The sequence below is a fragment of the Ambystoma mexicanum genome, chromosome 2p (genome assembly GCF_040938575.1).
Source record: "Ambystoma mexicanum isolate Mex_15411 chromosome 2p, UKY_AmexF1_1, whole genome shotgun sequence".
Lineage (NCBI taxonomy): Eukaryota > Metazoa > Chordata > Amphibia > Caudata > Ambystomatidae > Ambystoma > Ambystoma mexicanum.
In genome coordinates, this window is record NC_090923.1 from 744848526 (window position 1) to 744992704 (window position 144179).

General features: G+C 46.0%; 1 long non-coding RNA gene across 1 annotated transcript; it reads right to left on the bottom strand.

The window, feature by feature from the left end:
- Positions 1-7582: 7582 nt before the first annotated feature.
- On the bottom strand, positions 7583-91038 carry LOC138565927 (uncharacterized). The gene is made up of 3 exons (XR_011301711.1): positions 90789-91038; positions 13336-13414; positions 7583-7676 (listed from the first exon to the last, which is right to left on the bottom strand). It is a non-coding gene; the product is annotated as an uncharacterized lncRNA (long non-coding RNA).
- Between the last annotated feature and the right edge of the window lie 53141 nt (positions 91039-144179).

Sequence of the window (144179 nt, forward strand, 5' to 3'; positions counted from 1 at the left end):
GGGGGGGTTTAGGTGAAAAATGTAGCCACAAGTGTGCCCTTTCCCCTCCCATGCGCAGCGGGCGTGCGTGTGGTTGGGGATGTGGGGGCACCACCATGTCCACCGGTACGCCCCGCCCGGTTGCAAGGTTGTGCAGGACACATGCTGCCACGAGGATCCTGCACACTACTGGGGACACATATAATAGCTGCCCACCAGAGCGGTCAACGGAGCAGAAGCGTGACTTTAGCACTCTGAATGTGTGCTCCACTATGCCCCTGGTTGCAATATGGGCTGTGTTGTATCTTACCTGGGATGGTGTGGTGGGGTTCTGTAATGGCGTCACCATGTAGGTGCTCAGAGGGTAAGCACTGTCCCCTGGGGAGTTGATAATGGTTGTCATTAGTTGGGTTTGTGTATTTGTCTGTGTGTGACATGCATGCATGTGCACAGGCACTTGTACTCACCAATGAGCCATGTGTTGCCATGCCTCCCGGCTTCCAGGTCCCAGTGTAGGGCTGACATTCTGTATATGAAACTGTCATGGGTGGACCCGGGATAGTTTGCATAGACAGAGGTGATGCTTTCCTTGGCATCACATGCCACCTGCACGTTGATGGAATGACAGTGCTTGCGTTGCAATAGATGTGCTCAGTGGCCCTAGGTGGACATAGGACCACATTGGTACAATCAATGGCACCAAGCACAATGGGGAAGTGTGCCACCCTGTAAAAGTCCTGGACCACGGCCTGACTTTCTGCGGATTTTCTGGGCATGTATATGTGCCTGGGACTGAGGGGTGTGCAGTCATGATTGCCAACACCTGGTGTAGGCAGCGTGAGTGCATGGCCTGTGAGACACCCCCAACTATGTCAGTTGTCTGCTGAAATGGCCCAGTGGCCAAAAAATGCAGGACATTGAGCACTTTTTCCAAGGGGCTCAGTGCTTGGGAGCACAAGGTGGGTGATGTGAGGTCATCCTCCCACTCAATGACCAGGTCTAGGATGATATGAGGTGGAAACCTATACCTGCCATAGACCTGGTCATCAGGCACCCCAAAAAGGCTGGTCCTGGGTAAGAAAATGTGGGGGCTGGCTATCCTCCTCCTCCTGCAGTGTCCCACGATCACTGCTGCGAGAAATGGGACATTCATCATAACTGGATATGCTTGTTTATTGTTTGCACGCACTTTTATGCTGCGCGGGGGTGCTTCCGCCTGCTTTCGCGTGGCGGACGTGTTTCCGGCTTTGCGCGTCTTTTGGTGTGCACGCGTTTGCCCTGTTCAATTCCATGAATGTGTGTTGTCAGTGCGCGTGTGGGCATTGCAGGGATTTCACAGCTGAACTTCCCCCATTGCGCCCAAATTTTCACGTGTTGTTCCCCATTCCGCGTGTTCCGCACCCTTTTTAGGTGTGTGTGCGCTGGATGTTGTGCGTCTTCTCTGGGTGACTCGCGCACAGCTTTCGGGATGTCACAGTGATGTGTGTACCACGTGCAGATTCGGTGCAGGTCCCAGGTAAGCAAGGCGCAGTGCCTTCCATGAATCGGAAAACGGGCACACGTGTGCGTTTTTCACGCTTGCGCCACACATTTCAGCGCAAAATGATTCCATGAATCACCCTGAAAATTGGAGTTGTAAACCCACTTTTGGTATATTAAAAATGTCTTATGCAGGTCTGAAGTCCTGTTAAAAACAACCATTGGCAAAGGCAACAGTTTTGGTTTGTGTATAAGTAGTAGGCATTTGCCAGGCACTGCTATTAGATGCCAAGGAACTTGCACCATTTTGCACCTGCTACCATCAATGGGCAGTTAATACCACTACGGCTGTGCCTGGCAAGTGCCTTTCCCGTGCCCACACAAAAGCCCAAACTGTTGGCATTGCCAGTGCTTGTTATCTCTGTTATTCCAAGACAAGGTTTACATTTCGCCGTTCAAAGAGGATTTTCCTTGCTGCGCAGTCTCCTTTTTTGGACTACGAATAACCTAATTAAAAAATAAATAAAAAACACAGCTCTGTGGCCGATTTTACTGCAGTGAAGTGCGATCTGACGCGAGCGTTTCCAGGTGCGACGTCGCAGCTCGCGAGGGTGGCGGAATTCTGCAGGCCAGACAGCCCTCGGCTGATAGAAACCGGAATTGCTTCCCTGCACGTCAAGCTTAAGCCCGCGCCAAATTGCGCTGGTACTTCATGTCGCACATGACGGATGCGGATCTGCTTTTAATGGAGTGTCTCTTGTAAGTGACAGCTACACAGAATCGCGTCCCCCCTGCGCTCGTCCCTTATGTTTTGCAAAATCCGCTAATTCTTTTGGGGTCTCTGAAGATGAACCCTGCGGTTTGAGGTTAGCCGAGGAGTCAGGCTTCTAATTTGGGGTTTTGGCAATTTTCCATCCTTTCAGGTCAGGTCTCCAACCTGAGGGCAGGATTTGAATTAAAGTATCAATGTTCAAAAATAGCTAAGGGTGACAAGACATGCATCCCGCTTTTAACGAACCCTTTTTTCAAACAACGATTTTCCCCCCCGCCTCGGCCCGGTTGTTCTAATATTTTCATGCATTCATGTTTTTCTCTGTTAGCTCTTGTTCACGCGCGTGTCCTTTTTTTCTCTTTACTCCTCTTTCTTCAGAAAGTATATTTTCTTGTTGCCTGGTTACAACAGGAGCACCCGTAAGTGTACAATACCGAGATTATGTTTCTTTTGATATTTTAAAATGAAAAGTACACTGGGTGAGCGTGCATGTAAAACACGAGAAACACACAGGTGTTGTCAAGACGAAGCCATGACATAACATTTCACTAAAGAATTTTTTATAAATAACAGAACAAGGAAAACTAAAAAAAAAGAAATGAGGATTATTTATTAGCTGCTAAGTGTTCACTGGCTACACCCCACACATTATGCCCACTGCCAGTCAACTACAGTAAGAACAACACACAAGCAAACAATTGTGAACATACGTCACGCATCACTTCTAAGCCATAACACCAAACATGTGTTGTCAGGGACAGTATGAGACAGTCTGCCCCTTGTGACTCGGAACCACAATGCTAACCCTTTGTCAGCAAAAGTATAGTGGTGCCTACCATCTTTTTTTAGAATTATTGATTTCTTCTGTTGGTTTGAAAGTATTATTTTATGTTTATTTGTATTTTTATTTTTTATTTTTACAAATGTATGTATTTCACTCCCTACGTGCATACTGAATGGACTCCGTTCTTCTTTATTTTATAGATCTGGTTTCTATTTGTAAGAAACTTCTACTTGCCGCACACATAAGCGATTGAAAACATTTTTGCGGTAAGCCTCACCATAATTATTCATTCGTTGTGGTAGAGTAGCAGTGAATTAAACTAAGCTACAGCATTAATTATAGCTGTTTGTACTATTTCCCTATGTCATTGTTTAATTATAAAACAAATAAACACCTGAAGAGTACTCAAGATTGCAAACTCGGTGTTGGAATGGTGAACATCGGAAACCAATGTTATATGACACATAAAATCTTTCTTCCCCTGGTGAATTTCTCTGCATCATTTTCTGATTAAAATGGGAATGAAACATGTTGGGATTGTTTACTGTTCTATTTAGTAAACAGTCAGAATAGGGCATTAGTTGTCTTTTCAAAATCCGTAAATTAAGGACTCTGTCAATGATGCTAGAGACATGGATGTTTGATTTTACAAAGTGCTAGCAGTTTCGAGTGTCATCTATCTAGGACTATTGTTCCCTCCATTGGTGTTTTCAGTACATTCATTTTTGAGAATTGTGTAGATCTGGTTACTGAGTACCAGTTATTTTATTTTTGATTAAGTTTACGTAATAAGATTGCATTTTTTCTGTTTTTTAATTAACAAAATAAAGAATAGTTTATTTATGAAATGTTATGTGAGGTTATAATTTCAATACTCACAGGAATGCAATTGTGGAATCTTTGTAAACTATGTGCTGTACAATAGTGTTTTTTTCCCCCACATTATGGTTCCAGTTTTGAGTTGACTCTGTCAGGTGCTGTCCCTTGTGGACAAAGACCATTACAGGGTATAGTCTAGAGGTGTCAGGACTTTTATGATAGAGTGTTACTGTTGTCATGAGGGCACAGTGCTGTCCTCTTTAAATACCCTCAGTCCTCTTTAGTTTATTAGGCCTGCCATTTGCGACTCAGCCCCATAAGGCCAGCAAGTTGCAAGTGAAAGTATGAGGGTGTCTGCCCCTTCAGATTTTAAACCAGAACCCCGGCGAGGTGTAGCAAGGTGTAGGTGCTCTATTATGCTTAGAACCACACTACCATCCTGGTGCAGTTGGAGATATGAATGAGTCTTCTCTTGTAAGCTTAGAACCATTATTTCATGCAGGGGCTAAGTTGGAAAGGTACAAGGGCATCTTTGCTCCGAGACTTGAACCATCCTACCATCCTTATATAGGCAAAGACATTATGGTGCTTGCTCTTCAAGACTTAGAACCACTATATCATCGAGCGGTACCATTCCACACTTGTAAACATGATACCACCCAAAGTGGAAGCATGAGGGTTACTGCCCTTCTATGCTCAGATCAGTGATATGATATGATATGATAGGTTATTTATAGTGATACTATCCAGGTGTCGGTTTAAGTACAAGGGGGGGCTACCCTTCCAGGTGTAGGTGAAGGTATGAGGGTGACTGGTGTTCCATGCTCAGAACCAAGATACTATCCATGTGCAGGTGAAGGTATGAGGGTGCCTTTGCTTCCAGGGGTTGGTTAAGGTTTGAGGGCGACCAGAGTTCCATGCTCAGAACCAAGATACTATCCATGTGCAGGTGAAGGTATGAGGATGCCTACTCTTACATGCTCAGAACATAACATCACACAGTTGCTGAAAGGGAAGGTATGAGTGTTCCTGCTTTTACATAATAAGGATCATAATACAATCCCGTTGTAGGGGACAGAATGAGGGTTACTGCCCTTCTATGCTCAGAACCATAACATGCCAGTGTAGGTGCATACAATAAGATACTGTTCCATGTGGAGGTGCAGGTATGAGGGTGACGGAGATTGTATACTCAAAACCATGAAACTATCCATGTGTGCGTCAAGCTATGAGGGTGCCTGTGCTTCCAGGATTAGGTTATGGTATGAGGGTGACTAGCCACATGCAGGAGAAGGTATGAGGATGCCCGCTCTCGCATGCCCAGAATCATAACATCATGCAGTTGCTGATGGGGAAGCTTTGACAGACAAGGAACCACAATATCTTCCAGCTGTAGGCGTGGAGGCTATTGCCGTTCGGTTCTATGTTCATTTTTCGACATTCATTTTTTCGATGTTTTTTTTGTTGCCGATTTTCTTTTCTCGAAAAAAAAACATCAAACATGTATTTTTTCTTTTTGAGAAGGTTCCCCCACACTCCCCATCATCTATTAATTTAACTCTATACCCCGCCTCTCCACACCCGCTATATTCTCTTCCCCACACACACCTGTTTTTCGATCCATTTTTTTCGAGGTAAAAAAAACGTAAAAAACATCGAAAAATGGCTTTCGATATATGAACGTTGTACCTGCCCTTCAAGACTTAGATTGATATCCCGTTGTAGGTGCATGCATTGTGATGCCCACTATTCCAGGTAAAGATTATGACAAAAAGGGGCTGTGATTCTCTGCTCAGAACCCTGATAGCATTTATGTGTAGGTGACTGTTTGAGGGTGTCTGCTCTGATGGGCGAAGAGGATGGTATGGGGGGTACTGTGCTTCCCTGCTCAGAACCCTCATAATATGCATATGTAGGTGAATGTTTGAGGGTATCTCCTATCCCAGGTGAAGATGATGGCGTGGGAGGGGCTGTACCTCCTTGATTAGAACCATGACACAATTAATTTACAGGTGAAGGTTTGAAAGGTGTCTGCTCTAACAGGTGAAGGTGATGGTAGTAGGGGAGAGGGGGCTGTAATTCCCTGCTCAGAACCACTGTAATATTCATGTGTAGATGAATGCTTGAGGGTGTCTACTATCCCAGGTGAAGATGGTGGCATGGGAGGGGCTGTACTACCATGATCAGAACCGTGATAATATTCATGTGTGGGTGACTGTGTGAGGGTGTCTGCTCTGATGGGTGAAGATGATCGTATGGGGGAGGGCTATGCTTCCCTACTCAGAACCATAATAATATTCGTGTGTAGGTAAAGGTTTGAGAGTATCTGCTGTCCCTGAGGAAGATGATGGCATGGGTGGTGGCTGTACGTCCCTGCTCAGAACCATGATACTAGTCATTTACATGTGAAGGTTTGAAAGGTGTCTGCTGTAACAGGTGAAGATGATGTTATGGGGGGCGAGGGGGTTCTTCCCTGCAGAGGACCTTGATAATATTAATGTGTAGTTGAAGGTTTGAGGGTGCCTTCTCTGACAGGTGAAGATGATGGTGGGGGGCTATACTTTCCTGCTCGGACCAATAATACCATGCATGTGTAGGTCATTCTCAAATGGTACCTGCCCTTAAATATTTTTGCAGAATAATGTCACTGAGGTGTATTTTGTCTTGCTTGAAATGCTTATATAGCACCCACGCTGCTGGATGGCCGCTTCAGTGTGCTTATTTGGAGGGAGGAGAGCAGACAGAGGAAGAAAGAGAAGGAAGCCACCAAAATGGGATCCACTGTAGTCAAATGGCCCATCAGAACAGGTTTGCTCTTTGAATGCTATATGGGCGTGTTCCTTGCAGAGGAGAGGAGGGGGTGTGCATAGATTGCGCCCTGAACAAGAAAGTTCCCAATTTAAGAGTACTCGCGTCCTCTGCACACTATCTACGGCTCAAAATAAGCCCAACTTAAGAATGTGAAGCCTACCCTCCTTACGCAAGGCTTCTTTACTTAGTAACTTTAGTACAATGATTTAACTGAATAATTCTTATTCATTTTTAGAAATCAATCAATGATTGAGGGAACAAACAAGTTTGTGTTCTTCATTCGAAGTTATTTTCTTTTTGCCCAACGCATTTCGAGATTTGTATTCTCTTCTTCAGGGGCTTTATATCATATAATTCTTTCTATAAAAATCAGATAGTATATTTTGAATACATCAATTTTTGGTGAAATATGATCCATCAGATTTAGCTAATTCATTACAGCTGTTGCTGGCATAACAACTAATGTCAGTGGCCATATGTATTCTAGCTTGCAATTTGTCTGGTAACATTCCTTCATGGAATCAACAAATATGTTCAATCTGCACCAAAGAATATCAACAACATTTCAAAAAATACATTCAAAAAATGTATATATCTCACATCTTCACTTTGCAATTTCACACACCATTGTTCTTATCTCAAGGATTCTTCTGGTTACTCCTCTGCTATGAATCTAGTTCATTTGTGCCCTAGTTATGTTTGCTTTCACTCAATATGCTGCCTGGGTTTCCTCTACGTGGTCATTATGTTGTCGGTCCTTTCCCGCTTCTTTTTTCGCTATATTAATCAAAAGTGCTATTCCTTTAACTTCTACAACATCCTCATCTGTCATAGGTAAAATGTTTCTTTGGTTCAGATCTCTGATCTAGTATGATTGTTAAAAGTACAAAAACGAACTTGCAGACATCAATATTTCACTTAAAAACATTTGCGCTGACCTGATGCGTGTTGCTTAGTGGCCAACACCTCTTTTGTATGAGTTTCTCCCCTGGGTTTCCAGTTGTTTCTCACACCTGGAGTTGCATGCCGGTTCTGTTTCAAGAAAGAGTCATCTTGTTTAGTGATGATTAGTATAGAATTTCAATCATAATTTAAATGCCTTTTTTTATTTGAGAAAACAGAAATAAAGGTCAACGCTCACCTTGTTATTTTTTTTATTCCATCCCAAGTCTGCTGTATTTTTCAAAAAGGAAGTCTTCAAATTCTACCCAATGGGGTAAAAAGCGACCACATGTCGATGGGAGAATATCTCTATTTCTTTCTCTCCTACAAAGGAGTGAATTGACTATTTTACCAGTGCAAGGTAGAACAACCACATAGATTTCGCCCTGAAGCAGTTACACCTTATATCTCAGAGGCGCGCCAGGTCAAGGAGGAGGCACACAAACTCCCATCTCTTTCCCAGCCAAAAGCATGCATGCACATTACATATGCTTCACAATGGAAGAGAACTGAAAGCGAAGCATGTGCAAAGTTTGCACCCTTTCTATTGTATATGTGGGAAGTGCCCTCGGGCATGCTCAAAATGCAAGCACCTTAAAATTGGTGGGCCGCAATGGGTTGGTGCAGATATAACACCACGAAATCGCGATTCCCATAACAGGATGACATGTTCTCTCTGCTTTCTTTATTTTGCCGACAGGCTCCTTCAGCCAGTGTTGTTTCAGGGCCTGACTGCTTCAATTTCTCTGGATGAATATGTGGTCCTGGTCTGGTTTGCTTCTTGATCCATGCTACCGTAGCCCATTAGAATTGGTTTGGCAGGCTCAGCATTGTCATGCGCCGTGGGTGGCGGTGAAAAGTCCCTGCAGTAATCGTGGCACGCTTCTTGATCAGTGGGTCTGCCTTCTGATCTGGCTCTCTTCAGCTTTAGAGGATGTTCCGTCAACATCTCGATGCCCAACTCCCCGCGCAGAGCAGCAATTCCTGCGAAGACTGTAGTGCTTTGTTTTATACTTTTTGAAGGGTCATCTGGGGTGGTTCTGGGCAGGAGAGATATGTCACGGTGGGTCTGATAATTGCTGTGCAGATGTTGAGTTTACTCCGGATAAGTATGGACTTTGTCATCAGGAACAGAGACAGAGGAGACAGCTTGTCAGATGCTTTCTGTGGAGTACTCTCAATGTGGGTACTTCACTTGAGCTTGATGTCCACGGTCACACCTTGATAGCGGCTGTGCAGCGCTTCTTCTTCTTGCTGATAGATTTGTATCCATCAGCAGTGATTTTTGGATACCGAGGCTTGAGTCTCATTACTCCATCTTCTGGAGTTGAGTGTATAGGACAAGGAGCAGAATTCCTACAAAAGAAAATAACAGTCTACAAACCAATGAGACCCCTCCGATCAAGCAACGAAATCCGCCTGTAACTCAAACCATACCTTAAGAAAAAACTTGGAGGCACCTCCTTCTACCACTTAGCCGCAAAAACCTGGAACAACATCCCAAAAGAAATAAGAAACACTGAAGATCACCTAAAATTCAGGAAATCACTAAAAACCTGGCTCTTCAACACCACAGACTAAATCTGGAAACCAAAACCGGAGAAAGGACGACTAAACCGGAAAGGACACGGACATCCCCGACCCGAGAGGGTAACTCCCACGGCACCTGGATGGGTGACACCGGATAGATTGGAACACAGGCGGCACGCACAGAGACTGAGTCAACTACCCCAGACAATCCCACCAACACTTTCGCCCGCCCCTTAGTTACTGCCAGGTACCACACTGGTGTGGAGTTGTTGAGATATTGGCAATCACCACACTACCTGAGCGGTTGACATTGGCAGGTGCACTGGCCACAGGAGTATGAAGGGAGGACAAGGGGAGCTATGAGAGAGCATGTTAGAGGTGGGGGCCAGAGGAGTAAGGAACGTTATATACCAGTCGGACCCAGATCAGGACAGAGCCGCATAAGGGGAGACTACGCAAGCCGAGCGCCTCAACTCAGGATAGAGATGCAAACTAACCAACCCTACTAACAATTTCCCTTTCTGCATACACCTCTCAAACTCCAAACCAAACACAACCACAAACCTACAGCACAACAAACCGCATAAACTTCACTACACTGCAACAACAAAACAAAAACACACATAGTCCTGCACAACAGTACACGACGACTACCGGCCGCAAACACCCCAGGCCCAGCCAACGGACCCACCGGGCTGAGGCCGCCAACAGCACATCACTGCTCTCTTGCACTTTTCCTGCTTCCTCCCACTAACTCAACCTCCCCTCCTCTTTCAGAGCCGCCAGAGTGCCAGGGGACCACTCCGGTGGTGATAGTGCGCGGTACAAATGTCCTTTAACATTAACATTAACATATAGTCGTGGGTTAGGATTCTTCTTGTCTGTGTGGACTTGTCACAGTAGGGCTGGGGCTGGAGTTGCTGTTCTCCCATTTGCAGTCTAACTGCGTTGCTCCTTTTTTCTTTGGTGTTAACTTTCCTCTACAAACAACCTCCGCCATGTTTCAGCCTTGTTGGTTGAGGCCAGCTTGATTCCCTTGACACAGCGAGCAACACCATTCCCATACCATATTTATTTTAAAGAATGTGTGAGCAGCCCCAGACATGTGGCAGGGGTTATGCCCAGACAGGGGTCTCCTGCTCGGCGTGCCTGTGCAACCAAGTACCACCTGACTGATGTTGGCCAAAGAGGGCGAAACATGTGGCAGGTTGCTTGTGTTCTGGTGTAGACATGACAAGGCCTAGCAGGTCGGGTTGGATAGCCCCTATTGGTGGAAGTATCAAGACTGATATGCATATGTCTGGTCCCCTCCTTTAATGTAATGTAATAAGTATTGTACTGTGCCCATTGCCACCATCGTGGTCTCTCAGCCCCCCTCCCCCATCTGTAGTAGATGGGTAGACATTACTTTTTCATATGGGACGTGACCAGAAGCGGCTTCCCTCATGGCACATAAAGCACGTTTTCTGAAGCAGAATGGAGAACATTATTGACAAAGCACGCATTGGGCCTTTCCAAAATAGGACTCCTTCCATGGATTCTTGTGTGAATTAGGTCTAAATGGAGGGAGGAAAGGGGAGGGAAGGGGATGGAAAAGATGGAGGTGGAAAGAAAAGGAAAGAAGGAAAGAAGGAAGGAAGACAGGGAGAGAGGGGGAAAAAGGAAGACGGAAAGATGGAATGGTGAAAGAATGGCAGAGGGAAGGAAAAGAGGGCATAAAAAAGGAAGGACAAGAGGGAGGCAGAAAGGAAATAAGTGAGAACGGGAAAAAACGGAAAGAGGTGAATGAAAAAAGAAAGACAGAAAGAAAAGTGGAGAGCAGGTGCCCGTGGGAATGAAGAAATGGACAAAGGAAGTAAAACAGGGTCAGTGGATGGGGAAAGGGGTGAAGAAAGGAAATAAGGAAGGGGAGACAAGAAGGAAGTTGGGAAGGGGGATAAAGGAAGGAAGGAACATAGAAAGAAAGGAAAATGGACTGGAAGAAATAATATAGTAGATATTTGTATAATCAGTTCTTGCAATGATTATGATAGGCGGAACGCGTTTAGATTCTGCTTTGTGATGACTCGCTGTTTTAAGGTACTTTGCTGAGCAAGGCCTTTCACGGAGCAAGAGATGCGATGGGGTTTAGTCGGATGAAGGGGCACAGGGGAGCAAGACACAGGCCATCTAAGCGCACGCGAATGAGCCCCCAGTGCTGGGAAGCAGCACCCCGTTATCTGGCTCCAACCCTTGCAGGCCAGCGGCAAAGCCCCATTGATCGCCCCCGTTCCCACTCATCCCCCTCAGAGAGAGGCCCAGCATGCAGAAGAAAATAAAAGTGTCTCTTGACTGCAATCAGAACGTCTGCTTTGTCCCCAGAAAGAAAACTCCCAATCGCAATAATCCTCTTAGGAAAGGAAAAGGGGGCCTTTTGTGTGCGCAGCGCCCCAATCTCTTTTGCTTCATTAGGTCCAAAGCCTGCGCCAGAGGTTTCGGTGGAGCAAGTGCCATCCAATTGCAGAAATTAAACAAAACCCGACTCGAAGGCACTTTAGCTTTGCTCCTACTGCTGTGTGAGATTGCAGGAATGTCCCAGACGCAAGGACACGAATCTGCAGTCTATTAACCACAGTTTGGAGGCAGTGGCGGTGACCACCTTCAAGGCACTGTACGGCATCCCACTCTCCCAGAGGCACTGCGATGCTCCTATCCACCCCACATCCACTGCGACTGCCATTCAAAAAGGACGGATGCGGCATTCCTATGCAGGACGTGATGTGACAAAATCCATCAAAGAAGTCAATCATGTCATTTCACCAAAATACTAGGAGGCAGCTGAAGTGACATCAAATGTCCTTTCACACCCCGATGACATCACAGGAAGCATTACCATATGGACTGTGACCCCGATGACTTCATAAAACGTGACGTGGCACACCCTGTGACCCTGATGACTTTCATACACGGACTAGAGGAGCATTTGCCATGATTCGCCTATGCTAGCTTTTTCCATACAGAAATCACGTGCTTTATGTGTCATCACGTACACATTTCTTGTGCAACATTAGACAGAAGACATATTATGCGGTATAAATCCCAGCAACACTGTAAATGATTTACAATGATCAATGCATCAGAGATCCCGTATGTAACTTATAAAACATAGAAAAAAAACAGAATGCATCACGTCAGTTAGCATGATTTATGACATGGTGAAAACATGGTCTACACGTTTCAATGGAACAGCGGTAAGTCTCCACCCTGCGCCCCACCTTCAGCAGGATCAAAACATGATTACGATACTATCTTCAGCAAAATATAATCATGTTATCTTTTATTTTTTTATTATTATGGTATTTATTGAGCGCGGACCCAGCTTTGAGAAGGTTTGAACGAATACAGATACATAACAGAGCGCTTTACAGAGGTGTACAACATTAAAGATGCATAACGGAGCACTTTTCAGAGGTAACAACAGAATAGATATACAGTGAGGGATAGGCTACAGAGGGGTACAGAGTAGGGTGACCAGACATCCTGGTTTTCCTGGGACAGTCCCGGGAAATCGCACTCCGTCCTGGGAGTTTTTTAATTTTATAACCCCGGTCCGTCACAGGGTTGGAAGGGTGGGTGGCTACGGTCCCAGTTTTTGCCTGCGTGGCTCTTACAGCGCGTGAATGGGGACGTGAATGAATGGTTTTTATTTTTTTCAATCTGGTCACCCTAGCACAGCGCAGGGTTACATCTGTACTGGGTGGCAGGGAGGAGAGCAGCAGGCAGCCTCTAGCAAATCAGGTGGCTCGAGGGGCAACATGATGGCCTAGGCAATGAGGAGGAGAGACTCCTTGAAAAGGTGGGTCTTGAGTTCTTTTCTGAATTGTAGGAGCGTGGGGGCGAGTCTGATGCCAACGGGGAGGAGGTTCCATAGTCTTGGGGTGTAGCCAGCAAAGGCTTGCTTTTTGGTCCTTTCCTTTTTGCAGTGGAGGATTTCAAGTCTGCACTTGTGTAGTATTGTGACATTGCCGAGTGCAGAGAATGTTGGTGGAGATTCCAGGATGGAAGGGGGAGAGGAGAGCGGGTGAGGCAGTTGAGAGCGTGGACGGAGAAGGCGAGAGACCATGTTCATATCCCCACTTACCCTGTATTCCCAGTTCAATATATAATTACAAAATAAAGTTCCTTTGTATAACTTATCAAGCGTTCGCCTACACTTCAAGTGGCGACGAGGGAAACTTACCAGAAGTGCAGCGACCAGCAGAAGTGTGCAGGCTGCAACTTGATTACAGGTGAGAGCGCGACTGCTGCTACCATCCCTGCTAAAAGAAAGAGGGACAGCAGTTATTTAGAAAGTGGCTCTGCTCCACACTGCGCATATATGTTTTCTTAGTGAGCAATGCGAAGGCCATAACAACGTCCGAAAGGACTTTAGAGGAAAGGACCGTACAATGTGCCCTCCCGCACATTGTGGGCCGACATTTTAGGAGGTCAGGCACCAGTACAGGCTTCAATAAAGCCTCCTCCTCATCCCAGTATTTAGTTAAAAAAACAAACCCTTCATTTTCTTTACCTTATGGTTACAAACAGCAACACCTGAGGGGAAAAAAAAGAAACACAAGACTGAACAAAGCACTGAACAAAGGACTGCTAAACTGATGGAAGTATAAAAAAAAATAATCCAAGCCCTAATATGCAAGAATAAATTACCCAAGTAGGACTGCAAGAAATGAGTACATTTTGAAAATTTCTGGTACCACCACGGCCACACATATCAGAACGGCTGCCCAAAGGGGTGCAGGAGACATATGAATACACAGTGTTCCGGCCAATGTTTTTGCCTGAAGTTGGGGAGCCTACACTGCCATGGAAAAGATGGCTTAAGACATTTGAACACTATGCCAGTGTAGTATGTGGCACAAATTATAGCATTTGGGTATACACTGTTTAGGCCCAGCTGGCCAAGAAAAATTTGAAGATCTACCTGATCTTGTTGCAGATGAATGTGGGGATATGAACGAATATGAGAAGTCCATACAGAAGATGAATACACATCACAAGAAGAAAATAAGTATTATTTTAGAAAGATATAAGTTTGGGAAAATGATGCAGGAAGAAGGAGCAAGTGTCGAACAGTACATCACTGCGCTCAGGAAATTGTCCAGAACGCGCACATTTAATCAACAACTAGAAGAGAGATTGAGAGATCAATTTATGTTAGAATGTAACAGCAGCAAAGTACAAGAAAGATTGTGGACAGAAGATGATCTGCCCCTAGACAAAGTACTCAGGATGGCCAAGGAGGTTGAACACACAGAGAAGTGTGTGAAAACTTTGGAAGGCAGAGTGAAGGAAATTATAGTCAGGGCAATGACGATAAATACTGTGCCGTCATCCGGCGAAGAAGTGATTGCCAGTGTGAGCAATCAAAATAGGAGAAGGGGAATCAGTAATTATAGAGATTCAAGGTTCAATAATGAAGGCAGGTTCAACAATGAGAAAAGAGATACTCAAGAAGGGGTGAACAAGGACAGAAGACAACGCCGATTATCAATCCCGTGGTCGAGGTGGACAGCAAGGAAGAGGTCGGACCATCTTGAGAATGTGCTACAGGCGTGATAGCCCTTCTCATTGGGCTAACGGTCCGGATTGTCCTGCTCTAAGGATCATTTGCAGAAACTGCAGTGGAAGAGGACATCTGTCTAGATGCTGCAGGAGTAGGAATGCTGCCACAAATTGGATTGAAAATGAAAACAGCGATGAAGGAGAAGAGTGTGCCTCGGCAGTGATGGGAGAGTATGAAGATCTGGATAGTCCCAGAACCACCATCACAGTCAATGGTCACCCGGTAGTTATGATGGTTGACTCAGGAGCCAGGTAGACACTCATTCCAGAGGTAATATGGAAGAAGTCTGGACCAAAATACTTACATGAAGTCGATATTAAGCCAAGAGCTTATGGCGGTGTAAAAATTTAACTCATTGAATGGTTCATGGCAACCCTAGCTTTCAAGGATAGACAGGCCGAAGGACCCATTTATGTCTCAGAGAAGGGGGCGTCTCCCCTTCTCAGCTGGACCTATCAAAGATTGTTGAAGGTCCGAATGGATCCCAATGGAACAGAAACCGTTTTTTGAATAGATGGTCCAGAGATTAACAAGTATAAAATACAAACTGAAATATTCAAAGATGATATAGGGTGCGTGAAAGGTTTCACACATCATATACTACTTAATAAAGGTACCAGACCAGCAGCACAGAAATTGCGTAATGTTCTTCTGTCAATGATAGATGAAGTAAAAATGGAATTTAAGAAGTTGGAAGAACAAGGTATTATTGAAAGCATCGATGAATCTGAGTGGGTGTCCCCCCTTGTTGTAGTAAGAAAGAGCTCGGGGAAGGTCAGAGTGTGCATTAATTTAAGAGAACTAAATAAGTGCATAATTCCTCAAAGGCATCTGCTACCAAATATACAAGAATTGATTTCAACAATGGGGTTGGCAAAAGTATTCTCAACACCTGATCTTACAGCCACTTACCATCAAGTAAAGTTACACCAAGAGTCGAGACAGTTAACGGCTTTCATTACCATTTATGTTAATGTTAATGTTAAAGGATATTTGTACCACGCACTATCACCACCGGAGTGGTCCCCTGGGGCTCTGGTGGATCTGAAACAAAAGGATGCTAGGTTAGGGTGTGATTAGTAGGACAAAGTTTGGAGAGGAGCAAGGGAGCTGTGATGTACTGTTGGCAGCTTCAGTTCGGTTAAAACCGTTCGCAGAGCTTTTTGGTGTGGTATACTGTCCGAGTCTGTCGTGTGCTGTTGTGTGAGGGTCTGTGTGGTGTGTTTGTTGTTGCGGTGTGGTGAAGTGCGCGTGGGCTGCTGCAGTTTCAGAGGTGTGGTTGTGTTTAGTTTGAGTGTGAGAGGTGTGTGAAAAGGGATGAGGTTGTCAGAAGTGTTTGTAGGGTTGGTTATCACATTGTTGTCCCGAGAGATGCACACTACTATTGTGTGTCTTTCGGGATTTAGACAAGGTTGTCTTCCTTTCAGTGATCTAGTTTCAGCATGATAAGGCTGTCTCTCATTTCTCTGTCATTATGTTAAGTTAGCTGGTTTTTGCATTGCTATCGTCTTTTTTGGGGGGTTTTTTGGCCACCAGCCCCTGCATCCCAGTTTGTGGTTGGTGCAAACTAGCCCTCTCAGATCGATCTACTTGGAACCTACGCCTGTACCAAACGTGCTGTCTGAATGGGTAAGGTTGGTAGTTGTGCCTTTTGTGTTAGGCTTGTTTGCTATTGTTCTGTCCTGATAGGGTTGTCGATTGTGGTCAGTTCCACCTACCATTGTTTCTCTTGTTCTTGTTGGAGTTTCCCTTAGTCGGTTCTAGGTGTTGTCTGTGCCGTCATGGATTCTGTCAGCCTGTTCTTTAGTATTTCCTGTTTGTTTCAGTTGTTTCCGTCTGATTCCGAGGTGTTGAAGAGCCAGATTGTTAGTATTTTTCTTAATTTTAGGTGGTCTTTGGTATTTCTTATTCCTTTTGGGAGGTTGTTCCAGGTTTTTGCGAAAGATGTTTTTTTTCCTGGCGTATGGTTTTGGTTCCAGGCGGATTTCATTGCTTGATCTGAGGAGTCTCGTTGGCTTGTAGATTGTTATTTTCTTTTGTAGGAATTCCGATCCCTGTCAGTTGATTGCCCCGTGTGTTATGCACATTGTTTTGAACGTGATACGTTGTTTGATTGGAAGCCAATGTAACATTTTTAGTGCTGGAGTGATCTGATAGTTTGAGGAGGAGTCTGGCTGCTGCATTTTGGATGCTTTGTAATTTCTTCAGGAGGAGTTCTGGCATCCTGAGGTAGAGGCTGTTTGTGTAGTCGATTCTTGACATGATGAGGGCGACGATTGTCAGTGTTTTGTGGATGAAGGACAGGAAAGGTAGAATTCTTTTTGTTGAGTGAAGAAGAAAGAAGCATTTCTTAATTATCGCGTTTACTTGTGGTTCTAAGGTTAGTGTGTTGTCCATTAGGACTCCGAGGTTTTTGGCTACCTTTGATGGTATGGGCGCGGTTTGCAATTCTATTGGCAAGGGTATGCAGGTGTTGTTCTCTTGGTTTTTGGATATAATCATGATTTCCTGGGTTGATTTTTAGGTTGTTGGCGCTCATCCAGTCATAGGTTTCTTTTAGACATTCTCCTCGAGTTGAGGGATCTGCTTGTGTACCTTCGGTTTTGTAGATGATTTGAATGACATCTGAGTAGTTGTAGCGCGTAAGGTTGTATCTTTTGAAAATCTTGTTTAGCAGAGTCTGGTAGATGTTGAAGTACAGTGGTGATAACGAGGATCCTTGTGGTACTCAACAGTTGTTAACTCGTGGAGTCGATTTGAAGGGTTTTATCCATACAGTTTCTGTTCTGTTTGCTAGGAATGATATTATCCAGAGTAGTGCCATATCCGTTATACTTATATTTTCTAATCTTTTGATCAGGGTGTCATGGCTTACTGTGTCGAAAGCTGCCAGAGAGGTCGAGCAGAATCAGGGTTGAGGTTGTGTTTGAGCCTGCGTTTGTTTTTAGGTCGTCCCAGATGGATAGGAGTGCCGATTCTGTTCCTCTCGCGGGTCTGAAGCCAACATGTGCTTGGTCTAGAAACTGGTGTTTTTCTATGTGTTCTTGGGTTAGTTTGTAAACATATGTTTCTAGGAGTTTTGCTGGGTAGGGAATGTTTGAAATCGGCCTGTAGTTGGAGAGGTCTTCCACGTCGCCACTTGTGTTCTTACGAAGTGGTTTAACATATGCTGGTTTGAAGGATCGTGGTACAGTCCCTGTCGCAAGCGACAGATTCAGGGATTTCTGTAATATTCAGATGGTGTTAATTGTGTGAGGATTGATTTGTAGATGTCTGGGAGGCAGGGATCCATGGGAAATCCTGCTTTTTTACTATGTTTTACCAGATTGACGAATGTCTCTACTGATATTTGCGGGAAGTTTTGGAACCTGTGCTCTGGTTCCTCATTGGATCGGGTTGTCTGTGTGTTAGGATTGGTCCGTCTGTTTTGTACGATTTGTCGGATGTCGTTGATTTTGTTTTTGAAATGGTCTGCCAAGTTGTTGCATAATTTCTGTGAAGGTATGGGAGTATTGTCTCAACCTGGTGGGTTTCTCATTTCGTTTATGATGTTGAAAATTTCTTTTTGTGTGTTGGTGGCTTTGGTGATTCTGTTTTCATGATGCCTTTTCTTTCCCTTTTCAATTTCCTTCTAATAGGATCGGATTTGTCTCTGGAACTGAGTTTTGTTATCTTGGTCATATTCTTTCCTCCCTTCTAGTTCCAGTTTCTTGTTGTTCTTTTTCATGGTGCTTAGTAGTGGGGTGAACCATTTTGCCATTGCTCTTTTTCTTGACGGGGTAAACGGTTTTTCTGGGGAGATGTTTTCAATTGTATCAGCAATCCGTTCATGGATTTCCTCCATTTTCCCGTCTATGTCTGCCTTCTCCAGTTCTGTTGTGGAAGGTTTGGTCAGCTCCAGTTGTTCTATTAGGTTGCTTGCTTTGACGGTTTTCCAGTTTCTTTTTGTGGTGGTTGGGAGTTTTAGAAGCTGGATGATAGCTTTGGTTGGTAGCGTGATCACAAATGGAATGATGAGATGATCACTACAAAGTATATGTATCAGCGGTGAATTGGTGATACGTTTTTTCTTGGTGAAGATTACATCAAGGGTGTGCCCTGCCGAGTGTGTTGCTCCTTTGACCAGCTGTTGTAGTTTCATGGTTGTTAGTTGCCCGATAAGTGAGTTTTGTGAGTTGGTCTGTTTTTCTTAGGACCATATGTTGATGTCCCCCAGGACTATCAGATGCTCATATTGAATGGCCATGCTGGTGATGGTTTCTATGAAGTTGTCAACAAAGGATGCATCATATGTTAGTGGTCTGTAAACGAGTATGAATTAGATGTTTGTTTTTGGATTCGCTGATAGGTGTATGACCATGGATTCGCAGTTCATGATGTTTAGAGGTTTGTCTGTTTTTATTTGTAGGTGTTCTTTGAATGCTATTGCGAGGCCTCCTCCCTTTTTCCCCCCTGTTTAACTGAAGGCATTTGAAGTTGCTGGGGAGGCAGCTTTGGAGTGTGATTTTGAAGTTGTCGACCAGCCATGTTACTGTGATGAATAGGATGTCGATACCATTGTCGCAGAGCAGGTTGAAGATCTCTGTTGAGTGTTTTAACATGTTTTATGGTATAATTTGGTTTGTGCTTTTTTATCGGCGTTGTCAATTTTGCAGCATTTGGTGTTATTTACCGGTCTGCTGTGGGGTTTGTGTCGGGGTGTTTCTCCCTTTTGTTTTTTTTCATTTTTGTATTGTTTGTTTGGGTTGTCGTAGTTGCATTGCTTGTAATGTGTTTGGTTGATATTTCCTTTGGGTTTCCTTCGGGGTAGAGGTTGCGGTTGCAGAGGCGGTAGCCCTCGTGCAGTACTTTGCTGGCTGGCTCGGTTATAGTTATGATTCTACAGTTGCACACATGCTTACTGATTGGTTTTGTTCAGTTTGTTGCTTCATTGTGTGTGTGTGCGATTGTGGATGTGGTGTTGTCGTCGCACAGAGTCAGTCTTTCGTGCTTAGTCCGGTTGTCTCCTGGGGTTGGTCTGGGTGAGGTGCGTTTGTCTGAAACAAGCTTGGGCTCTGTCTGATGGTGCAATTGCTAGATAACTTGTGTCTGGTTCAATATGTGGCTAATGTGAGACAGACTATGTGTAGTTGGTGGCTGTGGGGAAGGTCTGGTCAGGGTTCTATAGTTAGGGCAATTCAGGTGCTGTCACAAAGTGGCACTCTCTAGATGTGACTTAAGTTAACACTAAGGATTCTCTAGGGTGCGACGCAGGCTAATGTTCACAGCAACATCTCAGTATGGCACAAGCCAATAGTCACAGTACTATTTCGGTGTGGCAGGGGCCAATGCTTATAGTACTATCCCAATATGGGACTTTCTAGATGTGATTCAAGGCACTTTTAACGATTCTCTAAGGTTGCAACGCATGCTAACATTCACAGTGCTATCCCAGAGTGGTACCGGCTAATAATAACAATATCATCCCAGTGTGGCACAGGCTAATAATCACAGTACTCTCCCAGAGAGGGACAGGCCAGTAATCACAGTACTATCCCGGAGAGGCACATGCTAATGATCACAGTACTATTGCAGAGAGGCACCGGCTAATAATCACAGTACTATCCTAGGGAGGCACAGGCTAGTTATCACAGTACTAACCCAGAGAGGCACAGGCTAACAATCACAGTGGTGCTTTCTAGATGTGATTCAAATCAATATGAACACATTTCTAAGGGTGTGACGCAGGCTAATAATCAATGTACTATTCTATTGTGGTGCCTCCTAGATGTGATTCAAATCAATATCAACACATTTCTAAGGATGTGACACAGGCTAATAGTCACAGTACTATCCCAGAGAGGCACAGGCTAATAATCCCAGTACTATCCCTGAGAGGCTCAGCCTAATAATCACAGTACTATCCCAGAGAGGCACAGGCTAATAATCGCAGTACTATCCTAGTGTGGTGCATTCTGGATGTGATTAAAATCAATATGAACACATTTCTAAGGGTGCGATGTAGGATAATAATCACAGTACTGTTCTATTGTGGCACAGACTAATAATCACAGTACTATCCAGGAGAGGCACAGGCTAATAATCACAGTACTGTCCTATAGAGGCACAGGCTAATAATCACAGTACTATCCCAGAGAGGCACAGGCTAATAATCACAATACTATCCTCGAGAGGCACAGGCTAATAATCACAGTACTTTTCCCATATAGGTATGTTTGCTATGTGGCAGGGCTTCCAGGGTAGAGTGATTTCTCTGCTCCCCACCAAGACCACTTCTACCTTAAAAGTCGATGCTGGTTGGCGGCTGGCCACCGGCTTCTCCTGCTGACATCTGCAGACACAGTATGGAGCTGCCTCTGTAGGAACCGCCCTTTGCCTTGGGGCCCTTAGCCGCAGGGACTATGTGGGCAGCAGGGCTGTACTGAGGTGTCCGTTATGAGGGTGGAGTGGAACAATCATGTAGGCTGGGAGGGCTGGGAGGTGGGATTTCTGTACGAGGAAGCGGGCAGGGGAGAGGGAGAAACGGGCGCACACCACGCTCTATGTGCTTTTTAAAGCACAAAAGTATATTAAAAGCTGGCTATGGAACTGGGGGTCTGTAAACACTCACCTCAGGAGGAGATGGCAATGGTGCGGATGCTATGCCGACAACCAGGTCTTTAGGCCTGTGTTGTGGGAAATGGAGCGGACCAATCTGGTCGGGTGGGAAGGCCGGGAGGTGGGATATTCCATACAAGGATGCGGGCAGGGGAGAGGGAGAACCAGGAGCACACCACTCTCTATGTGCTTTTTAAAGCACAAACGTATATTATAAAAGCTGGCTATGGGGCTGGGGGTCTGTAAACACTCACCTCACTTCAGGAGGAGACGGCAATGGCGTGGATGCTATGCCAGAAACCAGGTCTTTAGGCCTGCGTTGTGGGCAAATGGAGCAGACCAATCAGGTCTGGTGGGAGGGCTGGGTGGTGGGATATTCCGTACGAGGAAGCAGACAGGTGAGAGATGGAGAACCAGGCGCACACCGCACTCTATGTGCTTTTTAAAGCACAAAAGTATATTAAAAGATGGCCATGGGGCTGGGGGTCTGTAACCACTCACCTCACCTCAGGAGAAGACGGCAATGACATGGATGCTATGCCAGCAACCAGGTCTTTAGGCCTGTGTTGTGGGCAAATGGAGTGGACCTATCAGGTCGGGTGGGAGGGCTGGGAGGTGGGATATTTTATATGAGGAAGCGGGCAGGGGAGAGGGAGAACCAGTTGCACACCGCGCTCTATGTGCTTTTTAAAGCACAACAATATATTAAAAGCTGGCTATAGGGCTGGGCGTTTGTAAACACTCATCTCACCTCAGGAGGAGATGGCAATTACTCCAGAACGGCTCAATATTGCAGGATGCCGTTTGGAATAATATCAGCAGCTTAGTGTTTCAAAAAAGTATGTATCGGATTATGGACGGAGAGGCGGGAGTCATCTTCTTTCAGGATGATATTCTGGTGTACTCCGAGAATGAAGAAGAGCATAACAGAAGGCTAGAGAGAGTATTCAAGAAACTGCACGATGTAGGGATGACTCTCAGTAAGGAAAAGTCAGAAATTAATGGGCAAGAGATTGAATATTTAGGATATGTAATCTCCAAAGAAGGGATTATGCCAAAGAAGGATATGGCAGATGCAATAAAACACATGGTCACGCCTAACTGCAAGGAGCAACTTAGAACCTTTTTAGGTATGGCTGAATATTACGCTAAGTTCATTTGAGGATTTGCTGACCACACAGCAGCAAGGCCCTCGGAGCCAAGGCTGATACCTGACCCGAGCCTGTCCTCAGCAGGACACGCTGTTAGCCAGACCCCCTGCCCAGTTTGGCCCGGCTCTGGCCGATTCCAGCTGCACCATCATATGCTCTTAAGGTAACATTCATTTCTTGTTGTCCCACCGGCGCAAACTTCCTCCGCTAAAGTTGCTATTTGTTAATGTCCATTCCACATTGCATATACTTCACTGAAGCCTGCGCACACCATATCTATCATCAAGAATTGGCTTAAAATGCTAACAACTTGTACGACAACCTATGTACTCTGCTCCGCCTCCTTACTCACTAAGACACACCATCACCTTGTTATGGACGCCACTTGCTGCTCTAAACAACAATTTGCCTAAATATTCCTACTTGTCAAGTAATCTGCCTCCTCTCAATGCGCCTCTATATAACCTGATCATGGTACTACAAATGTAGCTACACCTGTATTATTAATGCCAGTTTAACTTATGTCACATAGTATATTGCATAACTTTGTCCCCACGCGTTCGCGTCCCCTGCTCTTATTTGCCATGCGATTGTGTCCATTCGCCGAGTACCATCTGAACCTGATCAGTGGCGCTAGCCTAAGACCTAAATTGATACCAGATTACTCCCGAAAGTGATTGTAGACTATTCTGAAATTGATTTTAGCCTGCTTCTGTTGAAATTTGTTTCTGTGCAACTTGATACTAGCCTAGTCTTGAAACTGATTTGAGCCTGCTTCTGTTGAAATCTGTTTTTGTGCAACTTGATGCCAGCCTAGTCCTGAAACTGATTTTAGCCTGCTCTGTTGAAATCTGTTTTTGTGCAACTTGATACCAGCCAGTTTTTAAATTGATTTTAGCCTGCTTCTGTTGAAATCTGTTTTTGTGCAACTTGATACCAGCCTACTCCTGAAATTGGTTTTAGCCTATTCTGATGCAAAGTGATATTTGCCCATACCTGACCTACCTTGATAAAAACTTCACCTCTACCGGAAATAACCCCTCTGTGGCTATCCAAATAGTTTACCTCGCTATAATTCATCCCAGTCAACTCCATGAATATGAGCAAAACCCTGAGGACCCAGACATCCCAACTTATATTAGGCCTCCTCGCCATAATGGCCTTTGCCTCACTGGCCACATGCCCACCAAAAGATAGAAATTTGAGACTGAGATCAAGATTGCCATGCCTCTACGAACCCAAAACACACTGTACCAGCAGACGCCCTACATGTAATGCTACCCAACCCACGGAACTATCTGAACGTGCACATCAGAACAGTTCCAACAATCGAAGCACTGCACTTCCTGCCAGCATGTTAAAAACTCCCCCTAAAGTTAAGACACTCACAACTAAACATCCTCCCACCAACAAACCCACAAGCACCCTATCACTATCAGGTTCACTTTTCAATGCCAGATCCCTGGCGGCCCATGCCACTGATATTGCAGATACTCTAACTAATGAGAACCTGAACCTGCTTGCCATAACCGAAACCTGGCTTCACGAGGCAGCAGGACCTGCCCTTATGGTAGCTGTACCAGATGGTTACCAGATACTCAGCGCTGATAGACCAAACACTAGAGGCGGTGGATTAGCCATTATCTCTAAAACCAATCTATCTATCAAACTTGCCACCTCTCCTTCTTACCAATCCTTCGAGATACTTACAGCTAAACCTCCCCTATCTAATAACTGCACTTTTACTATCCACCTGGTATACAGACCTCCAGGACCATTAGGAACCTTTGAGGACGACCTCACCTGTCTCCTAGCTAATAACACCAAAGACCATGCACAAATCCTGCTGTTGGGAGACTTCAATCTTGGTTTTAACGACACTGATGACAAACATGCCCAATCAGTCGCTGCACTACTAAACGATCACGGGCTGACACAAAAAGTCATCACCCCTACTCACATTAAAGGAAGGACCCTAGATTGGGCTGCCGACCTGAACTGTATTATTACCATTACTAACATTACCCCGCAATCCTGGACTGGCCATTATCTAGTCAACTTCACTGCTACTCTAGACCTCATCTACCCTAAAACCACAGCTATGGCACCGCCACTCCCCACTAGAAGCAAAAAGGATATTACAGCAGAAAAGCTACTTCCACATCTTCTTCCCGCTATTAACAATATAGCCAGTAATACATACCCTACCTTACTAGTGGAGGTCTTCAACAGTGCCATGACCAAGGCCTTGGACACTATTGCACCCGTCAAACTCTGTAAAGGCAGACAAGATTCTCACCTAAATGCCTGGTTCACGCGCTGTCATGATTCCTGCCCCTCATGTCCCCAGCACTCCAAGATGTCAGGCTGGAGCCAGGCCACGATCACCTACATGGCCCTCAAGGGCCTCTCCATCCCTCCAAAGCCCCACTTGGAGTCAGACTTGGCCCTAATGGCACCAGACTCACTCACTCCCGTAGGATAACATTGGGGATTGGACTTGTAGTGCATTGATGGGGACAAGATGAATGCCCCCACATATTTCGGTTCCCAGAACTGCATGTGCAGTCTAGTCTTTTGGGTGTGGTTCAGCCCAGAGAAACCTGGCATACCCAGAGACTATTTAAGCCACGCCCAGGCTGAGAAACATGCTTTGTGTTTTCTGCACCTGCAGCGTGACACTCACTGTGTTCGGATCGGTATCCAGTAGGCATGCATCTTTCTTCTGCGCTCAGCTCCTGCAAGAACACCGTTAGGAACAGCCTTACCTTGTGGCGCTTCTGCCCATCATTCATCGCTTCTTCTGTTCTGCGGGCATCTTCGGCGGTGTCATTCCCATCCTGGCACGCCGCTTCCTAAGGAAAAGGGAAAAGAACAGAAAAAAGGCATTAATAAGCATTCAGCAAATCTTTGCTTATTTTTAAAGACTGTACAAGCTTCAAACACTTACCTGAATCCCAGCCGCTCCGGGGGAACTCTGTCTCCGGAACTTCTCACCCATCTGCAAGAGGGAAAAGACACTCCAGGTTAGCGTGGAAACATCTAAAGGCGCTGCATGCCGCGCTTACCCACTGCATTTCTTCTTCATAACCGGCATCTACACTGAAAACGTTGCGGCACCTAAAAGACACAGAAAAAGAACTCAGTTCAATACAAATACGAAGGGTCGCATCGCACATTGCGCTCTCACTCACCTTCAGTGCTACTCATCTCAGCAGCACTTCGCCATCCCCGGACGCCGGCCACCATCTAAGGAAGGAAAGGAACAAAGTTAGAGAACTGTTCAAAAGACTCATTATACTTACCTGTCAGACTCTTGCCAGTGAAGTAACTAGGCAGCAATGAGCCCGCATCAATCAACGCGCCCCTGCGCTGAAAGCAGGATGGAGAGCACACTTTCCAAGAAAACAAGGTGAGCTGTGGATCAAAGGGAAGGGTTGGACCCCAGGGAAGAAGGGGTTCAAGCACAAAGAGACAATAGGGAGTTAAACTCTACCAATCCTCTGTTTCCGGCCCAGTCTCCAGTCGAGTAGACTCCAGGGAAGGGTTCGAGGTCATAAGAGGTCAGAACAGGCTGAGTGACGTCCTCATGGATACCAGGTGAGCGTTACATTCCCCAAATTAAAGAATTAAGACTCCAAAAAAGAAAGCTTCAATCAATTTGGTGCCACTCTCCCACTGATGAGAAAAAAGCCAAGCTAACAAACCTTTCCAAACTATACAAGAATTAAATAATTAGCGCAAAAATGAATATATTCAATGACAGAATATCTAAGGTGAAGTCGGACACCAAGGAACTATTTTCTATCTTTCGAGAAATGGAATCATTGATACCACAGGCTGACAACAGCCCCAAGGATAAGCCCTGGTGTACTGGCATACAAAATGCACTATCAAATAAAATCACCACCCTCCAACTTAAAATAGCTAAAAAGAAAGCCTCACTGCTCTTACCTGAGCAGCAACCCCCTCTAGTCACACCGGCCAGTACCACCCCATCATTCAGTTTCAAGAAAATTTCCATTTCTGAGACAGAAAAAATCATACTCTTGTTAAAACCTTCAAACTGCAAAGGAGACAACTGCCCAGCCCAAATCATAAAGGATGCAGCTAGAGACCTAGCCCCCTTCACCGCAAAGCTCATCAACACCTCATTCAAGACAAACTCAGTATCCAATAATGAATCTTGGGTGCTCCCACTGCTAAAAAAACAAACCTTAGACCCTTCCATCCTAACCAACTACCGACCTATCACCACAGTCCCCTTCCTACTTGAAATTATCGATAGAGTAGCTTACCTGCAAATACAGGATTACCTGGAAGCCAACCACCTATTAGGATCACGTCAGTCCGGCTTCCGCCCTCTCCATGGCACGGAAACAGCCTTAATAGACCTTAAGACCCAAATTGATGAGTTGAAGGACAATGGTAAATCAGCCATGCTCCTTCTCCTTGACCTATCGGCAGACTTTGACTTGGTGGATCACGCAGTCTTATGCAACCACCTTAGGTCGGCTGCCCATTTCTCAAATGACGCTATAACCTGGGTTCAGTCCTTCCTAGCTAACTGCACAATGAGAGTCTTCTCCCCTTCAGCAGCTGCTGATCCCATACAAGTCTCCTGCGACGTACCTCAGGGATCATGTGTATCTCCCACCATGTACAACATCTTTACTAAGCCCTTGTTTGACAAGTTGGACAGACTGGGTGTCACATACACCAATTACGCAGATGACAACCAGATCCTCATTCCCCTTTCGGGCAACTTCCGTGAGGACTCGGCCCTAGTAAACAAGATATACCTCCTCATTCAGGCATGGATGACATCCCATGGCCTATGCCTGAATGATGAGAAAACTGAGCTACTGATCCTAGGTTCTGAGGCGGCCATTAAAAAACTCAACCCCAGCTATGCCTCCTTCAACATTAACAATAATGTCATCAAAATGAAGCCTGCAGTTAAAACCTTAGGCTTCTATCTTGACTCTGCACTTACCCTTAAGAAGCAAGTCAACTCACTAGTATCTTCAACACCATATACCTGCAAACTGATCTGAGGCTGCAGACCATTTCTCTCAGAAACTAGCTGCATTACCCTGGCCAATGCACTTATAATATCCAGATTGGATTATTGCAATGCCTTGTACATGGGAGCCAATAAGTACATTGTTGACAAAATACAAAGACTTCAAAACAATGCCCTTAGAGCTGCTCTAAAAATCTCTAACAGAGTTCATATCTCCACATTCAGAAAAAATGTCCACTGGCTCAAGATCAATGACAGGATCCTCCTCAAAACACTCTCCCTTACATGCCTGAACAATATAGCTCCACCTTATCTCGTAGAAATAATAAACAAGTGAGTTACTGCCCATCCCATGAGATCTTTCAACGTCCATACCGTAGAGGTCCCTAGATTTAAATGCACCAAAGGTGGCGGTTTTAGCTTCCCGATCATAGCCGCACAATCTTGGAATGCACTCCCTCTAGATCTCAGAACAGACCAAAATTACGCCAGATTCAGATGGAATGTCCTCACCCGGATATGTACTAATGATTCCTAAACCTGCTGCTATCGACCCAAACCTAGCTCTTCCGGTACTTAGATCATGACTGCACTTGCTACCCAATGCCTGTTAGGCTTTACTGTTCTTAATGAATCTGTTGCTACTGTACCACCTGACTGTAATCATGCAGCACTTATGTGGGACCACTAGTCTCTCAGTAAACTGTGGCTGTCTATTTCCAGTATGTATGTACCTATTTTCTCTGTACCTAAGCTTCAGGTATACTTGTAATGTTGCGCCCAGCTACCTAAGTGTTTGGTGTGCTTTATCAAATAAATAAACAAAACAAAACAAACAAACAAGAGGAAGATGAACAAGAAGTTAATTTGGGATGAAGAATGTGAAAATGGATTTAGATACATAAAGGAAGCTTTGGGGACAGCACCGGCTTTATAGAATTATGAAAAAGGGAGACACACAGTGATCACTACAGATGCCAGTAATTTGGGACTAGGAGCGGTTTGGACAGAGTTCCATGAAGGAAAGGAGTATATTATAGCGTTTGCATCTCGATTGCTTCAAGGAGCAGAAAAAGCTTATGCAACCATTGAGAAGGAAGCACTGGCCATCAGATGGGCTGCGGACACATTCAGGAGATTTTTCTGAGGAGTAAATTTGAGTTACATACAGATCACAAACTGTTGGTGGAAGTCTTCTCAACAAAGGGTTTGGATAGAGTATCGGGCAGGATAAGAAGATGGGTATCCAGACTACAAGAATTTGATTTTTCGGTGGCATACATTCCGGGTGTGAGAAACTATGCAGCAGATTGTTTAACGAGATTGACAAACAATATGGACACTGAGGATGAAAATGATGATCAGGAAATGATTTGTGAGATATATGATGCAGCAATGTCAAAGCAAGAGTAGTATGAAGAGATGTTGAAGAATGTGAAAATGTTGTTCGTGAGAAAGAGTCTGCCAGAAGAAGGCTTAAACAAGGAGAGAATGCAAAAGGCAGGGGTAGAAGGCTTCTGAAATGTGAAGGATGAACCTTTTGTTCAAGAATGCTGTCTTATGAGAGGAGATACTTTGTTGCCACCTGTGGGAATCAGGGAGATGATACGCCTTGGACATGAAGGTCACCAAGGAATTGTAAAGGCCAAGCGCAGAATAAGAAGTACCTATTGGTGGCCAGGCGTGTGACACGCAGATTGAGAGGAGCACCATGAACTGTATCCTTTGTATAAACTGTGGTGAAAGGTGTGTGAGTGAAAGATATCCCATGGCAGTTACAGATATTCCAGAGAAACCATGGAAGAAGTTTGCCATCGATGTGCTTGGGCCTGTATGGAGTGTGGGATGTCAGACATACTGTATTGTGGTTATTGATGTGTTGACCAGATGGGCAGAGCTGACCATGACTCCACATGTGATAACTAGAAGGGTGATTGATTTTTTAGAAGAGTTGTGTGAACGTGAGGGGTACCCAGAAGAGGTATTGACTGATAATGGTTCACAATTCAAGTCTAGAGAAATGGAAAATTACTTTGAGGAAAGATCTATTGTCCACAAAACCAGTGCCATATATCACCCCCGGACTAATGGCATTGTGGAGAGGTACAATAGAGTGATTATGGAAGCCACCATGTGGGCATGGTCGATGGGAAAGATTGGAAGGAGGTTGTGAGAAGAACTATGGTGGCCCATAGGTTCACACCACATAGCACTACAGGGGTTTCTCCTTTCTAACTGAGCAGGGGAAGGAAAGCCAATACTATTTTGTTTCTAGGTTATGTGGGTGTTGTGGCAGGTATGGATGTGAGGTTGGATGAGGTGAAGGACAACATCAAGGAAAGACAATGAACCAAGAAATTGCGGCAAGACAATATACATTTCAAACGAGCGAAAGTGCCGTGGGTTGGGTGTTGGGTCAGGATTAAGTTACCAGTTGTGTTGAGGGAAGATGGATATGAATGGTCAAAACCCATTCAGGTTGTCGAGGTGTTCAAACATGCTGTGAGAACAAAGGATAGTAGAGTGTGGAACAAGAAAAGGATGATGATACTGATGGGGATGTAGATGAAAGCGGGGGTGGAATGGTGGTAGAGGTGATGCACCTTTCTTGGGAGCATATTTTCCCTGGCAGATAATACAGATGTTCCACTGTCGACATCAAGGTTTGGAAGAAGCTACCGAAGAGCCAGATATTTAAGTGACTATGCCAAGTCGTAAGGAGATGTCCTGTGAAGGAAAGGGGGTGTGTAGTATCGTGGCATCGTGGAGCACAGAGAATGTTGGTGGAGATTCCCGGATGGAAGGGAGAGAGGAGAGCGGAGAGCGAGTGAGGCAGTTGAGAGAGCAGACGGAGAAGGAGCAAGATGATGTTCATATCCCCACTTACCCTGTATTCCCAGTTCAATATATAGTTACAAAATAAAATTAATTTGTGTAACTCATGAGCGTTTGCATACACTTCAACGTGTCATGGCTTCTGGTGGTGCGCTGTCTGCCGGAGATGCTGAGTTTCTCTATGAGGTAGCTGGGTGACTTGAGGGCGACTGCCTTAAAGATGATGTAGCAAGACGTGATGGTGATTCGTGCATGCAGTGGGAACCAGGGATGGTTGATGAGGGCTGGGGTGATGTGGTCGTATCTGCGTAGACACTTAATGAGTCGTGTGGCTGCATGTAGGGCACTTTTCAGGGGTACAAGGGAGGCATTCGAGGAGTGCATTGCCCCCATCCAGGTGGGATAGGAGCAGCACTTGAACAGTGGATCTAAAGCTGTCCAGAGGGAGGAGAAGTGCTTGACATTCTGCAGGAGGGAGAGCTGATACCAAGCTGCCTGACTTTTCTTAGCTATGTGTGTCTTGAAGGAGCAGTGTTTGTCGATGTGTAACCCAAGGGACTTGGGGCGCAGGAGGTGAGCTCGGGTGTGAAGTCCTCAGAGTTCATGGTTGATAGCCAGGTCTGTATGTCTTGGTGTTCGGTATTGTTGGTGAGGAGTAGGAGTTCATTCTTGGAGGGGTTGAGCTTCAAGTATGCACTGGACATCCAAGACTGGATCAGTGAGAGGCAGGTTTTGAATTTATGGATGTCCTTGATGGAGTCAATCCTGAGGTATAGCTGTGTGTCATTGGCGTATTGGTGGATGTGGATGTTGTGTATGGCCACAAGGGCTCCCAGCCGCTTCATGTATAGATTGAAGATCACTGGGCAGAGGATGGAACCCTGCGGGACTCCACAGGTGATGAGTAGCGTTGGTGATCTAAAGGAGTCCATCTGAACAAACTGTTTGCGGTTGGCAAGGTACGACTTGAACCAGCGTAGGACAAGATTGTTAATCCCCATGCACCGATGTAGTGTGTCTGTAAGCGCCTGGTGGTCTACTGTGTCGAAAGCGTCGGAGAGGTCGAGTACAACCAGGAGGCAGAGGTGGCCATCGTCAAGGATGTTGAGTGCGTCGTCGACCACCTGTATGGTTCCTGTCTCCATGTTGCATCTGGGTCTGAATCTGGATTTGTAGGTTTGGAGGATATTGTTGGTGTTGATGTGTTGCTGCAGTTGTGCGGCTACCGCTTTCTCAATGATCTTACCTAGTAAGGGAAGATGGGTGATGGGACGACAGTTACCTAGGTTGTCGGGATCCAGGGTGGGTTTCTTTAGTAGAGTGGTAATGTTCTTCTGAGCCATGGATAATCTTCAACCAGGAAATATTATTCATATGGTGCTATTACTGGAGTCTTCTCTCAATTTTCTCTTAAGTTATGGTCAAGAATCATGGATAATGTGATGCATTTCAATTCACGTGTGCCAAGTTCTAGGCATCAATTATGCCTTCTTTTCCACTCTCATAAAAAACACAATATTAAATTGTTAGTGGTTATTTAAATAGGGCCAAAATATTGTTTCCTGTGAAGTGGCTGATTCTTTCATCGCTGTTCTATTTTCATCAGATTTCCATACAAGACGGATCCTTATTTTTGGGCTGAAACAAGGGATGTTGAAATGAGTCAATTTTCATGACACAAAGGGGATGATAGATTAACCTCCACCGGCAAATGCAGGGTTTCTGGACATATGACATCTTTACCACTAACAATAGTAGTACCATGCCAAGTGTACCAGACTCTCCTGGCACACTACTTCATTAATGCCCAGATTATGGTAATCCTCATTACTCTAGTTTCCCCTATCCCCTTACTCACATATGAGGTTTACCCTCCAAATGACACAAATATAATTTACATTTCTTTTATTCTTGCCCTCATTTTATAACTCCTCCCCTTAACTGCAGTATAAGAACCGTCACCAAATGCATCATTTTTCTGTTAATATCTGTAGCCCTCATCCCCTTATGGGGCTTGTGTGGAAAATGAATGAAATTGTACAGCCCAAGGGCCACCTGCATGTGTGCCACGGAGGCACCCTTCAAAACCAAACAAGTTTGTTAAAAGAAAAGGAGCATGAGTGGAGCACTGTTGACAGTTGCTAATAACCCAATCCTCATTTGGGGGGATCAGGAAGGCACTCTGCCCAGCACCCTAATCAATACCTGGTTGATCCTGCTGTCTTCCTGAAACATGGTGGCCTGTGACAAGGAGGGGTAGCGTGCACCAAGATATCCGCTGCAGCCCAGAATCTACCTAACACAGTGCCCCATTATTAGGAGGTTCATTGTCTCGAGGAGTACCATGTCACCATGGTGCGCTGGGCATCACTCTTCGGGGCACTCCCCACTAGGAAGGGGAACACCATGATCATAAGCACATCATCCAGGCCGTACTATTGTTTCACGTGGTGCCCCCCATCAGGAAGGGGAGTGCTGTGTGAGTGCTGCTGGGCCTGCCACTTCTAAGCCTGGCCCATCTTCAGTCTCTGAGTACGCTGCAGGGCCTCCTGATGGTTGCAAATGGCAGCTGCTTCTGAAATGCGCTGCCCGGCAGGGACATATTACAAAACACCCCAGAAAAAGCCAACACATGGGGCCTCATTATAAGAATTGCGGAATGGGTTAACGGGTGGCGCTAATGGAGGCACGCCCGTTAACACCATTCCACAATATTACGAGGTCCCCTCGCGGGACCCGATGTGGACATCTGGTCTTACCAGACATTCATAGCGGGTCCCGCGAAGGGACCAGGGAGCTAACAACGGGCCTGTCATAATCGGCCCGTTGTTAGCTCCCGCACCCTTTCCCATTGAGATCCATAGGGGCTCAAATGGGAATGGGGAAGGTCCGGGCCCGGGTTCCCTGAGGGAGGAATTACCGGGCCCTCCGAGCTCAGAATGGCCCGGTAATTCCCCATTCAGGGAACCCGGACCGGGACCCGGTTTTGGAAGCAGCCATGGCACCAATAGCACCATGGCTACCTCCAAAGTTGTAATGATGCCCCTGGTGTGCTCGTTGATAACAAGCAGGCCTGATCTTTTAAGGCCTAGCCTCAAACAGAACTCATTGCCATTTATTTGCCACTTTTGACATTATTGGAGGCAATAATAGTGACCAGAAACCAGGGTCGACTGAGCTATAAAAGTGTCTTGCGCACCAATGAAAAAGTGGTCCACCATTGCAAAAGGCTATTCATTCCTTGTGTGACACTGTTTGAATAGTAACCATGGTGTATTTTTGTTTGATAAAGTGTGATGCAAATTGAGCATTTTAAGGAATATTTATTCAGCAGTACTAGTCAAAACTACTACCAGCAGAGTGAATTAACTCATCAAACTGGCCCAAATTGACAAAAAAAGTGGGCCACTTTCCCAAAAAACTGGCCCACTTTCAAACAAAAAACTGGCCCACACCAGCATTTTGTGTTTTTAGTTCGGCCATGGGCTTATTGCCCTATTGACCCGTCCAAGGCTGCCAGAAACAGCGTGATAGAAACCCAAACAAAGAAGCCCTGTGTCAGTAGATCCAGGTTAATCATTGGCTGAGAACCCTACTAGCATCACAAGTTTCAATACCCCAGAAATTAAACTAAGGCCGGGACTCCACAGGAAACCTTGAACCATTTACACATGGCACTTGCACTTACAAGTTATTTTTAAAGATAACTCTGAAACCATACTGGTTACAAACAAACCGAAGGGTGCATGTTAATCGTGAGACTCTTCAGATGACTCTATTCGAATGTCCTATGATGTCTAATAAGTAATACAAGTATTAATACAGCTCTATGGATAAATGTCGACATAGTCAAGCCACCTATGAGAACAGATGTCAGAAATCCATACCTAATTGAGGTGGCAGGTTGCTACCATTAATTATGGATTAAAACAATCTTGACTTCAGACATATAAACAGCAAAGTGCCCCGCTGCCCACTTAATCTTCTGGTCACATGTATAGGAATGATGATTACCCAATGGAGTTTGGGGGGTGTATTCTATGGGAGTGTCTCAATATGAGGAAAGGCAATGTAAGAACTTGACCAATCAAAAGCATGGGAATATGGCACATTTTAAAAAGCTGAGACAGATAGGTAGGGCAGGACATTCTGAATTTGGAATAAAAAGCCACACAGAAGAAAAAGAAGAACACCTGTCCCCACTAGAGGAGTGCAGAATCAGGATACCAGAAGGGAGATGGGTCCTTGCCTAGGAGTGATTCTGAATCAACTTAAATTGAGGTAGACTTGCTTTCATGGACAAGGAAAGAAGGGACCAGGAAAGACATGCTGGCTGGAACTGGCCGGGGAACTCTTGGGGGTTTCTGCTGGCTTCATGTCTTAAAGAGAGATTGTAAAGTGAGTATGAAAACTCCCCAAATCTAATAGATAGGTTTTCCAGCAATATTGCCCTAAATGCCTGGGGTGCAAGGGGACTGGGAGGTCATTTCCACTTTAGGGCGCTCATTCCAAATGGAAACATATTGGTATTTTGTGTGAAATGCAACCATGCTTTTCAGTAAATTAAAGCCAAGTGAGATTCGACAGCAGGTGGAAAACGTAACATTTCTGTGCACAGAGCTCAGGGGTTCACAAATCATTATTCACAGAAAGAGAACAGGATGCTGTAGTTTGCTAATGTAAATTAAATATGTTTTCATTGTAGTGGAAGCTGAGGGATGTCACATGTAAATAAAAGCCAAACAAAATGCTGAGTGTGCTGTGTAAAACAGGGGACACATAGTAGTGCTGAAAGTGTAGCATATTTAAAAAGTGCCCTAAGCAGCTTCACAGATATGCTCCACATTGGGTTGTGGTTTGAGGGGCCGAATCAGAGCCTAATGAAGAAATGTGTGATCTGTGAAAGCCGTAGATATTGAAAATAATCCCAATATAAAAATACCCTCTCCTCACTCTTGACATTGCGCAATGTGACCTGGTTGTGAAGTGAAGTGGGAGAGGTAAACATTCTTGTATTAGAACTATTCTTCTGGGTTAGGTAGATGAACCAATAGTCTGTGTGCTCTAAATTGATAACAATGATTCCCTAGCCCAAACCTTCAAAAGCTATATTCACATAACCCTGCAGTTACACTATGGGGTATGAAAAGAAGCAACAGTATGTGCCAAATGCCATTTTCCTATGTTCCTTTTCTCTGGTACTAATAGTTGTTTTTGATACTGGAAAGAATTAAATGATTTTGTGTTTGTTAATGATTGACTAAAGTTGTTTTGTATAAATGTGAAGTTAAAAGAATTTTCATATGGCGGTCCGTTAGCACAGCGAGTAGAGCGCTCGCTTTGACATCTGTGCAGAGCTGGCTGACACAGATTCGAATCCTGGCAGGGCCACACTCAGCCTTTCATCCTTCTGAGGTTGATAAATGTGCACCACACACTGGGTAATATTAAGCAGCACTCAGATGCCTGGGGGTTCGTAGAACTATATAAATGCTAAATTATTATTATTATTATACTGGCCGATAAGCAGCATTGTGGTCAAAGAATTAAGTGATGTTTATAGGTGGCTTTGCTTTATTTAGGATTAGAACTATTAGAAACAATATTAATAGTTTTGTCAGAGAATATGTGGTATCCCTGAAGGATTAAACATCGAAATTGGTCTTGTACTTGTTCAATACAGTACTTTTATTACCCATGTTGTTGCTCTTCAGTGAAGCGTGGGCACTATGCCACACCAGACCATCTCTTTTGCAATCCCATATTTCAGTGGTGGAGGCCTGACATTCGGCAATGCACTTCCAGAGTATATCAGGGAGGAGGACGATCAAGTGAAATGTACCAAACTATTTGAGTATTAAAGCCTGTCATGATATGATATGATATGGCATTTATAACACGTCTATACACAAGTATTTCAAGGCGCGAAAACAATGTAAACAATGTCAGTTGCTATGAACCTGATAGTCCTGCTCGTGGGACTGAGCTGAAGGTGAGGGGGGTGCCTAAGTGATACTGACAGCACATAACTACTAGTAGTGCCCATCGGCAACTGGTGTTAAGCTCTTAGCACCTGGCTGCAAGCTGGGAGCGAGAGTAGGAACCTCATTTTCAAAAATGTGAGTCAATGGACAAGAAACATCATTTGATAATGGATGCCAAGCAACTGATGCTCATTGACCTTGGCAAAAAAAAACACCTTTTCACTTTTGAGACCCAGCTAAGGAGGCTCCAAGACACAACAGTTGCAGAAAAGGAGAGGGAGGCCTGCGTAGATGCCAGAAAAGTCAAGTAACAATTCAGGCAGAAGGCACCCGGAAGGCTAGTGTCACCCACACAGAAAAGGCCATACAGGTGGTTGTTGACCATTAGGTCTGAATGCTAATTGATTAGCAGGATTCCATCATATCACAAGGGTGCTTTTTGGCATTAGATCAGAAGGATATTGCCAGTAACTGAGCGCAATTGCCTGTAACCCAAAAAAATGTTCCAGAGCAAAACAAGAGCCATTAATGCACGTTACGTAAATTACGGGATGTTTTGGGCTCCACCTACTGGATCTGACACTATTAGCATGTGGTCTTGGGGCAGGCTACCATATTTTGACATTGGTTAGATATCCGTGAACCGAAAGCAAAGCTTTCTGGAAGAAAAAGTAAAACTCCAGTCATAGGAGAGGTGTCTCTTACTATTTTAAAAATTTGAAAGAGGTCATCACGTGGGACACTGAAGGCCCAACAACAAAGACAAACCCCGGGATCAGACGTAGGTAGAGCACACTCCTGGCAGTGGAAAGTAGGGGGTGGGAGCAACAGGATGGATGAGACACTAGAGCAGGGATAGCACACACTCAGAGCCTCCTGTCAGTGTACGAAAGCAGGCAGTATTGTTAATAATTGCCTGCATTCCAAGGATCCTAATTTGTTGACAAGCACCCAGCATTACACTCTTTGTGATAATGAAGCGTCAAGGCCTATCGATGTGGTCAATATCAGTAGTTATGGTCTGATTTATGGGCCCCACATGAAGTCGAGGGCTTAGGGCACATAATTACTGGTATTGTCCTACTGCAATGGGCTTCAAAGCTATTACAATCCTGCCGGTTTGACTCAAGAATGTGTAAGTGAGAGTAAAATAACAAAGAGCATTTCAGACTGGCAAGTGACACATTGAAGCTGAGCAACCATGATAGAGTAGTCCATCTTCAGTTTACAGCCCTTTAAGAGGTGGAGCTGGGAGACGACGACGGCGGCAGACAAGGAAGACGCAGCCAAAAAAGATGGCACGACAGCCAGGTAAGTGCAGGGATGAGGGGATGTGGCGTGAGGTACCCTGAGAGTTGAGTGACATGCTGGCAGTCATCATGCGCCATGGCTATACCTGTGATTATTGCCTGGAACACCTGTATTCTGATAGGCTGACAGGATTTACCAAGGCTCCATTGAAGGTGCTCATTTAAGACTTATTTCCCGCCAAAAGGCCTAATATTGTGGGATATTGCAACTGCCTATCTTCTGTACTTAGACATCCCCTTTGTCTTCCGTTCTCCTGGCTTTGAAATTACTTTACTGTCTTCCAGTTACCTCACACATTATACTCAAGACCCTTTGCTTCACCCACAGAGCTATTTACTACTAGTAATTTACGAACTGGCTTAAACGAGAAGCACACTTATCAAAACCATTATGGTTCGAATCAGCATAAGTGATTCAAAACATTTTGAAGCTGACACTCAAAATAATTCAAAGGATTTGAGCATCAATTTGTGTGGCTAAGAGTACCTGTTGGCTCAACATGGCTTGTCATATTGGTGGAGTGTTCTGTTTTCACTTGAATTTATTTTGATTTAATTTAGTTTTGATTTTGATTTTATTTCATATTATTTCATTGTATTCTGCTGTTGAACCTAGATTCAGATTTGAATCCATTTGTTCTAATTCAACACAATAGTTGAGGTTTAGTTTGAATCCCCACAAACTTTTTTGTATATATTCAGTACATTATAATTGCTAAGCATCACCAGGAACATAATTTTAAGGATATGAGCCTTGATTCGAGCTATCAGTAAAATCCCAGCCTGTTTGTAAAGACTGTATGAAGAAATACATCAATAACCAGCCTTCAAGGACCCTTCAATCTACTTGCTGTCGCGATAAGAAGGTATGCTTCAGATAAATAACAATCACCTGACCTTGTAAACAGAGCATGGAATGCGCAGGGGAGGATGATAAAGCCCCTGCACTGTGCAGGAGTGACGAGAGTCTATCTGGCACCACAAAGCCCCGATGAAATTATGCATGTCTCGGTAGGTTACTTGAAACCAGACAATCAGTCGGGGGACTACTTAGAGGGACTGTTCACTCTAAAATGTTATTGGCTCAAAAGATGGGCCATAATCAACATATTTTTAAACAAAGTTCCTATGTACAATTTTGAACAAATGAGGCTCAAACTCAAAGATTTCAAGCACTAGGAGGCATCCATTTTGTGAAGTGGATGAGCCTCCTAGTGCTTGTGTCAAGCACTGCCCTCGTAGCAATAATGAAGCAAAAGCCAGCTGTAATAAACAAAAGCTACCAGTAAGTGGCTTTTGCTTCCTTATTACCGGAGAGCAGAGAATGCAGTCAGCATCCTTCCTGTCGTCTGCTTCTGGTAAGTGTTTATTTTAATAGTTTTTTTGTTCTTGAAAGAAAACCTCAGCAATTATAAATACAAGCTTGTTGTATTTATGATTACGGTGGCTTTTGCTTTGAGTCTCCTGGGCTCCCCCGGGCTGGGGGTGCCCGGGAGACTCAACCTGAAAACCGGCAGCCGGCGAAGTATTCATAATTGCTCAGCCTTTCATTTTACATTTTCTGTGCTTCCCCGGGCTTGCAGAGCAGAGAAAATGTAAAATGAAAGTGAAGGCAGCCTCCTCTCCATGTTAAGCTCTGCTCTGGCTGAAGTAAGCAAAAGATCCCAGTAGGGGGCTTTTGCTGCTTGATTATTGCTGCCAGAGCAGAGCTTAACATGCACAGAGGAAGCTGTTTGAAATCACAAAATGGATGCCCCCATGTAAAAACGTTGAGCCTCATTTGTTCCGAATTTTACATAAGAACTTTGTTCAAAAATATGTTTTATATATATTTTGATTATGGCTCATCTTTTGAGCCAATCATATTTTAGAGTGATCTATCCATTTAAGCAGAACCAGCAACAGCAGTATCTAAAACCCATGTGGAGACCTGAAAAATGTAACCAACATTGCTTGACATTGAGCTTAGTCCCCCATGCAATATAAGGTGCCCCACTTATAAGCGACAAAGACAGTGACCAGAACACCTCCATGTGTATGACACTCAACTGGATATGTGTTTTCCAGAGGAGATTTCACTAATTTGGTGCTTTTGGTTTTCATTTTTATTATCGTTGATGTTTCCACTGAAATATTATAGTGTTTTGTTCTGTATTCATGGATCAAGTCAGCATTCCCTAGATTACACCAGCCAGGGCCCATTTTGAAGCATGCACAAGTCTGCTCGCCTAAAAATCCACACCTGACCAGATCGACATTGACACACGCCCGCCAGCCTTCCATCATTACAGACATAGAAAACAGGCACGTGGGAGTGGATACTGCATTTGTTGCAACTTCTAATACCTACTGTTCAACTTTACCTTCCTTCAAACTTTGATGGGTATAGATTCAGCTTCTGTGAGATTTGTTCTCTGACATCTTTCAAGATGGCTGAAGGATTTCAGAGTGCGGCCCCATAGATGAGTGTGATTCATTAAGGTACACACAAAGCAGGAGCAACCCAGAGTGGCTTTCCCGATTTCTAGCCTAGTGTTTTTCTCACCACTGGATACCTTCTGAGCCAGGCATCCCCTGAATTTTGTCTAGACTTGGCCTCCCTTTCCAATTAGAAAGCCTGTTTGTGTGTGTCTGCCCTATACCCCTGTTTGTTTGCTGTAAACAATATACAAGGTCCCCAGGCCTAGCTTGCGACAAATACCCACAAACAGTGCAGGCTACAGGTGTCTATGCCTTCTCCATCAAAGGGTCTTGCATTTGGAAATAACTGCAACTCGATCTCGGGGAAGCGCTCGCTGTAAATCCCGAAATGTTTACTAAAGGAAAATGTGTATTTTCAGTCCTCCCACACACTGCATCGAATCTCACTCGGTGCTCAATGGACTAAGTGGACTAAATGGGGGTGCCAGGCAGACGCACGCAGCACAGCTTAGAAACCCATGACAGCACATGTAATGGACATGAATCCAGCACACTGAACTTTAAAGAGAGAATCTCGAGATGGCTGCACTTCCCTGTGTAGTCAGACTGCTGCTGTCGCTTATTTACTGATCATGAGCCGATTTAGCACCGTCAGCCTTATTCTTCCCAATGAGAAGATTCCCTAAGAAGTTGTGCTGGATGGTCAACCTATTACATGGGAATTCTATTAAGGACCTGGAAACCACAGATGCTGAACTGTGATTCGCCACACGCGTGGCGTGATTCACAAGAAGGAGCCACACAAGGGGCTCCTTCACGAGGACCACAGCAGGAGTGCAGTGAATCCCTATATTTTCTCAGCACTCTCCAACGGCGGGGTTCTGGGCAAAATGGGGATAAATAATTGATAATGCCATCAGCGGCCCTACCACGCCATCATGCGCAGCACACCAAACTGCTGAAATGTCCATGTGATGCGCAGCATGGTCTCACAAACTGTAATCCCAGGAGATAATACCAGGTATGGTGTGGAGCACAAGATAGCCAGGCTTCTATCCCACTCAAAGTAGAATCACTGTCTATGGTGTGCAGATCCACATTCAGTGTTCCAGCATGTCCGCGGACCTGGGCAATACGGCATGTGACCCTTACACATAGTGGGGAATTGCCAGATGAAGGTGAAAAATGTACAAAGCCTTTATCTGTGTTTTCTACCCACATTCTCTAAGAAGAAAAGGGGGACCTTAGGTGGCAGGATTTTCCTATTTAACTTTAATCTCAACCTGTCTTGGTGTTAATGAGGGCGGACAGATTTAACATGTTTTAGGGCAATTGTTCAGTGTGGAAAGTCCTGGGGAGAAATGGAGTGATGAACATAGCATCAGATATATATCAACAGGGGTGTGTATATGAATGAAGGATGTACGTAAGGGTCTAATTAATTAAAGAAATGCTACAGCAAGGTGACGGCCTTTGCCTAGCTACACCTAAATTAAGGCGTGTGCTAGAAAAGTTCAGCTTTGGATATCCTAACATGGGAACAAGAAGTCTTAGCAGTAAATATTAGGCACTCTGCATGGAGCTGCGTTCAGAAGTGAGTGCTATGTGGCGCTCTGTTGAGGCGAATGGGCTGGACCCATAGGAGGACAACTTTTGGTTTGTGCCTGAAGCGGACTAGGATGGGCGCTGGATGTAGGTGAGAGGGACTAGCACTGCTGGGTGATCATGGCTAACAGGAGAAGGCTTGCTTTTGGGCCCTTTCTTTGTAGACTTTCTGGATCTCCTGAATGACAGTGGAGCTGCAGCGGCCAGTTCTCTGGATCTCCTGATGGACAGTGGAGCTGCAGCGGCTAGTTCTCTGGATCTCCTGATGGACAGTGGAGCTGCAGCGGCTAGTTCTCTGGATCTCCTGAATGACAGTGGAGCTGCAGCGGCTAGTTCTCTGGATCTCCTGAATGACAGTGGAGCTGCAGGGGCTAGTTCTCTGGATCTTCTGATGGATAGTGGATCTGCAGCAGCAAGTTTTCTGGATCTCCTGAATGACAGTGGAGCTGCAGCGGCTAGTTCTCTGGATCTCCTGAATGACAGTGGAGCTGCAGGGGCTAGTTCTTTGGATCTTCTGATGGATAGTGGATCTGCAGCAGCAAGTTTTCGGGATCTCCTGATGGACAGTGGGTAGTTCTCTGGCCTCCTGAGAGGCCACAGATTCCTGGCCGGGGTTTGTAAATCACACAAGAAGGTTAAATGGATGAGTGTCTTTCGGTCTGAGGGAGGAAGGGTTCAGTATTCCGTAGTGGCTCAACTGGTACCAAGCTGTTTGCGCTTTCTTTGTGACATGCTCCTGGATGGAAAAGTCCCTGTAAATTTGACAAGCGAGGGATTGGTTGCAAAGGGTATGAAAGGTTCCTCTTTGGAAGCCGCGTTCTGCCTTAGTGCGTTGGTGCCAACCCAGACAGAAATCTTGACAGATCCGGGTGTCCATACTGTTTCATATATAATCACAAAACACAATCGTAAATGCACTTACGTGAATCCAATTTGATTCTTACTAATTTTTCCAAAAGCACCTTGGATGTCCCCGCCCTCTGCCTCCCCTGTAGTAAAAGTAGGTGCATTTTCTGCTGAGTGGATGTGGAGTTGGATGCAGTCCGCACTCAGCTCCGTGGATAAAATGCATCAACGTGACGCAGATCGTATTATACTGGTGAAGGCTACTGCAGTGGCGGTCCTAATTGTTTTATGTGAACAGATGTAAGTTGAGATCGCTATTCTAAACTAACATCTTTCATCTGGGGCAGAGAAATTCAAGACAGGACTTGCAACTGTTTGAGGGACGGTTCTTCTATGGCATGACAAGGAGGCTCATATTATGCAAAACAATCTTTACTACGGACACATAGCAGCAAAAAAAAACTTTTGTGAAATCAATAACTTTTATTTATAAAAACAGAAAAAACACTATATTCCATAAGGAAACACAGGGAAGTAACCCAGTCCAAGATGGGGCTCAGGACAAGCCCATGCAGCCAATCAACAGGGACCTACCCCCATAAAAGTCCCTTCCTCTAAACACAACTCCTCTTTCTTTGCTGCTGACGCAATGAGATAAGTTCTTTCGTGACACGCGGCTTACTTATTCTCTGTGAAAGTGTTTGTGATACTTTGCATCTTGTGTTTGGTAGTATTCCTTTATTACTTTCAGCGACTGCGGCCGTTTGCTGCAACGTTCTGTAGACATTACAATTATTCCTCAGAACATTCGCTGTGAGGCGGAAACCTCGCCGCAGCGAAGCCTATCTTCAGGTCTTCCCCTTTCCCTCCCTACCCCCTCCGCAGTGTCTTATTTCACCTGCTCGGCGACTTCACAGGATACATTGTTTATTCGCGCTGCGTGCGCCGGAACTCTCCTCCTTTCCCCATTCACGCGGCCTGCTCGGCAGTGTTACTGTTTATTTAAATTGAGCGCTCGTCTGCTCAGGAGCGACTCGAGCTACTGGCAGCTCGTATTACTGTCTTTGTGGAATTTTGTTTGATTTGAAGTCGCCTGCTCGGCGCCACACACACGTGTTTTACTGCATTTAATTAGTCTGTGTTGCACAAGCATTTCTTCCGGCTCTGTGTGACCGTGTCTCCCATTTATTTATACGGTCCCTGAGGCCTGGCCTGCTTGGCTTCCAGGCTCAGCTTGGTCAGTGAGTGAGCTCTAAGGGAGTTGTAGGTTGGTCTGCTGCACCTGTGCCCCCCACCCATTTTGTTGTCATTTATTGTCCACACTCTGGGGTATTTTGTGTAATATTTTGTGTATATTGATTACATTACTTAGAGACCATGCAGTCAGCAAAAGGGTCAGAAGGGGTCCCTTTAGCTGATGCTAGTACCCAGGTTAGGCGTGCTTCTAAGAAAACGGATAGGGCTGTGGCAGAGAAAGGTATGAAGGGGTGGGGGAGACCTCTCTGGTTCCACTCCGTCTGTCTCTAGGGCTATTAGAGACTCTATGGACTCTGCCCTGTTGAATTTAAATTCCACTTTGGCCTCCGCATTTGATAGGTTAATAAACAAGATTGCCGACTATCATCCCAGTTCTGATCAGGGTCCTTCTGTAGCGCCCAGAAAGTGTACAGCCATATCTAAACATTTGCAAGGGCAACTCAGCCCTGTTCAGAGTTCTCCCTCTTCTTCTGATTCCCCAGTTAGGACCTTGAAGCGTAGGTTTGGGTAGGGTCTTGTGCAGTCTGCAGCTCCAATTAGAGTTACCTCTACTCCCTTATCCTCCCCTGAGTCTTCTGAGGATTTGGATTCCCCGCCCAAGCGGCGTTAAAGAAAGGGTTCCTCTGTGGGGTTATCGCAGGCAACCCAGGGCCAATTGCTGGATGACAGTGGGGTCCCTTTTTTCGACACCTCTCTCATCCAACATCGTAGATCGGCGGAATGGCACCCCTCGGAGGCGGTTTCCTTGTTCCTGCATCATTGGATCAGGAAGCCTTTTCCAAAGGAGAACAGGAATAAGCTAAGATCTGAATGTCCTCACCCTGTTATTCCTGATAAAGTGGCTGTGACCCCAATGATCGATCAATCTATGGTGGCTTTCTTGTCACAAAAAGGGGATAGATCCAAAGAAGGCGGTTGACGGGGCACTCCAGGGCTGTCAAGATAAACTGTTGGACATGTTGGGGCTCTCGACCCAGATATTCGAGTGACCGGAGGAGGCCGCTCTTAATGATTCCCAGATTGATGTCCAGGCACTAAGGGGCTGGGTGCAGCGTTCCTATTGCCAGCTCGGTAATGCCAATACCAGCATATCTAGAGAGAGGCGCAAAGCTTTCCTTAGGCGCATAGACCCTAAACTGAAGGATATGGCTGAAGGGGAGGCTGGCCCCAAAGCCCAAGGGAATCTCTTTGGTGACAAGTTCATGAAGGACCTCTCGGCATATGTCCATACTTTTACTGCACTGGACAAAGCCCAGGCAAACATTCGGAAGGTGTTTGCGCCTAGAGTTTTTGACAAGGCTGGACAAGGAAGAGCCCGCTCTTCTGGCCGTTCCTCTTTCAGGGGCTCTACCCGCCCACAGGAGGATGCCTCCCGGGGGCTCATCACTCTTCCTCTGCTCGAGGTTCCCAGACATCCTTCTACCCCCAAAGAGGAACGCAGTGGAGAGGTTGCAATGGCAGAGGTGCAAATAGAGCAAGATCCGCTCCAGGTATTGTCTCGTCTCGTAAATGTTTCTTCCCACAGAGGTTTGGGGGGCAGGTTGGCACGTTTTCTTCATCGGTGGGAGGGGCTCACCTCAGATCCTTGGGTGTTACAAATGATTCAGGGTTTTCAGATAGAATTCTACTCCCCTCCCTGTCAGCTCTCTCCGCCTCCTCCTCTTGTGTTAGATCAAGAGAAGCAGAAGCTGGTGGATGCGGAGATTCGAGATCTCCGTTTCAAGAGTGCAGTGGTTCCGGCCACCCTCAGGGCCTCCCAGTTCCTCAGCACGATTTTTCTGGTACCAAAGCCCAAGGAGGGCTTTCACACTGTGATAAATCTCAGAGCCTTCAACTCGTTTGTGGTTTACCATCATTTCAAAATGGAGGGCATTCACCTTCTAAGGGACACCCTTCTTCCAAGGGAGTGGATGGTCACGTTGGACCTCAAGGACGCATACCTGGTGGTTCCTGTCTTTCCCCCACATCAGGAGTTTCTCCAGTTCTCTTGAGGAGTTCGCCTTTGGCAGTTTGCCTCTCTCCCGTTCAGTCTGTCATCAGCCCTGTGGTGTTTCACCAAGCTAATGAAGCCAGTGAGGGCTTTCCTCAGGTCGGAGGGGGTCCAGAGTATTATTTATGTAGACAACATGCTTCTCCTGGCACAGGATCTCCAGGTTCTGCAGAGTCACTTGGATCTGACGATCTCTCTATTGCAAGACCTAGGCTTTATAATAAATGCCATGAAGTCCATATTCTGTCCTACTCAATGTATCCAGTTTCTGGGCTTCAGTATAGATTCAAGGCAGTGCATCCTCCTTCTTCCAGACAGCAGACTCTCAAGAATTCGGAAAGAAATTCGCTTTATTCTAAGGAAGGGGATTGTGTCTCTCCGTCAGTTAGCGAGGGTCATGGGAATGTTGTCCGCCTCCATTCAGGCTATCTTTCCAGCGCCGCTGCACTACAGAGTGCTTCAGCGTCTCAAGGGGAGGCATTTACGCAAAAGTCTGTCATATTCTCAGAGGGTAGTGCTGTGTCCCGAAGCCAGGTTGGAAATTATATGGTGGCTCAAGCATATGGACGCTTGGAATGGCAAAGCAATCTTTGGGCCATCCCCAGATGTGGTCCTCGAGTCCGATGCCAGTAGAGCCGGTTGGGGGGCCAGAGTAGGTCAGATCTCCACTGGAGGGAAATGGTCCGATCAAAAGAAATTACTTCATATAAATTGTCTGGAGTTGCTGGCGGGTTACTTCGCGGTCAAGCGCCTTCTCAAAGACCAAGGGAACTGCTGTGTCCTCCTCCGGATGGACAATGTTTCCGCAGTGAGATATATCAACCACTTGGGGGGGACCCGCTCGAAGGCCCTAGCGGACTTAGCAAGGGAATTTTGGCATTATTGCCTGGACAGAAACATTCTTTAGCAGGCAGAATATCTGCCAGGAGCCAGCAATATGGTGGAAGACTAGAATTCCCATTACCTTCAGGACACGAGCGATTGGATGCTGAACAAGGAGGTTTTTGCCTTGATTCAGTTTCTTTGGGGTCCCATTCAGGTAGACCTTTCGCTTCCTGTCTCAACTGTCAGATTCCTTGATTTTACAGTTGGAGGCTGGACCCCCTAGCGCTGGCGACAGATGCGTTTCTCCGGGACTGAACAGGTCCTCTACCCTATGCCTTTCCTCCATTCACCATGATCGCCAGGGTCCTGGTGCAGTTGCGTAGGCAGTCCACTGCCCTGGTAATAGTGACCCCGTTTTGGCCCTCTCAGGTGTCGTTTCCCGCTCTCCTGGAATTAGCGGTAGATATTCCTTGTCTTCTTCCTCGCCACCCTTGGCTCCTCACAGACCCGGCGGGTCTTCCTCACGACCTGGTCCTTCAGGGACATCTCTCCCTTTTGGCCTGGAATATTTCAGCTCTTCCTGGTGCTTCAGGGGCCTTTCGCAAGACTCTATTAATGTCATCAAAGATTCCTGGGCATCTTTCATCAAGGCAGGGTATTCCTCAGCATGGGGCCGCTGGGTTGGCTGGTGTGTGGCTAGGCCCCTCAATCCCATTTCTGCTCCTCCAATAGACATAGTGAATTTCTTGGTTGAATTCTTCAAGGAGGGCAAAGCCTACAGGACAATTAATGGGTTCAGGTCAGCGATCTCGGCCGGCCATGCTTCTGTTAAGGGAGAACCGGTTGGAAAGCATTTCCTAGTAAGGAAGACCCTTAAATCCATCAGAGTTAAAGTTCCTCCTAAAGCCAGGTATTCAGTTCTGTGTGATGTTAATAAAGTGCTGAATTTGTTTCTCTCTTGGCCTCATAATCAGGAATTATCTCTGCAACAACTTTTTTCAAAGCTAGCCATGCTTCTCTGTCTTGTTTCCATTAAGACAGTGTCTGACATCAGAGCTCTTGACGTGGACAACAAGGTTTTCTCTCCTCAAGCAGTCACTTTCTTTGTGACCAAAAGAACTAAGCGCATGATTTCTTCTGTTTCTTATCCTGCGTTTCCTGAGAATGTTAAATTATGTGTGGTACAATGTTTGAAGTGTTTTGAGCTAAAGACAGAAGGGCTCTGTCCCCCAGGTACCGCTCAGATGCTTATTTCCTACCAGAAACCCTATAAGGCAGTGTCCTCAGCTACTTTGGCTAGATGGGTTAGGTGGGTTATGGAAGAAGCTGGGACTGACATCTCTTCCTTTGGGGCACACTCTGTAAGGGGAGCTATGGACTCAAAAGCAGCCTTCCTTGAGAGCGGTTTGGTGCAGATCCTAAAAGCAGCTGACTGGTCCAGGGAATCTTTTTTTAAAACATTTTATCATAAGCGTATTGATCATGTGGTGTTTAATGTGATGCAATGGCTTTGAAATTGCATAATATGAGCCTCCTTGTCATGCCATAGAATACCTAATCCCCAGCACTATCCTGAGTGGGGGTTTAGATTCTATTAAAGACAAGGAGGCAAGTATTATCCCACCCGTTGCTAATTTTTGTCTCATTTACAGCTTTGGGTTGAGGAGTTTGAAGGAGATGGTCTGGTGAAAGCTCTCTAGAGTCCGCGCCTCAGAAAGTTGGCAGAACTGTCCTTCAGTTGAAATGTTAGCCTTACTGTTTCGCTTGCTATGGCGTCAGATTGCAGCTTCAGAAGAGGAGTTGTGCTTAGAGGAAGGGACTTTTATGGGGTGGGTCCCTGTTGATTGGCTGCATGGGCTTGTCCTGACCCCCATCTTGGACTGCGTTACTTCCCTGTGTTTCCTTATGAATATTGTGTTTTTTCTGTTTTATAAAGAAAAGTTATTGATTTCACAAAGTTTTTCTTTGCTGCTATGTGTCAGTAGTAATAATACTCGCCTCCTTGTCTTTAATAGAATCTAAACCCCCACTCACGATAGTGCGGGGATTAGGTATTGTGCTGCCTTAGTAGCGACATGTCCCCCACTATGTAAATTACGCTGCTTGCAATATTGAGCAAAGAGGGATACACGCAGGTAGAAATCGTAGGCATTAACATTGAGAGGGCAGTGAAATATAGGAAGTCTGGTGCTGCAGCCTCTCTTCTGTGCGCAAACAGCATAGATGAAGCACGCTGACAGCAAACGCAGAGCTGTCACTTGAGCCATCCAGCTCAGTTTGTGGCATCACCAGCTAAGCTGACACACGTGATAAGTGTAGAAACACGTTGAAGGTATGTACGTGTGTATGTATGAGGAGTGTTCTGTGAGTGTGTGTATGAAAATGTATCTGCGTGTAAATGTAATGCTGTGTGCAAAGTGTGTATGCCAATTGTGCATGTATGCCTTGTGTGTGCAGCCAGGAGAAGAGGGACGATGATTGCCACGGTGGCGGTGGGGAGATGCATCACAGTGGAACTTGGAAGCTAGCAAGGATATGTTTCATTACACTAGCATTACCGCTGCATTATGGGCAAAGAGACAAACATGTGTAGCCTTATTGGGGGATACTGGCATATAATGATGCAGCCAGCACGGACATGTTTTATTACACTGCCATTATTACTGCATTATCTGCACAAGGGGCCAATATAAGGACCCTTAAGTGGTGATACTGGAATTAATTGGGGCAGTCAGCCTGGACATGTTTTATTACACTCGCATTATTGCTGCATTATGGGCAAATGAGGCAATATGAGTGCCCTTATGTGAGAATAGTGGCATGTATTTGGGCATCCTGCCTGTTCATGTTTTAGCACACTGGCATTATAACTGCATTTGGGCAAAGATGATAGCATGAGTGTCCTTACATGAACATATATTCTAAAACTGACATTACTGCACTACAGACAAAGGCACCAACATGAGTGTTTCCTTATATGGAGAAACTAAAACGTATCTGGTCAGCCAGCCTGGACATGTTTTATTACCCTGGCATTATTACTGCATTATATGCAAAGGGACCAACGTGAGTCATCTTACATAGGGATACTGGCTTAAATTGGAATAGCCAGCATGTACTTGCTTTATTACACTGGCGCTAGTACTGAATAATTGGGCAAAAGAGCCAGAATGAGTGTGCTTTCGTATGGATAGTGGCATATATTGTTGCAGCAAGCCAGTACATGTTTTACTATGCGGCCATTGTTACTGCATTATTGGTAAAGTGAACATGTGTGTCCATACTGAAATATATTGGTGCAGCCAGCATGGACATGTTTTCTTACAGAACTGTGGCATTAGTGCAATATGGGCAGAACAACATGAGTATGTCCTTACAAAGGGGATACTGGAATATTTTGGCACAGTCAGCATGGACATACTGGCATTCTGGGCAAAGCCGACTTTAGTGTGTCCTTATGTGGTATAACTGCATATATTGCCACACTAAGTATGAAAATACTTACTTATACTGGGATATATTGTGGGCAGAGACACCAATAAAATGTGTTGGAAAATGCTCCTCTGTACTGTTGGTGACCTGACATCTATTGGATGATTTTTTCATGTTACCCTACAGAACCAATTGTATATTATATGGCGTTTCACCCAAGTAGTCCCCAAAATGCACCCTTTATATAAAAAAAAAATGTTGAGAGGTAAATCCCCCATGCCCCTTGGTTGGTTGGGACTCTCCTGTTATGCTTGCCCACTAGCATACATTCATGCCCAATATTGAGGATACTCCAATAAAACACATTCTCCAGCCACCACTGGACTGAATATGTATCCCCCAATTATTCATGATCCTTGCTGGCATCAAAATGGGCCCCTCTGAGGTAAAGTACAGAACTGTATCCTTATATATGCCAAGCAGAAAAGCAAAACAAAATCTACAGGTCACTACAAATAGCCATGTGCCCCATTAGAAATAAGGAGTCCTTGTCCCCTCTAAAAGACATCTAGCACAATGCAGCATGCCTCGTCACAGGACTAAGAAAATGCAACCATATCGCCACCATCACCAAGGGGATGCACTGGCTGCCCCTTCACGCATCATGCTCAAAACTGCATGCATTACCTACAAAGCAGTCGAAACCAAAACATCACTCTTGTTGGTCGAGAAGCGCATCATCTCCGGAGTAGGGATGTAACGGTATAACGGTATACCATTAAAGATACCGTGAACCACTTAATTGAACAATAATAACCGTCACATTGTTTATACCGTTATACCGTTCATACCGTTAAGTGTGCTTTTCAAACTGATTTGGAAAGGCTGCAGTAAGCAATTGCTGCGCAGTCTTGGTTTTGCACTGTTGGATGTGCCGTCTGCCAAGTAGTTTCAGTTGGAGCAGTTTTTAATGCCATTCCAAAAACCACACGTGCCTTACACAAAATCAATATGTTATGTTATTTTTATGTTATGTTATTTTGCACTTATATAGCGCCTTATATACCATTGGTATGGTCTGAAGGCGCTGGTAGGTTGAACGCCCTTGGGAACCGAAGTTCATATCAGTAGAGAGAGAAGAGATAGTCAAAAGGTGCGCGTGAGCACTGGGTATGTGTACAGCTCGTGCGGCATCGGTGTGATAGCTGCTTTCTAGCGGTGGGTGTGGTGGTTGAGAGGTCAGGAGTATGTGTTCGTTCTGGCCGGATTTATCCAGATCGGATGTGGCTGCGTTAGGCCTGAAGAGAACGCCTCGCTGGGGGGTGTGTAACCAGCAGTGATTACTTAGAGTGATGTGGAGTAAGCGGCGAATGTTGATATGAGAACAGTTATACCGAATGGTGTCATAGTATCTCTGTGTTCTAGTTGAATGGTGATGTAAGGACAGAGTAAGCGTGTTTGTGACATATGATGGGTTACATGCCCTTTCGGAGACTTCTAATTCATAGAGAGGCTGTTGGGCATGCTTCCAAAATTCACAGAGGGTACATTTCTGAATTCAACTTTCACAGAGAGGCCAATGGGGACATTTCTGAGTTCAGCTTTCCACAGAGAGGTTATAGGGCACACTTCTAATCTCGGCTTTCATAGAGAGGCTTTTCGGGCGCACATCTAAGTGCAACTTTCCACAGAGAGGCTATTGGGCACACTTCTAAATGCAGCTTTCTAATTGTACTTCTGAATTCAACTTTCACAGGGAGGCTATTGGGCACATTTCTGAGTGCAACTTCTAAGTGTACCTCTAAATTCAACTTTCATACTCTTCAGAAATTCATCATCTAACTGCACTTCTGAATTCAACTTTCCACGGAGAGGCTATTGGGCATACATTTAGATTCAACTTTCACAAAGAAGCTATTTGGGTGTACTTCTAAATGCGACTTTCTATTTGTACTTCTGAATTCAACTTTCACAGGGAGGTTTATTGGGCATATTTCTAAAATCAACTTTCCACAGAGAGGCTATTGGGCATACATTTAGTTCAGTTTCACAAGGTTAATGGGTATACTTCTAAAATGCATCTTCTAAATGTATTTCTCAGTTCAACTCTCACAGAGAGGCTATTGGGCGTCCTTCTAAAATCGGCATTCGCAGGGAGGCTATTGGGAGCGCTTCTACGTGCAACTTCTAAATGTACTTCTAAATTCAACTTTCACACTCTTCTGAATTCAACTTCTAACTGCACTTCTGAATCCAACTTTCCACAGGGAGGCAATTGGGCATATATTTAGATTTAGCTTTCACAGAGAATCTATTGGGTGTACTTCTAAATGCCACTTTCTAGTTGTACTTCTGAATTCAACTTTCACAGGGTGGCTATTGGGCGCATTTCTAAGATCAACTTCCCACAGAGAGGCTATTGGGTACACTTCTGAATTCACTTCTAAGTGTACTCCAAATCAACTTTCACAGAGAGGTGCACTTCAAATGCAGCTTTTCCCAGAGAGGCTGTTAACAGTCAACTTTCTGTCTAGATGCGGCGCGAGCTAGGGTTCAGAGTCCTGAGTGAGGTGCATGCTAACAGTCACAGTTCCATTTCGATGCGACGCGGGCTACAGTTCAGATTTAAGTGCTAGTGTGGCACAAGCTAACAGTCACATTTCTATCTAGTTGCAACACAGGCTAGGTTCGGAATTCTATGTGCGGTGTATGCTATGAATCATATATGCTAACAATCACATTTCTGGCTAGATTTGGCGCATACTCAACTTGAGAAATTCCATCTAAGTGTGGCAAATGCTAACAATCACATTTCTGGCTAGATTTGGCGCATACTCAACTTGAGAAATTCCGTCTACGTGTGGCATAAGCTAACAATCACATTTCTGGCTAGATTTGGCGCAAACTAAACTCAATTCCATCTAAGTGTGGCATATGCTAACAGTCACGTTTCTGGCTAGATTTGGCGCAGACTAAACTCAAGAAATTCCATCTAAGTGTGGCATATGCTAACAATCACATTTCTGGTTGGATTTGGCGCATACTCAACTTGAGAAATTCCGTCTAAGTGTGGCATAAGCTAACAATCACATTTCTGGCTAGATTTGGCGCAGACTAAACTCAAGAAGTTCCATCTAAGTGTGGCATCTGCTAACAATCACATTTCTGGCTAGATTTGGCGCACACTTTGTGGTTCTCTCGGGGTATGGTACTGGTTAGCATTATACTGAAGGCCATTGAAGGGTAAGTTAGAGTGGCAGGAGCTTTTTGGAGTAGAGTAATTGCTCTACTCCCCACCTATGCCAGTACTTACAGTTTTGTTGGAGTCTGGTGGCTTCATTGACTTCCCCTGCTGACACCTGCAGACACTCTCTGGAGCCGCCATCGTGGGAGCCGCCCTTGGCCTTGGGGCCCTTAGCCGCAGGGGCTGCCGGGCAGAGGGCTGCCCTGGGAGGGTTCAGGATATAGGCCCGTTGACCAATCAGGGGGCGATGGGAGGGTTGGGAGCGTAGGATTCCGGCACCCCAGGCACCAGGAAGAGGGGGCAGCCAATCAGGGAGGGTGTGGGCGGCAAGACAACGAGGGGAGGCGGGCGGGAGAAAACAAAAGGGAAAAGTTACCGGCGAGCAGCGAGCCGGGCCCAGGGGGCCACCGGAGGCACGCTGCGGGTCAGGATGGGGACCCAGGAGGGTCTCAGCCGTGTTGGAGACGCTGCAGCACCCGCTCACTCCAGGATGGAAATGGAGAGCGCGGTGCGCAGGATTCCGGCACCCCAGGCACCAGGAAGAGGGGGCAGCCAATCAGGGAGGGTGTGGGCGGCAAGACAACGAGGGGAGGCGGGCGGGAGAAAACAAAAGGGAAAAGTTACCAGCGAGCAGCGAGCCGGGCCCAGGGGGCCACCGGAGGCACGCTGCGGGTCAGGATGGGGACCCAGGAGGGTCTCAGCCGTGTTGGAGACGCTGCAGCACCCGCTCACTCCAATATGTTAGCAATAGGAAGAATAGATACAGTGCCAAGAAGGAAAAGGGTTTACTTTGGGGTGGCGGCTTTGGGGTTTATATATTTATAATGGATAATGTTCTCTAAACATATGGCAATGGGGGATTTCGCTGGTTCTATCATTGAATTTACATATAATAAGTCACACTGCGAAATTCACTCATCTCTGTGGGTATTCCCTGCTGCCATACCAAAGGGTAACATGTCAGTGATTACTGAACACCTTTTGGCCTGCAAGTAAACTAAAGGCTGTAACGTAAAGAGAGAGTGCGCGCGTGTGTGTGTGTGTGTATGCGCACAAGCGTATACTACCATCACCCTCCATTGATCTGTGGCATGCAGGTTATCAAGATGGCAACATGTTCATCTTCACCAGTAGCCAGTGGGGGAGCAAAAAGCCTAAATGACCACTTAAGAAAAGCTACTCAGTTTGGTTTGCCAGTTGCAGCAGGCCTCCATCCCACCCACTCCTCTCCACACGTGTGTTTGTGTTTGGTGGAAGCAAGGCATTTCAGTGGAAAGTATGTTGAAAAGCCCAATTCTGGCCCTGGGTGCCTGGTTTTGTTTGTGATGATACATCTGTCAATTTATGACCTTTTACAAAATATTTGTTAAGATTAGTTAACTCCACCTGCTATACCGCGATAACCATGATATACCGTCATTTGGCAAGAAGGTTATCGTACCGTCATAAAACGAATACCGTGACACCCCTACTCCGGAGTCCAGCATGCCACCAGAAGCCACTACTTTGCCAGTCTAGAAACAAAGAGCAGCAAGAGGGGAAAAAACCGGAAACAGGCATTTTCATGCTATGTACCCCATCTCTGGAACAAGTTACCAACGCAGCGCATATAAGACTGGCTCTGTCCACCCTATTCTTCAGGAAGAAGGTGAAGAAACCCAGCAGGCTGCAGCCTGCCTCAACACAAGACAAAGCACATCTCACCAATCACTGACAGCTCCACTCAAACCTATCTCTCCCGCTGTAGAGTTCCCCTTTTCCTGCTCAACCTACCCATCCCAGCTCCTCTGCTGCTTGTTCACCCTAAACCTCCAACCCCCCCCCCCCCCCCCGGGAGTGTCCCCTCTGTACAGCCTCGCTTTGCCTCCCATCTAGGTTTGCTCCTTATAAATACTCTACATATACACACATACATACATACATACAATAAACATGTTTAAGGTGCAACTGGAAATTCCCCCACAGCAGTTAGATACGTGAATGCCACCAATTGTATCCAGTCAAAAAAATATTTTGCGCCTTTAACCACTTGTGTATAGGCGCCTTATGAATGTCATATCATATATTTATATGGTCAATTTCTATTTTCAGCAGAGCTGGGAGATACATACATCCTTACGCCAGATGCCTTGGCCGACTGAACACCAGATATCTACTCGTCAAACACACCTTCCGAGGTATTTTTATAGCACTTAAAACCAGATACCCCCTGTTTCTAAGCACTTTCAATTTCGACAGATCTAGTTTAGATACTGAGAGCCAAGGAGATGAGAGATTTGCCCACAATCACAAAAGTGGGACCTTTGGCAACCTAGTTCCAGAGCACACACTCTAGCCACTCAATCTTTTCTTACAAGACTCCAGCAATGTCTGAGATAGTTGTGTTCCCCTTTAAAAAGGGGTAAAGTTTCCAAACATTCTCTAGTGCAAATAATGTTATTTGTTGTTTTCCCTCTTGCCCTGTGGGCCTGGACCTTTTGGAAAGACGAGTCTGCCAGTGCGGCGGGCTGCAGAAAACCGCAGCCTGTAGGTCTACGCACAGAGGATTAAGGATTCTCGTTTGAAAACCCAGGCGACTAAAAACAAACAAAAGCATGCAGCTTTCCACACTGGCTAGCAAAGAGGATGGGCCCACCTATCCGAGGCAGTGGCGCTAGGAGGACTGCGGAATTAATGGGCATTAAAGGGCGAGAGGAGTAAACGTGTACCTGGAAACATTGACTGTCTGCTCCGTGCTACATATGTACTCAGATTCTCCAGTCACATGACTTGTACAGCACACAGTTGATCATGATCACTTCTGAACTATCCTGCTGCCTCTTTCTGGGGGTGTCTGACACTTCATACAGGGTTCTCGCATCCGTGTGAAAACGCACCAGGCCCCAACACATGTGCAATCTGATTCCTGCAGAAGTTGTGGAAGTCAACGCCGTCATTGCAACTGGTATTTTTGCAATGAAAGCCGGTATTGCAGAATCCCCGCCGTTTTCAGGTGTGCAGGGTAGATAGAAATCACCTCAGTGAAGGGCCCTGGAAACCTGGACAGGTCCCAGTTTTACAGCGAGTGATTTCTTTGATCCCTCTCCACTGTGAGCAGAGACCGATCCGGAGGGAGTGGAACAGACTGGCCAACCAGGTGCTGGATCGGTCAAGTTACAGGTTATTTCCCTCTGCCATTATGACATGTTCAGAATTGGCCACTGACGGGAAATATGACCTTCTCCATCGGCACAATACACCCAGGAAACTACACTACTGGGTTGGTGCCTCTTTGGGTTTACGCAAAGACGTATCTCGGACTGGGAAGGTGAAAGAGGCACACAGGCCTAAGGCCCACTTTCTGGGCAGGGCTCCCACCTGGCTGCCTGATAAAAATAAGTGCACCATTTTTACAAAGCTTTACACATGCCATGGTTTTGTCTGGTGGACTGCTGAGGGTCTGAGCCTGCTGCCTGGCTGCTGTTTACATCTAAGGTTCGATCTGATCAATTATTCCAGTAATATGTTCAGTCCTCACTCTTGTACATACAGCGTTCACTAAAGCACAACTCGTTTAGCATGTTCAACTTTTGGAAATATATTGATTACATGCAATAACCAAAGTTGAAATGCATATTAATAAGGTTAGAGTGCAACAAGGCTCAGAAGATAGGTCACTATGTGAAGAACTTGTTGCGCAACTCTGCATTTAAATGCCAGGACACAATATAAAATCCCGACAAGGCAGAGTCAGCCTTTCCTCTCTCTCTCAGAGAATGGAAAAAAACATTAGTGATAGCAACCCCTACTGTACTACAAAACAATGTATCTGCACCAGAAAACACGAATTATGACAAACTCACATAGCAACTCTATGGTGTCTATCTAAAGCTTGGTTCCACCAAACAAGGGTTACAAAAACTGGGCAGCCACCCCAGATGAAGAGCATGAACCATTAGTCAGGACAAGGAAGGGATTAGGCAGCCAGATTCCAGACTTTGGAACCAAAAGGCCTCATTATGAGTTTGGTGGTGTGGGCAAAAATAGTGGTACCACCGCATTAGCGCACCGTCGAACTATGGGTTTGAAGGTAAAGTGGAGGAAAAATCTCGAATTCTGCCACTTTACTGCCAAAAAACTGTAATTTCCATGGAATTGCCACCGGTGGTAATATCGGTGAAATCCCCTTGGAGTCCTCTGCCGGATTGCAAGTGGCGGTATGACGGTAAATCTGTTTAGTGGTATCTCAGCAGATTTACTGCAGAGATATCAGCAAACTTGTATTGAGCACCAAAGTGTTGATGCTCAGATCCCGGTTTTGCCACCGGACAATACTGTGATCCTGGATAAATCATCTTAGCTCACGGTTAAGTACTGTGCTATCTTCTGTGAAAAGCTTAGTATTCTCACCTTCTAGTGGCATTCTTTAGCCCATTGCGTGATTTTCATTTCATGTATACCATTTGAGTGGAAGGAGTCAGAGACAGGAGAGAGACAACCAAATGTCACAGGCCTCTGGTGAGCTTACTTTCAGGTCTCCTCTTTTGACACATAAAACGGTGTGCCTTTTTTGTACATTTTGACATGTTATTATTCGCATCATGAATAACAATCTTCAATTCTGTGTCAAACAGTGACTATACTCGTGTGACCTTATCATGCACTTTCTTTTGTTGGGTTCATATAAAGCTTTGAGAAACAGTCTTAAAATCTAGACAAGATTTTGTTAGGTGCACACCAATAAGCATTCTTGTACTTGCATGCTACTCTTTAAGGAGGAGACAATAAAACTACAGTTGAATATTTCACCTTTTGCATAACAAATATAGTCATGCTGGCTTATCATCCGATTTGTGCACTTTTCAGGTCCGGTCTACAAATACTCATATTTTAGTCCAGGAAAGTCAAACATTCACAAATAATTGTACCTGCACAAGAACTGGGAACCAATGTGGTGAAGTGCTGAAATTGGAGACAAGACCAAATCCAAGCTTCAACAATTAACCTTGGCATTTTGCAGAATCTCATGGTGTTGAAACTATCAAAATTGCCAGATCCTAAATATTTAGAAATTGTCAGCCCCTAAGAGTGGTTTAGTGTTTAGGGAACACTCTTCCATAAGCCTCACTCGTGTTTTAACTGGCTACTCTGTTGCATATAGTGACCTTTCACACCCACTATCTATGCTGTGGTGTGTGTACCTTCCTCGTTGCTTCCAGTCTGTCTCCTGTATCCAAGCTTCAGCACTTTTAATTGTCTATAAGTCTGTGAGTTTTGTGTCTATGGTGTCTATGTAGACCCTTTTCATAGCGCTACTGATCTGTGTCCTCTAACTATACTACAGCCAGTATACCTTCCTCGTGCCTGCTATTGGTATTGCTTGTACCTACAATCAATAGAATATAAATAGCATTGTCATGGCCTGCTAGTGTTGCCCTTGAAATGACACTTGTTTATTATTCTCATTCCAGCCAGGATGAAGGAGAGAAGGGGATTTGAAGGGAACACAACACTTATTTGTATTGTTGCAGCTGCAGCATATCAAGTTATTGTGATGAAAGAGGGGGCCAGAGATTCTTGAATCTCTTGATTTCCTTGGTTTCAGGTGGGGCCCCACAATTGTGTGTACCCGGGGGCCCCAAATTCCCTTAACATTGCTCTGGGTTTGAGCGGAACAGTCTGGGCTTGTGCTGATTTGTGCGAGTCACAGGCAACTCCTGTCCAATGGGAACTGATGATATATTCAGAACAAGAAAATCTTTGCTCAAACCTGAAAGCAAAATCTGCTCCCTTGGTGTATACTATGTTCCGGCCTAGAATAAACAGAACCTGGCCGGGTTCGGATAGAGGGTGGAAACTCTAGTATGTGCAAAGTGGTTAACATCACCATTTTCCCCCTCTACACAACGGGGGATACTATTCGAGAAAATACTCAATTTCTTATACTAAGGTGGAGTTTGAGTTTGCCCACTTATTTATGACCAGCTGTTTTTTTAATTTATTGAGTGGCGGTGGACGCTGCCAGGCGGAAGGCATTAAATACTCACATTCAATCATGAAATGAATGAGTACAGCAGGGGCAAAGGCTTCCACCCAAACAGAAAATGTACAGCAGAGGCATCAGCTGTCGAAGCTTCCACACGCACAGAATATTGCACACGTATTGGACCACAGTAGTGCACACTTCCCTCACACAAAGAACAAGGACATCATTAGCAGCAGTGGTGCAAGCTTCCTTTATGTATAGGTGTCAGTGCAGTACAAGCAGCAGCAGTGCAAGCTTCCTTCGTGTATATATGTTGGTGCAGTACAAGCAGCAGCGGTGCAAGCTTCCTTCTTGTATAGATGTCGGTGCAGTACCAGCAGCAGCGGTGCAAGCTTCCTTTGTGTATAGATGTCGGTGCCGTACAAGCAGCAGAGGTGCAAGCTTCCTTCGTGTATAGATGTCGCTGCATTACAAGCAGCAGCAGTGCAAGCTTCCTTCGTGTATATATGTTGGTGCAGTACAAGCAGCAGCGGTGCAAGCTTCCTTCTTGTATAGATGTCGGTGCAGTACCAGCAGCAGCGGTGCAAGCTTCCTTTGTGTATAGATGTCGGTGCCGTACAAGCAGCAGCGGTGCAAGCTTCCTTCGTGTATAGATGTCGCTGCATTACAAGCAGCAGCAGTGCAAGCTTCCCTCGTGTATATATGTCGGTGCAGGGCAAACAGCAGCGGTGCAAGCGTCCTTCATGTATAGATGTCACTGCAGTACAAGCAGCAGCACTGCATGCTTCCTTCGTGTATAGCTGTCGGTGCAGTACAAACAGCAGCAGTGCATGCGCCCTTCGTGTATAGATATCGGTGCAGGACAACCAGCAGCGGTGCAAGCTTCCTTTGTGTATAAATGTCGCTGCAGGACAAGCAGCAGTGGTGCATGCTTCCTTCGTGTATAGTTGTCGGTGCAGTACAAACAGCAGCAGTGCATGCGTCCTTCGTGTATAGATATCGGTGCAGGACAAGCAGCAGCGGTGCAAGCTTCCTTCGTGTATAAATGTTGCTGCAGGACAAGCAGCAGTGGTGCATGCTTCCTTCGTGTATAGTTGTCGGTGCAGTACAAACAGCAGCGCTGCATGCTTCCTTCGTGTATAGATGTCAGTGCAGGACAAGCTGCAGCGGTGCAAGCTTCCTTCGTGTATAAATGTTGCTGCAGGACAAGCAGCAGTGGTGCATGCTTCCTTCGTGTATAGTTGTCGGTGCAGTACAAACAGCAGCGGTGCATGCTTCCTTCTTGTATAGCTGTCGGTGCAGTACAAGCAGCAGCGGTGCATGCTTCCTTCGTGTATAGATGTTGGTGCAGTACAAGCAGCAGTGGTTCAAGTTTCCTTCGTGTATATATGTCGGTGCAGGACAAGCAGCAGCGGTGCAAGCTTCCTTCATGTATAGATGTCGCTGCAGTACAAGCAGCAGCGGTGCAAGCTTCCTTCACATACTGTAGAGAAGAAGATACGACACAGGCACAAGTGGTGCAAGAGTCTGTCACGCACAGTGCAGGCCGAGCATGGGCCTTAGTGCACATTTTCCTGAACACAAAGAGTGTCACAGCACAGGCAGCAGAATGTAACCACCCTTCACTTACATGGACCAGGAACACTACATGTAATGTGGTGACTCACCACACAGCCGGCAGCAGGTGGCCCCATGTTTACCCTGAAACACAGATGAGCCAGCATCACTGCACAGGAAAGCACAGCCTGTACAAGCATCCCTTCGAGTTGCACATATGTGCCTGTCTTCTGCTCAAGAGGAAACATCCCTAGATATTATTTCTGACCATGATGCCAATCAGTGCATAGCCGCTGATTTCCTGCTCCACCCCATGCCAGGGAGCGCATCTTCCCTGACCAGGACTGGGGCAGACCCCATGGGATCTACCACCTGCACCCACCAGGCCAGCCGGATAGGCAGCAGCGCTGCACCTGTAAAATAAAATTGCTGTTAAGAGGAGATGGACTACGCCCGGAGTTCTTACCTTCTGCCTTCATCAGACACAGACACCAAGATGGTTTTTATAGGGATCCCAACGGGACACCTCTTTATTTATAAAACACATATATAACTTTAAAAATAGCATTCTTAACTACTAGTTCCCTTTAAATGACCTCAGGCATGAGATCCTCCTAAAATGGATCTGCACTGTAAGTCCACCCTCCCTTGGAGGGGTCACAGAGAGACCCATAGGACGCCCTACCTAATACCTGATCCAAACCACTGATGCGTGAGGCCAGAAGATGGCCTCCGGGGGTGGTCCCACCCCCTAAGTGGCCTCAGGCAGGGTTTACAACCCTATAACCCCTCTACTTACTACAACCATAACCTATATAACATTTCCTACCTAACATTTCCCTTAAATACCTTTCCCCATACTACACCCCCTACATAACATTTCTATTCTATACACTAACCATTATCACCGGTAGAAACATAACTTTACTACATATATAAATACACAAAAGACAAACATGGACATACACAACATATAATCCACGTCTTTGTACACAGGGGTGACTGCTGCAGCCAGCCACCCCATTACAGCACCTTCATAGATCTGTCCTTGTGTGACTGAGTGGGGGGCCTGCCCCTTGATGATGTTGGGGCCTGACACCAATGTTCTTTCTTCTGGGTGGCTTCGTCTGCCACGTGGGGCCACGTGGGGCCACCTGAAATCACCACACACACGGCCCATGTCTTTACAAGTCTCTGGGCAGCCCCCGGTGCACATGGGGGCGTAGCCATTCACCACTTGGGCCTTGCAACACATTTTCTTTATTTCTAGGTTTTCCCGTAGGGGACAAGTCTGTAGTCCATTCCGGCCGGCTATTTGGGCCACGGCTACAATAATTCCATGCATAGCCATTTTGTTTCTTTGAAGCATACACGTGCACACAACATAATCCGTTAAGTGGCATGTATGTAGATTCTGCGTCATTTCATTAGGAAATCAACGAAATGCCACATTTAAGACTAAACTACTAGAAAAGGTACATTAGCACCACATGTTCTGGTGAGAAGTACAGCAGTGTGCCAACTGGAAAGCAAGATACTGCATTCTTTCTTTCCAATATGTGCCAGGCTTGATGTGCACATTTTCACATCCCTGCCTTGTGTTAATGTCTTCTCAGGCTTGGTGCCCACCACGCCTGATTTCGGACCCCCTGCTGAGACCAGGTGCCTGCATTTGCAGGCCGCTGCCTGATGTCCCAGGTGCTCTTTGGGGTCTTATGCCAGTTGGAGCTAGTGTCAGTCAACGACCTGGACGTGCTAAGGGGTCCTCCCAGATCACATTGTGGCCCTGCGGCCTGCAGAGGCCAGAGAGCCAGAGAGCGTTGTGAATGGCTTAGGTAGGGTTTGGCATTCCTGGGGGGATTTGGTAGGCCACCTCACACCATTCCCTTTGTGAGCCTTTCCTTTGAACTCCCGTAGTACCAACAAACAAAGTGAAATGTAGTCGGTTCCCTTCCAATTCTCCCTCCGCTGCCCCATTAGCACCGACTTGGTTTTGCTCCAGTGAAATAGCAGGCATGGTGGTCTCTTCTTGGTCACGCTGTTTGCTGGCTGATAGTTGCCTGACAAGGCTGGCTTGTGGGAAGCATTTCCACGTAACATGGCTCGAACACACGAACCCTTTTCCATCGTGAGTCCTTGCTTACGTTGCATCGCTTTACCCAGAGACTAATCCACGACATTTCCTATTTTTAGCTCGCTTGATCCTCTCAAATCCCTTGTCAAGGCTCTCCTATGCGCTCTGTCTGTCGGCGTGGTTATTTCCTGTTTCTGGTTTATCGTGTGCTCTGGCTACCCAGAAGTCCCTCTGTTTTGACAATCCGTGTTGTGATTGCCAATGTGAGACAAACGTCGTTACGGGCAGAGCGAGAGAGTTATTAGGCCTGCACTCCCTAAAGCATACTGCGCCATTTTTCGTGACAAAGGAATCAAACCACACAGAGAATGTCCCACCTGCAGGATACCTATCCTGGATGACTGCAAAACCAAAGACGCCGAGATGTAGATCTGTTGGGGAATCCATGCATTTCTTTTAAAATGTCTTCCATTTTAGGGCCTCTTTTTTTCTACATTTTTCCCTGATCCCCAAACCGGGTCCCCAGAGCTCAGAAGTGCCACATGAACTATGGGCAATGGTAGGACCTTGTGGTTCTCCTCAGATGAATAACCTCACCTGGCTGGCTAAAAGGAGCCCCCGTGGTTGGGGCAGTTCTATCATTTTCTGACAGTACAGCACGACCATATGCCAAGAGTGCACTTGCCATTTCCCCATCTTGCAAGGACCTGCAGCTGGGCATTATTACTATGGCGTTAATCCCCGTTCCAAGGGCAGCCCTTGTTATCGGCCCTAGCGAAGCGGCCGTTATCCCCCATTCCAGCACTTGGGACGGGGTAGGGGTAAGGCTATTAGCAACCGGTTTGACACAGCGGTAACCTGGGGTGCTAAAAAAAGTCTTTTTCTTCATCAACAGGACACTGTGCACGTCCCGTTGAACGAAGGAAAATACTTTTCCATGATGAAAGGCAGGGCTGAGTGCGGAGACCCTCTTCCCTTTCAATGGTGTCCTGCTGGAGCCGCGAAGAAGGAGCGACTGCGGCAGTGGCCCTCGCTTTCGCAGAAATAAGGCAAGTGGGGGTGGGAAGGTAGGGACATTTTTTTTTTTTTAAAGTGACAGAGGGTGGGGGGAAGATGGCGGGGGAACCAGCCGTCAGGTGACTTAGAACATGGGCTGAGATTGTAGTTTTCATCCCATGTTCCTAGCCAGCTGATTGGCTGGCTCACCCGCCAGGGTGCTAATATTGAAAAATATGTGCGACCATGACATAGCCATGTATGGACATAGCCATGTATGGACATAGCTCACCTGCCTGGGATTTCCAAAGGCAGAATAAGGCAGGACCACTTCTGACCTGTATGAATGTTTTTAATCAAGCACAGAAAAATATTTCCTAAGGGACACCCTTCACATTTACATTTATATCTTTTTCATGAATTTTATTTTTATTTTCATTTAATTGGGTTTTTATAAGGCGGCAACCATGGGCAAAGCCTTTTCATAGCATTCCCAGACTAAAGGAAGAGGGGAAGGAAATCCGATCTTTCATGGGCTCAGGGAGCATTCAGATGGAATTATATTTCATACAATTGCGGTATGGTCTTCTCATCCATTCTCATACATTCATGGCTGCAGAGTATTGACCACACTAAACTCATTTTTTTCACAGAATATATCTAGAATTGGTTTGATTGTTATTTTTGCTACATGGATACAGTCGCATTAGCTCTCTTGTGGAAAACTTGCCGCCAATGACTGACATGCCGGGCCAGTCTCCACCCACCATGGTGTCGTGGACCTGGATGCCTGTCTCATTACTGTTTTGGGTCTGAGGCCTGTGCGGTGGAGGCGGACAGGCAGGGTGAGAAAAACCCCTGCGCCGCTGCGCGTTGCTGTTTCCTACTATGTGTGCTAGGAGATCTTTCCGGTTGTCTGTCCTTTCTCCCCTGAAAACCTCTCAAACACCCAAAGGATCTTGCTAGCTTAGATAGTAGTGGCAGTGACATGGCAGTTTGTGTGCTTGGTGTCTTTTTTGTTACGTCCTCATCGGTTGAGAAATGAATCCGTTATGCCCCCTCAAGGGATACATCTAATGCAAACTTGGTGGCGTGTATCCATGCCGAACGTTGAATTGTTGCAGAGGCTGGCGGTGTCAATATGAGCCACTGATGACTCTAGCATGTCCTGCACTTTTAGTCTTGCTTCAAATAGTCCGGCCTTGAAAGCCGCTTGATGATCTGTTGGTAGGTCTTCCCCCATTTCTCAACAAGGTTTTTGGTTTGCAGCGGCCAACATTGCGCCCACATTGGCTTGCCTGAGGTGCAGGCCTGCGTTGAGGAAGACCTCCTTGTTGAAGCCTTCACGCAGCCTGTCCTGCCTTGATAAGCATAAGGAGGATGAAGATGCAGCTGACGCCACTCCAGAGGCTGGCTTAGAGTAACGGGAAGGTTAACAAGGGGGGTCCTGGGAGTCCCTCTGCCAGACATTAGTCCTGGTTACGAGAGACTTACCCAGAGTCTTTAGCTCACTATCTTTCACAAAGAAGAAATATCCCAAACATATCAGTCTTTGTCCTGCCCTGGGGCAGTCCAGCACCGAAATGCTAGGCAATTCTCCTCTGAACAAGAGTACCAACAGAAACCCCAGACACGTGTTTCGGTCTGGTTGGACCTCATCAGTAGGGTGGATCTTTGCCTCTCTAAGAATAGTGAGCAAGGGGTCCACGTCTGGATTCCCCTAGTAACTTAGGGTGAGACCCAAAGTTACTTAAATATGCAGATTAACAAGGGGGGTCCTGGGAGTCCCTCTGCCAGACATTAGTCCTGGTTACCAGAGACTTACCCAGAGTCAGAGACTCCCAGGACCCCCCTTGTTAATTTTTAGAGTAAAGGGAAACAGCTGCTATCACTGAGGACTGTGGTTGAGGTTGTGAAGACAACAAGAGTAGATTCACTCTCTAATTGCCTAAATCTAGCGTCCAGTCGCCTATTTATTGGTGGGGTAGAGTCAGCCTTTTGCCATACTCTCTTTGCCAGTGGCAGAACGTCTTTTTGGAGCTGTATGCCTGAGCAATTGGCTGCTCCGAGAGTTAAAATCACTGCTGAGACCCCCCACCTTCGGTTTGATCCTGGTGAGGAGTAGGAACCCCTAAGAATTCGGCTAGACCTACCATTTGATCATGGAAGGATTTTGCTGAGGATAGTGTATCCCCTTCTTCTTCTTCATCAGAGTTTTGATGTTGAGGTGACTTGTCACTTTATGAAGTGGGGGTAGTAGGAATTAACTCAGCGGGACCTCCTGTGGTGCTGCAGAAGCCTGCAGAGGTTGGAAGGTCATACAGGAGTAGGCTCATTCAGCTGTAGATGCTACTGAGAAGGAGGAAGCAGCATAGGCTGAGGCAGGGACTGAAGAGGCTGTGATGGCTGTGGCTGAGACGGGAGAGGTGGCAATGGCTGAGGAGGAGGATGGGGCTGCATCTGAGGCACCACCTGCCTCATATGGTATTGAAGGACAACGGTCATTTGCTGCAATTTCAAGAGATCCATGACCCGATCAAAGAATATCTCCTTACAATCCACCTGTACAGCCTGAGTTGAGGAAGTCTGAGCCGCAGCTGTAGGTGTGCATGTAGTGGAAGACCTCCAAGGGGTTTGTCTAAGTTGATAGCTCCTCTCGTAGACATATCGCAAGCAAGAGGAAGAAGTGAGGCATGATGTGCGCCAAGGGATTTGGGTTTGGGATCTTTCACCCAGTGTAAAAATCCCTTGAGGTATGTTGTGTTGATTGAACCGACTGCCTATTTGACTGGGCAGCCCATTCGGAGGGGAGGGATCCTCACGGGGAGTGAGGCTCCTCTCTTGAGGCGGGTACCGAGGTGCCTGATTCTTTAGCTGTCATCACTGCTGTACTTAGGACAGGAATGCACAGCAAGCTGGAGTTCTGTGCAGAGCCCTGATGTTTAGTCTTATGTTGGCCCTCAAGTCTTGGCCAGGTAATGCTACAGAACTCAACGGTAGTTCAGGAAGGTTTCTCGCACTCAGGTGTTGATCTGGTAGCCTGATTGCATGTAGGCACCCACTGAGTTGGGTGCCTGGTGATAAAGGTTTGAAGCCCTTCAGACCTCAACCTGGTATCGGAGCCTCCAGGTCCATCCTCGCCAGACCCGCTAGAGTCTCCAGACCCCTCAGTGAAAGTGCCAATAACCTTGCAGGCCTCTGCCAGGCGCCAGTACAATGACTGTATGGACCCCTCTTGTACAGGACCGCATGGACCCCTCTCAGCAGAAGAACTACCTGGGTAGGAGTACCCTTGCTGAGGTGTTCTGGTGAAAAGAAGACTTACCTGTTTGCTGGACCTGAACTTGTGACAGGTGAAGGCCTTCAGACGTGCTGGAGTTCTTGAAAGTATCTCTCTCCACCTGGAGAGGCAGTTCTTTAGCTTCCGCAGGGTAAGACCGTCGCACTCTGTGCTGAAATCCTACCAGTGATCAGCCCCCAAGCACTCTAGACACAGTGCGTGGGGGCCCTGAAGCCGGGAAGGATGCTTCACAGGATGCACACATTTTAAAAACGCTCACAACTTACAAATGCTGGGGAGCAAGACGCCGCAGGCCGGATAAGATGAAAAACAATGCAGGGAAAAGCTATTGCGCAGATTAAAAAAAAAACACGTGCTGATGTGGGGCAGTTCTGTTCACGTCAGTGTGGAGAAAAGGAATGAGGTAGGGGCAAGCAGGGTGTGGCCATGCCTGAAGCTGAGCCTCTACATGCTCTAAATTTAAAGGGGAATTGTGCTTTTATGCTGTGCAAAAAAGGTGTGGCCACGCCCCTATGCAGGAACAGCCACCCAGTAAGGAGGAAAGGGGGGGTGTGGGAGTATATGGTGTGTCAGGTATTTGGGCCCCTTGGTATTGAGGATGCAAGTGGTCCGACTAAAGACTTTAGCTTGTACGTGGCGTTGACTTGGCAAACATTTCATGGCCTGAAGTGACAGAGTCCTGTGCTTTGAGGCCCAGGGTCATTCTTGCTGCTGTTGTTTTTGCGCCAGTTGTAGTTGGGGAATATACAATTTAATTAGCCATTACAATAGTCTCATTTAAATAGTATCAGGGCTCTTGCCATGTCTGTTTCCTGAATCATTTCATGGGCAGATGTTCCCAAGCAAATGATGTTGAAAATGGCCCTTAGTGGCTACCTCTTGATTTCTGAGCGAAGCAGTGCAGTGCTGTTGTTACAGATGATGCTTAGGTTTCTGAATGTCTAAGATGAAAGTGGGTCAAGACCTAAGCCATTGAAACTGGACACAAAAAGTTCTGGGAGCCCCTCTACCAAGAACAAACACGACAGAGAAAGGTACAGTGAGCTAAAATGTGGATGGAGACCCTACCGAGTTCCCAGAAAATAGGTTATTTGCCTGTGTTCATTCTTGGTAGAGGGGATCCTAGACCTTTTTTGAATTTTTAGAAACTTGGGGTTTCACCCTAAGTTACCCAGGGTAATCCAGACGTGGACCCCTTGTTCGCTGTGCTTAGAGAGGCACAGCTTCAGTTCACTGATGAAGCCAGAGTGGGCCGAAACAGGTGTCTGGGGTTGCTGTTGGTACTCTTGTTCACAGGAGAATTACCCAGCATTTCGTTGCTGGACTGCTGAGGTGGGTAGTGCCAGATGATATGCAGGTGGATGTTTCTCCGCTGGGAAAGGTACAGTGAGCTAAAACATGCTTGTAGACACTCTCAAGTAAGCACCTTCTCAGAGAACAGGTTATTTGGCTGTGTTCGTTCTTGATAGATGGGCTCCCAGACCTTTTTGGTTTAGTTGCATTTGGTGGCACTAGCGCAAATTTATGCCCAAAACATTGGTACTGTAAAAGAGAAAAGAGGAAAGGCTAATTCTGGAGCAGTCTATAGCGTTGGCATGGCAACTTGCCAACGCTTGGCGATGAAATGGCCGAAACATCAGCAGGGTCTTGTTTTTTCAAGGAGGGCTATGCTTCTGCCATTTCAACCGTGCATTAATGAGTTCCAAGCTATTGCCCATGCGCAACATGATACTCAGTGAAGGCTGAAGGAAACTGCATGAGTGCCAGTAAGGCCATCTGACGTGCTGTGGGAGCAGAGCACGTCTTACAACTTTTCTCTGTGAAAGGCGCCCCAAAGCTACAGCTAAGTCAGTAAAATGGCCCAGTCCTTTGCAGACAGCAAGATTCAGAAGGGTAAATTCACTAGGTCTCATTCTGATTGTGCTGGTCTGGTAACAACGGCACAGGTAAGCCTACCGGCACCATTGTTACCAGACCGGTAGAGTACGACTCTGCAGGCGGTTGCCGTCCCGCCCGCCAGGGTCAGGAATGGCGGGGCGGAATGGCTCCCACCCACAGAGTAACACGGAAGAAGCAGCACCATTAATAACGGTGCCGGTGCTTCCTTGGTGCCCATTCCCATTGAGTCCTATTGGACTCATTGGGAATGGAGACTTACACTTTACCGGCGCCTGACTTCCCGGAACGCTGGGGTTGCATTCCCCTGGTGTTCCCGGCAAGCCAGGTGCTGGTAAATATTGTAAGTCCGGCAGAAACCCACCAGTAGCACCGGCAGGGTTACCGCCAAACTTGAAATGAGGCCCACTGTTTTTAAAGCTCACCTGCCCATATTCTGTCAGAGCAGAATGTCTGTTAAAAAAAATCAACATCAAGCCGGGCCCTTTGGTGTTCGTTGACATCAGCACTTGCGTGGCCATGGACAGCGTCCAGGATTATCTTCTGTAGTTAACAGACAAGCACACTGTGAGTACCGGCTGCTATATTTGGCCCCATTATTAGGTGGTCGGTCTGGTAACAACGTTACCAGTAAGCTTGCCGTTACTGTTGATACCGGACCGGAAAACTACGAGTTCTGCTTGTGGGTGCCTTCCCGCCCACCAAGTCTGACCAGGCAGGCATACCGTCACCCACGAGCAGGGCATATCAGATGGTCCGGCACCATTCATGAATGGTGCCTGTGCATCCAACCTCCCCATTGCCATTGAGCCCTATGGGGGTCAAATGCGAATGGGGAGCATTTCATTCCGACGACCGCGAATGGGCAATTACTGGGTCCGGCATGGCCGTAATGACCCGGTAATTGGTCATTCAAGGGTGCTGAAAAATAAATGATACCGGTGGCAGCCGTGCCGGTTTTACCGGCATGGCTACCGCCGGTCTCATAATGAGGCCCATTGTAACATTAGTCACCTCACGTGCTGCCATTTACGATGGACCCCTTTAAATATTGCCATGATGTGTTCATTAAATTGGTGGAGGGGCGTTGCATCTAACCGGGTTGTCTTATTCATAACGTTGGAAAACGTCTTTTCTTTTCTGGAGGGGGGGCTTTTCCGTTTGGGTTCTCCTCCACCCCTGTCCTTCTTGTCTGGTCTGGGAAAGATGAGGCCGTGGTTTATTATGAATGGTTAATTACTGAAGAGGGGTGAATACTGCATTTCCCGGTCCCCATGCATGCTCCTCTATCCCTCACAAGGTGACAGCAGAAGGGTGTATAAAACATTCACGCGCTGCCTCCATGATACTGAGACAGCATTGCTGGGAGTACTTGCAAAAAAAAAATGAAGTATGATGGGGTTACGGCAAACAGCCCTTTTATCCCAGAAGTCCCCCACCCCATCTAGGGAACCCGCTTTCTAGAGTTTCTTTTGTTATTAGAGGATGGCTTAACCGACACATAGGGCCTCATTCCGAGTTTGGAGGTAACCATGGCGCTATTTGCGCCATGGCTGCCTGCAAAACCGGTTCCCACTCCGACCTTGTTCAATGGGGACTTACTGGTCTAGTCCGACCTTTGCGGGACCGGTAAGTCCCCATTGAAAAAGGCCATCCCCATTCCCATTTGAGCCCCCATAAGGCTCAATGGGAATGGGGAGGGAGCTAATAACGGTACCACAATTTGCGGTACCGTTATTTGCTCCCTGATCCCTTTGCAGCTCCCGCTAAGGCCGCCTGGTAAAACCAGGCGCCCATAGCGGGACCCGTAAAGGGTCCTTGGAATAGGGCGCTAAGGGATTACCGGCACCGTTGTCCTTAACGGTGCCCGGTATCCCTTTGCTCCCGGGTCAGAATGAGGCCCATAGTATTTTGAAAGGGGGTTACACATTTATTAGGTTTATGCATTTTTAAGCTGCTTGTTCTCAGAAACTAGCACAGCCTATCCCTGTAGTTTACAAGAATGGGGAGGACCTATGTAACCTTTGCCTACTTACTTATTAGAGAGGTGAATGCTAAATAAATGGGTGGTGTTGTTTACCAAGTGTCACTGCACCAATCTATTTGTCCACGTTAGTATCAATTTTTCTTCCAAAAACTAGGCACTGTCAGCATCAGGTGGGGGGAAGACCGTAAGGTGGGTGGGTAAGTTTACTTTCAACTGGCCCAGTGGCCTTATGCACTGCCTTGTCCAGGAGGAGAGCCCAAGCTGTGAAGCACAGCAGGCTCTACAGTCTTTTAGGCAAAAACATTGCCATGCTCTCTAAAGAGAAGAGGCTTTCATTTTTCTACTTTTGCCAACATGGCAGATCTGTTTGTTTTCCTCCCGGATTGCCTTTCTACCCACCCATCTCCCAATGCCCTCTCTTTACCCCACCCATTGTCTCTCTAGCCCACCCATCCACTCTGCCTCCACTCCCTACCTCACCCACCCTACCCTAACCTTCTCTTTCCCACCCAACCCCTACCCCAAATCTCTCTGCCACCACCACCCACCCTACACCCACTTTCTCTATTACCCACACTCTCTATTACCACCCACATTACCCCACCCTCCCTACCCCCACACACACCCTACATACCGCTCTCTCTAGCCCCACCCACCCTACCCCCACTCTCCAGCTACCCTACCCCGACTTTCTCTAACGTCACCCACCCAAAAGTAACTCTCTCTACCTCCACCAACCCGGTTATAGGTCAAAGGATCGAATCAAAAGGATCGAAATACAATAGGGTCGAATCAAAAGGACCGAAAACAAAGCGTCCATTTTTTTTTGTTTTGTTTTATTTTTTTTTATTTTTTTGGGGGGTCTCCCCCGAAACCCCCTTTTTTGTGATAAAAACCACATTTTTATCCTATATGGAACCCCCAAAAAAATATATATTTAAAAAAAGAAATTCAACCCTTTTGTTTTAGGTCCTATTGACTCGACCCTATGGCATTCGATCCTTTTGGATTCAAACCTTTGACCGGACACCCACCAACCCTACCCTCAACCTCTCTACCCCCACCAATCCCCTCTCTATACCCCTATCTACCCACCCTACCTCCAATTTCTCTACTCAACCCTACCACCTCTCTTTACCCCATCATCCACCCTACCCCAACCAACCTTCTCTTTTCCCCTCTCCCTCTCCCCTCTCATCCTTCCTCTCACACTCTCGCTTTATTTGTTACCTTCTCACTTTCTCGCTCATATTTCCCCTTGCTCATCAGCGATGGCACCCTCTATCAGTGGCTTCCTCCCTTACTCTGTTCCTCTCCTCGTTCTATTGCACGCCTGCCCCCCACCCCCCCTCATTGCATCCACCTTTCAAACGTTGCACTCTCTGCATTGCACCCTGGTGCCTATAAATGCAAAATGTAAAGAACAACAGTAATGCCAAAACTATTGGCATTGCCAATGCTTGTTTTGAATTGAAACACTGTCTGGAATTTGCAAGTTGAAATAGAAAATTTGAATTGATCTAGACTTACAGACTAGGTTTCTTTATATGCAATGGCCACATTTCATTAAGCAAACACATTAAAACAGCTCACACCACAATTTCTGTCAAAATGAAATAAAACTGAGTGTCCTCTTTGGATGATATGGGGTGTCACGTATTTGCGGAGTCAATATAGAATATAAACATCATATTCAATTCTTACAAAAGATTACAGTGAAAAATAAATCCAAGTTGGCATGCAATAGGCACAAGTTGTGCGGTTTGAAAGGGGCAGAAGCAACATGTTTTATTCAGCCTGGTAAGTTACATTCTAAAAGAATGAGCAAACATCCCAATCACAATGTGTGATAAAAGCAACATATTCAATTTATATATTTGAAAATTCAGTCCAAAATAATAATAATGATGCCATTTAAAGAAAGTGGTAGAAAATAATAATATAGGTTAGCTTGTAGATTACGTTCTGAGAGTACCAAGGCCCCTCCACTCAGCTAATCACGTATGCGTCTCTTCCTTACCAGCATTGCTTACGGCCCATGTCATATCTGTGTCATTTGCCCAAATCAAAATAATAAAAGCTAGAGGACACCGACTCTTATTTCAATTTATCAAAATGGGAAGAAGTATTCTGCTTCTCAGATGCACTGTATTTATGGCAAAAAGCCTCTGAAAGTGACTGTCTGGAATATTAGGGCTGAAAGAAGAGCTAGCTTGCGCCTTGCTTTCCACATTACCTGAACAACTGGACCATGTATTCTTTACTTCTAAAGAATTGAAGCAACAGATATTCTGAATGAGCGAGTACTGAAGCGTTTTAGTAGGTTGTTTCAATAGCTGGTGCTCCTTAGTCCAAGGTTCGCCTTACGTGTGTAATCTTTTGATCTTGGGCAGTGACAGGAGGTTATTGTCTGCACATCTGAGTGTCCTCTTTGGGTAATATGCGGTGTCACGTATTTGCGCCCCTTGTTATTGAAGACGTGATTGATCAGGCTTAAGACTTTAGCTTGAATGATGGATTCAATGGGTAGCCATTTCAAGGCCTGAAGGACTGAAGTGACAGAGTCCCGTGCATTGTGGCCTAAGGTCATTCTTGCTGCTTGGGTTTGCCCTGGTTGTAGTTGTTGGATATGGAATTTATTTAGCCATTATAATAGTCTAATTTAAATATTACCAGGGCTCTTGTAATGTTTATTTGTTGAGTCATTTCAAGATATGGGCAGATTTCTCCAGGCATATGAAGTTGGAAATGTGCCCACCGCTTCAAGACGGCATGGTGTTGTTAAAGAGGACTCTTAGGTTCCTGACAGACTAGACTTTAAGTGGATCAGGACCAAAAACCCTGAAAAAGGAGGCTGTTGGGGACTTCCATGTTAAAATAGTGAATTTCAGTGTTATTTGTGTTGCGGCATAGGTTGTCTACTCCTGCACTATTTATTTATTTATTTATTTATTTATTTATTTATTTATTTATTTATTTATTTATTTATTGCCTTTGTGTAGCGCACAAACAGCCCTTGGGCATCGAGGCTCTGTTACTTGTGGGGACCTTAGTTACAAGGAAATAGCTGTACATGTTAATCATATACACATATACATTTCAGACATTTACACCTTTATACATCTTTATCTTTCTAATTAACTTTCAGGAATCAGTCCAGTCACAGTGCTTTGAGACAATTACTGATCTGTTAGCATGCAAGGGCCACACTATCCCTAAGGCCTCATGGGGCTGACCTCCAATTGCCCAAATTCACCGAAGTGTATTGATGACCCGGGAAGGGTTGCAGCCTGTGTAAGACTGGTTCGTCAAAGCTCATTTTGGATTGGATTATTTCTAACAGAATTCACAACCCACCATATGATAGGTTGCTGACATGTCAAGAAGTATAAGAACTATCAGGTGGCTACCACCAGTGATCACAAGATTTCTTTCATAGAAATGAGGATCTGTCTAAAAGAATCCTGGAGCCTGATGGTCATCAAAGAGGTGGTGAGATTCGCTAAGGTCAGAGAGCTGGGACTTGGTGAGTTTTTCAAGGAAATTAGCCAAAGAGGAAATATTAAGAATTGGGTGATAATGTTCAAGATTCATTGGTCTTCTTCAGGATAGGGGCGGTTGAGGCATGACGTAATGAGAGACGGTTTCTACCCTAGGTGATGGAGGATTAAACAGTTCCAACTATGGGAGTAGGCAAAGTGCTTATACAGACTTTTATTAGTGTCCAGTGATAAAGTCACCTGGGAAATGTCCACCAGGTGTCGACATTTTCCCCAAAAATGACTCCCTCCTTAAAATCAAACACTTTCCCCAAATATTCTACGATGGGAGTTTATAATATAAAATTATAACCCTCCTATAATATTTGGGGCAAGTATTTTAGGGGTCAGGTAAAAAAGCCGCCTGCCTGGCGACATTTTCCAGGCAGCATTATCACATGGAACCCTTTAATTAGGGTTGGTAGAGTTACATTTGTGCCCCTGGTGCTTTCATGGTTTTGATCAGTCTCCAAATCTTCTCTCTGGGATCAATGGTTAAATTGTTTCAGTGAAGCTTGTGTTTTCTGGATTTGGGACGCCATGTTAATTTCGGGTTTGGTTGTATCTTAAATAGTGAACTGAACATGCTGTATTTTATCCAAATAGGACTTCAACATCTTTCTTGTTGGCTCTTGGGAGTGATATAAGACTGCCGTTTGTTGGGGGTGTGCAGGGTTCCCTGAACATTTGAAAACCTCAGATTTGCTATTGTGCGTCAACAGAACCCGACTTTAAAAGAAGGTTTCCTTTCCCCTTTCAATTTTGGCATGAAAACATCTGCTTTGGAATTTTCAGCAAAGCTTGTGACCGTCTTACTGCCAGATTGTATTACTCAATTGGTTGTGTTTTACTGAAGATTTATTGTTGGGCTTTTTCGTGTGGGATTGTCATAATTTTACTAATTAAGAGGAAGAGAGGTCTACTAATTAAGAGGAGCTAATAGTTCTAGAGATCAACATTTTAAGATTATGCTCTTCCAGATTGCAGACCCCGAAGTCTTTGTGTGCCAATCTGTTCAGGTAGTGGAAGTTCCAAGCAAACTGTGCACTAAGGTCGCAATGGAATTGTGGGTCCATTTCAAACCATAGGGTCATCTAAATTGTTAATCATTGTCCTAATAGATTATGCATCGAATTGGGTGACATGGTGTGTCATGGGGAGAGAGGTCACCTCATACAATGTAATCACGTTTCTCGCCACCATTTCTGACGTTGAAGGGTTCCCTGATGAATTAATAACAGACAACTGGGTCCAGTTTCAATATAGTGAAATGTGGGCTTTTATAAAGTTTAAAGGACTATAATATCACCTTACTGGGAATGGTCTTGTCAAGAACATGAACAGATTCCTCAAAGGCAGCTTACAGTTAGAATTGTTAAGAGTGGTTTGTGCTGATACCGAAAAGAAAAGCTACCAGTTGGCTAGATCCATCCTGGCCGCCCAAGGGATATGAAGTGAGAAAATAGACATGGAAGCCATACTGGTCAGAGCTACGTGAAAACATTGCACTTACTATGCCTACCATGACCAGAGGAAGGCAGCAAAGGAACTGCCAGTGGAGCCCAGAGATGTCCCCAAGAGCATTTGAAAATGTCCTCCTCCATGGCGTCTAGCGTCTAAGGCAATGAACACAGCCACCCTTGAGAGCGCTGACCTGTGGTCATCCAATGATGTGGTGAAAGTGGATCCCAGCTGGGCTTCCATGAAGAGGCCATAGAGGCGTACTAACCTGCACACAGGAAGTCTGTTCCATGAACTGAGAAATGTTGCAACAGGCCGATGCACAGACATGAATGCATTAGTTAGTAGCCCTTCCCTTTATCTGTTTCCCTTGTCTTCTTTTCCCTTTCTTCATTAACTCTCCCTCTCCCCACATTCCTGCAAGTATCCTTTGGGAAGTAATGGGGGAGATGTTATGATGACATCTTATTGACATCACTTAGAATGACATGACATTTCCTAGAATGCCATGAGAATGCTGCTGTGCTGCTTTGGCTTAGAGTGGTGAAAGACTGCACAGCAGGGACTTTCTAATAAAGTTATTCCTTCTACAGTTACGTGTTGGGGTGTTCACCTAAGATTCTCTTCAATAAATCACAGAGAAACAACAAGTGACCTTACTGCCAATAGCAGGCCCTGACTGGAATGTAAAACCAAACACAGTAATTACATTAACTGATCAAGTAAACAATGGTATACATACTCAGGGCCATTTTAACAGTTTCTAGGGCCTTATTTATTTATTTAATTGATTTTTTTATAACACGCCTAATACCGCACCTGAGTATGGTTTCTAAGCGCGGATCATGGATTGGAACCAATTGCTTCCAAGACCAGCGTGTTGCCCCTGTGCTATCCTCCGTTCCAAACCCTGTGCCTTGGGCACTGACTGCCTTGCCCCCCCCCCTGAAACCCATGTCCGCCTCCCACCCCGCATGAAACCCCTGTCACCACCCTCCCCTGAAACCCACGCCCCAGTCCCAATCTGCAAAATAAAAATAAAGGGATTACGTAGCTTGAGTCAAATTCAACAGAAACTCGTCTAGGTTTTAAATGGATTATCTAGTTAATAAAGTATAAACATTACACATCCCTCTGACCTGTATCCCCAAGAGGGTGTTCTATTGAAGACATTTTCAGTTTGTTTTTTGAATAATATATTAATTTTGAAAAAAAATAAAGGAAAATTATTTTTATGCAAGTATTGTATTTAATAAAATGATAACCTAACAGTTCAACCTGACCATTTTTATCTGTATGGATGTGCCCAAAGTACATGCCCTTGGAAATAAATTACAAACTAGGCAGCAGAGAAAACAAAAAGGCATGTAACAAACATCAAAATTCACTTAGCATTTCAGGTCATGCCCACAAAGTAATCATAGAAAGAATGAGATGAGAAGCACACAGTAAGGATATGCTTTCTACTGCCCAAGGCAGATGTGCCTGAAACACTGCCAAGATTAAACTATATATTGCAAAATCATTAATTGTGTCAGTAAATTCTATCTCTTGAAATATTCTAGACTCAATGTTTAACAGAGCCAAATTAAATCTGGCTTTAATCATAAAGGTAAAACAGGGACAGTTAAGAGATATACCTCCTTCGCCTTTTGTGGTAACGTGAGCTGAGGGAAGGCTATGCACTTAAGCGGGGTGTGAAGGGGAACCAGTAGTGACCCAAACAACAGAAGATCACAGTCCAAAATATAGGGCATGTCCAATCAAGGTTCTATAAAAATTGTATATACTTTAATTAAACACACCACCTGTAATAGAACACATAGAAAATACTGTACAAAAACCCACCCCGAAGGAAGAACAGAGAAGATGTAAGAAGAAACTAGCATTCTGAACGTGGTTCCATGGGTGGTAGGAGAATTACTAGCCACATAAAGGATATAGCGATGTTGAAAACAGGTGTGATTGTGACCTGACCAGTGTCTAGGGACCAAGGGGACCAAGGAGGCAGTTCAGGGTCAACAATACCTGGATTCAGTTCTTGGTGGGCGCTGAGTAGGGGCGAATTCGGTTGCTCTATGCAGCAAATGGGGTGCTCTCAATGGCGCAGATCAGAGTGGTCACAGGATGTTCGCAGTTGAACCAGGCCGAATCGGGCTCTAGCCGCTGGGAGGGGTCGTTGAGTGATGCTCCAGCGGTTCAAGTCGGTGGGCAAAGGTCATCGAAGGGGTGATTTTGGGGGCATCAATATGCAGGTCGATAAAGCGGCCGTTGAAGGGCTAAATGGGCTGAGCAATGGCTGTAACCCCTGGTCAGAGTCAGCCCATGACTCACCAGTGATTTGGATTGGGTCCCGGCATCGAGCAGGTGATTCCAGCCTAGCAGGTGGCAGGCTTAGATACGGCACGAGGCAGCATCAAGCTGGTTCGAAGTGCAAGCAATAGTCCAATTTGGTGAAGGAGCGCAAAATCCAGTGCTGGCACCTTCCCTCTTGTTCACGGTGCAATAAACACAGAGCATCAAGTTTGGTAGAACAGAGAGCTTCAGCTGGTCTGGCCCTCCAGCTGCTGTGAAGCCTGCTCATAGGGACTCAAAGACAGGATGGTTATGCTCAGGGTCTGCTCTCCCAGCTATGGGGATTCTGGCGCAGAGTGGTAGGTCCTGGTCCACTGCAAAGGTCACCCCTGTAATGCCCTGGCAGTGGGTCAGGGGCAGACCTTCCTTCCGCCTTGGACGGCTCCTTCTTCACGTCAGGCTGAGGGCTTTGGAAAGCACAACTTTCCCAAAGGAAGTCCAGTGAGTTCTTCTCAGGTGAATCTTCCTGTCTTCAGAGGATCCAAGAGGATCTGAGAGAAGCTAAAGAAGGGGTGGGAGACCCCTTCTTTTAAAGGCAAAAATAATTTGACTAAAGCTAGCCTGACCTATTGGTACAATCCCTGTTCTTGAACAGAGTGGACTTTGCCCTTCTGATGTCACACCCAAAGTGCTTTGCTCCAGAGGTCGTGGAGGGGACAGGAAAGAGAAAAAGAGACGGAAAGATGCAAGCAGTGTCCTGCCTCCTCTAAACCCGCCACCTTCTCTTCCCAGTAAGAACAAAGGCCCTTAGAGATGCAACACCCTGGTGTGAGGCCACTCCTTTTGAATGGGTGTGCTCCTTTGATGCCTGGGCCAGGACAGCTGCCTCTGAAGTAGGGTGTTACCTGCCATCACAAAGAGATCAAAGAAGAGATGCAGTCTTCCAGGTTCATGTCCTGCCATTTGGAAGCCTCCACCCGGCCGACCAGAATGCACATAACCTTCCACAGCAGAGCTGACTCACAGGAGCTGATGCATGGGCAATATCAATTAGGATGTGGTGGCCATGAATATAAGTAGTAAAAAATCTACTTATTCTCTAGAGATGCACACCAGTTTCGAAGTAGTATATCTCTTCATGGATGTATTATATCTCTTGTGTTTGCACATGGTGCAACGAGGAAACAAACAGCCCTGGCACAAGGCTGATTAATATATAAAGAGAAAGAAAAGAGCCCCCTGCACACCACTGTACTGTTATCAGTCAATTGTTAGGTAACAATGTAAATATTAACAACTCCAATAATCTTCACATGTGATCATGTATTTAAATAGCAGTAATTTTAATCAAACATTTTTTAAGCATGATAATTAAAAATTCAGAAAGCCATTTTTTTTACAGAGCGTTTCGGGTTCAAACCCTTCTCCAGGAGCAAAATTAAATCATAGGTCCAGATTCTTCAATTTCATATCTACAAATCAAAAGTCGAGTTCATTAGTTTATTGGTCTCATCAACATAGGGCCTCATCACAAGTCCGGTGGTAACCCTTGAAAGTGGCAGTAACGAAATTAGTGCTGACAATATCGCTCCGCTGGATCATGAGCAGGCACAAATACCGCTGACCGTAAAATCAGCCAGCGCAATTACAGCCGCGCGAATTATATCCGGTGCTATTACAGCCAGCGCTATCACAGCCAGCCACACAAGGTGCAAACACGGGCGCATCGCAACCCCTTGTCCGGCGCTATTAGCACCGAAAACTGGTGCTAATACCGCCAAAAACACGGTGCAGTTACCTGCTGCTTGTAGCTGGAGGTAAATGAACACAGGTGCCTGAAATGTAGCCATAGGTGATCCAAATACATTCCAGAGGTTTACATAAGGCACACTCCTCCCCTAAACACTGTTTCCAACGCCATGCTGCCACTAGCCATTGTGAGCTGGGACAGGCAGCTGCGCATGCTACACTTCGAAGTAGCGAGGCTGGACAACCAGGACAGGAGACAGGGAGTACAGGGGGGGTGGGCAGGAGGAGGAGGAGAGCCCAAGCAAGGCATGACATAATCCCCAGGGTCACGCCCTCACCTGACAGCCAGTTGGTCACCCTGTACCACCTCAACAGGGAGAGCATAACAGAGCTGCTCAACACAGTACAGGATGACATAGGGAGCACGATCAACATTTGGAGCGCTGTGCCCCCACAGCTGAAACTAGTTTCCGTCCTACAATTCCTTCAAACTGGCACCTTCCAGCACTCCATGGGTATGATGCATGGCATGGCACAGCCCACGTTCAGTGCAGTGCTGGCCCAGGTGCTTGAAGCCCTCCTGTGGCAAGTGCAATGTCACATGTCACTGGCCACCACCCCAGCACAGGTCAATGCCATGAAGGCATTGTTCTATGCCATTGCTCAAATGCCAAATGTGATAGCTGCACTGGACTGTACCCATGTTGCGCTGGTGGCCCCCCAGGTCAACGAAGCAGTGTACCGAACCTGCAAGCACTACCACTTCCTGAATGTGCAAGTGACCTTTGACCCCAACCTCATCATCACCCACTCCTGTGCTGGCTACACTGGTTCCACCAACAATGCCATGGTCCTACCGAACAGCACACTGCCAGGATACATGGAGAGACACAGAGGACAATGGACTTGGATGGTGGGTGAGTAGGAAAGCTAGCACACATGTGCTGCGGGTAAAATGCCCAAGGAGGAAGGCTGGTGTGAGTGACCACACAAAGGATGGCATGACAAGTAAATGTGAAATACGCACTTTACCAAATCCCGCAGCAACGTCACAGTACAGACCAGGGAGTATGCACATGTCAGAATTAGCTGCACGGAGAAGCAGTAGTACACATCCAGTATCAATCAAATACAACAACATGACTTCAGGTACTACAATGCAACATGCACACACCAAAGCAATGCAGACACATGTCCAAATTGCCACACAGTACTACATCCCTGCCAGTACTACAGCCCTGCACCTATGTGCGGCTAGCCCACAATTCCCACCCATCGCCACCAGACACCCAGGGAGAGTCCATGGTGAACCCAGCATGCCGCATGCATGGTGCAAAGACACAGCCACATGACAGCCACCATGTCCACAGCACATGTCACCAGCAGACACCATATGTAACATATGCTGCATGAAACAGGGTGCATGTGAAGCACAAACAATGCATGGCACAAGTGACACTGCATGCACAGACATAGAATAGACACATGCCATGAAATTAAGGCCCATCTGCATGCACAAGTAGTCCATTGAACTGATATTGTAAATCCACCCCCACACCTTTACACCATGACTAATGCCTGTGCCTCCACCCATGCAGGTGACTCTGGATACCCACAGCTGCCCTGGCTAAGGACCCCTGATCATGATCCACAAGCACCTGAAGAGAATGCCTACAACCATGCTCACAGCTGCACCCGTGTGTGCACTGAGCGTACCTTTGGCCTCCTGAAGGCAAGTTTCCACTGCCTCGACCGAACCGGTGGAGCCCTGATGTACGCTCCAAAGAAAGTCAGAATAATTGTGCTTGTGTCTGCAATGTTGCACAATATCTGCCTGAAGAGAAATGTTCTGCTACCTTCTGACGTGGACATGCCACCCCGAGGGTGAGGATGAGGCGCCTGTTGAAGAGGCAAATGCACGCATTGCCAGAGATGACATGAGGGATGGGAGAATGTCACGCCAGGGACTGTCAGACAATTTCTTTTGACACTTTTACATAGCAAAAGCCATGCACCACTGTGTGACACCACGCTAATCAATAAACACGGCAAAGACACAATCATGAATGTCCTCGCATTGGAGAATTTGTATGGTTTTTATGAAATGAAGTACTCCAACAATCCCTCCTCCCACCACCAACTCCCCAGCACTCTATCCCCTGCCCCTTCCCACCACGAACTCGCCAGCAGACTATCCCCCTGCCCCTCCCACCTCCAACTCCCCAGCACACTATCCCCCCTCCCACCACCAACCCCCCAGCACACCGATAGCATCTCATTTCAAAATGGTCAAATGTATCTTCGATTTACAACCCCCACGTGAAGAACCGTCTGTTACATTTTACTATATTGAAATGAGACCTAAGAGCACCTTTGATCCCCAGATCAATAACGTGGCTTTAAACATCTTTGAAAAAAAGATGCTATCAGATCTTAAAGGCATCAAATACAATAAAATCTCTCATTACAATATCCATAAAAAACGAAGTCAAATCATAAAAAACTTTGCACATGATAACAGATTAACACTTAAACACTTAAACCTGTGGATAAAGGTGGCATACTTGTCATAATGGACTATATATTATAACAACTGATGTATGGAGTTGCTCAATGACATGGATACCTATTTCAAGATAGATGCTGACCCCACTCCTAGGATAGGTACCCTCATTAAGAATGTACTTGATAAGGCTTTGGACAACAAATGGATTAACAGTAAAACGTGACCATTTCTTCATAAGAAATTCCTTACCACCCCAGTGTTCTATGGTCTCCCTAAGATCCACAGAAATCTCAAGAATCCTCCACTCAGACTAATAGTAGCTGGGACTGATAGTATTTTTGATTCTCTGGAAATGTATCTGGATAGAATTCTGCAACCAATTGTACAAAAGACATCTACATAACCGCGAGACACATCCCATGTCCTCAAATGTTTTGGAGAACCAGGCCCATTGCCAGACAACTGCATCCTTATCTCCTTTGACATACAGAGCCTATATACTTCAATCCACACTTGGAAGGCATGTAAGCACTAGAGTGAGTTCTCCTACAGGAAGAACATTGCCAAACAGCATAAGTATTTGCCCTAGAATTGGCCAACATTATTCTTCACAGTAACTTCTTTCCATATAACACCCAGTTCTACCTGCAAGCATTTGGCACATCTATGGGGTCAGTCATGGCCCCTGGATATCCCAATATATTCATACACCACCTGGAATGTTCACATGTACTACAACATGAATGCTGGTCAGCTAAACATGTGATATGGAAGAGGTACATGGATGACATCTTCTCAATATGGAAGGGCAACATAGATAAACTACCTGAATTCTTACAGTTTCTCAACACAATACTCCACACATCCAATTTACAATGGAAATTGGCAACCCCAAACTACATTACCTTGATGTTGAGATTAAAATATTAGGGAATGGTGTAGTGACAAACATGTATCGCAAGAAGACCGACTTACTCTACAGTCAATTTTTAAGACTGAGAAGAATTATCTCGGCTGAGACTACCTTTGAATTGGAATGTGAGCCACCAAAGGGGTTATCCCCAGGAAATAGTCCGGATAGCAAGACAAAAAGCTCAACAACGGACATGTGATGATCTTCTGATCCCTAAACACAAGAGTGTAGACACACCATTTCTGTACTCGCGCCAAAGCCATCACATGATGAGATTATTGAAGAAAAATTGGAGATTAATACAACTTTATCCTCAGATGAGCAAACTATTCCGAAGTTGCCCATGATTGCCTACAAGAGGGGCAGAAATGTCTGCGACCAGTTGGTCAAAGCAGATAAACCATCAAAATCCAAACAACTAGCCTTAAACAAATGAAAGAACAGCACCTTTCCGTGTTTGAGTTGCAACAATTGCAACAACATTATGAAGAGCACTTATCTAAGACACCCCCATTCAGGCTCACAGATTAAACTCAGGGATTTTGCAACCTGCGACACCAGCTGCATGATCTATGGACTAAGCTGTCCCTGTGGAATCTTCTATGTGGGTGTAAAGATACTGGTGGGGGGGTGACTGTACTTCCGCTCTCTATATGGAAGAGGAGAGGCACAGAGAACCCCAGCCAAGATTCTCTATTGTGGTAGCAATGGACGATCAATCAAGGCCAAGCTTCTCAGGAGGTGATGCGGGCTGGTTCTTAAGTACAGTGTAGTCCCCAAACCCCCACAAAGGAATGTCCACACACTGTATTACTGAAAACACAGTCTTTATATAATTAATATTCAACGGTATGTACATGATCACAATAACGCACTTTGTACTCAGAATTCCACAATGATAAATATATACAATTCTAAAGTGGTACCACCAATGTTATCAAATCTCATTAAAAGTGCATCAACTGTACGGTTAAAATGTCACACAGATCAATAACGAGGAAACCAGCAATAGAGATAGGAGGGAAATCAAGATGGTTGAAACAATAGGCAGAATACTGGCCCCCTACCGATAGTCACAGTTCTGTGTGGAGATTCCCCCACCTGGGCAGCCTGTAAAATAAAGATATATAGTACAAGCCCAGTCCATATATTGTTCAATAGTCTTATTTCCTCCTATAATGTTCCCCCCCCCCCCAATGTACCTGGTGGAGTAGAGTTCTTCGAAGACGCGTCGAAGGATCCTTCTTGAGTGATCCCTTTAAAGCAGCAGCCACGGATCATCGAGGGGCGTCGAAGATGGTGAACTTGTCGTCAACGGCGGCAATGAGAAGTTCAAGGGTGCCGAGACCACGGCGTCGATCCAGGCGGTGCTCGTCAGCGACAACCTGGGAGGATGAGGTGTGCGGGGCACCTCGGCGATGGATTGTTCAGTACCGCAAAGAGTTTCAGAAGAACTGTGGCCCAACAAGGGCGTCGAGTGGTCAAAGTCCTTGTGTCCTCCAGTTGGCGGGAAACCCACCGGCGGCTTCTCCTCTGCGCGTTGGTCATCCTCGACTTTCTCCGGCGGGACAAATCGGTCCACGTTGCAGACAAGGGAGTCCTTCGATTCAAATGTTCTAAGGCAAAGGAGCGGGCGGCTCCGGTTGTCGGCAGTACGGCGTCAAGTGGTGCCCACATCTGGGCAACACAACTTCGACGGGCCTCCAGCGGTTACACAAACCTGCAAACCCTGGTCGATGGCAATAGACTTCGGCAGTGGGGAAGTTCGGGTGCTTTGCTTCGTTCTCCTCGGCAATCCTGTCTCGGGTCAGCAGCCTTTTGAGGGTCTGACTTCCAGGGAGTTTCGGCGAAGGTTAGCGGTGCTCGATGGTCCCTCGGAGCACGGGAAGAGGGCGCCTTACCAGGTCCTCTCTCGGATCAGTCTTCGACGAATTTGGCAGCTTTCAGATCAGGTCAAAGCAAATGCAACAGCAAGTCTTCTTCTTCCCATTGGGCGTCGAGGTGGTGAGAGGTCCCCAGATATACTATCCTGGTCTCTCATCCACACTGCTGGGTCACACGCAGCAGCCAATCATACAGAAGGGCATTCATGCAGTCCGTCAGCCAATCAGGCACACAGTGCATTCAGGCCATCCTCCTCCCTCTCAGACACTCACAACAAGGAATGTGGATTGGGACAAGTACCCAGCCATTCAACACTACACACTTCATTCAGGCCAGTTTCGGGCAGGGCTGTCTCAGTCTTTGTCTCTCATACCAGAAACCAGACAGCCACAACAAGAAGTGCATATTGGTCACACACTCCATTCACCCAGGTCGCACCCACAGGGCGTAACCACAACATACAGTCACTGGGAAGGCTCCAGCCAGTCTGGACTGGACTTCACAACAACACCATATATGGAACTTCCACCCAACAGCCAGTCAGGGGGAATGGACGGAGTCAGGGCTTCCCAGGACTTTGGGAAAACAAGGTAACAGGCAATAGAAAGCAAGAGGCCACAGGGGCCATCTTGTTTTCTATAAGGAATCAACTGATTCCAGTGGCAGGGCCTGGGTATCCCAAAATGGAGGATACTCAGAGCACCTGTCAAATTCAGCATGGAGCTGCCACCAGCCCATACTCTGCTCTGCGGGCCACCCACAGGTGCCCAAAAACATACACAAAAACATACACTAGGGGCACAGGTTTGTACCCCCACCCATGGGTGCCGTAAGGGTATCCCATGGGTCTGTTCACCAAACCAAAAGAGAGTGAGCTGCACCGCCAGGAGTCCCACATGAACTCCTGTGTGGAAAACACGACAGAACACACGAAAAAAAGGCAGTAAAGGACAAGGATACGGAGGCCTTGTCCCTCCGATGCATTTCCAGCATCACAGTGGGACAGATCACTGGACGTGCCAAAGAAAGGTGGAACAAACACAAAACCAATATCCACACACACAACAATAAGTCACCAGTTGTCAGACACTTTACTGATCAGAAACATTCGGTAGCCCAATTACGGCTTGCGATACTGGAAGTGGAGACCAGATCACAGAGAGTCAGAGATATCAATAAGAGACTAACCCAAAGAGAACTCACTTGGATTGATAAATTGGACTCTTTACATCCAAATGGGATGAATGAGGAATTTTATTTTGGAGCCTTCCTATTCATTCAGTTAACTGACTCCATGTTAATTTCCCTTGATATATGCTACTGATTTGGCTCATGATATAAACCGTATGGTTGACCCCTATCTGAGATTATGGATTGGTTCTTTATGGCTCTGTGCACCGGTGTACTTCTGACGGGCATACATATATATTGTGAATATATTACACTACTGTGAACCATATTGTATTTGATTGTTACACCAGAAGAGTGTGAACATATTAACGCTGTATTCATGCAACTGGATTTGCTACACATCTTCATTGAATTCTATAGGACTAGTTTGACATCAATTTAACCTATAGTATTTTGAGTGGCTTGATAACCGTGGTGCCACTGTAACTCTTCCCCAGATTGTGTGTCTTTGTCTCTCAACATTTGCCCAGGTAAGGAGATATTTGTTTCTCAAGTGTCTCTGTCAAATTTTAAATTTTCCTCTCGTCACCTTTATGTGACCCAGTTATGCTAATACTGACAATCCCATTGGGGTTATGAGTAACTTTAAGCCATGAGGTGAGCATCAAAACATGGGGTTTGGGATTTCTCCCCCGCAACCCACACTTTCAATGCATCAGCATTATTCACATACCAGCCTCAATTCACGATTAAGAAATTGGAATATAGAGGTACGGCATTGATAAACATAACGTGCTTTCGTGCTTGTCAATATTTACATGTTACGTCATCGTGCTTGAAAGCGATGACGTCACTGTGTCTGTCAGGCACCACATAGGGCGGCCATTTTTGAAACACCGGCTCCTGCACTGCGAGGGGTAAGCGTTTCTTACATGGAAGTGTTGCTTTCATGAATCTAAGGAAAGAGAGGGACTGTGACGTTCCGACAGGATTTTATGAAGAACCTGTTTTTAACTTGAACATCTGGACCCATAAACTATTTTTAATTATAAATGCCTCAGATTTTACTCCAACAGACTACCCTCATAGGGCAAATGAGTGATGGCATCCTCTTAGAAATGCAAGTATTAAACTGTGGACTACTGCTGCCCTATAAAATATTTTGTTAGGGTAAGAACTTTCATCTGCCTATTGTTTCATAATTAGAAATCTCTAACACCTAAGGTAGTGAGTTTTACAACTTTGTGTATTCATAGTGTTTGCACTAAGTTTTATATATATTTGAATTCAACACCAGATGGTGACATCCCTTCTTCTTTAATCTAGATAAACATATCCATTGGCTTGACCCAAGTGAGGCATTTTAGCCATGATGCAGGCATTCACTCATGGAAGATGTTTTCCAATCTCCATTTTACCTTGGATTTAAAGATAAGGTTTGGCAGCACCCTGGAGGCCGTAATACTGAGACATAGAATAATACCGGATAGCATTATCTAATGACCCACCTATTTTTCTAGTGTGCTATTTCTGACACGCAGTGCTTGAGAGCAGCCTTTTGCTCCACAATTAATAAGAAGTCCACTGATTGTTTGGAAAGTATAATCCAATAAATCCAGGTGAATGTTCACTCCTTAATATGGGAGTCTGTACATTCTGTATACTCTGTATAATAATGAGACTATGTAGATGAGACCAATACGCTAATGATCTCTACTTTTGATTTGTAGATATGAAATTGAAGAATCTGGACCTGTGATTGAATTTTTTCTCCTGAAGAAGGGTTATTAACCTGAAACGCTTAAAGTTCCATATAAAATTGCTTTCTGAATATTTAATTTTCATGCAAAATTTTGTTTTTTAATAAAATTACTGTGCTATTTAAATACATGATCACATGTGAAAATTATTGGAGTTAATATTTACGTTGTTACCTAACATTTGACTGATAACAGTACAGTGGTGTGCAGCGGCCGTGAGAGTCTTTAACCGTAGGACTCTTTTTTTTCTCTTCATGAATATAAGTAGTACCATGCACCATGACTAAACTCAGGCATACCTTTATTTAGAGTTTACCCTGCCACCAGCATAGGCTAGTCATGATAATCATAGTTTTGATCTTAAATGCCACCCCTGTGCAGCAGAAACTTGGCTGTCGCTGTGGCTGTCGAGTGAGCATCTTCTGACCTTTGAATCTGATCTACGTCACAAGCAGAGCAGGCGCTGCTGATCAGGCTACTGTTGCAGCAGGGTACAAGTATACTATGATTCTGGCATGGAGTTGCCAAAAAGGGTAATCTGGTGGGAAGATTATCCTTTTGGAGATGTGATTTCCTGTACCATTTTATGTATTCACAAAATTCAATAAAACCAGGGCTTTGCACCCTTGCCAGATGGCAATTCTCCACACTGTGTACATTCTGAAATGTGACACACGTCATGCTCAGGGATTGATAAAAAACAGGGCAATGGTCTAAGGGGACCCATAATATGAAAGATACATCTCAAAGAAAGCACAAATTAAAGTGAAGAAGAGATGAAGAGGGTAATTATAAGGGGGCTTTGGTAAAGTCATCTTCGACTCCTCTCTGTCCTTCTTCACTCACACTGAGAACATTGCCAAGAAGTCTTTCTTTCAGCTCTTCTTCTCAAATGAATTCTCCCTTTTCTCACTTTCCCCCAGAGGCTCAATGTTACCCGCACCCTGGTTCTTTCTAGGCTTGACTATTGCCAATAGCCTTCTCCTAAATATACTTTCTTCCACTCTGCGACCCCTCCAGCTAATCCAGAATAGGGCAGCAAAGCAAGACTTATCCTTGGCCTCAAGCCCAGGGGCCGCATCTCTCCTGCCCTAAAAAGTATTCACTGGCACCCGGTTGCTGCACAGATTAAATACAAATCCATCTGCATAATCCGCAAGGCTGTCTGGGACCGGGGACCACACTATCTTCAACTTTATCTCACTAATACTCTCTCTCTAGCCCTCTACGTTCCTCTGGCACCAACTATTTGTGTGTAAAGCGTTTTCCCAAACAGAAAGTAGGTGGTCTACCTCCACTGGCTCCCTCCTATGGAACAGCCTCCCCGGCCCTCTGCACCCGGACAATAATGACTTTGAATGAAATGTGCCATGGCTTTGAAGTGTCCCAGAATCTGACTGAGATAGCATTTTTCTGGCCTATGTGTGGTACAAGGCGCCATACAAAAAGGTAGAAGACAAAGATATATTTTAGCTAGTGTACAGCATGCTATGAGAAAACTATACTCAGTTGCTATCAGAATTGTTGCGCTTATGGGCTATACATCCCTGCTTTTTGAAACCATACACTTATTTGCGGACACCGTGGATGGAAGAGCCCCCTCACTATGTGCTTTGCAGAATCTGGGGTTCTGGGAGGGAGGCTGCCATGTCAGAAATACTTTCCACTAAAGTGAGGACCTGCCAATGCCCGTCTCAGGCTCTCTTCCCCAATTTGACTACCGCATTTCTTCCTCAGATAAGCAATTATTTAAATCTATGAGTCAAGTTATTTTGGGCGCTTTAACCTAGTGCTTAGGTAATCAGTGGTTACGATGCTCAGCTAAACGTTACCCATTTTATCTGCCTCTGAAAGGATGAAAGGCTGAGTCGGCCCTGATGGGATTCTGATTGGGTGTCCTGCAGGTTACAGAGCTTAGCGACCCATTTACTTTTCCTTTAACTTTGTGTATATTTTTAGTACTCTAAGCAGGTTATTACAAATCCAATGTAATGTAAAAGCTGAATTGTTACTACCTCTCTCCCTTATCCAGCTGTATAAAAGCAGATATTTGAAATAGATGGTGACAGGGCCCCCTCAAACATGCACGCCACTGCAGGCATAACAATCCGGCCTTGGGGCTGTGGAGACCAAATTAGAGAATCCTAGAAGTGACGGGACAATATTACCACACAACAGCACATCAGCTGGCAGCTACAGTTTACATCGCATTCCACAAAATTGCCCTTTTAGACACCGGGAGATGCAAAGATTGGTCCAGAATAACATTGTGCTGATCAGGTACTGAAGCTAGGATGTTAATTGAAGTGTCTGCGTGCTAAACTCAGTAATGTGGACACTAGGACACACATCCCAATTCTTCGTCACTGGGACCGCAGAGGCCAGAAGTGATGTGCAAATAATAACCTACAACACAACACATGAGGAACTCCCACCCAGCAAGACCGCCCTTCCCTGTGAGGTCCGGGGCAGTTTTCCCCTCTGACTGGCACTCCCCTTATGATTGCCTTGCATGGATAATGAATGTACATACCTTCCCCAATTTGATGACCATTTGTCTCCTTCGCCGCAAGGCTCAAGGACAAGTGACTCGAGGAAGAGGTCCTCAGGCTCCTGGCTAGCTGTCCTTCTGTGGCAGGCAGGATGTAGGCAGCAATGTAAAAGTGCTGACCGTGGGAGGCAGACAAACAGTAACAGTGGTGGCACTTGCTACACCACGCAGCGAGGGAGGGCAGAGCAGCTTCCTCAGCAAGCAGCTGCAGAGTGCCTCCTGCACAGGAGGAGGGGAAGCATCCGATCCAGGGCAGGCAGGAATCAGGATAGAAGCCAGCTACTTCTGCCACTCAAAGCGTGGGCCCTTGTGCTGCTTGGCTCAGAGGCTTACGCAGGTGCGCTCACTCGCTTTCACACCCACAGCCAGACCCAGCAGTCATGGAAGGCAGATCGAACAGTGAGAAATAATTGGCACACTGCAAGGAGGGGTGGAGCCATCAGACAACACAGGCACCTCCATGTCAATCATCATTACTGTTTTTTAGTTTCGTAATTTATTTCTTTGGATTTATAAAGCGCCCATCAGCCCGGAGGCATCGTGGCGCAGTTACAGAATGTTCACTTAATGCATGTTATGACAGTTGTTACAGAGGCAATTATAGACATTCAATGACAGTGTTGAAGGGGTGGTCCGAGGTTACAGAGGAACAATGTTGGAGACAGTGCATTATGGTAGCGGTTTAGTTAAATAGCTTTGTTTTTAGTGCCTTTCTGAATCTTGTGAGGGATTCTTCATTTCTTAAACTGAGCAGAAGCGCGTTCCAAGCTTTAGGGGCTAGTACTTCAAAGCTGGTACCGCTAGCATTCGCTCTGTTGAATGCTGGGACTGAGAATAGGTGTGAGTATTGGTCACGCTTTGGTCTGTAGGCAGGAACCTGGTGTATTCTTTCCGGTAAGTAGGGTGGGGCGGTCTGTGCAAGATATCTGTGTGTGAATGTGAGGGCTTTGAATGTTATGCATTCTTTGATCGGAAGCCAGTGGGCATCTTTTCTTGCCTAGGAGATGTGCTCTCTCCTGGGGATACTGAGTGCCGCTCTAAGAGCGCTGTTTTGTGCAATTTGCAGTCTGTTGATGTTGTTCGCGGAAGTGCCTAGGAGTAGGATGTTACAGTAATCCAGCTTTGCACCAATTGTAGCTCTAGCGATGTTGCAGCAGTTCTTTGGTGACAGGTGGGGTTTCACAGCATTTATGATTTCGGAGGTAAGTGCTGCTGATGATGATATGGCGCTGACTTGCCTATCCATTGATAAGGTGGAGTCCAAGTAGACACCAAGGGTTTTCACTGCAGCAGAGGTTGTAATAACAGTGTTCTCAATGCTGAAGGAGCTGTATTTGTCGTTTAGTTTTTTAAGGATTCTTTGGGGCCCACCAGTAGGATTTCTGTTTTCCCCATTTAGATATAGGCCATTGGCAGCCATCCAAGCCTGGATGTGCGCATATGTCTCTTGGAGGGTGCTGAGGTCTTGCTCATAGTTACCTGTTAGAGGGAGGAGAATTTGTGTGTCGTCGGCATAGTTAGTAAAGGCTATGCCGAAATATTCTAGGTTGCTGAATGGTATGTGCCACCTATAAGCAAAATCTATTGCATTGGAGTACAGATAGGGAGAAAGGGCAAATGAGAAGGGACACAAAAACGTGTAGATGTTGTTTGGTTATTTACCCACCAATTGACTGCCCATGCTAATCCCTATGGCCATTCCCTCCCTGTTCCTGCAACTTCCTGCCCAAGACATCTCCTCATGGGAACTCTTTTACCTTGCTTTAATAAAACCTTACCATCAAACTTTGTACTCCGAAGCACCTGCAAGTGTTTTCGCAAAGCAGTCTTCTGAGATTTAATGACTTAATTGGAGTAATAAATATGCTACTGGTGTAACAAAATGGCTTAACCAGATCTGCCTTCAGCCACTTGATTTATAAGCACTATGCGTGTCCTTCACTAAAGACCTGTTAAAAACAAGCATTGGCAAAGCCAACAGTTTTGTCTTGTGTATAAGTATTAGGCATTTGCAGGCACTGCTATTAGACACCAGCTTCCATCAATAGCCAGTTAATAACCCTGTGGCAGTGCCTGCAAAGTGCCTTTCCTATGCCGACACAGAACCCCAGACTGTTGGCATTGCCAATGCTTGTTTTTATATCTACCTAGTTCCTGACTGTTTTCCCTCGCTAGGGCCTGCAGTGACCAGTACGTGTCAAATCATCAAACTGATTGGTTGCCATGTGGTAGGGGCTGCGCGGTCAGAGGGGAGCAATGAGTCATCTCATTAGTTTGGCCTATTAGGGGGCAGATCTGCCACCTAAAAGCCAAAATGATTGCATTAACGTACAGATAGGGAGAACTGGCCTCTGAGGAGGGACACAAAGCTTGAAGGTGTTGTTTGGCTATTTGCCCACCCATTGACTGTCCATGGCTATGCTAATCCCTATGGAAATTAACTCCCAGTTCCAGTCCCTGCCCACCCAAAACACCTAATTATGGGAACTCTTTCAGCTCGCTTTAATCAATCCTTACCATCAAACGTTGCTCCCAAAGTGCATGCCAGTGTTTTTTCCAAGCAGTCTTCTGAAAGTTAAAGACTTAATTTGAAAATGTCAACCAGGTCTGCCTTCAGCCACTCGATTTATAAGCACTATGTGTGTCCTTTGGCTTGTGTATAAGTATTAGGCATTGGCCAGGCACTGCTATTAAATGCCCAGGTACTACCACCGTTTTGCACCTGCTACCATCAATGACAAGTCAATAGCACTATGCAGTGCCTGGCAAGTGTCTTTCCCATTGCCTACACGAAATCCCAAACTGTTGGCATTGCCAAAGCTTGTTTTTTCTGTGTGTCAAATGTGCCTGCAGGCATGCACGCGCAAAGCATATGTTCTTTTCAGTGTCTAAATGATGATGTAAATGAGAGAAAGAAATAAAGAATGCAAAATGTTTTCTGGCCTCGTAACTTGGCCACACACCATGAAGTGCCACCACCCCACACCCCAAGCAGTGTCAACCAACAACATCCCAGTTGGGCATAAGGTGGGCCCCCCAAAGGATGGGGGCTTGAGGCACGTGCCCCATTTGCTCGTCCATAAGAAACGTCTCTGTACACACTGACAGATGTGACAAACATCCATTTTAAACATGAACACCAGATCAACAATGAAAGTCGAGCACAGGCGGGCACTCCCAGCGAAAAGATACTCTTCGATATGTGAGATGAACACATACTGAGACCAATAAAGTATATGATCTTTATTTCATACGTATAAAATAAATGTACAGAAAACCAACGTTTTGATGTCTCCTGCATCTTAATCATGGTTCAGCAAAAAGGACTCCTATTTAATAAAAATATAAATACAGTACATACAGTGCCCATAATTCTAGCAGCTGTTCTGTAGTTTCTTTGTATATAGAAAGTGTAAAAAGACTTAAATCTTTATTCAGCCTTTTTTAAAGAGCACAATATTTAGAAAAAAGCATATTTCTTAGTTATAAGAACACATAGGGCCTCATTACACGGAAAGCGGTAACCATGGCGCTATTAGCGCCATGGTTGCCGCCGGTAATTTACTGATTCCGCCATGGTGAATGGCGGAATTACCGCCCCATTCCAAGGTTGATGGGCGGTAATTCCCCATTCACCATTGGCCCTTCGGGGTAGGCAGCAATTATGGTAAAACCAGCCATTAAGGTAGGGACCAGCAAAGGGACCTCGTAGTAGGGCGGTAAGGGATTACTGGCACCGGTGCCCTTACCGGTGCCAGTAATCCCTTACCGCCATCCGTGTAATGAGGCCCATAGAGTGGCAAAATAATTCTGGAATTCTGGAAGTAGTTAATAAACGACAAATGCACTATTATACGATGGGGAAAACTAACAATAATGCCGAAAATTCGAATAATAACATAATTTTATGTAACAGCCATAACGGTTATGTGTGATAACACATATTTTAGTGCCGTTATCTCTGCATAATTCCGTACTTGAAGTCAAATTAATTAATCTTTTATTACACACTTAATACTGAAGACCAGTCTCTAAGCCAGGGACCGAGATTCAAACCTGTGTTAATCTGCATAGTATTGCTTCGAAGACAAAGGCGTTGCCCCTGAGTTATCCTACCGACCGATTTATCAAATTTTTGTCTAATTAAAGACAATTGCTAAAATCGTGTTTGCATTATTACAACTTTATATGAATATATCCTGTAATGTATATCCAATAAAGTGCAGTTAAACTGCAAATCTCTCAGTGTCATGATTATAGCAAAGAATCGAAGGTACAAAATGTTTAATGCATTAGGTGTTTTTAGAAATGAGGTGTTGAATCTAGCAAATAATCTTGTTTCAAGACGCCTAAGAACATATTCTCGATTACCTCCTAGTGGATGACGTGACATTTTACTCAATCCCACCCATTTTAAACATGTGTCTGAAAAACCAGTGCAATTAAATGATTAATTGAAACGACAAGCAGGAGTACATTTTCTGGCTTTTAGACCCATTGCTGTCATTTTACTGCATCACACGATTTTGCAGTATGCCTTTTCTGGTATCCAGTGATAATATCGGTAGAATATGCAGCCTTTTTCAAACAATATTTATTCCTAATTGATTTCTGAGCACCATTCATCACTTTAACCAAATACTTTAGGATTGAAGTTAGATTAGGAATTTCACCCAGTGTTGTGATGGGCGAAGGAACAAGGGGCAGAGCAGAGCAAGAACAGGTAGCTTATTTAGTTAGAGGAACCCCAGAACAGCAGCATCCTGCCTCCAGCTGTTTGCTCCCTCAACTGCCACACTTTCGCAATGGAGAGGCTGGAGGCAATGGGGGCTCGGCAGTAGAAGACGTGTGCCTTAAAACTTGAATGGTCAGTATGGCCTGCCACATATGCCCCCCTTTCCACGCCAGCGAGGTGGGATTAACAATGGAAATGACAATATGCAGAAGATGGACATTGGCAGAACAAGCGCCTGGGAAGCAGGATAAGCAGGATCGGAGTTCGAGCTTACTGAAACCTCATGGGTTTTCTAACTGCCCTTTTGCAAACTTTCATCCTGCTTGCTTCAGGGGACTCCCAATTCGAGGAATGGGGGACCTTCTGGTTCATGCCTGAGGGATGATGAAGGGATTGGACCCGGGATGGGTACGCTCACCCATCGCGCAAACCCTTGAAAGGGCCTTCTGCTGGTTGCCCCCGGTCCATAATTTTTAAAGCTGCCCTGGCCCCACCTGCATTCATCCTCAGTACTAACAGTATTGCTGAGCACACTGAAAAGCATTTCGAGTAACCTTCTATTCGCCCCCCCCCCCCAAGTAGTTTCACTCTCACCCAGTCATTACGGTCAGTGACTTCAGGACCGTTCCTTTGGTGGCGTCATAATGCTTTTAATGGCATCTTGCAATGCCTTGACCAATTGCCTGATTCTATAAATAGCGGCTTCCTTTGTGCATGGTACAACCACCCATGGTGCAGTTTGGTGCCAGCAGTGTGACCCTGCGTAAAGCACTACACCAGTAACTGAATATTCAACCATGCAGTGTGCCCAAATCATGCCTTGGACCACCTTCTCCCAATGGAATCCTACTTGAAAGTTCAACTGTATAAACTCTGTCAGTACTTGGTGAAACAATTCTACGGGGCCATTCACTGTTGGGATGATAAAGGAGCACTCTGTGTTGAAGAATGCCACAACTGCCAAGAAAGGTGTGCATTTTATTTGAAGACAATGGAATGCCATTGTCTGTCGGAATGACCTTTGGACATCCTTTGCTTTTTAAAATAGCTCGGAGGTAATGTATGACTTTGGATTTGCTGGGAGTGCCCACAAAACAAACCTCTTGCCACTACAGCATTTTGATTATCCATAGGTAGATTCCTTGTGAAACCCAAGATGCTACCTTGTTCCTGTTACAGGCTCCCCCACGACACCTCAGACACTCGGACACAAATAATACACAGAAGACCAAGAGAAATGGACGGTAATGCAAACGGACCAGTGCATCGGAGGGCTACTACTGCTCTGGCCCACCCAGGCCTGGCTCATCCTTATATACAAATGGAGTGGTTAAACCCATTCGTCACCCATGAAACAGCATGTATAAGCACGTATAATAACAAAAAGGTCTATTTCCAAGAAAACGGGGGAAGGAGTATAGCCTGCAGTTGTGAAATACTTTCACTGTCATATCTGCAAGGCAGTCTCTGGCCTTGGGGATTCGATCTAGCAGTGTCGTCGGCTTTGTACTTCTCAGGAGGGGCTGAGGCATACCACATTCCACAGCTCTGCAACCTCGCTAGGATCGGGTATTAAGCTGTAGGCCAGTCTGCAGGCCAGTCTCATTGTATCAGATGGGCCTCAAAGAAACCAAAAGAAAATGCAGTATCAGAGTTGGTAACATGCCCACTTTTTTCTCTTCTCATTTTCTATGATCCACTATAATCGCTGTCCAAAACCTTGCCTAGTTGCAATTTCCGATCTACTACATAAAGCACACAAAAATTAAACGATTCTGTTATACACATGCTCAATAAGGAAGCAAAAAAAAAAATAAAAACATATCAAAACAAGGCAACTCATTTAAGTCCTAATTCATCAAAAGCCATCCATTCCTGTATTACACTGCATAAACACTCCCCACTATCATCATCAGCCATTATCTAGGGTGCATCTGAAACAACAAAAACATTAATAAATACATGTCCTTCCCCTTCTATCTGTGAGCCTCCCTGTCACTCAAAATTCCAGCACCACCTCCTTCACGTGTCTGTTATGTTTGTGTGCACTGTCAAAGTTAGTTTCCAGTATATAGTCAGCCTCTAGTACCTCCAGTCCTTATGTGCACCCGCAGTCATTGTCAGCAACAACTTGTCAGTGCTTGGCATATTTCTCCCAATTAGCATCTTGTATGGTGAATACCTGGCCGCTGATCGGACTCTCACTCGTAGGCTATGGAGAGCAAATAAAAGCTAGTTGTCCCACTGTGTACCTTTCACATCCATCTGCTTGAACGGCTACTTCTTGGCTCCTCTTTCTGTTTATTCTTCCAACAAGTCACACAATTTTCCACATGTTCTTGCCAGCTCTCTTTGGCCGTGGGCCACCAGGCCATCTCTGTCAGCCGCTGATACCCATTGTCTTGCTCCTTTTCTACATTGATATATCGCATCATTTGTTCACCCCCCCCCTTACCGGTCCGCCAGGAGTGGCTCACATTTCCTTTGACCCTCCGTTTTGCTCTTCTGTAGGATAATCTTTGTCGCTTCAAGCTGTGGACCCTCCATCATATGCCACTCCTTATTTTGTATGGATGCCATTGGCTGCGGCTGTAGGACATTGTCAGGTGTCATGGGCCACCCTCGCTCCGATGGAATTATCTTCTTTCTTTTCAGAGCCAACACCACTGATTGTAATTCACCATACTGTGCTCTTTCCCCCAACACTATTGAGTCATGCTGACACTGACCACCTGCTTTATATGTGGGCCTGTCGATGTCCTTCTCTGGTGCTCATGCCCTGAAAGCGTCCTGTTGTATTTTGACAGTTTCTGACATGCATTCATGTGGTTCGCCTGACACTACCCCTTCCACTGGTATTTTGTTCACTGCCCCGTATAAGATGCACACTGCACAGACACCTGTGCTTCCAAAATCCAGTTTATTTCTTGCCCTTCTTTTGGGGTATGTCTCCCCCATGTTTCCAGGACCCCATTTGTGTGTGTCAGAATGTCAGTGATACTCTTAGTAGTGGCCGTCACCAAAGCCATTGGGACTACCTGTAACCTGCCTCTCTCTCCCTGCAGGCACCCATTTGCAAATCTGTCATTTGAACCCTTTTTTCCCCAGAATGTTCTCCCGCCCCTCTGTTTTGCACAGTTGCCTCCCCTGGTACCCAGACAGCCCATGTCTCCTCCCTCTCCTTCTCCCTCTTCCTCCCCTTTCTCAGAGATACATAGAGCCACCCCCACAGCGTTCTGCATATAACCCACCCAAATCCACACAGGTGCTAGCACCTCACAATCCTGCCCCTCTGTGTGTTCTCCCTCTGCCCATTCCTTGCACTCCCTCACTGGCACTGCTTTTCTTACTGCTAGCCATGCATCATCACCTGCATTCAGAATATACAACCACCCTGGTCAGACCTTAACTTTTCCTCCACATCCACCTTCCCTTCCACCACACTCATTATGTCATCTGGCAACAGCCACCATATTGTGGCCCTCATTTTCTCAGTTGAACTCCTCATAAAGGTTTGTTTAAGCATGTCTGCAAAATTAGAGGAGCTCTGATCCCTCACTTTCTTCATCACCCTTGTGATATCTTTGCCCTTTGCTTGTGGTTCACCATGATCTCCCCCATCTATTCCTTGCGGTACAATTTGTAACTGCTTTTCTTGGATGACCCCCCACTTCCCTATTCTTTCGTGCCGACTGGGGGACCACATCCCAATTGTCCACCATGCTCCTCAAACTCTTCAACACGGTCCTCGACCCCGATTTATATGACAGGTCTGCCCCCTCCTGCTGCCTGGTCAGTGGACCGGCGTATGCCATATTGTAACTCGCATCGGCCCTACTGTAAGCTAAATCAGGCTTCTGACCCCACACATCTACCCTGTGCCCTTTACAGCATCGACCCTGCACTGTCTCTCCACAACTAGTGCTCTGACTATATCACAGGTGCTTAAGAATGCTCTGACCCAATGGCAGTCGTGTAGTTGCCCTTACAACCCAGTACTCTACCACTGTAGCATTCTGAGGCACTGTCTCTGTATGAATCCTAGAGTCTGTGAAGACTCCCGAGTCCCCTAGTAAAGTGTGCAACAGGTACAGTGAAAAACACTTTTTTCACCTACCTGTTGTACACCCCAGTCATGCATGCCAGGAAGGAGAGCGCCCGGCTATTGGCACCAAGATTTTACAGGCTCGTCGTGCTCCCCCACGATACCCCAGGGCCACGACACAAATAATACACAGGAGACCAAAAGTAGAGAGAAATGGGGTGTAATGCAAACAGACCAGTGCATGGGAATGCTGCTATTGCTTGGCATCTCCCAGGCCTGGCTCATCTTTATATACAAATGGAGTGGCTAAACCCATTCTCCACCCTTGACACAGCCATGTATAAGCACGTATAATAACAAAAAAGTATATTTTGGAGAAAAGTGGGGAAGCAGTATAGCCTGCAGTTGTGAAATGCTTTCACTGTCATATCTGCGAGGCAGCCTTGGCCTTGGGGATTCGATCCAACAGTGTCATCAGCTGTGTACTTCTCAGGAAGGGCTCATGAGCTGGCCCAGGCAGCCTGAGGCATCACGCATTCCAAAGCTCTGCGACTTCGCTAGGCACGGGTGTTCAGCTGTAGACCAGCATGTAGGCCAGTATCATTGTATCAGATGGGCCTTAAAGAAACCAAAAGAAAATGCGGTATCAGAGTTGGTAACAGTTCCAAGCACTACTTGGTAACTCTATGGGCTGCAGAGGGAGAACCGTGGTACTCAAATGTTGTTGCTTCTTTCACCTGCAGCACATTGTCTCACTACTTCATCAACTCCTCTGTCCATCTCTGTCCACCAGAAGTGGCTTCTGAGCAACCTCTTGGTGTCAGAAACACACAAGTGCCAGCCATGTGCCATATTGATTAACTTCGCCCATAGGGCCTTAATAAAATGTTGAAACTAAATCATCTCTGCAGGCACTATAACCTGGACTCGGACATCTTTTTCCAATAAATCTACAGCTTAGTGGATCCTTTGGCAAGGTATTAACACGTCTTCAAAAGACTTTATAGGCAGCCAGCACTCCTACATGTAGCCTTTTAACCTTTTTTTAAGACAGCATCTGCCCCAATCGCATGGGTCCACTTCTACAGAGAAACCAGCAATATATATCTAATAGAAACACCAGACATGCCATCAGCCAATGGTAACCAAAACAAGCAGTCAGCAATTACATTGCTTTTTCCGGTTAAATACTTCACCTGAAAATGCGTATTTCTATAACCTTGAAACAATTATTGTCATGCGTCGTGGCAGTGTCTCTGAATGAGGTTTCCTCAGAACAACCCCAAAAAGGTTTATAGAAATTGCTCAAGAGGAACTGTCCCCCCCCATATGAATTGACTAAACATTTCCGCTGGCAGCACACATACATGCACCATCTTTAAGGACTCTATAATTGAACACCACAATCAGCTCCATGGAACCAGACCTTTCAGTGACTACCATACCCACACAGTAAGCACTGGCATCGGCTGCTAGATTTATTTTTCATTTAATGTCATATGTCTGCAAGACGGGTGAGGGCACAATCCTTGACAAACATGAAGCTACTTATTTTTACATGATCTATTAAAATGTGGCCCCTTTTTCAATAACACTAAGGGGCATCATAATATTTGCAGGAGCCTATTAATGATCTTAGCTCCTTATTACTAGGGTGGGTGCTCCGCAATGGTGGGTACAGTGCTTTATTCTTTTGGGCTTAGCCCCCCTCTGCAGAAATGATGTGCCACAAGTAATCCATATCCATCCTGAGCAAGGTGTACTTTTCACTTTTGAGAGTAGACCATTGTCTTGAAGTAGTCTCAATGCTTCTGCCAGGTGGGTTGCATGCTCCTTCTTGGTAGGCATGAGTATGATTGCTTTGACTTGGAAGCAAACCACAATCGTCACACATTAAAGTAATCTTGGCCATGATGTGTTGAAAGACATAAGACCTCTGCAACCAAAGCTAGCACAAATGGAATTCTGGCAAAGTGGTACATGCCTTCAGGAGTGACAAACGTGGTTAGGTCCTTAGAGGTGTCAGGAATTGGGACCTGGCGATAGCTAAGCATATGACTATTGTGGAATACCAGGCTGCCCCACTAACATGGGCCAGTAGTTCTTTACTATCCGGGAGAGACATGTGTAAGGTAGGTTAATTGACCAGCACAATTGGTGCTACCTATTCTGCTCCTTCCATTTCCTCTATGGCATTGGCATTGAGTACTTCTTAGATCCAGTAGCTCGTTGATCATAATTTTCATCTTTTCTGTTTGGAGTATGGAGACTTAACAAACTATGTGTCTGATGGAATCACTACTTAATTTAATCTAATAATGCTTAAAGTGTGTGACACAACCTAGTCTGTTTGTGAAGACCTTAAGGGAACTTGCTAGCGATATCATCTGAGTGGTGCTGTGTGCTTACATGGACTTGAATTAATGTATCAGTGCCAGCTGAATCCAGCTTAACCTTTAAAGAGTCTTTATGGTGCCACCCTAGCAGAGACAATGGATACCTTGGCCAAGGCATGCCAATTTCTGCATTCGAGTTGGGTTGCTGTAACCCAGTACATTGATTCTGTCCACAGTGTATTTGCCAGATCCAATACCTGAGGGCTGTAGGTGGTGTAGCCGTTCCTTGACTTTGTATTCGTATAATTCTCTTCCCACTATGGAGAATGGCAATCCAGTATCAAAAAGCAATCTGACTTGCTCTCTATTAATGCAAAGGATATCTTTGGGCAGTTTGCAAGTCAGCTCATCATCACAGATTGTGAAGATCATGGTGCAGTCTTCTTCTTCTTCTTTTGTTGGTCTTCACCTCCTCCTCCACCCCTGGGTTACCTTCCTCTAGTGTCGGTGTCTCCGGTTTCATGGCATACTTTGGCAAAATAACCTTCTTTCCACATTTGGCACAGTACCTGTCAATAGCAGAACTGGACGTGTGGCAATTAATTCAAACTGCCTCACCTGAACATTCTTTCCTCTTGTTTTCTCTCTTTTGCTGCCATTAGCTTTTGACACTTATGTTTCTCAGTCCTGATGAATCAGTAGCCCCTCAGCTATGGGCAGGCTTTCTCTAGATATTTATGAGGACCATTTCATGGACTGCTCCATGCTCTTTGCTATGGCAATCGTTTGATCCACAGTAGGGTGACTGCCATGACTCATCCACAGTCGTCCCTTATTTGTCTATCCTGCAGATGCACCATCAGGTGGAACCTCAGGACTTCATTGAGAAATTGCCCAAAGCAGCATAACAAGCCAGGGTTCTGAGGGCCACAGCGCATTGCTAAATAGTTTTTTTCACTCTTTCTGATATTATAAGTCAAAATGGGGCCTTCCTATGCCCTTGATGGTCTTAGGAGTATAATATTTTCCAGGCACAGCAATGCTTCTTTAAACTCTTCTAAGTCCTCTTCAGGAATGTGCAAATCAGGCAGTAATGTCTAAAAGGACTTTTGAGCAGCTCATCCCAACATGTGCATGACTTTAGATTGACATCTCTGGAATTGTAGGTTTGAGACACCTATTGCACCTATGTAGCCAAGGAATTCCTCCTTGCATTCTTTCCAGGCGGTGGTGGGTTCCCTGGGTAGTTGAAGGAATTTGGGAGAGGGTTCCATATGTTGCAGAGTAGGGATTTGTGTGCTTCTCTTGCTTTATTATATTATTTCTCTGTGCCCCCTATCGGAAGCCCCTATTCCGTCCTGAGCGGGTGGGTGTAATGCATTTAAAACATGTAATATCTTTAACTCAAATATGGAGTCTGTGTGAAATGCATTCTGGGTGCTTCCAATTCTTGGTGAAAGCTTCATTACTGATCGTCTGCATTTTCTGAGACACTGGAAAAAAGTCTTGTTTTGCCCAGGCTAGTTAAGGTTTGTTTTGAATTCCGCAGAAGCCGAAAGGATTAAATGCTATCAGCGGGTGACTTTCCTGGAAAAGTACTAGTCTGTAGTTGTTTAAGTTACATTGGGGGGCATCAGATGAGCTTGGCAAAGAGACACACATAGCTTCTACGGGGCTGAGAGAAGGTAGACATGTCTTGTCCGGTCCGCTCCTGTTGTGCTGTCTCTTTGCGCCAAGCCTGGTTTGAGAATCTGTCCAGTGAAGTTCTTGGCAGGGATGAAGTGGTGCAAACCTATGCCAATGGTGATGTAAACTTTTTTCTAATTCTGCATTTTATTTTGTAATGTTTATTTGAGTTAATAAACTGCCATACAAGTGCCACTTTTATAATCACTGAGAGTGAATTCTTGCATTCCAAGAGTACTTTGCCGTCCTATTCAGTGTGTTGTGGAAAATAATAAGATATATAGACATCCGTGCACTGATTTGTTTGTTTGTTTGATTGTTTATTGGGGCACCTAACTCTAAGGTATCTGGGTGCATTACATTTTACAAGGTTACTTGGCATTTACACAAAGAAACAAAGTTCATACAGTGTGGACAAACCACATAGGATAGAATTCCCAATACAAATGACAGAATATTACAGACATACAAGGTGATATACATTTTGTAGCAGTCAAAGACATTAGTGTACCATTCTAGATGGCCATGTTTCTTAGCAGTCCAGTGAAAAAAGCCACGTTTTAGTTTCTTTTCTGAAAGTATGCTGTGTGAGAGCGGATCTTAAGGCTACGGGCATGGAATTCCAAAGTTGGGCTGCCATGACTGGGAAGCTGCTTCCCCCCTGCTTCCTTAAGTTTAAAGTTAGGTACGTTAAGACAGTTTGCATGGAGGGTTTCGATGGGACGCTCAGATGTGTGCTTAGTAAATTTGTCCACCAGGTATTTTGGAGCCAGGTTAGAAAGGCATTTGAAAGTCAGGTTGAGGGCTTTGAATTTAATTCTGTCTTTGATGGCGAGCCATTTGGTAGAGCACCTGGCCTTAGAGATGTGCTCCATTCTAGTAATGCTTAAGGCACTTCTGGGGGTGTTATTTTGTAAAGTTTGCAATTTACTGATGTTCTGTTTGCTAGACACTAGGTAAAGTGCATTACAGTGGCCTAGCTTAGACAGGGTAGGAGCTCTGGCTAATGTAATGCAGCTGTCAGTGGATAGAAATGGTTTACATGCATTAATAAGCTTACATGTACAAATAGTAGCAGAGGCTGTTGCATTAACTTATTTGTTCAGGTTCAGTGCCGAGTCTAGGTAGAAGCCTAAAGTGTTTACCTCTTTAGAGATGTTGATGTTTAGGCGGTCAATGTTGAATGTCGTAAATTGGTTGCGAAGTTTGTTAAGTTTATTTGACGAGCCGATGAGCAAGAGCTCTGTCTTGTCATCATTGAGACAAACCCCATATGTAGCCATCCAGGCTTGAATGACAAGGTAGATTTTGTTAATCTGTGCCACATCTGTATTGTAATCACCTGTGATTGGAATGAGAATCTGTGTGTCGTCTGCATAATTAGTGTAGGAGACACCGAGATTGTCAAGGTTGTCAGAGGCTTACTGAAGACGTTGTACATAGTTGGTGAGATGCATGAGCCCTGGGGGACTCCACAAGTTACTGGTACTGGGTTTGCTGAGTCTGTGGAGGAGAAGACTCTCATGGATCGGTTGTCTAAAAAGGATTGGATCCAGGCAGTGGCCTCCTTGGAGAAATGGGCGGCTGACGTCAGAGGATTGTAGAGGACCTTGTGGTCCACTAAATCAAAAGCGGCAGACAGATCAAAGAGGAGTAGGATGGCTAGTTCCCCCTTGTTCTTCAGCACATCCATCTCGTTTTTTAAGTCAACGAGAGCCGTTTCAGTGCCATGTCTTTGCCTAAAACCTGATTGACGGAGTCCTAGCAAGTTATTGGGTTCCAGATAAGCCTGAATCTGGAGGTAGGCTGCCTTGTCTAAAATCTTTTGTAAAAACGGATATTGATATTTGGGATACTGATATTTTGGGATACTGATATTTAGGAGAGCAAAACAGTGTGGAATTTCTGCTTTGGTGACATTTGATAAAATAACAAGAGGAATCCTCAAGGGGCTCTGTAAATGCTGCAGTGTGGTAAAGGCTGATGTCGCAACAGTGAGTTTCTTTTTTGCTGGAGACTGAGTGAAGTGCTGAAGATGGCCACTGGGTGGAGCTTTGGAGTGCATCAAGAAGCGTGGTGACATCACCTTGCTCTCCACAATCTGACAGACACCCAGCAGGTACAGGATGGATGCTGTTATGGAGGAGCTTGAGCTGGTGCAGGAGCTTGGGAACAGCCAAGGACACTGAAAGTCACCGGGGAGAGCTTGCATGGCACTGGTGCCTGTGGTGCATGTGAGTGATTTGGGCCCAAGAAAGTGGTGATTGCTTCTGGGGGGCATTGGAGGCCACGTTGATGGGATGTGGAAAGCACATGGGTCAAAAAAGAGCGTACCCGCTCTTGACCAGTAATGTACATGCAGCAAAGAAATGGGGCAGGGAGCACAGCAAGATGTTATGTATTATTTGAGTGAATGTAATGTCTTCTATCAAATCAAAGGAGATCAGAATAATATTCCACATTGATATAGCAAAACATTGGCCCTCATTCTGAGTTTGGAGGTAAGTAACGCTCCTTACCGGCATGGCGTAAATACTGTGTCCAGGCAGTCATCAGTCTGCTAATAGAGGACCATTACGACTTTGCGGGCATGAGCTTTACGTCAAGCCACTAAGGTCATTACCGCCATGCCGTTAAATGCACCTAAAATGCCCTTAGCGGCATCAAGCATAGCGCAGATAACACTACCGACAAGGTTCAATGCGGCATTAGCAGTGACCGTTATTAGCGGTCACTGCCAATAACAGTCACCGCTATTAACGGTCACCGCTAATAAGCGGAACCGGAAGTAGCGTCATCGCACAGGAACGGGAAGGAGCTTGGCGGCCATTTTTAAAAACACAATCCATTGCCATCCTCACCACAAAAGAGCCTTCAGACTTTGCTTTTGTCGTTAAAAGAACCACCTATAACACCACTATGCCCAAGGCCCTGAAGAAGGGAGCTGTCCGCCTGCGGAAAGAAAGATTCAATGAGGATGAGCTGCAGATGCTGGTAGACACACTGCAGGAGCATGCTGCCATAGTTTTCTCAAATAACATGAAGAGAGAGGCAGTACTGAAGAAGAAGGAGATCTGAGCACTTGCTGCTCAGAAGGTCAGTGCTGTGGGGAACAGCCCATTCACGATCAAAGACTGCCGCAAGCGCTGGGACGACCTGCGACTTTGGGTACGAAATATCCTCTCTGTGAACCGCAGCCAGCCAATGGGAACAGGAGGCGGTCCCAGTTCCCCAATCAAGCTCACCCCATGGGAGGACATCTGCGCCAGCATGATAGGAATGGAGGGGATCGAAGGTGTTGGCGAGATGGAGTGTGGTGCCACAACATCGGGCGATGGAGGTGAGTGTCCAAAGTAAACATTGTAATGACAAATCTGATGAAAGTCAATCAATATGTCATTTCAAAGAGTCAAGCCATGGTCCAACAGACACACACTCCCAGCAAACTAGGCAAACGCATTACAGACACATGCAGATGCCTGCTGCAAGGCAATATCGTACATGACACATACCACACAAAGATTTAAATGCCATGAGACACACAGCGTGCAGGCCCAAAATACTATACGGATAGTAGCGAAGTCACCAGCGGTGAGCTTGAAGAACGTCCTTCGACTAGCGGGACGACATTACCAACAGTGGGAATTACTCCAAGTGATATTTCTACTCCCACAATTGGGACCGTACCAGCACCAATACCACCACCTGAGATTTTTTTAGGAGGAGGAGAAAAACCAGACGAGGGAAAAAGAAAACCCTGTCAGAAGAACAAACATTGAAGGAACCAATAATAGTCAATATCTCTTCCAAACCTCTTTCTCAGTCACAAATAGATACTCTCAATTTAGGTATCTCATTTATACCAACTACCAATACAAGTCTGTTTGAAGAGGAGGTCAATCTGTTCAAATTAATTCGAAAAATGGAACTGAAAGTCTTTTTTGATAATCTCACTACAGTTACAAGCACAAAAGATAAATGTCCTTATCTGGAAATAAAAGACAAAAGTCATTTTCATCCACAAATTAATCATCCCCTGATAAATTTGTTTAAATTAAAAACCACAAGAGCACTTAGAAGCTTGAAATACACGACCTCTAGCAAACAAAATATCAAAAAACACCAGTTGAGAATAATCAAAGATCTAGCTGAGGATAATAGTATAACTATTAAGAAAGCAGACAAAGGAGGGGCTCTCGTTATTATGGACACCTCATTTTATAATGAAGGCTGTTTGAAACTGTTATCTGATCAAAATACCCACCTTAAATTGGATAGTGACCCTGTTAGCAAGATTAAGGCTACGATCAAAACAACCATAGAAAAAGCCGAAAATGCAGAATGGATATCAGAGAACACAAGTAAATTTCTGATTAACAACGATCCGGTAACACCGGTGTTCTATGGACTCCCGAAAATTCATAAGAACAGAACGGACCCACCTTTTAGGCCAATTGTCGCGGGTACAGAGAGCATCTTTCATCCCTTGGCAGTATACCTGGATACGGCACTGCAACCGCTAATTCAAAAAACAGAAACTTATCTAAAAGACACAACTCATTTTCTACAGAATATCAGAGATTTGAACTTGGAGGAACCTAACCTTATACTATTTACAATGGATGTTACTAGTCTCTACACCTCTATTCCACATAACCAGGGCATTAATGCCCTCGAATGGTTCTTACTAAAACATGAAGAAGTTACTATTCACAAAGTATTTGCAATTGAACTCATTAACATCATTCTCTTCAACAATTACTTCAGGTTTAATGGACAATTCTTTCTGCAAACATCAGGTACATCAATGGGATCATCAGTGGCACCCTCATATGCCAATATTTGTATGTATTTCTTCGAAAATACACATGTTCTAGATAATGTTGCTTGGAAAGACAAAATCAAGAGCTTGTTTAGATACATTGATGATATCTTCGGCATATGGAAAGGAACCGAAGAAGAACTTTTGAATTCTGGGAATACCTCAACAAATGTAACGACAGGATTAGGTTGACAATGGACATAGGTAAACCATCTGTACATTTTCTGGATGTCACCATTGAAATTACGAATGAGGGTCTTAAAACACAGATCTACAGGAAACCGACAGATGTGAATAGTAGTCTACATTTCCAAAGTTTTCATCCAAAACATCTTAAAGAAAATTTCGTTACAGTCAACTTCTCAGAGTGAAAAGAATTACTTAGGAAGCAGATAAACTAGAGGAAGAATACATCAACATGAAAACAAGATTCAGAGACAGATGTTTCCCTGGAGACCTGATCGATAAAGCCATACTCAGAACTGAACTGCATAGCCGAGAGGACCTCCTGGACCCAAAAGCCAAAATGAAGAAAGCTAACTTAATTCACTCTTTGAAATATTCCAGTCAGAGTTTTCAAATCAAGAGAATTATTCAAAAAAACTGGGAGATCATAAAAACAGATCCACAACTGAACAACCTTTTTCCGGAACCACCAATGCTGGCATACAAGAGGGGCAGAAACTTTCGCGACAAATTGATTAAAGCTGAAAAACAGAAACCTGGTAATCAAACTGTGCTGTGTAAAACCAAAAATGGGACTTTTCCATGCCTTAATTGCCAACACTGTTCAAATGTGATTAAAGGTGATCACATCCGCCATGGCAATACTGGCAAAAAGATACCTCTGAAACAATATGCTACATGTGACTCTAAAAATGTTATTTATGCCTTACGCTGTCCATGCGGGACATATTATGTTGGCAAATCCACCAGGAAAGCAAAGGAGAGATGAACAGAACACAAGTCTAATATTCGCACAAAAAACATTAAATCACCAGTATACAGACACTTCAGAGACCATCAGCATACAGTAGCACGAATGCGCTTTGTAATACTAGAAACTATACATCCACTTCCTCGAGGAGGTAATTTACAGAAGTTACTAGCCCAGAGAGAACTTTTTTGGATTCATTGCCTCGACTCCCTCTCCCCTTTGGGGATGAATGAAGACTATTAACTGGGCCCTTTTTTATAAATTTGTTTATAAATTTTATAAATCATGTATCCAAATTTACTGCCTTTCATCATAAAAAATGTAACTTTATTTTATTTCCATTCTTTTGTAGTAGGTCTATTTTTCATGTGACTGTGCAAGATTGTACGCCCCTAGGTGGGCAGGCAGTACATGTATTTTCTAAAGACTCCTCAGTTTTGGACATTTATGACATAGTCCCTGTAGGAAGACTGACGATTTCACTGATCTTCACTTACTTTATCATCTCCATTGCTTATTCTTTTACGTAATGAGTATTTTACTGTCTTACGCTACTTCCTTTTCCGTAGTTTTTTACAGCCACCATCACGTTCTGACGCAGATCGTGTCACTATGGTGATGGCGCTATGAGTATTCCACACTTTGCTTACTTCCTAACGCTACTCTCCTTCCTTACGTGAATACTTTTACTTTTTAAGCGTTCGCGCATGATAAATGACATCATTCTCATGACGCCCTACATCTTTCCATCAAACGCACACGCATATGCCTTCTTGATACGTCACGGCGCTGTGTTTACTTTCCTTCCTTAGGGTATTGTGCATGTTCGCATATGACGCAAGCCTTATGACGCTCTTGACCTTTTCCTTAGGCGCACACGCAATTTTCTGCGCATGCACTCCTTTACACTCCTTTGAGTATAAATAAAAGGCACCCATTGGAACAACGCATCCTACTTTGGTGAGATGTGTCGCTCCTCGGCTCCCACGTTCGTTGATCTTTGGCGAATTCTGTAAGTAGCTTAGGTACTTTTCCCTGTACCATGGACTGACTCGTTATTCGAACTAGCACTTATCCTTTTCTTCTTACTTTCAGCTTTTTGCGGTTAGGATTTCTTCTGGGTACCATTGAGCAGGACATTATTATTGATGTAAGTGTTTATCTATTTTCTTTTACTACATTCCACCGAGGCTCTACTTCTTTTCCTAATTAGAGCTATTACTTGTATTGCAGACTTAATATTGATCTATTGTTGGACGCGGGGTCCTATCAATCATTTACTTCATGAATACATACACCTCTAGGATTGTTTCCCTATCTAGACGCCCACTTGCTGGGGTAAGTGCTGTCCGCTTTTCTTCCGACCATACTGAGTTAAGACCTTTTGACAGCAATCTCTCTCCCTTGACTGCATGTGCGGATTGATTCGATAGAATTCTGGTTATTTTGAGCCGAGCCAAGCTCTTTTTCTCCACATTTCTAATAATAGCTACACTAGCTGATTTACCTCTAGGATATAGAGGACCCTGATTGATCTAAGTATGTATTAATACGTGATTTGTTAAAAATTGCTAAAAAGTAGTTACTGTGTTAAAGAATACTTTAATGTTGAATTACAGTGTGAAATTCTACACTAAGATGTTTCTTTTCTACTTTTTAGAAATCTGATGAATTGTGATATTGCCCCTGAAGAAGAGTTTGTGACTCGAAACGCGTTGGGCTTATTTATTTGTATAATAAAATATTGTGTTTTACTGAAATATTGAAAAAGAGAGTTTTTCATATCAAATTGTCAATTATGCCAAATGGTTAAAATGAACTATTGATTACCTACTTGAATGTTTGGTCTGATCTTCAGACATTAGAAAGTGTGCAGGGGACGGGAGTTCCTAAAGGACTCTTTAGGAACAACCACTTTTTTGGCCCAAAATACTATGCATGTCAGATAGCACTGCTCCTGGGCAACATGAGTGATGCCGATGTATGCCTGCATAAACCACCCATGTATCAAGGAACGTGCTCATACAAACACAAATGCTTATTACCCCCAATTGTGTGGATGAGCAAATGTCCTAATGTATGTATGATGCCTATAAAAACATCACTCATGCGGTGTATCTCTTCGATCCCCACAGGCACTGACAGTGAAAGCGATGGGCAGGACGCAACCCCTGCACATCGTGCAGTCACATCAACATTGACAGCATGGTGGTGTGTGCATCTCTCCACCTATTTCATTGCCATGTGCCAGTCCTGCAACTTACCAAGCAGCCAGGCACGTCGTCCAGCATGTCGCTCCATGAAGCGTGGTAGCGTGGAGTTCCACAGAACCATAGAGTCATGCGTTGATCCGGGATATCGGGTACAAAAATGTGTGATGATCTTGCTGGCATCATATACCATCTGCACATTGATGGAGTGGTATTGCTTGCGGTTGCGGTACACCACCTCCATGGCATGTGGGACCACCAACTCCACGTGGGTGCAGTCGTGGGCAACTACACAATTTGGCATGCCTGCCAGTGCATGGAAGCCAACTTTTGTATCAAATATCTCCTGGGGAGTCCGTGGTAGGGATATGTAGTCCCTTGTGTGCTTGAGGAGGGCATCCAGCACTTGGTTCAGAATCCGAGAAAATAAGGGTTGTGATATGCCATGCATGTACCCCACTGTGTGCTGGTAGGTGCCTGTGGCAAGGAAGTGGAGCACAGACACTACCTTCAGTAGAGGGGGGATGGCGGTGCGTATTTCAATGAGGCTCACTATGTCGTTGTGTATCAGGTCCACAATGGTGGTGATGATGTCCCGGTCCAGACGGTACAGGGTGTGGATCTGCTCAGGGGTTAGGTTGAAAGGACTGGCTCTGATGCGAGGGATTGGGGGCTGCCGGCGTGGTAACGGTGGCTGCACTGGTGGGGCATGCTGGGCCTGTCTCACCCTCCTTCTCCTTCTGCATTTCCTCTGTGGTGCCGGCTGTTGTTGTTGTTGTTGATGTTGTGGCAATGCAAGCATGTCCTCCAGCTCGAGTAATGATACTGTCATGATCACTGCTTCCAAGGAGTCAGGAACAGCCCAACGTCCTTGGAAGCAGGCCCCTAACCGTTATCTTAGGCACCAGCCGGTCCCCACTGGGACCTTTTGGACCTTGTCCTGGCGCCGGTGGCACCAGGCTCATCAAAGCCATCGGTCCCGGCACTGGAAGCGCCGGGCTCATAATATGTATGAAGATGCTTGGGTGGACTTACCTGCAGCAGACCATGCTGCTTACTTACCAGCCACATAGGAATCCTCTGTGAACAGGAACTACTTTCTTACCTGGGTGGGGCAAGCTCCACTCCCTGGATACAACACGGGAACTCTTCTGGAACTGGAACTCTTTTCTTACCTAGGCGGGGCCGTGGAGGAAGACGCCTCATCACTCCAAGGCTATTTAAACCACACCCGATTGAACAAACGTGCTTCGCGTTATTCTGCATCTGCAGCAGAACGCTCACCGAGTCTGTTCCAGCCTTTCTTCCTTCTGATCCTGAACCTGCAAGAACAATACTTACCACTCCTGTATCCAGTATTCAGCAGCACCTGCAAAGACAAGAAACAACAGGTTAGCACGGCAACCTTTACACGCAGCGCTTTCCTCACCTGATCTATCGGCAGCGAACATTTCTTCACGCTGCACCTCCGCCTGTGAAGACGAAAGCATTGTTATTACTTACCAGCACTCCGCGAATTCCGGATTTCTTCAACGCTGCAACCCAGCATCTGAAAGACAAACGAAGAGACATTAGACAGGTATTTACTCACATCCATCGCGCTCGCCACAATAGAACGCCTGCAAATACTCCGGCGTTTTCCAGCATCTCTTCAGCACGAACTCACAGTTGCAAGGGAAAAGAGACAGTTAGAGCGCTTGCATTTACTTACGCATTTCCAAGCGCTTCATTCCAAGACTCTGGCTCCAACTTCGGCTCTATTCACACCATCTCCTATCTCAAGAGCCCTGCAAGACAAATAGGAAAAAGCATTATACAGAGTCCTGTTCTATATTAACGTGCCCACGCACCTAAAGACTATAAGGACTAAAAAGGTGTCCGGAAACTCACCGCTCGTGCAGTTAACGGCGGTAGCGATCCTCTGATGTCAAGAGGCCTATGTTTCACCAGTGAAGGAACTGGCAACGGCACCCTGCACCAGACGCAGATGGAGAGTCCAGCATTCACCTATCTAAGGTGAGCACGTTGACCTGGGGGCTCTACGGAGAAGCTAGGAAGAGAGAGAGAGAGAGGGACATTCAACAACCCAGATCATTAACCCCCATATTCTTTCACCTGCAGAAATCTCACTCTTCGAGTTCGACACACAGTGCGAAGAGGTTCGGCCCCAGAAGCAAATCAAGTCCTGCACATCACTTTTCGGGTCACAGACACGTTCCTGCCAAGACCAGCGCCTCCGTGGGAATCAGGTGAGCGTTACAGAACGCGAAGCCCACCGCAAAACTCCTACCCAGGCGCAATGGAATCCTCAGACACTGATCAATTAGCCCAGTTGCTTGGGGAACTAAGAGCAGAAGTACATGCAGCTCGTCAGGAAACAAACTCTCTAAGAAGAGAGCTGATAATTTCCAAGGAGCGAACAGAGGACCTCGCTAGGCAATTGCTACAAACGCAGGCAGGACAGACACCTTTGCCCGCTCCAGGAGGAAGTTATCCTTCTGCATCATCCTTAAATCCAGTGCAAATCAATCTACCCGGCAATGTGCCCTTGGCTCCGCCTGAACGCTTTTCTGGTGACCCAAAGAAATTTGCAGTGTTCATTAACCAGTGCCGCCTACACTTCTTATGTCGACCAGCTGCCTTCCCAACAGATCAGACCAAGGTGGCTTTCGTGCTTTCTTATCTCAGTGGCAGCGCCGCAGATTGGTCGATCCCTTTAGTCACTCAGGATGATCCGGTTCTGCATGATTTCCAGGCCTTCCAGTCCAGCATGGAGAAACTGTTCGCAAGACATGCACAAGGGCAGGCCTTGGACAATGAACTTCTTTCGTTACGACAGGGTAATCAAGACCTCTTGACTTATATAGCCTCATTCAACAGACTTATAGTGGAAACTCAATGGCCTGAGGATAAGAGAATAACGCTCTTCTACAGAGGCCTGCGTGGAGAGCTCAAGGATGTGTTAGCTCAAGTTGTGAATCCTCCACAAGAATGCTCAGACTATATTGACTTAGTTGTCCAATTGGACCACAGATTACAGAACAGGAAGGCTGATCGTTCCAAATTTGATACCCGAATGTTTTCTAAACCACAGACCTCTACTAGGGGAGCTGACACTGTGGAACCCATGCAAATAGGGGGCATGAAAGGACCTTTAACCCAAAAGGAGCGGGAAAGAAGAAGACAGCTGCAATTATGCCTCTATTGCGGAAACTCGGGGCACTTTCTTCGAGACTGTCCAGTGAAACCAGCTAAGAAGGCTGTAGGAGCGGCAGATACCTGTACCACAAATTCTGAGCAGGGAAACGACCTAGCCCGACAAGTGTAGAGGTCCTCTTGCCAAGCATTAAAATCTGCCCCGTGACCTCGCATTTCGTGGTGCCTATGGTCCTCATTAGTCCTGAACGTCCGGATCGTTTGCATGCAATTGAAGCTTACATCGACAGCGGAGCAATCGGTAATTATGAGGACCGTGAAATGGTATCAAGGATGAATCTACCTCTTGTCCGTAAGGCAGTAAAATACGTCATTACTACAGTGGATGGCACGGAGATAGCCTCCGGACCAGTAACGCACACTACCCAAGAAGTGACGTTAGTGAGCCAAGATGGACACCGGGAGAAAATAGTGTTCGATGTGATCAAGGCCCCTCAGTTCCAGATCATTCTGGGAATCCCTTGGTTAGAGAAGCACAATCCTCAGATCGATTGGCGAGCAAAGACGGTTCAGTTTCCAGAATGTTTTACCACTTGTTATCCTCGGCCTGATGTTTCACTGGCGGCAATCTCTTCTGAGGTTCCCAAATTACCTCCCGAATACCAGGAATTCCAAGACGTCTTTCGGAAGGACCAAGCTAACACCCTGCCTCCTCATAGGTCTTACGACTGTCAAATAGATCTGATACCCGGAACAACTCCTCCTTGCAGTAGGATTTATGCCCTCACCGAGCCAGAGAATCTTCACCTCAGACAATATCTGGACCAATACCTAGCTAACGGGTTTATCCGTCCTTCAAAATCTCCAGCTTCCTCGGCTTTGTTCTTCGTTCCGAAAAAGGAAGGAGACCTTAGGACTTGTATAGATTACCGCGCCCTGAATCAAATCACCGTTAAAAACAGATACCTGTTACCTTTGATCCCTGAACTCCTGGACCAAGTCAAAGACGCATGTATATATACAAAGTTGGATCTCAGAGGAGCCTACCATTTGGTACGAATAAAAGAGGGCGATGAATGGAAGACGGCCTTCCGCACCAAGTATGGGCTGTTTGAATATCAAGTTATGCCCTTTGGACTTTGCAACGCTCCTGCCGCCTTCCAGTATTTTATGAATGATGTCCTTAGAGAACTCATTGATGTGTGCGTTGTTGTCTACATTGATGACATCCTCGTCTATTCATCATCTGAAGAAAAACATCGGAAACACGTTAGAGAGGTCCTCGAGAGATTACGTCAACATAACCTTTTTGCTAAGCTCGAAAAATGCATTTTCAACGTAACTGAAGTTGAGTTCCTGGGATCCATATTGTCACCTAACGGAGTCCATATGGATTCAAAGAAAGTCGATGCAATCATCAAGTGGCCTTCCCCAACCTCTGTAAAAGGAGTTCAAAGCATGTTAGGCTTCGCTAACTTTTACCGCAGATTCATCCCTGAATTCTCTCGAATAGTCCAGCCCATCACCGCTCTGTTAAAGAAAAACAAACGTTTTGAGTGGTCTACCGAGGCAGAACGAGCTTTTCAGGACTTAAAGACTGAATTCATTTCTGCATCTGTTCTAAAACATCCTCGCCCAGAACTCCCCTACATCGTAGAAACAGATGCTTCTAGTCTTGCTATGGGGGCAATTTTATCACAAAGGGATCCGGTCACACACCAATTACATCCTGTAGCCTTTTGGTCCCGCAAATTCTCGGCTCCCGAGATCAACTATTCAATTACAGACAAGGAACTTTTAGCTATCAGATCGGCCTTTAAAGCCTGGCGGCATTATCTTTTGGGAGTCAGACACACAGTCACCGTAATGACTGATCACCGCAACTTACAGTATCTGAAGACAGCCAAAGCTCAGTCTTCCAGGCAGCTTCGCTGGGCTCTGTTTTTGGCTGAGTTTGACTTTATAATTACTTATCGACCAGGCAGTAAAAAGGGAAAAGCAGACGCCCTCTCCCGGATGGGAATAGATGAACATTTGACCAATCCAGAACCAATACCCATAATCCCAGAACAAAGGATTTTGGGCTTGGTCAGCGCTCAATCCTTTGAAGACATTAAGACTACAGTCAAATCACTTTTAACTCCGGCCGACTTACAGGACTGGCAATTAAAGGGAAAAGAATTCTCAGTGGATCGAGACCTACCATATTTCCGAGGACGATTGTACTTGCCCAGTGAGAAAATACAAAAACAGGTAATCTCCTGTTATCATGATTCACTAATGGAGGGTCACCCTGGCATAACCAAAACCCTGGAAAAGGTCAAAAGACATTTCTGGTGGCCATCATGGAAGAAGGATATTAGAGACTTTGTAATTTCCTGCGGTGTGTGTGCCCAGAATAAGAGTCAGAAGGAGAAACCAGCCGGTCTCTTACACCCACTAGACATCCCTCCCTGTCCATGGCATACCCTGTCCATGGATTTCATCACGGACTTACCTCCATGCTCAGGGTATAATACCATTTTAGTAGTCGTGGATCTATTCTCCAAGATGGCTCACTTCATTCCCCTGAAGGGCCTACCTTCAGCTTCAGTATTGGCCCGAGAATTCTTAGAAAACATTGTTCGGTTACACGGTTTCCCCTCGGTTTTGGTCTCCGATAGGGGAAGTCAATTAATCTCCCACTTTTGGCGAAGTTGCTGTCGTTTAGCCCAAATTGATGTGAGACTTTCTACCAGTCACCATCCCCAAACTGACGGACAAACCGAGAGGACAAATCAAACTCTAGAGCAATATCTACGTTGCATGCTCCAACAAACTGAAAACCCTTGGAAGGACATTCTTTGGATCGCTGAATACGCCTATAACAATTCGACTCATTCTGGAACCGGGAAGACTCCCTTCTTCCTATTATACGGACACCATCCTAGAACCTCTAACCTAGATCCTCCCCAAGAATTCGAAACACCTGCTGTGGATCACTTGCACTCGGAGATCACTCGTGCGTTTAAGGAAGCCACTGCCCATCTGCAAAGAGCTAAAGCTCAATTTAAGAAAGGAGCAGATCAGCACCGTAAAGAGGCCCCTCACTACGCAGTGGGAGATCAGGTCTGGTTATCCACTAAGCACCTACCTCTAAAAGGACCCCGCACTTTCATCCCGAGATACCTTGGACCCTATCTTATCTCTGCCATAATTAATCCGGTGGCTGTTAAATTGGAATTGCCTTCGCATATGAAAATACATCCAGTATTCCATGTCTCCTTACTAAAACCAGTGCAACCAGGAACCCGATTGACCGAACTCCCAGAACCTGTTTTAGTAGATGGAGAACTTGAGTTCGAAGTAAAGAACATCCTAGACTCCAAAATCTCCAAATCTAAATTATATTACCTGGTTGATTGGAAAGGATACGGCCCCCAGGAAAGGTACCTCGTCTGGTCAAGAAATTCCATTTGAATCACCCCGACAAGCCAAAACCCCCGGAGAAGACACGCTTGGGAGGGGCCTTGAGGGGGGGTGCTGTCATGATCACTGCTTCCAAGGAGTCAGGAACAGCCCAACGTCCTTGGAAGCAGGCCCCTAACCGTTATCTTAGGCACCAGCCGGTCCCCACTGGGACCTTTTGGACCTTGTCCTGGCGCCGGTGGCACCAGGCTCATCAAAGCCATCGGTCCCGGCACTGGAAGCGCCGGGCTCATAATATGTATGAAGATGCTTGGGTGGATTTACCTGCAGCAGACCATGCTGCTTACTTACCAGCCACATAGGAATCCTCTGTGAACAGGAACTACTTTCTTACCTGGGTGGGGCAAGCTCCACTCCCTGGATACAACACGGGAACTCTTCTGGAACTGGAACTCTTTTCTTACCTAGGCGGGGCCGTGGAGGAAGACGCCTCATCATTCCAAGGTTATTTAAACCACACCCGATTGAACAAACGTGCTTCGCGTTATTCTGCATCTGCAGCAGAACGCTCACCGAGTCTGTTCCAGCCTTTCTTCCTTCTGATCCTGAACCTGCAAGAACAATACTTACCACTCCTGTAGCCAGTATTCAGCAGCACCTGCAAAGACAAGAAACAACAGGTTAGCACGGCAACCTTTACACGCAGCGCTTTCCTCACCTGATCCATCGGCAGCGAACATTTCTTCATGCTGCACCTCCGCCTGTGAAGACGAAAGCATTGTTATTACTTACCGGCACTCCGCGAATTCCGGATTACTTCAACGCTGCAACCCAGCATCTGAAAGACAAACGAAGAGACATTAGACAGGTATTTACTCACGTCCATCGCGCTCGCCACAATAGAACGCCTGAAAATACTCTGGCGTTTTCCAGCATCTCTTCAGCACGAACTCACAGCTGCAAGGGAAAAGAGACAGTTACAGCGCTTGCATTTACTTACGCATTTCCAAGCGCTTCATTCCAAGGCTCTGGCTCCAACTTCGGCTCTATTCACACCATCTCCTATCTCAAGAGCCCTGCAAGACAAATAGGAAAAAGCATTATACAGAGTCCTGTTCTATATTAACGTGCCCACGCACCTAAAGACTATAAAGACTAAAAAGGTGTCCGGAAACTCACCGCTCGTGCAGTTAACGACGGTAGCGATCCTCTGATGTCAAGAGGCCTATGTTTCACCAGTGAAGGAACTGGCAACGGCACCCTGCACCAGACGCAGATGGAGAGTCCAGCATTCACCTATCTAAGGTGAGCACGTTGACCTGGGGGCTCTACGGAGAAGCTAGGAAGAGAGAGAGAGAGAGGGACATTCAACAACCCAGATCATTAACCCCCATATTCTTTCACCTGCAGAAATCTCACTCTTCGAGTTCGACACACAGTGCGAAGAGGTTCGGCCCCAGAAGCAAATCAAGTCCTGCACATCACTTTTCGGGTCACAGACACCTTCCTGCCAAGACCAGCGCCTCCGTGGGAATCAGTTGAGCGTTACAGATACTACTATTGGAATCATCTTGGTGTGGGAGGCGGTGTGGTGTGTGGGCCAGACTCCATTGCCTCCACTTGTGCTGATTGTGTGCACCTGTGGCAGTTGGGAACACTGCTCAGGGCATTTTACGGTAGGTCGACGATGCTGGTATTTACGGCATGCCGGTAACCACTTTTTCCGCCTTCACGAGACCATTATTTGCATGTCCGCTTCACTTGTGATCTACTCCACTTTACGGCATGCCACTATCGCGGCATGGTGGGTCGCATGCCCGCACCCAGACCGCAAAACAAAGTGGTTAGTTCCTCTTGGTGATGTCATTTTGCAGAGAAGAGGGTCAGAATGGAACAGTAAAACAGAGGCAGGCAATTGAGAAATGCTCCCATCCCCAAGCGATTCTCACACTCTAAGACAATCAGGTGTAGGGGTGTAATCGCCTTCAGATCCTGCCCCTGGGGGAGGACAAGCGAGGGAGAACCACCTGGGTGGAGAGTTCTTGAGGATTGGAGGTGAGATGCCCTTAGGTAAGACACAGTATTCCACACCCTCCTGTCAGGAAGGAACCGCTATCCCAGAGGTGGTTATGGGATATTGTTCTCCATGTTCCCTTGTGCCTGAGAAGAACAAACAGATATTATCTTCTCAGGCGTGTTAGAAAGAAAAGGATTGGGAATGAGGTACCTTGGCACGAGATACATTATCCCCTTTATTCTATTGAAAACAAGTCTAATCCTCCCCTGACCTTCATGGGTCACTGTAGAGCAGTTCCTCTTTACTCCCCTATTGGGGAACCTGACAGTACTGAGACGAGGAAGAAACAACTGAGAGTAATGAACATTACATACTTTCCCCACTCTAGTACTGTGACGAAGAAGAAGCAACTGAGAGCAGAGATCATTATAATACCCAGGAAAAACAGAGAATCTGTTGTGCTGGAGAACGAGAAGCCGAGACGCCAACAAATAATCCTGGGAGTCCTGCCATTGGGACTGAGCAGGACTGGGAACCCTCGAAAGAGAAGGCGGGCAGCAGGCGTTGACGTGGAGCAGAGGCAGAGCTGAGCACAGAGGCTGGCGTTTGATAAACAAAGCCCCTACCCCCAGCGAACTGGCTTTCCCGCTTGGGGAGAAGCTGCCAAGAGGAGCTGCAGGGACCTGATAAGTGTCGGATGACACAAGAACCACCGCAGCGATCCAAAGGACCATGAATACAGTAACAGTCTGCGAAAGTAAGAAACTCTTGCATCCATTGACTGACGAACGGAATGATCAACTTCAAACTGTATTTACTGACTATTGAACGAAAGGTGCCATCCAAGTAAGCATAACTTATTGCTGCATTTATTGAATACCGAACTGAATGAAATAGCCAGAACTACATTTATTGAATACCGAACTAAATGAAATAAGCAAAACTGCTCCTATTGAATACCAAAGTGAAAGGAAAGGCAAAACTACTTGTTTTGAATATTGAATTGTATAAAACAGCACAACTGCTAACTCTAAATATCAAATTGAATGCAAAGAACAAAGAAAATGGGAAACTAAGTTGGATGAAGGACTGACTGCAAGTATGTGAAACTACTTCTTGTAGTGCTGCATCTGAAGAAACCAGTTGTTTATTGAGTATTGAATTACTTAAAGAGAACTTCAAGTTCCTGGTTGTGTGACCTGTAATGGATGGATCATGCTATCCAACAACTGTGTCTAGAACAGAGAACTCCAATATGTTTAAAAATGCACTGCTGAAAGCGAATGCAAGGTTCCTGGTTGCGTGACCTGGAATGGGTGGACCGTTTGGTCTAACAACAGCACCAAGAACGGAGACCCCCTATGTACTAACAAGGAAGATTGCTATTGTGTCAAAACTACCATTGGTGCATATAAGACTTGGGCAAGGGAACCCTGAGCTGTGAAGAATTATTGAAACTAATTTTAAAGACAAAGCTTTCAGATACTTCATTTCGTGACATATTTTGATATTGAACTTGGGGAAGGGAACCTTGAGACGTATTGCCTTGGAACTACATTGAACTTGGGAAGGCCATCCTGAAATGTACAGAAGTGTGAAACTTTATTACTTCAAGTCCAAAAGGAGGTAATATAAACATTGTGGTGAACTTGGTGACATTTGGGAAAAGAAGCTGAAGATTAAGCCTGAGCTTGAAATGGCTCCCAATTTTACTTTTGGAACAATTTTTAGTTTATGGGTGAATTCCCTACACATTGTTTTGTCTTAGTTGTGAGGGCCAGAATAGTTTTTGGACACAGATAGACTTTTCAGTTGAATTTACTGACACAGCCTATCCTTAGTTTATTTAGGTAGGGAGATCCCACCTTAGCATAGGGCAAGTTAGGTCTTGCACCATCCTTACATTTTCTTCAATAAAATCCTTTTGTTACACATTGAACCTGTTGTCATTGTCTCCTTCCATGATGCCAATCTCACAAATGGTGTTAGAAGTGGGATGCGGCTCAACCAACACGTGTTGGGGGTGCCTAAGATATGAAAAGCATAGTGCCCGAGCATAATATCCCTCAGTAGCCATGAAGGGCTCTATCATATTTGATAACTGTAGTAGGAGGAATGAGATAATTCCTCCAGGTAAAAGGAAATTAATACCCACATATTTGATGTTGATTCCACCTCCAGATACTTACATCAGAATAGCACCCAAGTTAGGGTTTGCCTGGAATTTTGGGATTGATATTTTAGCAGAAGTAATAGACCCAAACCTCCGAGGTGATGTAAAGATATTTGTAATAAACCATGGGAAGAATACATTTCAAATTTATCAAGGCCATAAGATCGCTCAAGGGGTACTGGAGAGCGCTGTGCTCCCCAGACTCCAAGAGGAGAGGGTTGATCAGGAAACTCAGAGGCTTTGGGAAGCTATTAGGCCCCCCGAGACGCCAAAGACATAGTAGTGGACTAGGAACCCAAGAGGTGGAGGATGACTAAAACATTTTTTCAACTGGTCACACCAACAAAGTGAGGGCTTAGGGGAAAGCTTTAACCATTTCAACTATAGGAACCAATCGTTAGGGGTGCAATTTGAGGCGCTGAACCCTCAAGCCATTTTTCCCATTAGGAAAACTGTAGAGGGAAATTATTTTGATATTTTCTGCCCATATGAGTGCCAAGTACCTGGAAGAGATAAAGTAATGATCTATTTAGAGTTAAAAATACATTTTAAACCAGGTATAGGTCTGTACGTAATGCCCCCAGAATTAAAGATCTCTCCTGCGGAGATGAATTGAAGCTAATCTTTTGAATTTTTCAGATGACCCCATGAAAATTAAGCGGGCCAACTGGTATGCAGTCTAAGGTATGAAAACTGGGGGGAACCCAGGTGCAAGATCCAAATGTGATGGCCTTGCCCAGGCCACCTGCATAGAGGATCCAAGGGGAGTAGGAGTGAGAATGCCCTCAGGTTTCTTACATACCCTTCCCCAATGCGGGTTGGACCACGCTGCTTTATGAGGAAACCGGGAGAGGAGAATGTCCCCATTTCCTTGCTCTTGACTTCTTCAGATTTCTACTGTGGATTAGTTTAGAACACGGTCCAAGCCACCCTGCATACCCCTTGGGATGGTTTCCATCAGCCTAGGTATTAGGGTTACTTTACCACTCATTTTCTCCCTAGTTCCAGGGAATTGTAGATTCCTGTGAGAAAAAAATGCAGTTCCAATAGCTTTGGATCGTATTTGTGCTAAGCGGGATACCCATTGATCGAACTGAGGTAACTCTGTTCCTAAAACCAATTGAATTGGTAATTCAGGAATTACGGCCACTGCCAGATGTATCTCTTTACCCAGGATGGAAATGGGCATTTCGACTTGTGGGTAGGTTTCAACATGGCCATGCACACAGCCTACTTTATCTTCACACTTTTTTCTCCATTTCTGGGGAAGTAATTCTGCTCGTAATGTACATTTCCTACTCCCACTATCTAGTTGGGCCCAAAGGGTTTTCCCTTCCCAGAAATATACCCTGATTCATTGCCCATCTGGACCAGGCTTTGGGCCTGTGTCCTTCAATGGTTGTTTAAGCAAAACATGGCTGCAGTGATGAATGTGAAGATCAGCACCCATATAAACTAACAAAGCGCTAGAGCCTGAACCAGAGGGCTCTCTTGTGGGGCGGGTGACTGCCATCCAGGACAGTGGGTCTGAGCTGAAGGCGAGGGCTTTTAGTGAGGGTGAAGGTCACTTATCACACAATAGCGTGTAATGGCAAGGGCTCTAACTCTATTAAAGCTTGTGGAGAGGGACACAAGGGAATCATCACTTGGGAATTCTTTTGACAGAGTTTGTCCATGTCTCCTTGCCCAGTGCCCAGGTTGTACACATCACAAAGGGAAGTTTGCAATGCAAACTTTACAGGTAGTTAGAGTTGCCATTCAAAGCTTGCTGATTGGCTTGATAGATGGAAATAGTGAGAAGACCAAAGGGGAAGCATGGAATGCAGGATTCTATAGGTGATTGAAGCCTGGATTGCACACCTTTCCGATTGTTAATGGAGAAGAAAACCATAACTACACTAACGTAGCACACTTTATAAGCTGAACAATCACTAGGTACTAATACCAGATGTTATTCTTACCGACTCAATAGAATTCAAGTAATGAGCAGCTGAGTAGACCTGAAGGGATTCAAACGTATGACCTTCAGATAACGCCCACGTTTCTGCAATGGATTCATTAGCCCAATTAATTATCTTATCACCCAACCCGTGGGAGAGGTGCCTTCTGCATTAGAACGATGACCAGACTAGAGGACACGAGTAGTGTTTTGTGGTCACATTCCAACAGGGTTCTGAGGTGAGGCTGATGAAACACCTCAGGATCCAGCATGTGCAATGTAACCCTGCACAGAGGCCAGCTTTCTTTGACCCCAGAGATGGTCTTGCAAGACCAGTGGGAGATGATAACCAGGCAGCACTAGCTATTCGACTTGATACGATTTGAGGAACTAGATAAACTATGTGAGCCTGTGCTAGTTGAACACACATGAAACCAGGTCTTTGTCTCTCTGAAAACACCAAGCCATTTTTGCTCTCTTTGCATTGCTACAGTGCATGCTTCTGGTTCTATAGAGGTGGAACTCCAATGTACGAGAAAGGGGTGAAGGGCTGGAAATGCAGGAGTCAGAGAAATTATTCTTTAATGTAAATGCAGTTTTTGGCAATATATGGTGTGTTTATAGGTTTCCCATGCCTCAATAAATACATCAAAGTCGTTATAGTCAAGCCAGGGAACACGGTGGTACCCTGAATAACAATTTAAGCTAATTATCACACACATCACATTTGTTTCCTCATTTCCATCAGTAAATGAACTTGAATGTACGAATCGGAAATTAGTATTTGGCTTACAAATGGCCCAATTCCTGATAAATGTGCATTGGGGAATGTTGAATGTGGCTACATCCACATGTTGAAATAGGACCGCAGATGATAATTAGTGTTCATCCTCATTTCCCACTTCTGCACTTCCTAAACTATGGTCAACATGACCGAAACTTCAGATGTGAAATGTTCTCCTGTAAACAAACAACTCAACCATTAGAACATTTTTCAAGATGCACTGACTTCGGTTTTTTTCATTCATGCTTACTTTACATTGTCTCTGAGGCCGTCTGGCCTGTGCAGGCACATGCACTTCACTGCTGGAAGAAGTGCTTGGGCTACTGATGGATTTATCTTCTGTGTTGGCCTCCAGTGTAACTGGCTCAGCCATGCTGGCCGACAATAGAGAGTACTCCTGTTCCTGCACTCTTAAAAGATTTGTCAGTGTTTGTAAGCACAATGCATTGCCCTTCACTGTGTCAGTGCACGTTTGCACTGCCTGTGTCAATGCCTTCATAATTTCCGAGTTCTGCTTCTGCATTTCAATGCTCATTTCCACACTTTTCACCACCACTACCACCACACTATCGATCGATGTGCACAGGGTTCTTATGTTCATTTGAATGTCATTTAAGACACCAGTTACACATGCCATTTCCGAATGTGCAACTGCATTCCCCTTCTTAAGAATGCTCAACTGCGTCTTGAAGTGAGAACACATTTGCATGAGTGCCGCAGTTTGCTTCTCTGTGGTGGTGAGCAGACGACAGTCATCATCCACGGCCTGACCTGTCATTCCACTTGGCTCATCAACCATCAGTGGTGGCTGGGTGAACTGGGTGTCTTCCACAAAAGAGTACTCAGTGCCTACATCATCCACTACATTAGTCATGTTCACTGCAGTACTGTCGCCCTCGAAACACTTGTACAGTGTAATTTCAGTTTCCCCTTCATGCTCAGTTGATGCTGCCAAATTGTGATCTTCCTCAGGTTCTTCATGCATAGACTGTTGTAAGGCTACAACAGTCCCTGACGCTGGAGTATCTGCCCACATAAAGATAGTATGCCAAAACATTTTACCAAAGGGCCATATCTGCATGCTCAAAATCCACATAAATGCATGGTACTTGCAAACATATGCTGCCCTGGCACACCTAAAATGGCCTAATACTACTCTCTTACACTCCTTTATTCCCTTCATAAAACTATAGAGGTTGATGACTGGTCATCTTGACCTGCATTACATTGGACTGTATGTAGAAGCAGTGAATCCCTCCTACCTCCCTCTGTCTTCTCACTGTAACACATTCTTGGACCAGCACATATACCTGTGGCCTACCATGTAAGTTACTGTATTCTGAGGTTTCGATGCCGTATACAAGCCCTCCCCAACTTTCCTGTCACGAGCACCTTTACTGCACTGCACCTGCACAGACCTGCTACACAAGTAATTAATAACAATCACAATTACCCAACATTTTGGTGGCGCTATGCTGTTCAAAGGAACATGTACACACATCCACTACACATGCACAGGTGTCACAAGAGTTTCCACTTACTGGTGGTCAGTATGTCCATGCCTCCTACGCCTTCAAGGCTCCCAGAGTCCATGACTGCAAGCACCTTTAATTCAATGGCCGAATAATTTGGATGTAAGGGCGATCCTCCCCAGTGCCCTTGCTGTATTCTTTACTCTGTATGTACTTTTCACGAACTCTGCGCCACACATCATACCAACGTTTCTTCATTTCATCCACTGTACACAGCGTATTGGACATAGCATTGACTCTGTTTGCTATGCTTTACCAAAGGCAAAGTGGTGGCCGGTGTGCCATTGATCGAAGAAGTATCCTTTCATTGCAAGTACTTCGTTCACTAGTACCCCCAGGGCTGCATCTGTGAACTTTGCCTTATGTTTACGGCCACCAATGTTCTCATCCACATTTTGCCCAGCCATCATAAAAGTGCCCAATTCCACAACTTGACAGTCGACTGGCACCTTCCTTTACAACTCCTTGCTCTCCTACTACTGCAACAATGCAATAAAATGCAGTGCTGAGCTGTAGAGGCTGCACAGAAACTAGGATGTGTACATACAGTACACATGTAAGGCAATATGCAGAATATGACCCCAAAATATGCAAGCTGAAAGTAGAAAAAGCTGTGCATCAAGAAAGAAATGCAGCCCTTCACATGTTCCACTAGCTGCCCCATGCTTCCTCCTGTGTTTGTTGCCTGTAGAGAAGCATGTGATTTTCCCTGTGCTTCCCCAGCATATGCCCACGTGTCCACAGCAGCACTTCCATTCAATAAAATTGTCCCTGCTGCCACAATTGCTTTTATAAACAATACTGCTGCATCATTTTTCTGGCCTCGACTTTATTTTTCCTTCAGCCATGCGGTTGCTTATAAGAGCATTCTTTTTGTTTGTCAACAATGGCACATGTGATTTCTTGGCAGCATTTTCGTAAAATAACAATTCTGTCGTTATTTTACAAATAGCTGCCGAGATTGGATTGCATCTGTTACAACTGAAACAGGCGCAATCCAGACGGTGCACTGTCGTGCACTACGAGGATCCCCAGGACCATTTGAGAATACTGGTGGAGCATGGGCGTTCTCATATGGCGCAGTCAATTGTGTTCTTTAGCACCTTCGCTGCGCCAAGTTCTGAATCGGACCCTCAGTACATGTTTGGGAGATATTAGCATACATGGTCGAAAAACATTTGACCTTTTTCTTTTGACTGAATTTTTAGGATTTCTTTTGGTCGAAATTCTGTCAAATTTTATTAAATATATATATGGGCTAGGATGGGGCAATAGGGAGGAGGGTTGCAGCGGGTCTACCCTCGCTTTTCCGATTAAAAAAAGAGCAAAATAAATTCGGTCAAATGTGAAAAGGTCAAATATTTTCAAACAATTAAACCCAAACCATTTGGGACTGCGCATCTAGGCAAGGAGCATATGGTAAAGAGACACCAGGGTGGGTGTCAGAAACCAGTCACTGTCCCTTTATTTGGGCAATGGCCCAAATTATATCTTTATTAGATTTGGGGATTCTGGGACTGACAACTTCATTTATGTAAGCCATCCTGACAAGTACCCTTTTACATATTTCTGTTTAGAGTAGAGCACAGAAATTTAGACTTAGGACATCTTAGGGCTTTTTTTCTCATTAAGCGAAAGAATAAAAAAGTATTCAGATAACATGCCTCTGTAACCATCTCCTGATTATGTCCTAACACACTACACACAACCCACCCCTGATGAAAGAAAACAGAATATGCAAAGATAGCAAGTTGCAGCACTAGATGCAGCACACTTCTTTAAAAATGATATGTTCTAGTTCACAAAGGGATAAAGGTGACCTAACCAGTCTATAGGGTCCGCAGATAGTAAAGGGGAAGTTAGCAGTTAATAATAACTTTTTGCGGTTCTTGACGGTTCAACGGCATTGAACCAGGCTTCTTTGTACTGTTCATGCAGTCCAAACCAGGCATGAATGCGTTGGTGGTGTTGTTCCAGATGGGCAACAGGTGTCCAGCCGGGCTTAGCAGTAAAGATGCTGGCGGTTCAAAGGGCGGCTTGAGTCAGCATTCAAAGGCCCTTTTAGTATGCAGCATCCTGGTGTGAGGCTTGTCCTTTTGTGACGGTTTGCCCTGTCATTCTTTTCCCAGGACAGCTTCCTGTGGAGTGGCTGTCTCAATGAAGAGGGTGTTACCTGCCCTAATACAGGAGCAAAGAGAAGCAATCCCCAGGGCCAGAGACTTGCTGGGAGCTGCAGAGATAGCCTAGCTGGGGGAATACACATATCCCGTCCACAGCCGAGCTGGGTGGCTCACAGTGCTGACAGATGTAGCCCCTGCTCTGTAGTGACTTGCCTGTCCTAGCAGCTGTCGAATGGGCACCTGGTTCCACTGAACCTGCTCTGTGCCACTGGGGAGCAGGTGCAGCAGATCATGATACTGGTAAAGCACAGCACAGGTGTACACTATGCTTTTGGCATGGAGCTTATGAAAGGGAGATCTGATAGCAAATTTCTCTTCAGGAGATGTAATTACTTGTATCATTTTATCAGTTTAATAAAAGTCAAAACAGCCAGAGCTTCTACACCCGCGCCAGATGGCGATCTGTCACAACAGCACTACAAGGAAAGGGCATCACACATTGATGTTTCTCACCTAATATTTATTTCACTTCTATTCCTATACAGCAGCACACAGTGATTCACAAGTCTTTTTCCACACAGCACGGGATTCTCTCAGAGCCTCACACCCACTTGCTCTCCTCCTTTCTTTCTTCTCCGCTTCTTGTTCTTCCCTGTGTCTCGTCTCCCAGCAAAGGGAAAGATGTGCTCGTGCAGAGATGTGGCATGGAGGAGGGGCATGGTCCTTAAAGGGAATGATGCTGCACCAGCATTATTGCTTCGTAACGGGTGCTCCGCAAATCAGGCTGTTTCAAACATACAGGGTATTCACTGGTGCAGCGCCTACATTCGAAGCAGCCTGAGAGCTTCAAACCTCTCAATCTGCAGCCATTCCTCCTCTCATCCACCAGCACCTCCATTAGAACCCATGGCTATTAACAGAAAAAGCATTAGCATTTGCATTAAACAAAATAATTAAGAAACAGCCTTACCTGCTTCATCTGCTTTGTTTTGTATGTGGCGGGGGTCGGCCTCCGGCCGTCACACACGCATACAGCCACACGCACCCATACATGCAGGGAAGACACGCCGGAGACGTGTGATGGCTCCGGTCTCCGGCGCGAACTGCCGGGCACCGCCTTTATTTAACTAACGCGCATGCGCGAGCCCCGTAGATGCTCGCGCATGCGTACTTCGCGTACGCAGTACACAACATCCCTCCTTTTCCCCGGAAACAAACAATTAACACTTCACTGCAGAAACAACAATAATTAACAACGGACTGCAGAAGTACAACCTGGTTCCTTCTTCGGATTTGCAACAACACCTTTCCCCGCCTATGGTGCAGGGTCCATGATAAAGTCTCTGAACCTCTGGGGAAGTCGTCGTCCGGCCCTGCTCGGGTATCGTGGTGCCCCGTCACCAGGGGCCTCCGATGTCTCGTGATCTGCAGTTGGGGTTGCTTCTTCCACCCTTGTCTCTTCCCCTTGCTCCGGGACCTGTTCTGCTGTTGCCTCGTCACTAGCGGCCTTGATGCGCTTGAAAAACGACACGTTCCACCTCTGGATATCGGGACCATTGGTCAGTCACTACTAGGAAGTGTAGTCCTCTTCCGGTAGAACCAAAATCGGCATGTACTGTCCCCCAGGGTAGATCGCTCCTTGCCATGGTCTGAATCGGGGGTCCCTTCTCCGCAGGGCTCGTTGCTTGGCACGCCATGCATGCCCTTACATACTCTTCCACTCTCTTTTCCAATTCGAGGAACCAAACTTTGAGTCTGAGACGTGCCTTCATTCTGGTCATCCCTTGGTGTCCGTTGTGTGCCAACTGAAGGACCTTCGGCACGAGTGACCTGGGGATCACAATCCGGTGCCCTCTCAGCAGGAGACCATCGGCAGTCACTGACAGTTCCTGACGTGCACCCCAGAGCAATTGCAAGTCCCTTTGCGTTTCTGCGTTTCTCCGGGCATTGTTCAGAAGGAGCTCCCGCCATGCTCCTGTGGCTACCGCACCTTTCACTCTCAGAAACGCCTCATCCGAGTTCGATTCGTTGGCAATTTCTTGTCTTGTCAAAGCATTGGGAAGCGCCGACTCGACGACCATGTGAATGGTGTCCATACAGTTTGCAACCTCCGTGGTGTCTCTGGGTCTTCCTGCGCCGGGGTGGCGAGACAAATAGTCTGCAGGGTTGTGCGTACCTGGGCGGTATACCAGCTTCACCCCGTACTCCATGAGGGATAGCATCCACCTCTCTATCCGAGGTGGCGGTTTGGACAAGGTGCCTGCCAGAATGGGCAGTAGGGGCTTGTGGTCCGTCACCACTACAACAGGTTTCCCCAGAATATATAATCTAAAATGTTTACAGTCCCATAGTATTGCGAGGGCTTCGCGTTCAATTTGAGAATATCTTCTCTCTGTGTCTGCAAGAGCCTTGCTGGCGTATGCAACGGGTCGCATGGATCCCTGTTGATCTGCCTGCATGAGAACCGCCCCAAGTCCCACTGGACTGGCGTCCACTATGATTTCGGACTCCCGGGCTGGGTTGAAATACGCCATGGTGTCTTGTTCAGACAGGGCATCCTTGATGGCCGTGAATGCTCCCTGTTCCTTTCCAGTCCACGTCCATGCCACTTCATTCCTCGTGAGTGCTCTCAGGGGTTCAGAGAGAGATGCTAAGTCTCGAATAAACCACCCACAGTAGTTCACCATCCCTAAAAAGCTGCGGACTTCTGCCGGGGACGTGGGAGGTGATGCCTCTCGAATGACTCTCACCTTCTCAGAATCTGGGGATATGCCTCCCGCATGGAAGACAAATCCAAAAAATTCCAGGCTGTCCTTCAGGAATTCACACTTTTCTTGGTGCAGCGGCAGGCCGAGGTTGTGGAGCCTGTGAAAAGTGTTTTCCAGACGCTTGATATGCTCTGCTTCAGATTTGGCAAAGACTAGGATATCGTCTGACATGTTTATTACTCCTTTTAGTCCGGACAGAGCCCCCCTGATAGCATTTTGGAAGACTTCTGCCGCCGAGGAAATTCCAAAACTGAGCCTTTTATATTGATACAGTCCTTCGTGTGTTGTAAAGGTTGTAATATATCTGGACCCTGGGTGGAGCTCCAACTGGTGATAGCCCGCTCTCAGGTCTAGTTTCGAAAAGAATTTTGCACCCTGAAGTTCTCCAACGATGTCGTCCAGAGTGGGAGTGAGGTGACGTTCTCTTTTTATGGCCAGATTAGGAAGTCTCATGTCTACGCAAATGCGTACAGCCCCAGGCTGTTTGGGCTTTGGGGCCACTACAATAGGAGAGACCCACAGGGTGGGCCCTTCCACCTTTTCAATGATATCTCGTTCCACTAAGTCTTGCAGCTCCTTTTCCACCTGAGCCCTCAGATGAAACGGTATGCGACGATGTTTCAGAGCCATTGGTCTGACTGACTCATCAATGTGGAGCCTTATTGGCTCAGCCTTCAGTTTCCCTATGCCCCTGAAGAGCTTCTCAAAGCGTGTCAGCAGGCTGTCCAGATCTGTGTGATACACAGACAAAAGTGAAATTAACCAGGTCGAGTGCTTCAGATGCTGCGCAGCTTAAAAGAGAGCGCGGACTGACGTTGGTTACAAAAAACCTCGCTTTGATGCTGTTTTGGCCATGGGTCACTGGGACTACAAATACCCCTTGGATGGGTAGCGGAGTATCTTCACCAAAAGCGTATATCTGGGCTTTGGAGGGCGACAGGGTTGGTGGGCCTGCCAGTGCGTTGTAATGTCTGTCCGCCAGTACGCAGACTGAAGCTCCCGTGTCAATGAGGACTGGGGTGGGAATCTCTCCAATGTCCACAGTACATATGGGTCTTCGTCTAGTACCAGGGCCATTTGCGATGCTGGAAATGAAGAAAATGTCTTCCTCCTCTTCTTCCTCTTCTTCGGCAATGTGTAGGTCGTGCATGTCCTGTTCAAGGGACGATACGCCCCTTGCCGTGCGAGCGCCACCTCTACCGGCCCTCTCTGGACCTCTGCTTGCTGCCACGGGCATGGCGGCCCTACACATCCTGGCGTAATGCCCCGGTATCCCACACCTGCCGCATGTTCGTGATTTGGCTGAGCATTCGCCCCTGTGTGGGAGGTCATATCCACAATAGGAGCACGACTGAGGGGTACCTGAAGTCGTGGGTCCTTCTCACTTCTTGGGTGTCCAACTGGCCAACCCAGGTGTGAACCGTCCGACTGCTAGAGCCTCCTCCTCATTCTTGGGATGCGTGGCTGCGTCCATTTTCGATCCTCTGGCCTCCGCTAGCTCATACGCTCTTCCCATGTCCAGGATTTGCCGGAGGGTCAGCCCTGGTTCCCTTAGGACTTGCCTCCTAAGTTTTCCTGAGCAGCAACCTTGCAGCAGTTGGTTGCAGACCATTTCCTCTTCGTTGACCCACCTGCAGGAGCTCGCTAGGTGTCTCAACCGGGCACAAAACTGGTCCAGTGACTCTTCGCTTCGTTGTTTTTCTGCCCCCATGACAAACCTGTCGAAATCAACATTCACTAATGGTAGGAAGTGATCCCGAAGTGCTTGCTTGACAGCGTCATACGTCGCCACTGGAATGTCGAGGGAGTCATATATTTTCTGGACTTCAGTGCCTGTGGAGTACATCATGATGGCGATCTTTGCCTCGTCTTCTGTCTCCCCCGAGGCTCTGAACATCATTTCCAGTCTTTTGACCCATGTGAGCCATTTCGGGCCAAGTTTTGATGGGGGCCCCGTAGTATCAAATTCGGCCATGGGAGCCAGAGTGGTGCGCACTCTGCGTGCTACTGGGGCAATGGCGCCCTCATCATCTGTTTCTTCACCCATCACGATAGGTACTCACAGTATTGTCTTGGCAGGTTGATGGGTGATCCAACTCCCAACTGTGGCAGAGTCTACATGTTGGCTCTTCTGCCACTTTCTGTGTCACAGCCCTGGTTCAGCTGGGCTGTGGAGTGTCCAAAAATTGCTGCAACTGCTTGCAATGGGCAGATGGCGCACGAGCACCCGGAACGGGCCGCAACCACTGCGTGTGTCGTAGCGAGTGAGCACTCAAAATGGCCGCCGGCTGTTAGAGCGGGTCCGCGACTGCGGAGTTGTGCTTCGTTTCGCCGGTGTCGTCGGAAAACGGGAAGAACAGCTCCGATCCCGCCTCGTCGCCAGTTTTGTATGTGGCGGGGGTCGGCCTCCGGCCGTCACACGCGCATACAGCCACACGCACCCATACATGCAGGGAAGACACGCCGGAGACGTGTGATGGCTCCGGTCTCCGGCGCGAACTGCCGGGCTCCGCCTTTATTTAACTAACGCGCATGCGCGAGCCCCGTAGCTGCTCGCGCATGCATACTTCGCGTACGCAGTACACAACACTTTGCGTGTCTTTTCATCTCAAGTCCTGGTAACCTAGAGAACAGGTCAACAGGTGGCACTCTTTTGATGCGACCTTTGCTAGGACACCTGGCGTGGACACGCTTCCTCGGATGACTATCAGGGAGTAAGGCTTGCACCGATAGGTTCGAGGTGGTTCAATGATGCTTGTGATGCAGATGATGATAGTGGTGCTGGGATGGTCTTGAGGAGAGCTTGAAGGCGGTATGTAAAGTACAGTAGGACATTTTCCACAGGCCCAGAGGAGGGTTTGAGAGAGCAGACATCACAAAGCTTATTTTGCCAACCATCTGCAACCCTAGGAAATAGGAAGGAAAGTGAGGAGTGAAAGGGTAGAGGGTCGTTGAGCCAACCAGCAGGACAATAGGCAGGCACTATAGCTAAGGTGTGAATTTTGAAGGACAGGCTTGCTGGGGGCAGAGCCAATAGTGGCAAGGTTTAGGGTACGTACGTAATGAGAAGCAAATAGCAGGAGATAGTTATTTCGGAACCAACAGTGTGTGGAGGCACACAAGAGCCCAACGTTTTGGTTTAACTAAAGATGGATGGGCAAAATGGCATACTTCGGACCACAAGACAGGACAAAAATGCGTTCATGGTTGGCTCTTCTCCAGACAGAAGAGCCCCAGCACGTGCACATTTAGGAAAGATAGGACCCAGGAGATTACCATAGTGTATGAAACAAGGACGTTACCAATAGGTATGAAATATGGAAGTTAGTGCCCTTCACCTTAAGGATTAGTACTCTTTAGTACTCTGTCTGATCAGCGAGGTGGAAGAAAAGTGAAACTGCTGATGAACCACGTCAATGTGCGTGGCAAGTGGCAAAGGCTGCCATGAACACCAGGTAATTTCAAGCCACTCTTTTGGGAGTGGTGTTGCAAGAACCTCTTTCAGCAGAGGTTTGTCAAAGGAAGAAGCAATGCCAAAGGCATGATGGTCATCAGATAGAGACTATTTTGAAGGAAAGAGATGTTTGTGGAGTAACAGAGAAGAGAGAGACTAATGATAAGAATGCAAATATGAAAGAAATGTGAATAAAGAATTCATAATTCATAATTTCCATAACCACAATGCCCCTAGACAGGCTTACAACAGAGAGGTGTGAAAAAGAAAGAAACAGGATAATGAGAAACTTAAAGTGGATAATAAGAAAAGTGAGCAAGTGCAAAAGGCAGAACGGCAAAGGTTTCTAAACACAAATGTGTCTTAAAGGACATAAGGGGTGTTTGGCTAGAAAATGGGGGATAACATGGTAAGATCTTGGTATGATGGGCTAAAAGGCTATTAGTATGCATGGGCTGGAACAAAACCACTGCCAAGGGTAGGACAGGTCTGTTGAGATAAATGAGTAACCACTACGGAGAAATAGCAAACAAGCTAGGTGAAACTGATGACTAGTGTGGGAGTGGGGCAATCAACTGAAGAAATGGATAAGTAGAGGAAAGGGACCAAAGTTTGTGTTAGGGAGTGCTCCGGTGCATGGAGCCTCCCAATAAAGACACAAACACTCGGATGTAAGCTTACTTGGACTGGCGTCCATGCCTGGGTGGGTCTCAACATTAGTTACTTTGACATAGTTATTTATTTATATATACAAATCACAGGGAAAGCAATGCATTTTTGGCACAGGAACATTTACAGAATGTATGATTGATGACAAAGTCGAGGAAATGGGTCCTTTAAATTGGGGTGGGAGAATGTGACTTGAAGACCAGATGTTGCAGGGGAAGGTGGAAACATAATCCAGAGACGAGGACAGAACGGCATGACATAGGAGCGGGATGATGGAGAAAGGGATAAATTAAGGATGGAGAAGGGACAGAAGAGAGCTGCAGGGTTGTCCATGGATGGTAGGGAGAGAGGAAAAACAGGACGAGCCATTAGCATAGAGTGCTAGGAAACAGGTTCCTCAGAAAGAAGGATAGCTTTGAGGTTTGATTTAAATAGCAGTAAAATTGGATTTATTCGGAGAGGGAGAGAAAGAGCTTTGCAGAGTATGGGAGCGAGAGAGTGTGGAAACGTGAGGGAGCAGAGGGGGCTCAAGTGGTGGTAATGAGGTGAGCTGAAGATGATCTTAGCGAGTAAGGACGAGAGTAGGGAGTGAAATTAGCCGTTAGGTAGGCTGGGGCGAGTGCATGGATAGTTTTGAAGATGATGAGAAGTATATACAAAGCTCTTTGTTTCATAGATAGCAAGTCAATCTGGCGATGGGCAGGGGAGGTAGAGGTAAAGGGAGAAAGGTTGAAAAGTGTGCAGACTGCGAAGTTGAGGACTTTGTCTAGAGATGAAGAAGTATAGTTGGGAAGGCCATAGATGAGACTGGTACAGTAGTCAGATCTAGAAATGACAAGGAGGAGATTAGCTCTTTAGCAGTATTGAAAGGAAGAAGATGCCAGATGTTTCTGATATTGAATTGTTTGAGTCTGGCTGCATTAGCAGCTTTGGAGATGAAGAGCTAGAAGTTGTGTGATGGGTCAAAAATGACACTAAGCTCACAAGCGGAAGCAGAGTAGGGAAGGTACTCAGGAGAGAAGCGAAGAAGAGGAGGAGAGGAAGAGATAGCCTGTTTGGCTGGGAAGTAGAAAACATCAGTCAGAGAGGAGTTGAGCATGAGTGAGTGAGACGCCATGCAATATTTGATGGCGGAGAGACAGTTTGACATTCTTGAGAACAGCTTGTTGGATATGGAGTGAAAGAAGAAGAAGATCTGAATGTCATCAGCAAAGAGTCGATAGGAGAAGCCATCACAGGTGATCATGGTGGCAAGAGTTGAAGTATAGAGAGTGAAGAGAAGTGGACAAAGGACAGACCCTTGGGGAACTCTAATAGTAAGTGGGGTAAGTGGGGTGAGTGGGGAGGTAAGGCTGTTCCAGGACACCTGAAAGTGTCTGGGGGAAAGGTATGAATCAAACCAAGCGAGGGCCTTATCTCTGATGCCAAGGAAAGATAATGTAGAGAGATGGTCATAATGGTCGACAGTATCAAAGGCAGCAGAGAGGTCGAGAAGAATAAGAATAGATTCAAGGTTTGCATGCCGACAGGAAGAGAGGAAGTTGCTGACATTGAGGAGAGGTGTCCCGGTAGAATACAGAGGTCAGAAGCCAGACTTAAGACGGTCATAATTATCAAGGAACTCAGTGAGCCGATTGAATACTACTCGCTCTAGCATTTGGAAAAGGTGTGGTAGAAGAGAGAGATCGCAGAGGTTGGCAAGACAGTTGGGATTTAGACCAAGTTTCGTAAGGAGAGGGCTGACAGTAGCTTTCTTATAGGATGAGAGAAAAAAGGCATTGTCAAGAAAGGATTGAAGAGGGAATAAAATGTGGAGCAACACTGGGAGCTATTTGCTTCACAATTTGCAAAGACACAATTTGTGGAGACAGTGGGTCAGTGGGGGCACAGGAAGGTTTAACCTTGAGGAGTAGGGCAATAATCTTATATGGATTGGTAGGGGCAAAGGAAGTCATACTAGCAGGAGGGGAAGGTATGAGTGGTGGAGAAAAGTGAACAGGAGGAGAGGATAGAAGGTAATTAGCGAAGGTATTGTGAATGGTAGAAATGGTAGACAAAAAGTAGAGAGCAAGATCATTTGCACAAAGAGTAGAGGAGATGGAGGTGGGTTTAGGAGTTGAGAGAATTGAGTTGCGAGATTTGACATGGGGCACATCCTGTCATCAGGGCCGTCCTACATCAAAACAACTCTTCCAACCTTTTATAAACAGAATGAAAGAACGTCAACACTCACAAACTGTCAACATCTATTTGACTGTCCAGGCACCTCTACTCCATCACATAGTCCTGGAAACGCCTCAGTGGTTTCCTCCTTGGTCACAGGAGGTATCTGGACACCCTTGTGGCCTCCTCTCTTTGATCTTTGACTTACTTTTATGGGTTCCAACATCCAAATATGCCTCCCAATCACTCTGTAGAATGGACTCATCATCGGGCACATGCATGCAACCTGTCTCCTAGTCCACTTGACCCTCCCTTGGATTTTCTTGTAATCAGTGAAACCAACTGCAGTTTCTAGTGAGGCACTCCCTTTCTCTCTGTCTCTCTCTCTGCCATAACAATCAAACCCTGCTTTCGGTTCACTAATCAGGGGCTGGTTTCATAAGGCAGACACAGTTTGTAGCGGGGGTTCCACATGCGATAGAGAACCATGTTTTGTACTTCCATAGGGGTCTTGAGCAGACGTCTCTGGCCTGTTTCCTTGACATTGGCCTTTTCTTGGGTTGTTCATAGCTGCTCTGCATTTGGCAGTATCAGTCCCCTCACCTCATGGTCTGGGATCAGCGACCGCACTTTACGACCCAGAAAGGCCTTTGCAGGGGCACCTCCAGTCAAGGCATGTGGCGTCATCCTAAATGCCATAAGGAACAAAGTTAGGGCTTCTTTTAACTGCCGCTATTTATTTTAGACAATGTGGAATGCCTTTTTGAGGGTCTGCATGAACCGCTAAACATCTCCATTGGCCCACGGCCAGCAGGGCGTAATGTGATGGTGAGCCACTCCATAGAACTGCAGGAACCGAGCAAAGTCCTCCCCATGAAAAGTTGGGCCCTTGTCTGACCTAATGGACTCCGGGTTCCTGGGACCGGCGAATAACTCCCCCAAGACCAGGACCACTGCACCTGCAGCCGTGGATGCCACAATGCGCACCGTAAGGTACTGGGAGAATTTGTCCAACTCCACTAGAAAATGCATTGACTGATGCACTGTCCCAAAATCCAGACTGAGAGCTTTCCAAGACACTGTGGCCCTTTCCAGGATGGTTCCCTGGACACGGGCCTAGCAGAATGGCACCGGACACAGGAACCACACCGACTCCCTGACGTCCACCGTTGTTTTGCTCGCCCCCTGGTTACTCACATGTGCCGGGTCCAGCACCTGCTGCTGCGGCTCCACAAGAATGAAGAGCTGGGAGCCTCTAAGGCCCCCTTGAGGCAGATTGACAGCTCCCTTCTCACTTTCCGCAGGCCCTAAAGTAAGGCTTGAGCCACAGGCGTTCGGTGATGGGTGGTAGCCAGGAACAACTTCCATTGACCTGACTGTAATTGGACCAGGAGATCCTGTAAGCCCTCATCTCGGCATGTGGCTGCTGCAATATCTGTCACAGACATGGAATTCGGGACAATGGTCTGGGTAATCATGCCAATCCAACCTTTCACCTCCTCGTCTGCATCATCACAGCACTCCGCAAGCAGTAGAGGGTGTTGTGACAGGTAGTCGGCAGGATTTTCAGCCCCAGCCATGAACAGGAGCACCATCCCATATTTCTGAAGCTGCAGCAGCCATCACTCTAGTCAGATTGGGAGAGATGGCATCGCTGCCAGACCCTGCATGATGGGGACCCGTGGTTTTGTGATCAGTAAACAGTCACCGGGTGATCGTAAATGTAAAGGTGGAAATGCTGACAGCCTCACAGGTCCGCAAGCACCTCCCTCTCTAGCTGCGAGTGTCAGGGCTCTGTAGCGGCGAGGGCTTTGCTGATATAAGGGATGGAACGCCTGTCGCCCTTCAGGTCCAACTGCAGGAGTGCAGCTGCCGACCCCACCAGACTGGCACCTACCACCAACACCTTGCCATAGGAAGGGGTGAAGTATGCCATTGATGTTTCTCCTGCCTGGACTGTTTGTTGCTGCTGAATGCCCCTGCTATCCCGGGCCCCATTTCCAGTCCTTGTCCTTTTTCGGGAAGATCCAGAGAGGCTCAGTCAATGTGGCCAGAGTGGGGATGAACTGCCTACAAATGTTCACCATCCCCCAAAAACTTGACACCTCTTAATGGGACAATGGGGGTGGCGGCTACCTTCTTTATGTCACAAACCTTGCTGGGGTCTGGCAAAGATCAGAATGTCATTGCTCATGTCCAGGACTCCGGGGAGCCCCACCAATACACCCCTGATTGTGTGCTAGAACACCTCCACCATGGTGGAAACCCCAAAGCTGTGCTCCTTGTAGCGAACTAGCTCAACGTGAGATGAAATGTCATTATGGGACACAAGTACTTATGCAGTAGCACCTGATGGTATCCAGACTTCAGGTCGATTATCGAGAAGAACATGGCCGATAAGCCAGGATGTCATCCAGGATGGATGTGGCATGATGCTCTCTGCGACATGTCCATGCAAATTTGTACCTCGTTTGGGGATTTTGGTTTGTTGGCTACCACAACTGGAGACACTTGAGCGTATGCTCAATGATGTTTACCTTTTCTAGTCTGTCCAGTTCTTCCTCAACCTTCTTTTGCATGTGAAACAGGATTCTGCTGTGATGCAGAGCCACCCGTTAGATTACAGGTCTATGTGTAACCTCACCTCCTGTCATTTGAGGCAGCCCACACCTTGGAACTCCTTCAGGAGATAGTCAATGTCTGCCTGGTGCACCTGGTTTGCGTCACAGGTGAAATTATGGCTGCACAGAATGGCCAGCTTTAGAGGTGGGCACAATTTGCAGAATTGCAAAGAGGGCATGCCGTTTACCAATGATCCTGTATCAATGAGCATTAGCAATCCCTCAGACAGAATAGACACTGAACATTTGGGCTGCCAGAGCACGCACTGGGCTTCCAGGCAGATGGCAGAGACAAATAAGACATCAGCCGCCCCTTAATGTCGTGACAAAACCAACATGCGGTCATCATCTAGGGACGCCACCCACCATTGGCACGGACGTGGTGGAGTCGGCGACTGGCAGCTGGGCTGAAGGACTGGCCACAGAGTGCGACATAACCTAGCAAAATGGTTGATCATGTGGCAGCACACAACCGCACGAATCACAGGATTTGTGTCTCTTGTCTGCAGGTTTAGGAGTTTGCTGCTGTGACTTCTGGATACTTCTGTTGCATGCTCTTTGAAACGACAGTATGAGCCACTTCAGACCTTCCCGGTTTGTAAGCCTCCTCCTGTGAGCTGCTCTGGAGGCCTCAAGCTCATGTGACCTACCAAGCTCTAAAATCCATGGGAGCGGGATGTCTGTGCCCTTATTTCGTCGGCCTCACTATTGAGCCTACATGGAGACTGCTTGACATTTCAGACGATCGTGATACGCGCCAAGAAACTCTGAAGGATCCTGATGGGCTTGGCGCAGGCATAAACGCAGGCGTAAACTCTTGTAATCCCGGTTCACCATCGGGTGAAAGTAGGTTTGGAGTGCCTCCCTTGCCTACTCATACAAGTCATGCCTTGTCGGTTGGGCCTTAAAGATCTGGTGTACCTCGCTCCCAGCATAAAATAGCAGCATAGCTCTCTTTGAAACATCGTCCGTTTCCCTTGCGGTCATGAAGAACATTTTGAGCCGTTCAACCCACATGTCTCAGCGGGGGGCCCAATGTCCCTGCGTGCCTGTGATGTCAAATTCAGTCACTGGGTTCTCAGCAAAGAGTCAAGGGTGTCCTCCTGGTGATGAATTTCAGTTTCGAAACCATCAATCAGCCCCACACCTCTAGTACACCAGAAGAGATCTGAATGGATTGGAAACACAAGTCAATTATAAACTTTATTGTCCAATTTTGGTAACGTGGACGGAATGGCAGGCTTATTTCAGCAAGTTTGTAGATCGTTGGTTAGTTGCAACACAGCGAAAATAGAATTATTATCCAATTATAAAAGGGACTGTCCAGTCAAGGTTGTATACAAATATCTACGTTATTATTATCACAAAAGACAGTTCTAGCACACTACAAAGTACAACCCACCCTGTAAAGAAATGCAGAGGACAGACAGTTTCAAGAAGGCAAAGGGATGCACTCTGGATACTGACAGGAGCGTAGTTGGTCAAGTAATTAATCACAATGGGCCTCATTACGAAGTTGCCGTTAAGGCAGAAACGATGCCGGTATGGTAATACCGGCATCGTTTTACCGCTCTGTTGTATTCCGACCCGCAAACCCGGTATTAGCGGCACCCTAAATAACGGTGCCGCTAATAGCGGCATAGGCGCGTACACGCGCCCCTTCAGGGAGCAATTACCAGCATGTGGGTAATAGGGGGAAATTCCAACCCACGCAGACATGTAAATACCAGCATCGCGAAGCCGTTAATCACAGGATGCACGATGCCGGCGATACAGGCATCGCGGACCACCCGCAAACAGCAATCAGGATACAAGGCAACTGCCACAGGTGCACACAATTCCCACAGGTGTAGTCAATGGAGGCAGGGCCAGTATAAAATGAGCACACACACACACACACACCACACCCCTTCCAGCACCAAAATGCTACCACTAGTTGTTGCAATCATGGCGCTGGAGGACATGCCCATACTGCTACAACTACAGCAACAACAGCAACAACAGCAACAACAACAACAACTACAGCAGCAACAACAGGCAGCACAGAGGAGACGCAGGAGGAGAAGGAGGGTGAGACAGGTCCAGCAATTACCACCACCGCAGCCACCAGTGCCTCATAGGCAGCCACCAATCCCTCGCACCAGACCCAGCACATTTAACCTAACCCCTGAGCAGATCCACACCCTTTACCGGTTGGACCGTGACACCATCACCACCATAGTGGACATGATACAGAACGACATTGCCAGCCTCATAGAAATACGCACTGCCATTCCCCCGCTACTAAAGGTGGTGTCTGTGCTACACTTCCTGGCCACAGGCACCTACCAACACACAGTGTGGCAGCTGCATGGCATTTCACAACCACTATTTTCACGCATGCTGAACCAAGTGCTGGATGCTCTCCTGAAGCACGCAAGCACCCACATATCCCTACCACGGACTGCCCAGGAGATAGCCGAAACCAAAGTAGGCTTCCATGCACTGGCAGGCATGCCCAATTGTGTTGGTGCCCTCGACTGCACCCATGTGGAATTGGTAGTCCCCCATGCCATAGATGCTGTGTACCGCAATCGCAAGCTATACCACTCCATCAATGTGCAAATGGTATGTGACTCCAGCAAGATCATCAACCATTGCTGCGCCCGATTTCCTGGATCCACACATGATGCCATGGTACTGGGCATCTCCACGCTACCCAGTCACATGCACCGACATGCTGGACCACGTGCCTGGCTGCTTGGTGAGTTGCACAACTGTCCCATGGCTGTGCTGTAGTGTACTGATGTGTGCGGATGCAGAAGGGGGGGGAATAGTGCACCTTGGTGGGAAAGGGGGGGAATAGTGCACCTGGGTGGGAAAGGGGGGGGGGGAATAGTGCACCTGGGTGGCAATAGCCAGTGAGTGGAGAATGCATGCACAGCTAAACACTCCTCAGTGGGCACACACATCACAAATAATGCATATGGATGACAACAAGTAAGAGGCACAACCAGGCCACCATGGTGATGGCAAGCAATACATGACTGAACAGGATGGCAACTGTGGCAATGTGGCTAGTGTGACCATGCATTGTGAAGAATATACAGCATGATTTGGAGGCGAAACATTGTCGCACTACCACAGCACATCTGCCTCAGCATGCATGATTACACCCTGCATCATCTATTTAACCTCATCCAGTGTACCACACCTCATTACAGTATACATTGCATCTAGGTGACTATTTTGTATACGTAGAGGGACATGTGCATGCCCGCACCAAATAGCTGCCGCCATGACTGTGCTCCCTGAAGGTGGCAGCTCAGAGTGACACACACCTATTTGTATTTGTTTGCAGGTGATGGAGGATATCCCTTGAGGCCGTGGCTACTTACCCCTGTGCGGAACCCGCAGAACAGCCATGAAGAGGAGTACAATCGTGTGCACACTCGTACCCGTGTTGTGATTGAGCCGACCTTTGGCCTGTTGAAGGCGCGGTTCTGCTGCCTAAGCAGGTCTCGTGGGGCACTCCTATATAGGCCTGAGAAGGTGGCAAAGATCACCATGGCCTGTGTCATGCTGCACAACATGTGCGTCCGGAGGAATGTACCACTGCAACCTGACATTGACATGCATGGGCCGGGTGAGGATGAAGGGGATGGAGACGGAGGCGAAGGAGCCCCCCTGCCAGTACGTGATACACGGGATGGCCATGCTGTATGCCAAGCACTAATCCACAAATACTTCTGAAACGCAGGGACCATGAAAGTAATGTGCCAGTGACACACTGGCTGCATGTGGACATGCACACTTGTT